This window comes from Dipteris shenzhenensis, chromosome 26, assembly GCF_047967505.1.
Source record: "Dipteris shenzhenensis isolate YYH24624 ecotype China chromosome 26, Dip_SZ_1.0, whole genome shotgun sequence".
Classification (NCBI taxonomy): domain Eukaryota; kingdom Viridiplantae; phylum Streptophyta; class Polypodiopsida; order Gleicheniales; family Dipteridaceae; genus Dipteris; species Dipteris shenzhenensis.
Window position 1 is genome coordinate 13,463,605 of NC_141621.1, and position 144,179 is coordinate 13,607,783.

The window sequence follows — 144,179 nt, forward strand, 5'->3', positions numbered from 1 at the left end:
TCCGATGGGTGCCAAACTTGACGGGCATCTTAAGGCAAGTGGTTTCCATAATATGGTCAAGTATGAAGTGCATCCGACACCGTATGTTTTGTCGGTAAGGTCAAATGCCCAAATTTCCATGTGCATGGTACGCACGTGAAGGAAAAGTATGCGTTGAGCAAGGACATTCGTATGTGACCTTATCCGATTGGTACAAAAATTAACAAGGGACTTTAGGCAAGTAGTTTGCATGATCCTTCCAAGTATGAAGTGCATCCGACACTGTATGTTTGGTGGAGAAGGTCAAATGTCCATTTTCCATTTGCATGGTACATATGTGAAGGAAAATTACGGATGGGCCAAGGACATTGGTATGTGAACTTTTCCAATGGGTACCAAAATTGACAGGGGTCTTAAGGCAAGTGGTTTCGATGATCTTGCAAAGTATGAAGTTCATCTGATAGTGTATGTCCGATCGGTAAGGTCAAATGCCCAAATTTCTATGTGCATGGTACGTACGTGTAGGAAAAATATGGATCGGCCAAGGATATTGGTATGTGAACTTGTCCGATGGGTACCAAAAATGATAGGGGTCTTAAGGCAATCGGTTTCCTTGATATTTTCAAGTATGAAGTTCATCCAAAATCGTATGTCTAGTCAGTAAGGTCAAATGTCCCAAATTTCATGCACATAGTACATACGTGGAGGAAAAATACGGATTGGCCTATGACATTGATATGTGAACTTGTCCGATGGGTACAAAACTTGACTCCATGTGCATGGTATGCACAAGAAGGAAAAATATACGTAAGTCAAGGACATTCATATGTGACTTTATCCGATTTGTACGAAACTTGACAAGGGTCTTAAGGCAAGTGTTTTCGATGATCTTGACAAGTATGAAGTTCATCAGACATTGTATGTCTGGTCGGGAAGGTCACATCCGATTTGTACCAAACTTGACAAGGGTCTTAAGGCAAGTGTTTTCGATGATCTTGACAAGTATGAAGTTCATCAGACATTGTATGTCTGGTCGAGAAGTTCATATAACTAATTGCATTGACATGTAGCATGTTGTGCAATTAGTTATATGTTTTGATACCATTCCTAGTACTATTGGCCACATGAAGATGCAAGGGGTAAATCCATCATCATTTTGGATGTAAGAGAGATTTGGAAGCCACCCATGCCATAGCTAGAGATCTCAAACATTTACACCTTTATGAGAGGGAGAGAGCGAGAGGAGGGGCGGGGGTCAAGAGGGGTGGAGATAAGGTTGATGGATAATCCATGCAAGCAACTAGAAAGGATGCAAATGGTCTTGGGTTGTCGGTTAGTCATGAAAGGAAATGGTTATCTCGAAGTTAGTCATGAAAGGGAACATGAAGATGTAAGGGGCAATCCATTTTCTTATGATAGAGGTTCTCAAACATTTACACCTTCATGAGACCAACTCCCTATTCAAGATGATCTATGATCGGATGCTCAGTTGTTAATTCTATAGGACTCTTCCTCTCTCATTGAAGGAAGCTCAGTGTGGTGTAGGGCTTAGTTCTAGCATGAAAAGTGTTTCTAGTTCTTACTTCAAATAGAGATACCTTCTACAATCAAAGTGACAGAGTGACGAAGAAATGCCCCTCTTGCAATTAGTCAATCCCCTCTGCCATCCATATGTTTTGAAGGTAATGCACACACCATCTAAAATATAGATGTCCCACAGGAAATACCATCACATATGTTTTGACGCCATCCATATTACTAAATGGCACATGAAGATGCAAGGGGAAATCCATTTTCTTATGATAGAGGTTCTCGAACATTTACATCTTCTTGAGAGAGAGAGATTCTCGAAAATTAAAACCCTCATGAGACCAACTTCCTAGTCAAGATGATTTGTGATCGGATGCTCACACCATAATTATCCACTTGCTTCAACACATTATTTCAAATATTAGAATGTAGCATGCAAACAATGCCTTGAATGATGTGATAGAGGCCGGTGCCCAATTGATTACGTCATTCTTTTGGGATCTAAAACACACATTTGGGCTCTTTTAGACACATGGTTTAGAATATCCCCAACCTTTTCCATACCTTTTCACTCCATACTAAGCATTGGTATACATTGGATCGGCCAAGGACATTGGTATGTGAACTTGTCGAACAAGTATGAAGTTCATCAGACATTGTATGTCTGGTCGGGAAGGTCACATCCGATTTGTACCAAACTTGACAAGGGTCTTAAGGCAAGTGTTTTCGATGATCTTGACAAGTATGAAGTTCATCAGACATTGTATGTCTGGTCGGGAAGTTCATATAACTAATTGCATTGACATGTAGCATGTTGTGCAATTAGTTATATGTTTTGATACCATTCCTAGTACTATTGGCCACATGAAGATGCAAGGGGTAAATCCATCATCATTTTGGATGTAAGAGAGATTTGGAAGCCACCCATGCCATAGCTACCATGTTATTTGTCCATTTGGGCCATAGTAGGAACCATTTTGCATGTAAGCATGAATATTTTAGCTAGCTACCACCGAAGGTTTTAAGAAAAGGGTTGGAGCAAATAAAGGAGTATCCATTTTTAAAGGAAAAACATAGTTTGAGTATAACAAAACAATATAATTGGGCACGAGTCTGCTCGCGTTCGCTCGAAACCCATTTCACGTGAGCTACTTATAAGCGAGTCAATTTGTTAGAGCATGCATGGGAGACACAGATATAAAAGAAAGAAAGCAACTATGCATTAACAATTTTGGTACTTATCGGGACGTCCAAAAAATCAATGAGATGACAGAAATATGCAGAACAAAATAATATATATCGGACGCGCTCCGAGCAAATGGTCTTGGGTTGTCGGTTAGTCATGAAAGGAAATGGTTATCTCGAAGTTTAAACTCGAAGTAACAAAATTGGGTGGCGGCAAAACTCCCGCCCTAAACGGCTCTCTCATCGTGTCCTCGACTAGCTGCATGTCTTTGGTCTTTGCTCGACTCCCCTGCAACTTCCTACTCATCACTCGATCCTCCCTACGTATACCTTCCCCTTGCTCCCTGATTGTAAATCTACATCGTAAATCTACAGGAGGAAAGGCTCCCCGTAAGCAGCTCGCCACGCACCAAGGTATCCTCCTTCCTTCCCCTCTTTGAAAATCCTCGCAAATCGCCCCTCCACGCTTCCTTTCCTGCAAAAATCTGAAGCATCATGGAGGTTTCCTTTGTAGTTCGATCGCGTAGGCACTTGTTGCGAAGCTTTTCAAGCTCGTAGGCAGGGAATTGCTCCTTCAATTCCAGAGGCTCCCTACTGACTGTCACCACATGTCCACCCAAGCCTCAAGACTCCTTCTCCTCTCCAAGGTCCCATTATCCCAAAGCTCCCCGCTCTCCCATAGTAGAGACACCCTCGGAGCACACCTCCTCCTGTGTGTGAGCCCACGATCGCTTAGTAGCGACCTCTCAACCCAAGAGGCTCTCCAAAGCTGCAATGGTCCCCTTGACGGACCTCTCCCCTCCAGTAGCGATGCGTGTTCCACCTGCTCTCCAAGCTTCTTCTCCCATGAACATTCCCCTCCGTCGCGTACTTCCTAGCCAAAGGCCTCTCGATGCAGCTTTCGCGATGTTCTCGTTGTTTCTTTCTGTGTTTATTCTGAAGGCTTCTGATTTGAAGAGAGACGTTCGACGCTGATATAGTTCCGACGCTGAAATTGCTAGCTGCGGAGCCTAGGCGCGCTCGTCATCGATCCGTGTGCCTGCTACATGAGGTGAAAAGGGGGAAGCACGTTGTCGGATGCTTCTCACATCGCTACTGCATATGCTTCCATCACCGGAGAGGTACGTGAACCTTTGCATTGGCATCTCCAGATGTTTGAACGTATAGCCTATTGAATCGCCTATATGCTTCCAAAACTGTTCGTTGTTGTAGGTAGGTTCTATGTTTAGAACTTTGTCACCTTCATGCCAATCAAGCGGTAGCTCCAAAACGTTTGATTCAGTCTTGAAGGTCATGGAAGCAGAAGGCAGAAGCCAAGCAATTCTTTTGTGCTTGTATTGCAGGGTATATTCTCATTCTATTGATTAGTGGTTGCGCTACGAGGACCACTCTATCTCGTTTGATCTACTAATCCTCCAGGTTGGACAAATGCTTTATCTCCTTACTTGCGTTGCAATGTAGATTTAATTTATTTCTTGATTATCTTGTAAAGATTTAATTTGTTTCTTGATTATCTCTAAAATAAATATGTATAGATCTTGTATTTTTTTGTTACCTTCTTGAAGAAAGAAACAAATTAGGGAGTATGAGTTGGTTCTTATATTATGCTATGATGTACTATTCTTAAGTTCTTCGCATTATGCTATGATTATGTTATAATTGTGTTCTTATATTACGCTTATATACTTGTGTTATATTATGCCATGCTATGTTACTTATCTATAAGTTTTTGCTATGTAGGTCAAATGCAAGTGGGGTTTAGGATTTTCTTTATGCTTGTATTATGTCTTACATATTGTATCATGTCTAAACACATTATCTATGTGTTAGCTGTGTTTCTTCCTCTAATGGTGTTTCATCCGTATGTTAGTCCTATGTATGTTAGCTAAGTTATATATCTTGGTCTCTACTCTATCTAAGTTAGCTCCATCATATACCTTGTGCCACATAAGCAAGAGTTGTCGATTGTTAATAGGTTATAGATGCTTGCATGGCTCATGCACTTCTACTCTATGCTTCAATGCTTACATATCCATGCTCTATTCTTCAATGTCATGCACTTTATATGTCATGGTGTTTCATCCTCTAATGGTGTTACATCCTTTGATTGAGTTTCAGATGGCAAGTTCCTCAAGCAATTTGAGAAGGTGTACTTGCAACTATAGGTGTGCCCATACCCCTCAAGGGTGGCAGCTTATTAGTAGAAGCACCTACTATGAGCATTGCAACCATGACTTATCTAGAAATGTGCATCCGATTCAGCAAAGAGAAGTTCAAATTGAGAGTGAAGAGCGGATGCCATCTCATGTAGAACAAGCAAGGGAGATGAATACGTCTTCTAGGGTGATGGAACGAAGAAGGGTTTTTTGTAGTTGTCTCGCATATTGTCAGGGTGGACGACATGTGGCTCCGTCAACTTATGTTTTACACCAACAATTGAGGCATAGATACGAAGGCTTGGGTACGCACTTGGGGTTCCTCGAACAAGGTGATACAAATGAAAATGTATCACAAGATCTTCATGATGAGACTAATGAAAATGAATTGCATGACCTCAATGATGAGCCGATTGACCCCCCTATAGCCTTTGCTAGTGTTGATGAATTGCAAGGACCCTCGCTATGCAATCAAATACTAGAGAAGATAATTGAGTTCCAAGCTTTATGGGATGAGCATCAAATACCAATCAAGGCCCAAGATAAAATGCTTGAGCTCTTGTTTGGAGACATGGGTGGAAGAAGAGTAGGTAGAAGTGGAAAATGCAAGAAACCAAGCTTGAGTAAACTCTTGGTACAACTACCAAAATCATGGGATGGCACCCTTGATGGAATAAGAGTTCCTGCTTGTTGGGAGCAACTAAACTCTATGTTCAATGGACTTGGTATGATTCAATCTCAACGCTACAGACTATGTATCAGTCCAGATGATAATCGACATGATATTGAGCTTCTTCAACCTAGTGAAGAGGATGTGTATGATGCTGGAAATGCAATACTATGTTCTTGTCACGAGAATGCAAGGAAGAGAATCTTTAAACGTGATTGTTCTACATGTTGTGAGAAGTGTAAAAAATGTAATAAGCCAAGGAAGGATTTGCTAGCATTTGACTACTTGCCTATCGGTAAGCAACTAGAGCTCCTAGTCAAGAGTAAAACAAATTGTCATGATTTACTAAATATGTGGTGTAGAAAGGAAAGGTGGTTGGGAGAGGAAATAAATGCACAACCAAATAGTATATGTGAATTTTGGGACGGATCAAAATGTCGTGAGGTGCAAGACTTTTGGAATCCGAATGCTGAATATGAGCTGCCAATGGTTTGTGGAAACCCCAAATGCAACAAAGTGTATACCACATATCCAACATCATGTTTCTCAGAGGTTTTAAAAAGAGGATGGAATGAAGGGACACAAGAGTACGAGCTTGTATGTAAGCAGTGCCGCTTTTCCAACAAGTGCAAAAAGAAATCATGCAAGGTATACATTTCTTTATAAAACGAATATAACTTCTTCTCTTTGGTTTATAACTGTGCTCTCTTTGTCATATGTATTAAAAGATATTATATTAACAAGTATTTTAATCACAGGGTGATCCTTGAAACTTTGCACTTCTTCTCCATTGGGATGGTTTTCAAGCTTCTCGAACCACCCAAAAGGATTGTGGTGCTGTTGAAATTATGGTTTTAAATGGTGGAAAGAGCTCCATAATTGGAGTTCTACCAGTATTGTTTATACCATTTAGTTGCAAGAAAATAATTCGAAACTCAAGTGATACCTTTAGCACATTCTTGCGGCCTCTTATTGATGAACTAGAACAACTTTTCATCAAGGGGATTGATGTGTTTTACAACTATCCCGTGGAACAAATATTTGATGTTTCCTTTGGTAAGACTAAACTATGCAATCTTCGTGCAATGTTGATGATGGTCACTGGAGATCATCCAGCCCAGTGCAAGATAGGTTTATTCAAAGATGGTGGACAATCATTTTGTCGAAGGGATAAAGCTCAAGCCACTCTAGATGTTACTAATCCTTCATTTCAAGGGAGATATGTGTATGATGGTAACAGGTTTCAAGCTAGGTACCCACCTCCCAAACGCTCTTTGGCTGAAATGGTCGAGGCCTTGTCACAATCAAGAAAAGCCTTCACACAAGTAGAACGAGAAGGAATACTAAAGACTGCTGGATTATCTGGAGAGTCCATACTATGGAGGTTATATGATCTCTATGGTTTTAATTTATCATTGGACTTAGTATATGATGCAATGCATGTTTTTTCCTTGAATGTTTTTAGCAAATATATCACTTCACTCATGAGAGCATCAACCAATGAGACCAAAAGAGCGATAGACTCTTGTGTTGAGGTAGTAAGTAAGATTGCGCCTTCATCTATTCGGTATGGGCGATGGCCACATGTTCCAAGTAAGCATCATGAAAGCTTTAAGGCTGAGGAGAACCAAAAGTTTATGCAATGGTGCCTACCATATATCTTAAACAAAATAGAAGGTATTCCGAAGCACTTACATGACTTGGGTATTTTGTTGATTGATATTGCACATAGTTTCTATAATTATAGCCGTGACAATGGTTGGTCAAAGGAAACTATGAAAACAGTATGTGCTTTACTCCTTGCTTGGAGAGTAAAAAAAGAAGAGTCATTGGGAGCAAATTCTTCACCATTAGAGCATGTTGCAGGTTCGTATACCATCTTACTAGATGTAAACTTGTTGAACATTTGATGACTAGTGTTCCTTTTGTATCTTTGGTGTAGTCTAACCAAATTCTCTTATGTTTACAGGCAATGCGGAAATATTAGATGATGTTTATAGACATGGGATGTATGATGTATTTTGGTGCTATCTATTTGAACGCCTGGTTTCATCTTATGTGGGTGTCAATACCAATAATCGAAATAATGAAGTAACATATGCTCACTTCTATATGAGAACCCATTTTACTAAGGTTTTTAGTACCATGCAAGAAGAAATGGATGGTCTCATGCCACATGAAAGGTTGTTAATGGAGGTACATGGATCTATTTATCTCCCTGATGGTTATGAAACAACCAATCAAGAAAGTCCATCATGTCATTCAATACATGAGTTTGGACTTTTAGAGGTATCTTCAATCATGAAAGCTAAGGATTTTTGGAGAGTTCTTGTCATGCATAATGGAAATCTTCCTTGCTGCAAAATGATGAAACTAAAAGGCATTCCAATAACAAGGAAGAGAAGAGTACATCGATTGCTCTCTCAAGAAGAACAAAAGTATCTTGAACAACTTTGGTGTACTGAAGTGGGTTTTCTTCAAGGACGTCATGTCACAATATATCAAAAGGTCTTTTATAATGGTGATATTTATAAGGTTGGAGATGATGTAGTGGTAAGAGTGGATGGAAACGATGCAACGGAAAGTGTAGGTCATTGGAAGGCACACATTAGGGAGTTCTTCTCTATACAATGGGATGGAGAGTATATGGTTTTTTTTAGTGCAGAGTACTATAAGCAATGCATTACAATGATAAATGACAAGGAGCATTTGTTGATAGACCCAGTAACAGGAATGAGTGTATTACAAGCTCAACGTCTTCCATACTATTGGGATTGTATAAGATCCATAAGTTCTTTGTTGCATAAGTTTATGCCTTTGCCTAGTATTAGTAGTAAACTTATTGCATATGAAACAAAAGACTTGGCTCAAAGAACGCGGCTATTGAAAATAGGTGAAGTTGGTTGTGTGCCTCCTTGGTTGGAACATGATGATGTTGTGCTAGCACGCATTGATGTTAGTGATTTGAATAGTCAATTCCTACATGCTGTGATAAGAGCAGTTGATTATGAAAGGAAGCAAATCATGCTAGCATGGCTGAAACAAGATCACACGCATGAGAACACATGGAAGGTTGATAATGAAGAGAGCTTTTGGAGGGACTGGAACTGTTGCATCATAATAGTACCAGGATGGGCGGTTATCAGTAAGAGGAGAGTAGTGTCATCTAATGGTGAAACTTCTTATTTACCTATGGTTTGGATATCATAATAATACCATGATATCATTGGGTATGCATGATGCATTTTCATGCAAGCGAGAACAAGTAAGAATAATTATTCTTTTTCGTTTATTACTTATAATGCTCTTTTCTTAAATAGAAGAAATATTCTTATTGTAAAAACAAATACTAGCTATTTTTTTAAATTTTTTTGCTAAGCCTTATGGTTTTATTGAATTGTTGTTCAGGCTAGAGTTTATTATGTCTTCTCCCGATGTACCGAATTTGGAATCCTTATTGGAAACTATCTCTCAACTACAAAAGACAGTAGAGCAGCTAAAGGGAAATAATACTAGCTCTTCAAAAAGATTGCATGTGGTAAGCTCCATGAGTAAAGAGATGTCCAAAATGCCTCAACGATGCACAATGCAAACAAATAGTGGTGATGTATCTTTGCTAGAGATTCCTACTTATGATCAAATTTTTCGACCCCCAAAGTTGGCAGATCGTGAGTGTGGCATGCTCTATGGAAGGGATTTTTTACTACGCCATTGCAGGGATAACCAAAATGTGACTTACTGTAAAAACCATCGTACAGTGCAGTTGTGGGTCAAAAATAATGAGATTATTATGGATTTACGGCACAATAAAGATGAACAACAAAAAATCAAGGATTTTATTCAAGATAACTATGATCAAATTTTGCCACTTAAGTTTCCCGGAGCTACATACTTTTGGAAGCAAGAAGATGTTTATATGTACTATGTTCGAACAATGCAAGCAAGCCGAAACTACAAAAAAAGAAAAAGCATCACCTCTTCTGCGGGCTCTTCAGTGGGATCTTCTATGGTAATATCTTTCTTCATAATGCAAATTGTCTATTATGTTCTTCTTTTATATTTAAATAAATTCACTATATTATAATTATTGCAGGAAACAATTGGTGCATTATTTGAGAAAGAAGAACAAGTTTTGCAGGGATATGTAAGTTTGTTTGATGATTTATTTTCAAATTTGTATTTCCCTTCTATACGTTTAAGTCATTATACATGTGTTAATTCTTGAGCATTTTATTATAATGATGATAGGAGGAAGAACAACTTATAGTAGCTGCATCTATAGAGGATCATGCTCCATGTCAATATGACTTGGAACACGGTGTTGAAATGTTGGTTCAGGTTTGTATCACATATTTCATATACATTGTAATTTATACTTATTTTCTTGTGAATTTGTTTATAAGAATTATGTAATCTTTGTTAGGTAGGAGAAGGTGTTTATTGCCCAGAAATGCCACAAGAGTTAGCAACGACTGAAGATCATCATTTTTCAGCATCTAAATCTTTCATGGAGTTATTGCAAGAGACAGAACAGGTTGGAAAATTGATTATCGTTGCCATTTTATATTATATCAGTTGAGTTTAATATGGATATCTAATTAGTATTTTTTAATGATTTAGGTTGAGGATTTGAATCAAACTTGCGTTCATGAGACTTCGCTAAATCCTGAGGATATGTCAATTGCAAGAAAGAGCAAGCGCACACCAAAGGTATACATTATACCTCTTTATAACGGGTTTAATGTTAATTCTTATATGCATCGTTTTTTTTCGTTTGTCTCACATGGGAATCTAGAACTTAATATTTATTCTTCTTTAAAGTGGAGTGAGAAGATGAAAAAAAACATGCAAAAAATGAAGGCAAGTAAAGCTGCTAAAAAGCAACAAAGACTGAAGGTATTTATTATTTTAGTTTTTCTACTTTAAATCATATATCTTACATGTAAAATCATGCATACATATTTGGTAGTTGGTTTCCATTTTACGTTATATAAAAGATTACTCTTTACTACTTGTTTTCCTTTCATAGGAGCTTAATGCCATCCATGTCGAGAAGGACCTCGATTTTTGTGTTGATATGTCTTCTCAAGTAAGCTCTTTTTTTAAATATGATGCATTCTTCTTTTTATAAATTAGTAAACAAGGATTATAATATATTTTTATTGCTTCTTTCAGGTTGATGAATTTTGTGAAGAGGATCAAGAGACAATTCTCTTGAAGTTTTTAGAGATACATACTATTAATGAAATGTATGCGTCTCTAAAGACTAACTACAACATTATCAAAAGAGACCCTACTTTCCATGGACACAAAACTGAGCATAGCTTGCCTGCAATGACGAAAGCTATAGTGGATTGGCTAGTTTTAGAAAAAAAAGTTATTGTAAAGAAGCATGAAGACCACATTTTGAGTCTTGATGATGTACATGTATCGGAATGACATGTGTGCATTTAGAACAATTGGATGAACTCTATTTTTCGATGAACAATTGGATGCATTTTGAACAATTGGATGAATAATTCAGTCTTAATGATGTACATGTATCGGAATGATACATGTGCATTTTGAACAATTGGATGAACTCTATTTTTGTTTCTTGATGTCCAATAAGTATGCAAGTATTCATGTTGTTTAATATTTTTATAAAGTTTCTTAGTAACTAGTTGTTTCTTTCTTTCTTTGAAGATGAGTTTGCATTCTACATCTTGATCATGCAGTTATCTTTAATTCATTCTAAATGTCACTTTACATTTTTTAATACGATGTATATGGAAATTTAATTGTGTGAGTAAAAATTGATTTTGTAATGTATAAAATTTATCAATCTCAGCTTTTACTACATAGATAAAGTTACTATAGTGAATCTATTATATAGTAACATTCTAAAGTAAATTTGCTAGTCTATATGAAAAATGCTCGGTTTTACTATATTGCTAAATTTACTAGAATTAGTCTTACTAGTAAACTTAGGATATAGATTTGCTATATAGTAAAAACTTAACTATATAGTAAATTCTTGTCTATATGGAAAATGCTTGGTTTTACTATATTGCTAAATTTACTAGAATTAGTCTTACTAGTAAACTTATAATATAGATTCGCCATATAGTAAAATCTTATCTACATAGATACTCCTTGGTTTTCCTATATATAAATTTACTAGATATAGTATATCTAGCAAATTAATGTTAATCATTTGCTATATAATAAATTACTTACTATATAGACAATCTAGTAAATGTTCAGAATTTACTATTCCGGAATTTTGCTAGATACGTTCATTTGTATCTAGCAAAATACCTTTTTTTTACTATATAGACAAAGGTTTAGAGTTCCTTGTGACGCGTCAAAAGCTTGCAGCCAAATGCATACATTGACAAATGCTTGGGATCAAACTTAATCAAGCATGCAAAGAACTCAATTAATCAAGCTCTCATGATGCTGTCGTTCAAGATGCAACAAACAATCCGATGGGTCATCGGAATTTTCTTCAAAAAATTACGAGCAATTCCCAATTGACTGGAGTAATTGAAATGGATTGGCGGTTTGGTAGCTTTGAATTTTTGAAATAGGGCGTTGTGAATGGGGCATTGTGGGATCACAAGTCTGTTCGCTGCAACAACAGGCGTTCTGAATTCTCGACATGAAACCCATAAACAAGTCGATTCGCAGTGAAGCCTGAGGAGTTCAAACATGGCACGAGATGGAAGCTGGGCTCTGAATTTGGCAGCTCTATATACTGGTGTACAAGAGCTCGGCTAGAGGCAGCAAAAATTGTTAGAGCTGAAGTCTGTTGGTTGTGCGCTCGGAGAAGAATCGTCAGGAAGAAGGGCTGATCGTAAGATCAGCAGCATCAAGGCGTTTCCGCCAGTGAAGCTTCTCTGGCAAATGAGGGATGCATATGTAAACATGATGATGGGAGCTTCGTCCAAAGGCAGTTCGTATGGTTTGGGCATGGCGAATCAAAGCCTAGCTCTTGGGAGACTATCGTCTCCGTCTAAAGCTATCGTCTCCGTCTAAAGCAAAGGACGGGTAACCCAAATCTCAATGCGATTGTTTCCGCTCTTAAATCAGCGAATCCATTCATTCCATCCATCCCAGCCCGGAGTGCTGACTAGTTTCACAATCTATTGTTGAACGAGGCAGGATCGCTAACACCATCTCACTTCCTCGAAAAATCGCTGAATATGCTTTTTGATTCACTTCAAATTAGAAAAGGCGTCCATGAAAGGAATAATTATTGGCACAGCCCTCCCATCAAGAATGCGACTGTCGATCTTGACTCAATCTCTGCGGCTGGCTTGATTGTCGTGGAATTTGGCGATGGTGAGAAAGAAAACTCCTGATCACACGCACAAAATAGTTACGTGAAAGGGATCGTGTTTGCAAAAAGATGGCTTGCTTCAGAGTTTAGAAACGGATCCCCTTTGCAAAAAGCTGGCTTGCTTCAGAGTTTAGAGCGCTCGCAGCAACAACAAGATCATCGTCTAGCTCACCGAATTCTAGAGTCGCTACGAATAATGCAAGTATAAGTGGGACGAAGGCAATCAAAAACATGGTATTCAATTTGCTTGCATTTGCCTGATTTCTGTGATCATCTGTGCTGCAAGCATCTCACTCAATTTTGTTAGGAATTTCGTTCAGCAGCGTTGTCCCTCTCTCTTTTTGTAGGAACTGCAACAGCAACTCGCTCGCAAGAGCTTTGTAAATCACATGTGTCGAATGAAAAGCTTATACGTAAGGTAATGATCAAAGTGAACATGTCCACAATTCCATCCGCTTTCACCTTGAATCGCTATCCCTCGTGTGCAAAAAATTACATCCGATCGTTCGTTGACTGTCGACACTTCTGAGCGACGAGCACAGGTGCTACTCACAAATGAGCACAAAAACAGGGGTGGCGACAAAACGTTCGGCCCAAAACCGAGCCAAGCTGGGAGGTGAATAAGTACGGCCTCGGACCCAGCCCAATAAGACTCGGAGACAAAGGAATCATTCTCAGTATGGTGATCACATCCAAACACGAAATTCTCTACGTTATGCCATTTCTCATGGGTCCGTTGGAGGAAAATCGTTTCTAACAAGAGGGTTGCCGTCGCTGTTGGGTCCATTCAGCTGCTGTGTTCTGGGCACCAGAGTCAGCTCTCCTTATATCTTCTAAATTCACGAAGGACCTCTCTAATCGCAACGCAGCCGAAGACTCGTGAAGGAATCTGCAAACTCGGAAACACCACAATCGGTACAGCTCTCATCTGCCTCCGAGAGGTGAATGAACACATCGATCTTCACTTCGAGAGGTTAACGAACACATCGATCTTCACTTTGGCGTCTGCTGGCACTTCTGCCTTGACTTTCTTGGGTCTCTTCACCAAGAGAGTTGTGACACCCTCAAGTGTAGTTTTCGATTCTCTCTTGCCGAACTCTCTAATGACTTCCGAAGAGTCTCAGCAACAACTGAACAAGGAGTGCAGCTACACAAAGCTGCTATCCGTATGAGCTACAGTTACAAAACTTTGGACTGGTGTCCCTAGCAACATCTCCATAAGGCACTGCGGAACACTTTCAAAATCAGCTCCAGCGACCGCCGTCTCAAAGGCTACATGGTCCGATTCGCTCTTACATGGACGAGTGGAAAGGCTATTGCAGGAAAGGCAGGTTCGTTCAAGTTCACAAAATTCTATCTTTGCCTCGTCAATATGGCATTTCATTGTTTCTCCCCCGTTCTCTCTCTCTTCTTCTTCTTCTTCTCGGTTGCTATTTTTGTCCCCACCCTTTTATCTCTCTCTCTTCTTCTTTTTCTTCTTGCTTGCTATTTTTGTCCCCATTTTTTTCCCCCCTTTCTCTCTCTCTTCTTCTTCTTCTTGCTTGCTATTTTTGTCTCCATTTTTGGCTTGCCCCTGAGGGTAGGCTATAGTGACGACAATTCATTTTAAGAAGGAAAAATACGTATTTTTGAAAATTTCAATCTTATTTGATTGGGTCTCCCGATTTGGATAGCCCCTTTTTTCTCCCCCTCTCTCTCTCTCTCTCTCTCTCTCTCTCTCTCCTTCTTCTTCTTCTTCTCCCCCTTTCTCTCTCTCTCTCTCTCTCTCTCTTCTTCTTCTTCTTCTTCTTCTTCTCCCCCTTTCTCTCTCTCTCTCTCTCTTTCTTCTTCTTCTTCTTCTTCTTCTTCTTCTCTTACAGCTTCAGGGCAGGCCCTTTTGAATGTATTCAACTTATTTTCTCCCTCTTTCTCTCTCTCTCTCTCTCTTCTTCTTCTTCTTGCTTGCTATTTTTGTCCTCCCTCTTCCTCTCTCTCTCTCTCTCTCTCTCTCTCTCTCTCTCTTCTTCTTCTTCTTCTTCTTCTCTCTCTTAGCTTCCAGGGTAGGCCCTTTTGAATGTATTCAACTTGTTTTTGGCCTGCCATGGTGCAGGTCTTATGCGAGGGGTGATCAGAGAAACGAAAACTATTTTTTTTTTAAAATTCGCTTCGTTTTTGGGGTTTGTTAAATTTTGATTGGTTGGTTTAGGGCTTCTTTGTTTAGTATGCCAGCTCTGTAGTAAAGTGCGGTTGGCCGACCACGTGTCCACTCAAGCTCCCGTTGATGCTACACGACCACCGATTGTCACCACGCCATTGGTGGATTCCTTTGCAATTCAAGGACTCTACATGCATCGTGAACTGGAGATCCGTGACTTCTTCTTCCAATTCTTATGGATTACCGTTCTTTGCACCTTTGTTCAACATGCGCCGTTGTTCGTTCGAAACTGCGAGTGCGCATGGAGCGTGCGCTTTGGTCCTCTCTCTCACTTTCTCTCTCTCTCTCTCTCTCTCTCTCTCTCTCTCTCTCAAATTTCACCCTTTCTCTGCTGAAGCTGCAAATCTTTCTTGCTTCCCCTCCCTCCCCTTTGCCTCATTCCTCCCCGCTTCCGTTTCCCTCGATCGCTCAAACCTTGCATCTTTGAGGCTTTCCGTTTCCTTCTCGGTCGCTCAAACCTTGTATCTTTGAGGCTTTACATGGGAGATCGAGAGCCAGGAAGGAATTGTGAGCATGAGTTCTGGTCAGGTTGTCGTCCAAGGGTGTTTATTCTAGTGGAAGTCACCTTTTTTGTTCATGGGTATTTCTCGTATGCATGAGTCGGCACTATAGCTGTTAGCGCACACCAGATCAATTTTTTGTCCGCTTGCATATCTTTTCCTAGGCCTTGATTACTTATGCAGGCTGCATTCGAAGGAGAAGGTGCATTCAACAAACTGAACTTCTCTTGGGCTCCTTGCGTGAAAGATTTGGAGCTGGATGCAAAAGCCGCTTCGCATCAGCATTTCAACAATAATAGTATACAATCCTCCAGCCCTCTTAGAAGGCCCAAATAGATAGACGTGCCAGATTGAAGGCACGGTCGACAGGGGTGGACTTGGAAAGCAAAGTAGTACCTTTGGAGCCAGTGCCACATAATGTCAACGGAAAAGGTTGTGACGAGGATATCAACATGTATTTCAAATGGAGCCGCATATTCAAACGTAAGTTTATTGGATTCTCCATCGACGATGTGTGTGTGGATTCTTTATTGAGTCATTTTCATTTGAACATTGATCGTAGATTTGGCACCCTTGAGTATTGTCAAAGAGATAAGAAAATGTTCCAAGTTCGTGTCCAACGACTTCTAGGTACATGCAATCGCTTGTCTAGACATTTGGGCTATTGGGCCATTCATCTATTGCTCAGATCACTTGTATATTAGTGTGAAATAGCGTGGAAAATTGTGAACAATCCCACGAGCTCCTACTTGGCTATGCATGTAGAAGTGTGGTAAGGATGCTTGAAGTGTTGGAAAACTGAAGGAAAAGAGTAGAGTGGACACAAACTCAGAATACTTACATTACTTGCTTGTAGAATGAAGAAGAGTGAGGTCCTTAAGTAGGCACCTCATACATGCTCACTGACATCACTGATGACTTCAGAGCTCCACAATCATCTCCTCAATCTGCTCCTAGATTCTCTCAATCATCTTATGTGGCTCTCCACCACCTAACTGTGCTTGTGGGCACCTAACTGTGCCTCTAGCACTCACACATAGAAACCAAGGTGTGCCTGAGGCATACACCTTGAGATATCCCAACAAACCCCCCCTCAAGGGAATGCCTCAGGCTATGTCAAGGATACATCTAGTCTCATAGTTTCTCATGCCATCTCATGGTGGTCAAGGATTAATCTATGGCTAGGTTCTCATGCTAGCAAGGGTTCCCTTGGGTGTAAGGTAAACAAAAGGGATACAAAAAGACCTTCCAATGGTTATCTCCCCTGCATGTACATGCACACAATGTCTGCAGGAGGTACCATGGAGCAAAACATACACATGGCCTACATCATAAGGTGACCAGAGGTGTTTACAAAATATTATTTCATTCATTTTGGAGGACTATCCAGGCTGAGTACCTTGACGTAAAAAGAGAGATCTGGAGCATACATAGAGATGATTTAAAATGCATAATCTTCAAAGGATGCCTCATCTTGTGGAGGCAAAATATCCATGTCAAGGCAAGGTCTTACCACATGGGCAGTGTCTAGTGCCTTATAAGATGGTACTATGATAGAACAAGTGGATCTGAAAATCATATCCTTCAAGAGAACAATTATCTTGTCATCTCCATAGTTGTGTAGAGAAGCATATCTTAGGTATCTGACCTTCATCTTTTTCTTGTACTTGGAGTCCAATAAAAGTGCCAGGAGAGGATAGATCTCTGGCTTTGTAGTTGGTTCCTTTTTGGCAACCATTGTTTTGGCAATCTTCAACAAGGAAGTCAGGTTGACATTTTCATCCTTTGTAGCATAACAAGACATTGCTTTATGTTTTGGCTTTTTACATATTTTGCATAAGCAAGCCATGAGAGGGTCTAACCCAGGTATCGGGCAGTATCTTCTCTCTTACAGGGCTTAGAATAACAACTGAAATGCTTCAAAATATAAGCATTTGATGTAGCAAAGTCTTGTGACCAAATTTCAAACAATGATGCTTCTTCTTACATGCTTCATAGAAGTGGCTAAAATGAATACTTTCCAATCAAAACCAGGTCTAGCAATTCAAAACAAAACTGAAGCCACACTTGTACTAAAGTTATTGAAAGTTTCAAAAAACCAGAAATGCTAGAGTAGCATTTTATGTAGCATCATCTTCAAAAACTTGTCCAAAACTGTCAAAACCAAAAAGCTGAACTTGGAGGGCTTATAGCTCAATCTTCAAAGCAAAAGAAAGGGGGCTTTCTGAGGCAAAAGAAAGCTGGTATACCACAGTAGATCCTCTGGGAAGAAGAGGCGCAAAAACGCGTCAGGTCGCCTTCTCTTCCTTCTACAAAGTCGACTGGTTTTCTCCTGGTTTTTCTCCGTTTTCTCCTTCAATATGCAGCCATTGCTGCTCAGATTTCAGCACAAGGTAGCCCAAGGTATGGAGAAGCTTCCCCTGAAAGGAATTAGAGAAAGAAGAAGCAGGCGCAGAGAAAACGCAGGAAGAGAAATCGACGACAACCGTGTAATGGCGACCAGCAGAAATGGAGGTTCTTCAATTCCTTGCAGCCGAAAGTTCGCCCCTTCAAGGTGGATCTCCAGCAGGAAGGGTGTGGGAAATGGTTGAGAACCTGAGGAGAACCGGCTTAAGCAAATTTTGGGAAGAAGAGGGAGAGATGGTGAAGAAGAAGAAGATGATGATGATGATGATGTGGCAGAAATGGGCTCAAGGGGGATCAAAGGGCTCTGATACCATGTTGGAAAACTGAAGGAAAAGAGTAGAGTGGACACAAACTCAGAATACTTGCATTACTTGCTTGTAGAATGAAGAAGAGTGAGGTCCTTAAGTAGGCACCTCATACATGCTCACTGACATCACTGATGACTTCAGAGCTCCACAATCATCTCCTCAATCTGCTCCTAGATTCTCTCAATCATCCTATGTGGCTCTCCACCACCTAACTGTGCTTGTGGGCACCTAACTGTTGCTCTAGCACTCACACATAGAAACCAAGGTGTGCCTGAGGCATACACCTTGAGATATCCCAACATGAAGTTGGTCCGAGGCTTGGTGAGGTTGCTACTCCTTTGCTAGTACAACGCACAATTATCTTGTTTGTTGATGGGAGAAACATTCTCAATTACTATCGATGACAAATCTTCTAGTCTGTCACAGTCATTGAAAATTTCTTTTAACACCATCCTCTTCGATCTTGGTACTATTCTCTAGAATCTCTACAATCTCCAGCGAGCTTCGGCAGACTCCATAGCTTCCTTCCTATCGGGAGAGCGTCAAGTTAGAAGGCGTGATGCGTTCCCTAGATTGCACAACATTGGTGAGAGCGTGAGGCATTGGAGGTGGAGCTCCGCGAGGCCGTTCATGGGAGTTGTGAGATTGCGAGGCGGCGGGCTGGGAAGTCAAACGATTAAGAGGCGGGTCTTTGCATGCACAAAGTTTCATATGAAGGGTGTTTTTTGGTTCTCAATAGTTGAAAGGCATTGTGTTTGTGTGTTTTGGACGAGCAATTTTCCAATAGGTGTCATGCTGTTTTACTTCTTGAGGTACCATCGACACAGGGCTTTGAGGTACCATTGACACGGGGCTTTGAGGTTTTAAGAAAGCGCATGGAGCATTCTTCGACTATCCAGGTATAGTATTTCTTCCTGTCATGGTAAGCCCATCCGCCATTCTGGTACCCACGTCTAGTGCATGGCTGCGTGTCACCCATTTCCATGAATAGACACAATATGGTACGCACGTCCAGTGCATGGCTCATATACGTCTTTGTTTTTTACACACTGTCAAATTCTCTTGAACTTGTCATAAATTTTCAAGAGCCCTCTATACATCTCCTTTATTTTTGTATTTTCTACTGCTATCGAATTTAAGGAAATTATCTGTTTAATAAACCTCGCTTAGTTTATTGTAGATGTGTACTAGTTTGTTACATCAATCTTCTCAGTGTTATATCCAGATCTCTTCACAAAGGACGTTTGTGCTCTAGTCGAGAAAGGTTTTGTTGCGATCTCTGGCAAGTGCAAAATTAAAACATCGCCTGCTCCTCTTCCAACTTTGCATGTCCCTCTTGTTTTGACGCCCACTAATTCAACAAGAAAAGATGGTTCTTTGTTAAAGAATTCCCAATTCAGAAAAGTTTGAGTATGCTTATATTGTTCTCTCCCAGTTCGGAAAGAGGTACAATGCAAGGGATGTCTCTTGACAATGCGGTCCAGAATAGACATGGATATTGAGCCACCATTTGTTGAGGATGAGTCTGATTCAGAAATCACTAGTGCTTAGCATATTTTGTTATCCCCATCGAACAATATACATTTACATCTATAATTGCTTTGTCAAAATTTGTTAATATGTTAATCAATACGCTTCAATCATTTCACTTAGCATAATTTACTTTCCACATCAAACATTACACTTTCACAATTTTCTTTTTCTTGCAATGCGTAGTGAATTTAGACGTTCACAAAATATTAAACATGAGCTAATCAATTTTAACATTTTCACGCAGCTTGTTGCCAGAAATTTTAAGGTGTTTAGGTTTTCTTAAACAATTAAGCATAGCAACTTCGAATATGTACTTAAGCATTTTACGAAAAAGAATCAACAAGCAACAACTAACATAAATACAAATGTTTTCTTAACTTGTGATGCAAAGCTTTATCTCACTTGCTAGAAGTAGTAATGCGCTCTACATTACAAGCATGAAACCGATAAATTGCTTACAACCTCCATTGTTTATTCATTCTAGCCAACTAAGCTACCCCTTCACACTTTGTGAAAGAAAGCAAAATTGCAAAGGTTGATGCAATAAGCAACAATATTCTGGAGCCACACAATTCAAATCTGGTAGCCTATGTAGACCCAAGCCTCACTCTTGCAAATAGTCTACCAGTCTTGCCTATAAGCTCGTCGTCAGAGTACATTCCTTATAGGTTTGCATTCCAAGGTGAAGCCCTTGCAAAATATGGCACCTACAAAGCAAGAGATGCCTCTTACCCCGTCTTCATGCGGGTCGACCTAACTGATCAAGAGTGTTGTGAGACCATCACTCTCCTTGTCCCTCATGCCTATGTCTTACAATTGAAATATGTTTTACAAGTGGATGAGTTCTTCAGGATTGAGGGCCCCACAATTGCTAAAAGAGTGGCTGGTGAGGGTGGGACTTCATTTGTGTCACTGAGGGTAGATGCCACAACAACAATACTAAAGGGAGAACCATTCAACGGTGACATTTCCTTTGTGCCTGAGAAATCCATTCGAGTCTATGCACCTTGGGTAGCAAATCAAGTGGAAACAACGTCGTCTTCTTTCGTGGCACCAATGGACACCATAGCTTTTGTGGTTATCAAAGTTGACTTGGATGGGCCACCAATAGACCAAATCATTGTTGCGGATGGCCCAAACCGGGAAGATCGCGCCACGATGAGATTCAAATGCAGTAGGGCAAGTCAACCACACTTTAGGGTTTTATATGTACATAACAAACTTTTCATTGATTTGAAATAGTTGACGTTCGTGGCCGAACGTAGACACACACTAGCCCGCCTAGTGAAAGAGTTCATTGATGAAGGCATTGTGATGTATGTTGCTAAAAATATTTCGTTCATGCGAGCATGGCACGCATTGGGAGTTTTTGACTTCACCATTTTGGGGGCTGTACCACAAGGGAACCTGCGAACGACATTGTAGGATAGTTTCATATGACAAGTCTCCCAACTAGGCTATGGGAAAAAGGTAAATTTAGTTAGTCATTCCACATTTGCTTTTGTAATTGAACACAACTGCTATAACCATAACTTCTTGTAGGTTGTTGGAGTATTGCATTTCATTGGCCTAAACAACCCACTAGTCGAACACCAAAGCAACAGCTGCGGAGGACCACGAGTAGAGACCCAGCTAAGCCGTTTTGTTACACTTGCGACAGCGCTCACCCCGTTCTGCTCATACCATCTTTGAAAGGCTGTGTTGTTGATCGTAATGGGTCCCAGGTTGCTTTGCAGATCCATGGAGTGCATGTTGATGAAGTCCTAAAGCTACATTGTCCCTTTGTTGAGTACCACAATCGCAGTATCGTCGCTACTCGAAACATGCTATATGAGAGGAGACCTTCCGAGGAGTTCACAATGAACAATGCTGGTTTTGTCACGGCTTTCGCACCAAGCAACTAGGTGTTTGCTGGCCCTCTCAAGGGTGCTTGATGAGCCATCTTTTTCCCTATCTGTACATATTTCATTTGCGACAACGCTCACCCCGTTCTGCTCGTACCATCTTTGAAAGGTTGTGTTGTTGATCATGATGGGTCCCAAGTTGTAGATCCGTGGAGTGCATGTTGATGAAGTCCTAAAGCTACATTGTCCCTTTTTTGAGTATCACAATCGCAGTATCATCGCTACTCGAAACATGATATATGAGAGGAGACCTTCCGGGGAGTTCACAGTGAACAATGCTGGATTTGTCACGGCTTTCATACCAAGCAACTAGGTGTTTGCTGGCCCTCTCAAAGGTGCTAGATGAGCCATCTTTTTCCCTGTCTATACATATTTCAGCTTGTAATAAGGCTTGCACAGTAAGCACACCTTCTCTCTTTTGGATACACTGTAAATATAAATAAAGCTCTTGTGACCTTTGGAATTCAAAACGACTCTTTACCAGAGCAAAATGTCAACACTAGAGAAGCGCAATTTGAAGTTGGATGTCGAATTTCCAAATACAAACCCACAAAATAGTAATATCATTTCTTGCATCAATCGTTTTTACCCTGCATACAAGTATGGAGCCTTGCTACACATGGTCTGGTCCCATATGTTTCCCGCTTATGTCGAACAAATAAGCAAACAAAACAACCAAGAGTCACTATTCCCAGTAGAAGGTCCATGTGAAAACCAAGCGAGCTTCGAACAACTCAACTTCTTCCACACGAGATTCAATGACTCTTTTGAACTACTTGAGTCCAACAATGGAAACATTATTAAACAATTCAAAGTTGGCAAATGCTCTGCCCATAAGAGAAGGTCCATCTTGCTTGATACATCCGTGCACCCACAAACTATTTTCCCACTTGTACCAAAGGGCAGAAAATGAGTGTACAAAATATGGACAACGGAAGAGGAGAACAAGTTGTTGCAAATTAGGCTAAACTGCAATCACCATAGCAAGCAATTACAAGAATGATGAAAAGGAAGTCAGGTTCAGCATCGTGGCTATTCACAACAAATTTATAGGATATGGTCTAGCCAGGCACTTGATGCTCCGCCTCCACTGCCGCATGTCTAGGAACCACCAGCTCGTAAAAATTGCCAAAAAAAAAGAAGTTGTGATTCCACAAGGGAAACATCGCCAGAATCGAAAGCCCAAAAGAAATACAAACAGAAGATCAACGATACTCCAAGCTACGAATGTGATTGTCGTGGTTGCTTCATGTTCCAAACCAAACTAAGAAGAGCCACCAAGGCACGTGAAGAGTTCATGAAACAACAACTGCTATGGCTAGAGGACATTCCATTCGAGAATAGTTTCGTTTGTTCGCTTTGCCACATGCACCTAGCGATCAAGTCCATACCCAAGTTTATAAGCCAAGCAATGCCTTTCGCAACTCCAGTCCATCATACATCAACATTAAATCAAGTTGAGGAGCGACTGATCTCAATAAGAGATGGGTTGCAAGGTTGGAGGAGACGGGAGGAATCCCTCGTATGTTAGTTCACGGATTTGTGCGAATGGTATGTTTTCGCAGATGTCGAAAGAGCACAAAAAACGCTTCCTTGCTTCATTGATGACAACGCGACTGTATTGGTGGCAAGAAAGCGCAAGATGCAATACAAACACAACTATGCAAGTGGTATGGTACGCCCAACCATGACAATGTAGGCACTCGTGGAGATGTTGGAAACACCTTTGTACAAGGAGAACGACGTATAAGTGAACGAGCAATGGCTTGACTATGTCAAGAAACTACAACAATCGACTGATCCAACACTACCTGAGAACAACATAACAAACAACAGCAGCAGCACACATGACGATGAAAATATTGATACAGATACCCTAGTTCATGGTATATATGCTTCACACCAAGTGGTTGATTTTGATGACAAAATAATTACTGTTTCACCATTTGAAGGCTTTCGTCCATTGAGCCTTTTATATGACACACATTGCGAAGAACTATTTTATGGAAACAAACGCTCATATGAAACAACACAATCAAGAACTTTCCAAGACATAGTGAAGTGGGAGTTGAAACACAAGGACTGCCGATTTGCATTCTCAATTGAGAATTTTTTCTTCAAAACAATGAAGGTACTCGTTAAACAAGTTTTGTCCTCAAGTTGGGTAAGGATGCGCAAAGGGCAGCTACTACAAGGAATCTGGCTGGAGGCAAGAACCTCTTTGCTAGACACAAACATTGAGCAACTACTACATTCAAAAATAGGTTATCAAGACTTTACCACTTTGTGCACATCAACAGACTACAAGCAGGAGCTAAAAAGAAACACTTTCGCAATGCCAAGGCAACTTGGGCCCCCCACCTTCTTTGTCACCTTTTCAGCAGAGTAGAGAAATGCTAGGAACCACTACCGGAATGCTTAGCAAAATTAAGCGGCACAACAAACATCAATAGCAATAGCCCACTGCCACGCAACATTACTGACCTCTCAAGGTTTGACCCTGTCTCAACAGCAAGGTACTATGCGCACAAATTTCAAGCATTAAAAACCCTTCTACGGCAAGACAAAGAGATCATTGGCCAAATAAATGACTTCTTCTTCTTGACTAAATTTCAAATCCATGGAAGCCAACATGATGATGGCTTATTATGGGCAGACCAAGCACCAATATACGGTCGCTCTACCATTGCGTAAGTACAAAGCTACATTGACACATACATAAACAATTGCCACCCACATTGCAAGATATCCAAAAACACAAACATAGGAAGACTTGCACGAAGAAGACAAAGAAATGTCGATTTGGATTTCCACGACCTCCAATGCGCAAAAGCAAGATATTACTACCTTTGGAAAAAGAAGCACAGACCAACAAAAGCAGAAACAATTTCAAAACAATATCAAGTTTACTGTTGGATCCAGCAACAGTAACATTAAGCTATGACACTTTTTTGCAACAAGTAAACATGGACGAAGAAGATTATATACTTGCTCTTAGGTCAAACATTTCTGAAGCTACCTTGTTCTTGAAAAGACAACCAAAAGACATCAACACTAATAATTTTAATCTAACAATTTCAAAACTTTGGGAAAACACATATATTCGATTCGTGCAAAACCCACATGGAGCAGCATCATATTGTACATCGTACATCACCAAAATTGACAAAGAAACAAACAATGCAGTTAAAGCAGCAATCACTTACAGTATTGAAAACAACATAGCTGCAAACGAGTGTATTCGAAAAGTCGAAAATGCAATATTGAATACCCAACACATACGTGTGTAGCAAGCAATCTTTATCTGCCTATCTCTTCCCTTGACTAGCACAACCTGAGAGTTTGGTCACATCAACACAAGCACAGCAAATGAGTGAACAATGCTACTAAAAGGAAATTCCGAGCTGCAAAAAATGGATCCCATCAAGCACATACATTTTCTTTAACGACATCGTGATGCAATATCGCAAGCGAAGCAGCGACCTAACCAACGTATGCCTAGCATACTTCACAAGCGCATTCACAATGCAAAAAGGAAATTGCACATCCAAGAAAATGGTGCAAAATAATAAGGTTTAATAATTACGACAAAAACACAAAGCCAGAAGAACATTACAAAGAACTTTGCTTGTTGTACTTGCCTTTCACAAACATCGAGCACACTTTGGATGAAGAAACACAAACATGGCACGACATGTACAATTCAAATACTGAACTCATTCAATAAAAATAAGGCTGCCTTTAACAAAATGTTGTCTTGCCCTCAACTTGTGACAAGCAACAACTCCAACACAATAACTACGTCCACCAACACAATAATCAATACAACAAAGTCTGACGACTTCGACCTTGCCAAAGAAATGACAAAAAGAAAGGCCAAGGCAGAAGTTGCATGTGCACAACAGTGTAACAACCAACTACTACCAAATGAACTTTACTACAAGATGGTGCGGCAAACAAATTATGGGCAAAGAAAAAATATAGATGACATCATGCTTAAAAAAAGAATCTACCAAGGAAGAACAATAAAATTGTTTCTTATCGGCAATGCCAGAATTGGGAAAACTTTCACAACCATGCTCATTGTCCAAGCATTGCAGAGAACATATCTTCACAATGACACAACAAGCACTAAATTTCCTCGCTTACTCCTTCTGGCGTACACAGGAAAAGCAACGAGGCCTATTAACGGAAGCACCGTACATGCTGCACTGCACCTACCAGTAATAACAAGCACGTACACAAGCTTGAGCTCAAAGAACTGCAAGCACTTTCTAGCCTTTACAGAGACGTTAAACTAATAGTGATAGATGAGATTTCATTAGTGGGGCTAAACACATTTGTAGCAGCAGACATGTGAATGCGTGAAATAAAGCACAACCATGATGAGCCATTCGGGGGCATCGATATCCTACTCTCAGGAGACCTATGCCAAGTTAGCCCGGCATGAGACAATTGGGTTTTCTCACAGCAATCAAGAGGGATAGCGCTATTGGGCTCCATTTGGGAGGCATAAATCCAATACTACGAACTACAAGAACCAATGTGCCAACAAAACAGATAGTTTCTTCAATTACTAAACAAAATACGGGTTGGGAAACAAACCAAGGAAGATGTTGACTTCCTTAACGAAAACTATGTAAAACTGGTCCCAAACAAGCATCAAGTACCGCACGTTTACTACACTAGACAAACACAATGATTACATCTTCCAGACACTCCAAATAGCACCATAAATTCTAATAGCAGCGACAGACCGAAAACACAAAACATGCAAAAAGCAATAAACATCCCAACAAACCTTAGAGAAACAGCAGGGCTTCATGCTGAACTAAAACTGAAAGAAGGAATGATTGTCGAGATATGCTCAGGCAACTGGCATTGTCAATGGAGCAGACGGTACATTTAGAGGCTCAACCTTACACACCAAGCCTCTCATAATATGGATCGAGTTCAGCGATAAGGATACAGGTAAGAGCACTCACAGGGAAAACATAAACCTTGACAACATCAACATCAACAAAAATTGGACACCCATAACACAAATAACAAAGAGTTGACCCTTGGTAGTACATGAAATTGGGTGGCTCTAATCAGAAAGAGCATGCATTTTCGAGCATACAGTACTTGCAAACAACCAGAACGACCGAGGCACATTGCAAAGCTTGAACACAAGGTCTTTTCAATACCATAAAGAAGACATTTTAAACTCCCAAACAATCATGCAATCCTCCATACTTTGCCTCCAAGAAACACACAACAATTTGTCAAATGACATTAGCTTACCAGGCTTTGACAACAACAACACAACGCAAGGTCGAGGGCTGACCACATATTTCCAAAAAAAAAAACCAAGGTACTGCCACCAACAACATGGTCACACAAGCATGTGAATGCCTGGACAAGAGAACAAGTCATTGTCATAAACATTTACAAGCCAACACACACAAAAACAAAAACTCTAACAAAAATCTTGCAAGAACCTGTACAACAACATTCCAGCGCACATAGAAACATACACTATGGGCGATATTGATTACAGCTCAAACAGCAAAAACAAGTCAGCCTTACTACGATTCATGCAACAAAACAGTATGCACCAACTCCTCACAGAACCCACAACAATCTATGGTTCCACTATTGACCACATATGGGCAAGAACAACAATACCAAATGAAAAATCCTATGTGTATTGGTCGGACCACTCAATAATTTATACTTCCCTGCACTAAGCACGAAAACAACCAAAATTTATTTTTTATTTAGAAAGGATTGCCAAATCTACCAAAGGGCAGGCCACATGAACCTCGTTCATCTTGTTTACTTGTTAAAGGCACGTTGTTTTTGGACGTGTTTGCTTGTTTTACTCAGTGGCACGTTGTTTTTGGACGTTTTTACTTGGTTTTACTTGGAGGCACGTTGTTTTTGGACGTTCAGTAATTTTAGACAAGGGACGATCTGACGGCCTACAAGTGACCACGTGGCAGCATAGGATTTGAGAAGTGCAGAGAACCGTCTAGTAATTTTAGACAAGGGCAATCTGACGACGTACAACTAACCACATGGTTGTGTAGGAGTTGACAAGTGCAAAAGAACCGCGTCTAGTGCTGGCGAGGTAAATATCGTTTTCATCCTTGACAAGTTGTTAGTTGATGTTTGTCCGGGATGACACATGTTCAACCCGGGACCTGATGTTCACCGAGGAATCGGGCGGGGTGAGAGGAGGAGGTGCCACGTGGAGTGGAAGGTGGAAGGAGGGAGTGTAGGGTGCCACGCTGGCGCGCTCTCTGTGTCGCGTGTGTGTGTGTGTGTGTAAGGCAGCTCTTTCTCACAAAAAAAAAAAAAAAGTGTGAAAAACCTTCTATTTCCTTGGCTATGGCTGCTTCTCCATCGCCATCCCCTCTTTCTCGCATCCCTTTTCCATGAATCCCAACTCTCCCCTTTTCCTCTAGCCCCCTCCTCTTCCCAATGGCCGTTCAATATCGCGTCGCAGCCGATCCTTCCTCTGCTTTCTACTTGGCCAAATCCGTTCTCAAAAGCAGCGTCGTTCTGCAGGCCGTCTCTGGACACATCAGGTCCCCCGCAACTTTGGATGTCGTTTTTGGCAAGGTATGCCTCGCTTGCTACATGGTATCTTGGAAGCATGATTTTGGTACGGTCAATAGAAATACGACAATTGTAATGATTTTGAAGCATGGCCATTGATGCACACTTTCGCAAGCTCAATTCACAAATTACCTTTCTTACAACCTCAAATCACACATGCCACTGTGGCATGGAATTTTTCAATATACTCCACGTGCTCAGCTCCTTGGGAACAAGCGGTGTGAGGAAATAGACGCACTTCTTCAGCTGCGACGTCGCCTGATTCTGTAGTAGTGAAAATGGGAGAAAACAAGTAATTCCTCAAGGCCATTTTCAGATCGCAAGCTTACAACGATGAAGTCTATAGGGTCCTGATGATGCTGGTTGGTTACCACTTTGATGTCAGCAGCAGGAAGCTACTCCCTGCAGGGATGGTTGTTTGTACAGTTCCCGACCAAGCACACTCTCAATTGACTTGCATTTCCCTGGAAGCTTGTGCGGAGATCGACGTTTTCTGTACAAGGAGCTGCCTGCACGCCACGTGGCGATTCCATGTGATGTTGCGGATTTGCCCTGTTAGCCTTGCAAGCTCTTTGTTGACCCTGCAAGGAGTGTAGGTTCATGATACAATTCGACGCAAGCTCTTTCCCATGAAAGTGAAGGAAAATAAGATTTCCTTCCCCCCTCCACACCACCTGTTTTGGGGATCAACAGCAAGGTTGGAGAGTAACTGGAGGTGCATAGTGCAGTACAGCCAGCAGCATTCTAGGGCATTTCAGTGTGCATAGCAACAGCCTGTTGGCTATAACTGGGCATGCATAGGTAGTGAGCAGGAGCTCTACCCTGAGCAGCTACTAACACCTGGAAGAGGCATGCGGCAGTAGGGAGAGTTTCTGCATCGGACAAGGAACCTAGCTTACTCTCTCTCTAGCCTGTTATCTATCTGTGAATGCGGAAGCGTGTACTGAAGAGAGAACCACAATTGTTTGCGTTTGTGGGTATGTGAGAATGAATGCAGGATTGGGTTGCAATTGCCCCTGCCTCTGTAGAGAGTATTTACTGTTTATTCATTGTTTGTGGGGGACATTGTAAATGAAGGGGGATCCCTTCTGTATGTGGAGATGGTGACACTGACTGCTGCTCTTCTCCCTCTCCCTATCAGTCGGTCAGGGCCTGCTGGTCGTCCCTGGAACTAGGCTGCACTGGAGCTGCAAAGGCTGATGGAGAAATGGCCCCTTATATAGGGCTTTAGGTCAAACTCCTTCCACAGTCTCATCTTGTGGGATCATCTTGGGTGGTGCATCCAAACTTGACACGTCCCAGCACTCCTGAAACCTCTGATCTGCAAGCAAACACAAGAACACACACACAATGTGAGAAACTAAGCAGGCTGCTCACCACCCAACCATGACATCTACGGGAGGTGATCCCGAATGAGATGTCCCCTCCGAGCCACGAGCTGAGCTACTGGCACGAACTCCCAACCAGATCCAAACCAGCCTGGTGTCCCATACCACCAGGTGGCGCTGTGAAGCCTGGGATCTGCTACTAGGCCTTGGGCTACGCTAAGATGCAGGCGCGCGTCCGTGACTCAATCCAGGATCAGACCTAGCACTTGGGAACGAAACTTGCTCCCATCGGCTCCTGAGAATTGAACCCCTGGGCCCCTTTTATAGACTCGGGCCCCAAGCACCAAAAATAGCGAAGACCTCAAACTGGTTCGTACCCTTGCCACTTAACCCGAGAATCAAGCCTGCCTAGCTCTAAGCCTCCCCAGGCTACCTGAGCTAGTGTTGTGTACCCAGTACACGTCAGATACCAATCCGTGCACATGACATACTTCCGCTCCTCTAAGAACTCACTCCTGAGTTCGCTAAAAAACCCAGAAATGTTCTTTGGAGGTTTTGTAATGTCTCCCATGTTGCATGCTCCTCAACACGATCCTTCCACTTGATCTTGTATTCTGTGATAGATCGATTACGAATCTGTCTGTCACGAAATTCAAGAATACACTCTGGTTCGTGTGGAATAAAAGTCAAATCTGTAACTTCTATTATCTCGTGAGGAGAAACAAGTTGATCATCCGCACCCAAGACTTCTTTCAGTCTACTGACATGAAAGACTGGATGTACTTTAACATCAGGAGGCAATTCTAGTCAATATGCAACTGGTCCAATTCTTTTAATGACCTTGAACGGACCACAGTATCTGGGGGATAATTTTGGAACCAAACCAGTACTTAGGCTCTTGGATTCCTTGGGAATTCGCAAATATACCATCGTTCCTTTAGAGAACTCTCTAGGTGAATGATGTCTATTAGCATAAAATCTCTCCCGATCTTGAGCACTTCTAATAGACTCCTTGGCAAACTGCAACATTTCCTGCATGTCTAGCAAGAAGTTCTTAGCAGCATCATTTTGAATCCCTTTTAACCCAACCATAACTGGTGACTTAGGTTGAAACCCGTACAGCATAAAAGGACTGTAACCAGTACTAGAATGCTTTGCACTGTTGTAGGCAAATTCTATCATAGGTAGATAATCTTCCCATGAAGACTGTCTCTTAGATACATATGCCCGAAGCATGTCTTCAACCAACTGGTTAACCTTCTCTGTACTGCCATCAGATTGTGCATGATCTGAGGAACTCATACTTAGAGTAGTTTCTAACTTCTCAAAAACAAGTGTCCAAAAGTTACTTGTAAACTTTGAGTCCCTGTCACTGACTATGTCAGATGGTAACCCATACAGCTTAAACAAGTGGTCCACAAACTCGTGAGCCAGCTGAACAGCTGAAATAGTTGTTCTAGTAGGTAAGAACCTAGCCATTTTTGTCAAACGGTCGACTATGACCCAAATGGAGTCATGACCCTTGCGCGTTCGAGGCAAACCAGTAATAAAATCCATGGAAATACTTTTCCATTTATTACCTGGAATCTGTAATGGCTGTAATAAACCCGCGCTTCTAAGGCGTTTTGCCTTAGTAACCTGACAAACCCGGCAACCTACTACATAGTTCTCAATAAATGCACGCATCTTAGGACAATAAAAGGTATGCTTCACAAGAGACAGAGTCCGATGTATACCCAATCATCCACTGACCTCCCGCCGCCTGTACCGTAGGTGGCACAATCCCTGAGTCCTGGTCAACCATGGAGCTCCCATCCTGGACTCTCTGCCAATAAGAACTGAAATGACTCAGTTGCGTATAGCCCTCTCAAGGATTGAAATAGGTCGGATGATATTTCCGTAAATGACATAGCATTTACAAACTTGACTCGACTTAAGACATCCGCCACACTATTCAACGAACCCTTTCGATAACGTATTTCAAAATCAAAATCTTGCATTAATTCTGCCCATCTAGCTTTCCGTCCCCTCAATTCAGACCCATCACACACATACTTAATTGACTGATGATCAGTCAATACAAGAAACTTCAAACCATACAAGTAGTGTCTCCAAACCTTAAGGGCATACACTACAGCATAAAGTTCCTTTTCTAGTGTGGGCCAACGATATTGGGTGTCGTCTAGCTTCTTACTCTCGAAAGCTACAGGTCTGCCCTCTTGGAATAGAGCTGCCCCAATCGCAAAATCACTCGCATCGGCCTCTAAAACATAAGGCCGGGTAGGATCGGGTAATGCAAGAACGGGTGCTTCCTTGATAGAAAACTTCAAGGTTTCAAAAGCCTTATTCATTGCATCATTCCAAGAGATCGGCTGGGTAGACCTGCGTCCACGACCTTTCAATATGTTTGTCAGGGGTGCCGTGATATGTGAATAATCACGCACAGACTTCCGTAGAAATACCACAAATCCTAGGAAAGAACGAAGTTGTTTCACAGTCTGAGGAATAGGCCATTCTAAAACCTTCTGGATACGATCCAGATCAATGCTAATACCTTCAGAAGAAATCTTGTGTCCTAAGTAAATGATCTCCTTCATAAAGAAGTCACATTTACTCATCTTGGCATAGAGCTTATGCTGTCTTAGAATAACTAAGACAATCCGGAGGTGTCCTATGTGATCCTCAAGCGTTCGGCTATATACCAAGATGTCATCTAAGAACACTACAACGAATTTGCCCAGAAAATCTCGAAACAAATCGTTCATCATTTGTTGGAAGGTGGCAGGAGCATTGGTCAAACCAAAAGGTAATACAAGAAACTCGTAATGACCATACCTAGTTCGGAATGCGGTTCTATCTATGTGTTTAGCATAGATACGGATTTGGTGATAACCCGTAGGCAAATCAATCTTAGTGAAATACTTCGCTCCGGCCAAACGGTCTATCAGATCATCGGAACGAGGTAGAGGGTATCGATTCTTAATTGTCACTTTAGTTAATCGTTTATAATCTATACACATTCTCCATGTAGAATCTTTCTTCTTCCTTAAGAGGACAGGTGCACCCCAAGGTGATTTACTTGGGCGAATATAGCCCATATTCAGGTAATCCTGTAGCTGTGTAGCTAACTCATCCTCCTCAAGCTGGCTCATCCTATAAGGTGGTACACTAATAGGTTGAGCCCCTGGGACTAAGTCTATGCGATGATCTACTGCCCGTTCTGGAGGTAAACCTTCCGGCAGTTGAGCAGGGAATACATCCTTAAAACTATCTAACAACATTCTCAATTCACGGTGTTCAAACACACTTAAATCATTCTTGTTATTTACAGAGACAACAAATGAAGAAAGCGGAATCAAAACACATTGATAGACATCATAATGAGAAGTGTTTAATATATTCCGAAGCTGCATCGCAGATACAATAGGTCCCTGAGACGAGGGAATTTTATCACATTGAATACAAAATTGGGTGTCCTTATCCACAAAAGAAAGGGTATGCTCCGTCCATCCAATCCGAATATTGTGGGTTTTAAACCACTCTATTCCGATTAACAAATCCACATGCTCCAAGTGCATAACATAGCACGTAAGAGCCCCTGTGTATGCTTGAATCCGGATAGGAAGCGCTTCAATCTTGCGATCCCAAAACTGCTTCCCAGCTGGAAGCTGCACCTCATAGGTGTGATCACTAGGTATCGTGGACAGCCCCATCTTCTGCACAAATTTGTAATTAACAAAGTTGTGAGCGTTGCCCGGGTCAAAGAGAATGTGAACCCTTTGGTCCCTAACTTCTCCATAAACTCGGAAAAGATCATGGGAACCAAATAACGAAGTATTGAAAGTGCAATTACAAGAAAGTGGGCAGGTAATGACATTTACAGTAATACCTGTCATCGAAATTTGGTTCGCTCCCTTGGCTTTGGTACCTGGACCCGCTTGGAGCTTCGGTCCGAAACTTTTAATTCTTGCGCTTTGGACATTCATTCTTGGTGTGGCCCCGCTCCTCGCAGTAGAAGCAACGTCCTTCCTTCTTAAGCTTCAAGGTACGAAGGAAACGGGCTCGACCATTCTTTGCTTGAGTCAAGTGTTTCTTGGAGGCGTTGGCTATAGACTTCGTCTCCCCGGTACCAGTCGTAGACTGGAAGAAGTTCCGTTTGTTCTTCCCACTCGTGTCGGAAACTGTAGTTGCCTTTGCACCGGCCATGGTATCATCATAAATACGCGCGTAATTCATGGCCTCTTGCAACGTTGTACATTTGTTGTTCTTGATTTGCAACTTGTACGAATCTGGGAAACCATTCACAAAGAAACCTAACAAGGTCACTGGATCCATCTTTGTGGCCCTGGTCTGCAGATCTCGAAACCTTTGAAGATAAACTTCAAACGACAAGTTCAGCTTAGACATATCGAGGGTTTAAGCTTGCCAACGATATCATAGTCGTCCTCCTTCTTCAGGAACTCCTTCCTGAAGACCCCTTCGAAATCTATCCATGTTAACGGCTTAGATTGGAGTTCCTTCCACCATAACAAAGCCTTTCCTGACATGAAACCGGCTGCAAGCTGTATTTTCTTTTCATCTGGGTACGGGTGGAACTGGAAGTGTACCTGCCACTTGTGCAACCAAGTGTCAACAACCTCCTTAGTTCGAGACTTCTGATCTCCGGGAAAAGGGTCTGGAGTTATGTTCGGACCTAGCACTGAAGCCATGGCATCCACATGCGTGAGTGCCTGCACAGTGCTAGTCAGAAGGGTGAGAGTCGTCTGAATCCCTTGGAGTTGCTGTGTCAACCCCGTTTGATTCGCATTAACCTGCTCGAATTTTCCATCCAGAGCAGTGGTGAATTCACTGAAGGCTTTCTTCGTAATCAGATCGTCATTAAGACCGTGGTCTTCCTCAGCAGGGTAGTCCAAATCCTGATCTCCCATGGCAAGCTCAGGATTTACAGAATCAGCCATGTCTGAAATCTGATCTGAAAAGAGTATAAAACTGAGAGAAATAACTGGGGGAATCGAAGCTGGAAGGAGAGTGGAGCAGAGAAAAATTGTCCCAAGAGAAGCTGACGAAAGAAGAGGAGCTGGTCGAAAGAAGATGCTGGAGCTGTCGATCAGCTGGTGTAGGTGATCCCATGGTCTCTCCTTGCTGGTTTCGGTGCAGGCTGCAGTGTACGGAAGTCTGCTACAGTCCGTACTGTACGGAAATCCCCCCGCAGGCTGCACGGAATCTGACGCAGGCTTGTACGGAAGCTGACAGGCTGTACGGTAGCCTGTCGCAGGCTGTACCGAATCTGACGCAGGCTGTACGGTAGCCTGTCGCAGGCTATGGCCGTTCCTAGATGGCGCAATCAAGTAGATGTGCAAGGAGATCTTCTTGCGCACTCTAGCTGAGGCTATGGCTGAGCTTAGGACCCTGCCAGACTATATAGGAGATGGTGCAGCTAATCTAGGAAGCTATGCTTCCCAGAAAAGCTCACCCTCCCAAACTTGGAGGGTGGAGCTTTTTTTGAAAAAAGCAGCTCCTCCAACAGTGTGGCCGCACCCTGCTCCAGCCCCTGGCGCACCTCCCTGCCTGGCCGAATTCCCTTCCAGCCATGGCGCACCTCTCAGCCACTCGCACCTGCGTCACCTACCTCTACGCAGCCCTGACCAGCAAACGAAAACTCCTCGCCTGCCACTCAGCTCTTCTCACGCCTCTCCTACCTGCTTCTCCACTCTCTCCTAGCTACGCCTCAACCCTCTCTCACTATTCCCTTCAGCGATTCCGAAATCATGACTCTCTTTCTCCTACCTTTTCCCTACATCTTGACCACCCCCGATAACCCATGAACCAACAAGATCTTGCAGCAACAGATTTTGAAATTAGGGCATACCTGGAGGAAGAAATCGTCCAAAATTTTCGCATCAGAAGTTCCTACCTCAGGAGTTGGCTCTGATACCAACTGACACGTCCCAGCACTCCTGAAACCTGTGATCTGCAAGCAAACACAAGAACACACACACAATGTGAGAAACTGAGCAAGCTGCTCACCACCCAACCATGACATCTACGGGAGGTGATCCCGAATGAGGAGATGTCCCCTCCGAGCCACGAGCTGAGCTACTGGCACGAACTCCCAACCAGATCCAAACCAGCCTGGTGTCCCATACCACCAGGTGGCGCTGTGAAGCCTGGGATCTGCTACTGGGCCTTGGGCTACGCTAAGATGCAGGCGCGCGTCCGTGACTCAATCCAGGATCAGACCTAGCACTTGGGAACGAAACTTGCTCCCATCGGCTCCTGAGAACTGAACCCTTGGGCCCCTTTTATAGACTCGGGCCCCAAGCGCCAAAAATAGCGAAGACCTCAAACTGGTTCGTAACCTTGCCACTCAACCCGAGAATCAAGCTTGCCTAGCTCTAAGCCTCCCAGGCTACCTGAGCTAGTCTTGTGTACCCAGTACACGTCAGATACCAATCCGTGCACATGACAAAACTGTACTGAAAGGGGGGAAGCCTGTTCAGACTAACAAACCATGTGGATACCCGTGCATACCATGCCGTATCAACACCGCTCTCTACTAACCGCTTGGAGTTTAGTAAGAATAATTGGACCGTTAAGTAGAAACGGCTACACAAGCTTCTTGAACGCCGAAACATTTTTTAGGAGATAGCCATACCAGTTGGGACACTTAAATCTTCCACTCTAGCAAAGATGACGTCAAGTAGTCATCGAGGGTCTTGAAGATCTGTAGAAGGGGAAGCCTCATGAGCCCCCACCATGTCCAAGTTCTGTGGCTAGATCAGTGGTCGGAAAGTCCTCATTTTGGAAAATTCTAGGAGCTTTGAGGAAATCATCTCCACCAAAGCAGCCAAGCACGTGTGGATGTTTTTCTGATCAACATATACGGTTGCTTTGAATGAAGCATTCATGGACGAGAGTGTTGAAAGTAGTACGCATTGCAACCGTCTTGAAGATCTCTGGATGGGTCAACAATTGGCCACTCAGGGTCGCCTTGACACAAGTTGGAGATATCATCTTGGGACCCTAGTGGTGGCACCAATTTATGAACTTGTCATCATGCAATTTGGTTTCACAAGGCCACTGGCGCATTGAGCAGAATGATGCTACGAATTTTCAAGAGCCTTATAGTAAATCAATATTTGTATTTTTGGATGACATTGGTTTTTTTAAAAAGATCACGCACAGCAGGAGCATCATGTATGATAGGTCCTCTAGCTTCTCAAGGACAACCAATTGCACATCAATGCTAAGAAGAGTAGCTTTTTGTACATTACTTGGACCACATCATTTGTGTGGTCGTGGAGATGCACAGGAGGTTCGCATCTTCATGGGTGTAGCGAAAGAACATCAAGGGCTTGGCCAAGATCGCGATACACGCAACAAATCTTTTAGAGGGGGTGAAGGCCAAGAGGCAGACCGTTTGCTTCACTCAAATCCTTTGACTTACTGAAGGAAGCAATTACCACAATCCCTTATTTGGCCTTGGCAAGCCGGACTAGCCATTTGATTTAAGGACCAACGCTTGCGACTTCACCATTGGGGCAGTCTTGGAGTAGGGCATGGTCATCCCATCGTGTTTGAAGGACACAAGCCGATCCCAATAGAGACCAAATATTTAGTATATGACAAGGAACTAGTCGCAATCATTCATGCCATTAAGACATGGAAGCATTTTCTCCTTGGGCAAGAATTCACAGTTAGGACTGATCATCAGGTGTCATGACAGCTCGGGAGGCAGAAGAGGAACGCGATTGGGAGGTTCGGGAAGCCAAGGAACTCTGGGACCACAAGCATAGCCCCCGGAAACGGTGTTTCGGGACCCCAACGTTTTTGAAACGGAAACGCCGTTTTTGGCATGCCAAAAATCCCCTACCCCTAAAATCGCTGCGGACGGCCGTCGCTTCGTTTTCTCTGCCCCCCCTGCGCATGTGTGACATCCGCCTCCCCCTCTAGCTTGTTCGCTTGCCCACCTGCTCCCCTCTTACCACATTGGCAAGGGTCAGGCTGTCCCAACCTTTTTTCCAGCTCCAAAACAGCCCCTTTCTTCTGAGTTTTCTGCTCCCAAACTGCCCCTTTTTCTTAGTTCTCAGCTCCTCCATAGTAATTGACAAATAATTATGCACCACAGATCAAATCACAAGGGAGCTAGAGCGCTCCTACTCAGAAACAAGGACACCGATTGGCCCCAAACGTTGGCGCCCCTTGCGGTATTTATTTAACATTCATTTGAAGGCAAGTGCCTGATTACAAAGGTGTTTGGGAAGCTGCACCACAGGCAAACCAACGCCTGCAGACTCCCTGTCCTACCTACCCTGTAATTCCCTGCTCAACTTCAAACGGTGAATGGCATCCAATTACTAGACAACCCTTTGTCGTCAGCCAACCAAAGCGTCCCATAGAGACCCCAAAAGCATCTACTGTCTGCGCCGCACCTGCAATTGCACAACCAAGTGTCCAACCAACTAGACACGGCTGAACAACTGCAAGACAAGCCTTCAACAGCCAAACTTTGGTGCAATCAATCGACAAAGCACTCCCAAACAGGTTGCTTCAATCTATAGCCTCTCCGGCCACTGCCCAACAGCATCAAATCAACTTTTCTTCGCGAGGAAAGAAACCCAAACGCGATAACTAGCCAGCAACCAATCAGGGAACGACAAAAGCAGGGAAAGACAAGCCTTCTTCTACCCAGTATCCACAGAAGAAAGGTCATCGGGGATGGAAAACCCTAGATTCTGCAGAGAAAAGCTGATTCTGCCCCGGCATAGCCCCAAGAGCAGCTTAGAAGTGAACACTCACGCTTGGAAAGTTACCAAAATCAGCAGCAACACTTGGAAGGCTCCAGAAATCAAATCGCAAGTTTCCCTGTAGAGCCAGGACAGCCTGGAAGCAAAACCACAATCTTTTGTAGCAGCCTAGACAGCCTAGAAACACTTGGAACAGCCCTAGAACTGGACGCAGTCACCTGGCACAGCCCGGAAGACCTGTAGTTGAAATCACAATCTGGAAGAGACACCTTGGCTGAAGTCGCAATATGCAACAGGCTCCTGGATTAGGTGCAATTTCCTCTGGCAGGCCCTGGCTGATGGCGATTTTCCCTGGCAAGCTTTGGAAGCTCTTGGTAGATGACGATTTTGCTCTAGCAGCATCTGGCAGGCCTGGTAGCTCACAATTGATGATCTGGCTCCTTGTGCAACTGATTTTGGCCTTTGGGCTCTGTGCTCTTTTTGGAGTCCTGTGCTAAAATTAGCAATTTTTAATTGCACCACTCTTTTGGCCCCCTATTGCACACTTTGGCCCTAGGAATTAATTGCCTAGTAACTGGCAAGCTTTGGAAGCTCTTGGTAGATGACGATTTTGCTCTAGCAGCACCTGGCAGGCCTGGTAGCTCACAATTGATGATCTGGCTCCTTGTGCAACTGATTTTGGCCTTTGGGCTCTGTGCTCTTTTTGGAGTTCTGTGCTAAAATTAGCAATTTTTAATTGCACCACTCTTTTTGCCCCCTGTTGCACACTTTGGCCCTAGGAATTAATTGCCTAGTAACTGGGCGCACATTCACTATTTCCAAGGGCCCACTAGGGAATTTTAATTCCCTAAGTCTTGCCTCATGGCCGGACCCTCGCGTCCCAGAGGCTCAAGGCACAGTCATGCGCAAATTACGGGAGTTGCAAATCAAAAGTCCCATAATTTCATGTCCTTTGACAGACCCCCCTCTTAAAAGAAGGCAAACGTCCTCAATTGCCTGCAAACCAAACAAAAAGAAATAATAGCAATGGAAAAACCAAAAGCAAATGAAATAACCAAAGCTGAAATAGAAAAATAACCAAATAACCAAATGTGAAAGACAACCAACCATGCCGTCAACAGATCAACCAAGTCTGAAATGGGAGCGACCCAATAGACCAACCAAACTTGAAAGGACAGCGTACCAATGCCGCCAACAGGTCCTCGTTCATCGACTTCGCATGCAATGATGAATAATTACAAAATTTCACCAAGTAGCGTCGTGCAACTTTACCTTTTACCATCCTTTTGCTATGTGCTAGAATTTGCTTGGGTACAGGGATCTCATCCATGTCTTCCACCTCTGGCTGGATCTCCGGAGGCAAATCCGTAGGCACATCACCTTGAAAAGGCTTAAGGAGTCTCACATGGAAAGCATTGTGAATCTTCCAATGGTCAGGTAATTGTAAGCGAAATGCTACATCATTAATTTGTTGAGTTACCTTGAAAGGCCCATAGTACCTCATACTTAGCTTAGGGAATAGCCGAGTACGACGCCAAATCACCTTCCTTGACGACAACGTCATGCCTGTGCTTGTCTGTTGCCTTTTTTTACTTCTCGTGTGACTTTTGTGATGCTTGTTTCACCTTTTGATAAGCTATGTCCAAGCTCTCCACATACTTATCAGCTTCAAAATTTTATCTTTCGTTTGCAAGATGGGTGGAATCTTACGTCGGCCTTCCACTATCTCAAGTGGAGCTTTACTTGTGGAAGAATGTACCGTGTTATTGTATGCAAACTCCACCAATGGTAAAAACTTCTCCCACTGTGATTGGTGCTCTGAAACATAGCATTTCAGCAAATCTAGAGCTGTGGAATTAGCCTCTTCCGATTGCCCATCGGTCTATGGATGAAAAGTAGAAGAAAATAGGAGAGTAGTGCCCATATTCTCAAAAAGTCCCCGCCAAAACAAGCTGGTCATGCGCAGGTCTCTATCACTCACAATGGACTTTGGCATACCGTGATACTTGAAGATATTTTGCATAAATAACTTCGTCATATGATCTGTCCCAATCTTCTTTTGTACAGGAATGAAGTGCGCCTGCTTGCTGAAGCGATTAATGATCGTCCATATTCCATCATTACCTGTAGGTGTCCTCGGCAAATCAAAAATAAAATCCATGGCTATGCTTTCCCATGGTCCATCGGGTATGGGCAAAGGACGTAACAGTCCAGGAGTCTCCTACGATCATACTTCACCTTCTGACAGGTTAGGCATGTGCGAACAACATCGCGACGTAGCGTAGGCCAATAAAAGAAATGCTCCACCGCCTTAACTGTAGCATTAATACCTCGATGTCTTGCATACGGTGGATCATGACATTCACTCATGACCTTCTGCCTTAGCTGCTTAGTTACACAACGTGCCATGCATCATCACAAACCCATCCTCAAGTACATAATGCTCGTGCCTCCGTCCATTATTCAGTTGGTCATTAATTTCAGCAAATTGCTCATCTTCCGCATAGTAATTCTTCATTACATCCAACTCATTGTGAAAAGCAATGGTCACAGCTGAAACTTGTGGCTTCATGGACAAAGCATCTGCAACCACATTCTTCTTGCCTTCAACATGTACAATCTGAAAATGAAACATTGGCAAGAAGTTTGCCCACCTCATGTGCTTCTTGGACAGCTTAGATTGCGTCAAAAAGTAGCGCAAAGACTCATGATCCGTTTATACTGTAAAATCAGCTCCCAACAGATAATGCTTCCAAGTGGATAAAGCATGAAGTACAGCCAACATCTTCTCATAAATCTGTAAATGTAGCTCGGCTGGCTGTAAAATGCGACTCTTATAAGCTACAGGATGCCCATCTTGTGTGAAGACTGCTCTAATACCATTTTTACCACAAGCATCTGCATGCACATGAAAAGACTTCTCAAGTCAGGCAAAATCAGCACCGGATCTGTTGCAAGCTTGTGCTTCGACTCCTCAAAAGAGTCATTCTCCGCTTGTGTCCACTGTCAGGGTCTTTCCTTCTTGGAAAGTGCATGCATAGGGGCTGCAATTTCTGCAAAGTGATGGATAAAACGACGGTAGTAGGAATACAAACCCAAGAAACTACGAACCTCATGCAAATTCTTTGGTTGTGGCCAACTCCGTATTGCTTCCACTTTAGCTGGATCCATAGAAACCCCATCCTTGGAAACAATATGCTCCAAAAAATGAATCTTCGCCATGAAAAACTCACTCTTTTTGGGGCTTATGAGCAGCCTCTGCTTCCTAAGCTCAACGAACACAATCGTGAGATGCTTTCGATGCTTCTCCTCATCTTTCGAAAACACAATCATATCATCAAAGAATGTACCCACGAAGGCTCTATGGTCTCGAAAGATCCTGTCCATCATACGATTGAAGGCGGCACGAGCATTAGTGAGTCCAAAAGGCATAATCAAAAACTCATACAACCCAAAAGAAGTCCTGAACGCCGTCTTATGCACATCTTTTGGACGTATGCGAACCTGATGGTACCCACTCTTCAAATCAATGCGGTTGAAAACAGCTCCCCCCTTCAACCTATCCAGAATATCATCTATCCTTGGTATAGGGAAGCGATTCTTAATGGTGATCTTATTCAAGGCGCGGTAATCAATACACATAGGCCAAGAACCATCATTCTTCTAAACCAATAGAACTGGAGAGCAATGAGGCGATGAACTTGGCTGAATCAGCCCCTTCTCCAAAAGTTCATTTACCTGACTCATGATCTTCTCCCGCTGCGCCACACGAACTCTGTAAGGTGGTTTATTGGGTGGACTACTGCTAGGTATGATGTCAATCCCATGGTCCTTCGGCCTTTCTGGTGGAAGCTCACTAGGCAACTCATTAGAAAAGTAATATGAAAATTCAGTTAGAAAAACAGCCCTTTGCTTTTCCAAATGGGAAGCAGTATGCTCTTCATTCACAGGGGATATCTCTCTAGCAAAAACCATGTACGCTTTTCATTACAGAATTAATGGCAGAAGCCGTTACAATTGGGATAGACTCCCCTTTTAATTTTGCGTCAATTACATGGGTCTTTCCCTTATGCAAAACTGTAATTTTTATCTTCTTGGCTTCTATCACCGAATCCCAGCGATGCATCCATGGCATACCTAACAAAACGTCACAACCTGCAAGTGGCATAATATAAAAGTCTTCACTGTCCACGAAAGACTGAATATGCAAGTGCAACTTCCCTATGATAGGTGTGACAGGAGTGGTGAACTCTGGGTTAGCCATACCGGCTTCACAGCTCGGGGTCTCATCTCCTCGGCCCGAATGCCCAATATCGCTGCCATATTTGGAGAAATAAAGTTGGCCTTTGCACTTGGATCAAAGAAAACAAGGGCTGTTTGAGCCCGAACCTTACCCCAAGCTCTGCATAACTCAGTTTCCTCACCCTAGGGCTGTTCACTGATCACATCAGGCATCAAACCAGCCATGGTCTTCTATTTCTTCCCCTTCTGATCTCCTTTGCCTGCATCAGCCTTCTCCTCATTCCACTTTGGGAAATCCCGAGATACATGACTTGGTTCTTTGCATTTAAAACATTTCTTTTCTTCATAGACAGTTTTCCGCTCCTCTGGACTCAAATACGCAGCTGCCTTTTTATTTTTTTGTCGCCTCCCTGCAACAAACATAGCCTTTTGACGATTATCCTTCTTCTCTATTTTGCAAAATCGGAATCCAGATCTCTTATCTGTGTCATCCTTCTTAGATTCCTGTGCTTTTGTCCACCTTTGAACCCACAAGTCCTCCCCTGCATCAAAGCATATGCCGTGCTAGCATTCTTGATAAGCTGAGACATATTGGAGACTTTAGTCTTCGTGCAATAGTCTCTCAACTCCTTAGGCAGCCCGTAACAATATTTCTCAACCTGCTCAGTGAAAGGAACAAGCCAGTAGGAGCTAACGGGCAACAAAGCCGCCCAAAACTTGCTGTTATATGTGAACAAAATGAGAGCAAGAGTGAACAAGAGAGTGAGCTGAACGTAAGTTTGCTGAATAGTGGACTGAAATGAAGTGAGTACAAAAGAGAAGTCAGGGGTTTTGTCTAAGTGACAAAACCCTATCTTATCCACTAACCGTAGTTAAGGATTAGACTGTGGTTAGGGGAAAAACCTTAATGAGGAAAAAGTGCCCCTAACCCACTTATTACATTACATTGGCCACTGCTTAGAGTATAATAATAATTCTGGTGTACAAGGTAGTGATCAATTACCAAAAGGAGATAAATTTAGGGCACTGCGAAATGTCTCAAACTTCTCATGTGGAAGTGCTTTGGTGAAGATGTCTGCAACATTGTCATGTGTTGACACATAGATCATACTGATCTCCCTTGCATGCAACTTCTCTCTGACATAATGATAATGAACCTCAATGTGCTTCGTGCGAGCATGAAACACAGGATTCTTTGCCATTGCTATAGCACTCTGACTATCAGTGAGAATTGGAGAAGGACCCTCCAATAAGAGACGAAGATCAGCGAACAAGCGTCACAGCCAAACACATCCAACTGTCGTTGTGAAAGCTGCCTTGTACTCAGCTTCACATGAGGAAGTAGCCACTTTAGATTGCTTCTTGCTCAGCCAAGAAATGCAAGCTTTGCCCAAAAGGAAACAATTACCACTAGTGGACTGCCTGCTATCATTGTCTCCAGCCCAATCTGAATCACTGTAAGCATGCATCTGCAAGTCACCCCCCCTGGGAAACATCAAGCCATAAGACTTTGTGCCTTACAAATAACAGAAGATTCGTTTTACAGCTTGCCAATGTGTTGTCTTTGGGCTGTGCATATATCTGCCCACCTGAGATACTGCATAGTGAATATCGGGCCGTGTATTGCACAAATAGATGAGGCATCCAACACCTTGGTTGTAAAGTATGACATCCACTGATTCACTTGCATCATATCCAAGAGCTTCTGCACATAATTAGATTGAGACATAACGATGCCACGCTTGTCTTAAATGAACTGGATCCCCAAATAAAAATTTAACATGCCCAAATTTGTCATGTCAAATTCAGCTTTCAACTCAGCTTTTTGAAATCTGCAATTATTTACTCATTTGACCCTCTGAGCAGCATGCCATCTACATAAAGAATGATGACCAAAATATCCCCCCCATCCTTCTTGATGTAGAGGGTGCTTTCTGTGGGACTATTATGTAACCCCTTACTTGCCAGGAATGCATTAATCTTGGCATACCATGCACGTGGGGCTTGTTTCAGCCCATATAAAGCTTTGTTAAGCTTGCAAACATGAAGTGCATTGCCAGAAAGTTCAAATCCAGGAGGTTGTTTGACATAAACCTCTTCCTGCGGTCCCCATTAAGGAAAGCTGTTTTTATGTCCAACTGATGGACATTCCAAACAAAATTTGCAGCCATGGCAATAACTGACCTTATGGTGGTTATCCGGGATGTAGGAGCAAAAGTCTCCTCATAATCTATGCCCTTCTTCTGTGCATAGCCTTTGGCAACCAGCCTTGCCTTGTATCTGTCAATGGACCCATCTCGCTTTCTTTTCACTTTAAAAACCCACTTGCTACTAATGGTATGCTTACCTGGTGGCAAATCAACAACATCCCAAGTCTGATTTTTCTCAATGGACTGCAATTCATTGTGCATGGCATGCATCCAATGCACATTATCCTTTGCTTCTTCAAAAGAGTCAGGTTCTTCTTCATCAAGAAGAGGACCTGCATAAGCTGTCTCAAATGAAAGAGCCCCCCCTGCGTGCCTTACTGCACTACGAGTCCTACCAGGCAATGGGGCCTCAAGCCTACTCTCCCTGAGAGTCTGTAGCAACCAATTCGGGATCGTTTTGGCTGCATGTATCTCTTGAATCTCTTGCCTGACAACTTCATCTACACCTTGTGGAGATACAAAATCAGCCTGTGGCTGAATCAAGGCATGTGGATGAGGAGGAGGTTGCTGTAAATTCTGATTTTCAGCATGAGCCTCAGGTGAGGAACCAATTGCTATAGGAAGCATCCCCTCAAAAACATCATCTGAAGAAGCTAGAATAGTAGATTCAGCATGTGTATGTGCTGAATTCTCTGAAAATATAACATCTCTGGATTTGTTTTGCATTGCGGCAGGTGCACACATTAATTGGAACAAATCCAATGGTGATGAGGACACTCCAGTCTTGGGGATTGACATAGGGTTCACTTGGATTTAGAGGGGAGTCTCCGTCAGGTATCTGGGATGCCAGGTTGGGGTGGGCATCTCTCCGGCACAACAGTTCGCTCCCGTGTTGGAAAGTATCAGGAGGAAACTCATCTTTTGGAGTTCAGCCAGACTTGACCTTGCATCCATAGTTGTGGTTGTGAACTAGGTTTTATTGGCCACTGCCTAGTTTGTTTGCTCATGTTGGTGCAGATCTAGAAGTTGTATCGCTCAGCTCATGAGACCTATCAGGAACTTCCTATGGAGCGGTTTAGATGACACCTCAGATGTTGAAGCCAGGGTGGCTTGGGAGACCCTCATTCTCCTCACAGGAGAAGGTCTCAATATTATTGACCCGAACTTGTAGTGTATGGCCTTGTTCTGCAAGTGTAGTATGTGGATTGATGCCTGGACAGGAGCCTTGGAAGGATTTTTTCTCATGCAGAATTCAGTCTTGTACCCCTTCTCATGGGGGAGATTGGTTGGACATCAGCAGATGGATCTTTACTTCAGCCCATCTCAAATCTCCCCCTTCCCCTCTCATGGCTGCTATTCTGAAAGCCCGTGGCTGCTTCAGAAACACACTTTGCAGAGTTCCACCCACCTCTCGTGAATAAATTCACAGGCAGCCAGTCATGTGGAATGACTTGATTTTGGATGACCATGGTAGGCCACTTGGAGTGTCACATTATATACAGTGGTCTAGATGAGAGAGGGGACCTGCTTCTATTGTAGGCGCTTGGTAGGCCTTTATGAGACTTCTAGAGGATCATAGACTTTTAGCAGTTCTCCACCTTAGCAGATACAGGCAGCCATTCCGCCAGAGTGGATTGACACAGATGACATGCCACTCACAGAGTCCACTTGGTGGGGAGTGTTTTCAGGGACGGGCATTCCATTACAGATTATTGCACTGTCGGATGCACATGAGGATACCCTTGTCTTTGATGTTCAGTTAGGAGGCAAACTTATCAGATCTTCTGATGATATTCTTTTGGAGGTTGCATTTCAACCTGCCAGGATTGCAGGTTTCATGGACCCTGATCCTATGCTCCTTGCGATGGGGTCTTGGAGACTCTGGCTATATGGTGGTTTTCCTATTAGGTTCTTGCAGTGGGACCCAGGGGAGTGGGAATGGATTGATGAGGGGCACCGAGAGAAGAGATTCCCCTTCTTTCACTACACAGTTAGAAATGCTCGGAGGTTTCAGCTCAGCAGTAGAGGTTGGAGGCCCTCCAGAGTGCCACATTGGGATAGTTTTCAGATTTTCGCAGTTGTGCGAAAGAACTTTTGACGTAGGCTCTAGAAATCCCTCAGGAATAGAAAGATCACTCTTTTCTTTTGGCTTTCTATTCATGGAGGGATTGCAGTGAAGCTGTGGAGATCCAGGTCCCGGGCTGACCCTACTTGTCCTCATTGTCACATGGAGTCAGTATAGCATTGTCTTTGGGAGTGCAGACAAGCGAGGACGATCTGGAAAGGTGTTTCTAGGATTTTTAGCATCTTTCATACATCACCTTTCTATATGACTTGGGGTTCAGTGGCTTGGTTATCTTTTACTGGCCCTCGGGTGTTTTTCAAGAGACATGATCCAGATCCAGCTCTCATTGTACGGCGACACTCAGTGGAGTCTTGTTCCCTCCAGGATGTTTCCTTCACTCTTTTCAGAGCTGCTCATGCCTCAATAGACACGTCTTGGGAGATTTTGGCTAGCATTGCAGCTTGGCATATTTGGAGAGCCAGGTGTACAGAGGTGATGGAGGGTTTTTAGGTTCACCCTTCCCAGGCTATGGCCAGTATTTGGACCGACACAGTACACACTCTGATGGCCATTTGGGCGAGCATGCAGGGATCCCTTAGAGCAACCACTGCCAGGAAAGTTACTTTTTTCAGAGTTTGGAGAGTATCTCCTTTCTTCTCTGAGTCTGCTTCAGGGTTGAGATGGCATTTTCAGCCTCCACTTTGGTTCTTTATTAGCTAATTTTGAGCTGTTTTTTTTCCCTCATGCATTGCATGATGTACTTCCGCATTTGAGCTTGCTCTCGTGGTTTTCATTCATACTTAATGAAGTAATTTTCTTGAAAAAAAAAATAAAATCTTGCGAGAATTAGAATTGTAGAGACGATAGCCTTTGCTTTGTGCACTGTACCCAACAAAAATGCATTTAAGTGCCTTATCTGACAACTTATGTCGAAACTCCACAGGCACGTGGGCATATGCTACACAACTAAAAACCCTGAAGTGATCCACTGAAGGCTTTCTCCCATGCCATGCCTCATAGGGAGTGATTGTCTTCAAAGCCTTTGTGGGAGCCCGATTCAAAACATAGTTTGCACACCTGAGGCCTTCGAGCCAAAACCTGTGAGGTAACTTTTTACTAGTAAGCATGCATCTATCCATCTTTATAAGAGTGCGATTCTTGCGCTGAGCTTTACCATTTTGCTGAGGTGTAAGCCTCACTGTAAGCTGATGCGTGATGCCTTTCTCCTTCAAAAATGCCTCAAAACTCATGAGACGTATACTCCCCCCCTCTATCCGTGCGAAGTGTCTGCCCCTTGAGTCCTGTCTCATTCTCAACCATAGGCACAAAGTGTTTGAAATGCATAAACACTTCTGATTTTGCCGTAAGACCATAGACCCAAGTTTAGTTGGTGAAGTCATCTATGAACGTAACATAATAGAGGTAACCACCAAAAGGAGGTGTCCTCATGGGACCGCATACATCACTGTGTATGAGCTGTAATTTACGTGTAGGTCTTACTGCACCATCCTTCTTAGAAGGACATCTATGCATCTTGCCAAGGATGTAACCCTGACATGCATGAGGAGGAGGTGACTCCAAAGGAGGCAATGCATCAACCATAGCATGCTTCTGAAGTGTCATTAAGTTGCCATAGCTCATGTGCCCATACCTTGCATGCCATAACTCCGCATTCTGCATCGCAGCAGTGGGAGTGCTTACTGAAAGTGCAAGATGGGATCTTTTCTCATATATATCGAGCTGAAAAAGGCCCCGATACAAAGTGCCAGACAACATCAAAGCATAGTCATTCTCTTTGTCTCTGACTGCACACTAAGCATCATCTAATACAACCTGAAATCCTCCTCTATTGAGAGAGAACACTGAAAGCAAATTCTTCTTTATACCTGGCACATAGAGAACATCTGAAATTCTGAAATCTGTGCCATCAGTGGATGTGAGGATAATGTCCCCCACTCCACACACTGAATAAGAAGAATTATTTGCACAAGTCTCCTTCTTTTTAGTAGGTAGAGGATGCAGAGATGCAAAAAGGCTCTTCTTAGAAGTGATGTGCTTAGAAGCCCCACTATCAAAATACCAAGTATTCAGTGTCTCATTGACACTGAGAGCATGCATCCTTTGAAGGATCATAATTGCAAGTCAAGAAAGCATAAGGATCATCCCCAATAGTGGCTATAGCATTTGAACTACCCACTGAAGAATCTGAAATGCAAGACAAAAAGGCATAGTGCTCTTCCACAAAGCTGGCTGTAACATCTCCCCCATCATGTGCATGAGGAGTTGATGCATCTGACACAGCCATACCTGAATCCCTTTTCTTTTCTTTAGCTATGCGCTTCTTGCATTCACCAATATAATGACCTGGCTTCTTGTAGTACTTCTTTTTAGGCTTATCTGCATCACCTTTAGCCTTGTAAGAGGGCTGTCCTGAAGCAGCTTTATGCTGATGTGCGGGCTGATTGGCATGTTGCTTTTGCTGCCCCTTTCCCTTGGGCTTAAACTTAGAAAGCATGGCATGCTTGCCATATTTCTTCGTGTCTGCTCTACCTGCAAAAGAAGTCCTACCAACTCGTGAAAAGAGAGAGGATTGCTGCCCCCCCTCTGACAAATTCAGCGAGGTGTGGAAACCAAGATAGGACTCAGGAAGAGAATTCAGAGTGGTGGTAATCATCTCTGAATCCGGAATAACTTCATCAATATTCAGCAACTGCTCCCTCAAATCCTAAAGCTTTGTGAGGTGAGTATTCATGGAATCTCCCTCATCCATATGCGTATGAGGTAGCTCTCTCTTCTTCAGGAAGGAAACATTGGCATCATTTCTTGCTGCAAACATACTCTCTGATATCTCCCAAGCTGCCTTTGAGGTCTTGCATGACCGAATGTGAGGAATAATGAACCTCTTGACAGAAAGAGAAATCACTGATAGAGCTTGTGGATCCCTAGAATCCGATCTTTTCTGCTTTGCTGTGGGAGCCACTGGAGCAGCAGCTCCAATTACTTGTGCTGCATTTTGACCTTTACCCCTGCCTCCAGCTATAGGAGTGACAGGTGTAGCCACAGAATCTGGCCTTGCTTCATCTCCATTGACATAATCCCAAAGATGTCTGCCAACCAAGATGTTCTGAACCATAAAACTCCACAAGGAGTAGTTGGTGCCATCCAACTTATCCTTCTGTGTGAGGACTCCAAACACCTCATTGGGGTTGTTGCCATTTTTGCCAGATAAACTCAAAAAACACAGCAAACTTAACAAGTAGAATCCCTTCCTGGGATGTAAAATGTACAACGAAAATCTGCCAAAGAAAATATGCCCATAGTGACAAATACTGCCTCAACCTATCAAAGGCTTCAAATGCTCCACGATGCTCTGTAAAGAAAATATGCTAAAAAATGACAAAACTGCTTGCAAACCTCGCAAATGGCCTTTCAACTGCCAAATTGCATCTGAATGCCAAAAGCCCAAAATTTTTGCAAGAAATTGCACCTAAAAGAGGTAAATCAACCAAAAGCCCCAAATTTTGCAATTATTTGCAAAAACTGCAAAAGCCCCAAATTTTGCCTGCAAGATTGCAAGCAGAACCAAAGAGCCCCAAATTTCTGGAGTAAGTTCTGCAACCTGATTGCAATGCCTGCAACAAAACAATATGCCCCAAATGCGCTCCCAGAATGCAAGCCAAACGATGGCTATCTGCAAGAATGCCTGCCAAAGAACACCTGCAGAGAAAAGAACTGTCATGACAAGAGAAATGAATATTTAGTTAATTAATAGTCATTAGAACCTTATTATTGTTAGGCGCCAATTTGATGGTGCGGTTATATGTTTGTATTTATGATCGATCAAGCGGTGTAAATAGTTTTGCCAAAACTATGTAACATTGGCCAATGATTAGTAATAAAGATGCACACACACGTGTCTAGGTCCTAGGGGCAATAGGAAAGGGAAAGGGTGCATTAGAGTGCATTGAATGGTAGGTGCATGGGTCATAGGATGAGGGTAGGTGTAAATGGAAAGATGGAACTTGAGTGATCTCAAGGGACATTAATGAAAGGGTATCACCCTTTCATAATGAATCTCACGTAGCATTCTCTCTACCACATTGCATTCATCCGCCATCTCTCTCCCACCTTGCATGTAGGTTGAAATAAGAACAAGTACTCTCATGAGGGCACTCTTCCCCATTGGATGGCCAATTGGCATTCAAATTCTGCATGCATTGCATACATTTGCATTCTCGAAAAGTCTGGTTTTTCACATTTGGTATCAGAGCGGTGACGGTCTATGACCGGGACGAGAAGAGGGCGAGAGAGGAACGTGCAGAATCGTGGCGGACATGGTGGAAGCACTAGTGGGAGGCACGACCCGTGACAACCGCGCACGACGGAAGAGAAGCACGACGAGCGCTGAGAGCGGGTGTGGAAACCGCAGGGGAAAGCACGATCAAGAATGGTACGCAGTTGAAGAAGATGTGCACGGTCAAGGAACGCATGCGAGACAACGAAATATTGGACGGGACGGATGCATGTGCTGCGGGAAATGGGCCGCCATGCATTTAGCACAAATTTTGGGTTGCGAACACAGCCTTATTGGCCATTCTTGAATTCTGGAGGTTTTGAAACAAGGGGTTTTCTTTAAATTGTTGTTCTTGAATGGTGAATGGGGTGTCCTAACGGGGTGACCTCTCCCCCCCCCGCGTGTGAATGTACCCTTAAAATCCATAAACTGTGAGGAAAAGGGGACCCCCCGTTCTCCCCAACGGAAAGTCGGATCGGAACAAGATTTTAAGGGGTCAAGTACCCCCTATAACGGTATCTAGAGCTCTAATCCGCTCAAAACAAGTAGCCCAAATGGAGCGTACCAGTTTACAGTAGAAATACAAGAAGAAAAGCTTAAAAGAGAAGGAAGATGAGGTCATTTTAAGTGTCTTCTCAACACAAACAAAGTGGGAGTCGGATAAGTACCACCAACTCTACAACACTTGACTTTTGCTGTAAAATAAACCCCTTTTTTTGAAATTACAGCAAGTCATTTTCTCTCTTGTATTACTAAAAGGAAAGAATGGAAGGGGGAGGGAGATATAACAATGAACTTATTCCTTTTCCTCCATTACCCCAAGGAGAGAGAGAAAGAAACCTTCACCCCCTCCTGAAGAGGGTGGATTAGGTGAGAGTTACACACATCTTGAGTATGATAACCCACAAAAATAGATTTACAGCAGTCTCTCCTTCAAGAACCTCTTGATAGGGAGTTCTCCTTTCGTAATGAAAGAAGAAAAGAGACCAGCCAAGAACAAGGTGATGAGTTTACGCCTTCAACTCAAAATCTAGCACACATGGATTATAATCCAAGTGCAAGAGGAAGAGAGGAGACTCCTGTTGATAAGCTGATTTTCCAGCTTAGTAATATGATTGAGCAGTCCATTATGACAAGATTAGGGACTAAGAGGACTTTAAACTTTAGGGATGAAGAGTTGAGTATCCTTTCTAAGAGGTCCAAATTCCAACCACGAGAGAGAATTGAGTTCCCCAAATATGATGGGACAAGGGAGGCTGACAAAATCCTCAATTGGATTTGCCATTTTACTTTGCCCATCAAAACAAGACCGAGCAAGAGAAGCTTGCTCTTGCCACATTGCATTTGCAGAAGGATGCTTTAATGTGGTGGTCTTTTCCACAAACAAGAAAAGAGCCTATTCATGAATGGGCTAAGTTCGTGGAGCAACTGAAAGCCACTTTCATGCCACCGAGGCATGAAGAGAACCTAACCTTTCGTTGGGAGAGGTTTAGGCAGTTCGATAATGAGAGTAATGCAGATTTTAAAGATAGATTTTGGAAAACTCTCTCTAGAGTTACCTGAAAAGAGTGAGGAAGATAGGAGAAAGAAGTATTTAGCAGCCTTAAGCCCAAAAGTAAGGTACGAGGTTGAAATGTTTAACCCGACCATGCTTATGGACCTCACTAAGCTGGCTGAAATAGTCGAGAGGAAATTGAATCCTCGTAAACCCTTCAATAGGGAGGGTGGGTCATCATCTAAGACCAACAATAACCCACTTTTAGGAAACCAAACCGGTTTAAGAATAATAAAGGGAAGGGTAAAGCTCTTGTAAGGAATGTGAAGAGGCAATCACATCCTGGATGGGTGCCATTTCCTTCTATGATGGACGAAGAGAAGAGGAAGTTGATTAAGGAAGGAAAATGTTACGGGTGTAAGAAACATAAGCTAGGGCATGTATGGCATAAGTGTCCCGTTCTCTTGGGTAAGATTGCTAATACGAATTCAGTAAAAGGGAAAGCCAAGGCATCCAAGCTGGAGGGTGAGGCTTCTACCTTGTCACCCTCTAAATCTACCGTGACTATTGAGCCAATAGTGAATGCTGTCCATTCAGCCAATACCTTTGGGCCTCATGATCTTTTTAAGGTGTATGGATTCGTGAATGGACAGAGCGATGGATGTTCTAAATATAGTAAATCTAGGATTTCTTACAGATAATGTGGGCATGTCAAATTGCTTAGAGGTTACGGAGTTGGAAGCAGTCACATATGTAACTAGGTCTAGAATACAATTGCCATCTACAGGAAAGCACACAAGCACAGATGCACACGCCGACCGGCTGGCCTGCCTGCCTGCATGTACATATTTACATATATAGTTATATACACATTCTGTAGATGGAATTACGTGAAATAGGCCGAGCTTAGCTTTGTAGGCTATGTTCCAAGGGGGTAGATTGGTGGTTCTAAGTGTTTCATGAACTACACTTATTTATTCTCAGGGTCTGAGGAGGGACAGGGGAGGTTGCAAAACCACAAAACAAGGTTGCAAACATAAAATGCCTCACTTGCCGAGAAAGAGAACGCAGAGTAAACATTGAAACAATGATGATGAGTTGCAACACTTATTTTCATCGTGAGGAGTTTGGCATCTCACAGAGGATCCTCTTTAAAGGAGAAGCAAGGACAGAAATATGGAGGATAACTTGCTTATGCAGGCTAGATCACAGAGCAGTGAGCAATCTTGAAGCCCAGCTGACATACATCCTTGTACGAAAGGCATACCCAGTCTTGGCAAATCTTTAGGCAACAATCAGGAATTGGAGATGTTGTCCTACAGTTACATTTATAGCTGCGGAAAGAACCCCTGCCTTGTGATTTTAAGTCTTGATGGTGCTGCGACCTGCCTGCATTTATTTTCAGAGGGTCAGTCATTTAGTGCCATGCAACTGTGACTAGCATGCTACATCATTTGATAGCTTTAGCTGTGTACATGCATGGTCTTGTAACTATGCAATGTGTGGAAAATATTTGTCACAATTGCTTAAAACCTTTGTATGGATATCTGTCACATTACCATCAAGCTTTTGTGGTTACCATGTTTCATAAGTCCTCTACATTTATGTGCAGGAAACATCCCTGGAGTTAGTTGTGCTCAGTGATGATGGAGTAGTTCAATCTGTTTGTGAACAACCTGTTTTCGGTAAAACAAAGGATCTCAAAGTGCTGCCTTGGAATGAACTACATCGAAGCTATCAACCACAGGTAAAATTTTTTAATATTTATTTTTTCTTCATTCTTCGTTCTTGGAAGATCAAGATTGAGGTAAAAACACAGTTACCTTGAACAAGGTCTTCGAGAAATGCAGAAGAATTGAGAATGCAATGCTGCTGTGAGTGGAGTTCATAGTTACCAGGGAACGGCGTTCCAACATCCGGAACGTCTGGAACGCCATTCCAGGTAGCAGGCCGGAACCGGAACGGCCCCGGAACATCCTTTTTTTTTCTTTTGCTCTTTGAAAGTTTCAAATGGGTATTTTAGAGCTTGTATATAAAGTTTAAAGCTGTAAAATGTTAGTTTCTTTCATTTTCTAACATAGTTTTAAGCCATATGATGATGTGTCGTGTATGACGTGGCGTTCCGGTTCCTGCTCCCCCGTTCCCCCTTCCCAGAGCGTTCCCGTTCCTACACGAATTTCCGGAACGTTCCCGTTCCTTGGTAACTATGGTGGAGGTGTCACTCATCGTTATATATGGATAAGGAAATAAATTGAGATCCAGCACATCAATTTCAGAATTTAGCGCTTTGTAACTTCAGAGTGCGAAGACTGAGACCTGACATAGATTAGGGGACTGCTAGAAAGGTAAACCTTTAATACCATTCACTGAAAGACCACAAGTGCCGTCTATGAGTCCAAAAATGTACAAGCGATTACTAAATGCTTGGGCCTAGAGTACAGCCAGCCGTAGATGGGCCTAACTTTGAGACCAATCCTTATATAAATACCAGCCCTACAATTGACCCAACTTGGAATCCAATCCTTCCATAAATACCAGCTCAAAGCTTCCTTTGACTCCTTATCTCCCTCCTCTCGCTTTAGCCTTGAATTTGGGCTACAAGCTAGTTCTACAGCCTTGCTCTATCATTGTACTCTTGACTGCCTTGCTTCTATTACTATTTTGTATATTGCAATTTCAAACATCATTTCAACCCTTGAAGGTCTTCCTCTGCCTACAGGCAACAACGAGCAGCCTGCACCTGATGCATAGACTCCTTTTACAGCTGGTCATATGTAGCAAGACTTTGGTGAACTTGGTCATTCGCAAGCACAGGATAACTTGATTGCGAAATATGGATCACACATATCTCAATGATGTGCCAATCATTCCAGAGCCCTTTACAGGTGAAAAGAAGGAATCTGAGAAATACCTTTTGATGGCTGGCTTAATAGGTGTGATGGCTTTTTCAATTTACACTAGCTCCCTAATGATAAAAGAGTCAATTGGGTGCAAAACTATCTGTTAGAATAGGTCACTGCCCCCATGTGAGGAGGACGCGGGTTCAGTGGACCTGGGTAGGGCAGGCATTGTTGGGCGTTGATGATGTCAGTGGGGATGTCATAGTAGCTACTCCCTGCTATGCATTGGAGTTTATGGTTTTCAACCTTATGCTTATGAGTGACTATCATGAGATTGAAACTGCTTACTGTGGTGTGTTTTTAGAGGATCCATTTGGGCTTGTTCCTGGATTCATCTATATATATGCTTCACGATGCACTGGCTGGAGCACTCCGTAGAGCAGTGCACCCATTAGGAACAGTATGCAGTAATGAAGCAGGTCTGCAACAGGTTCTGCAGCAGAGAACAGGCCTATGCTTGGGCGGTCATGGGAACAGGTCGGTGTTAGCAGGTTGGCAGACCTTGATTTTACAGACCAAGGTCGGTCTAGTCCTTACAACCTGTTATGCCCAAAATGAACTCCAAACAACAAAATGCAAAGCAACAAGCTTCCAAGATAAAAAATCAAACTAGAACGAAGTTAGAATGTCCATACCTGCTGTCCATGGGAGAGGGCAAGCTCTTTCCTGCTTCTATCCTCTGCAGACTTTCAGCCAAGGGAAAAGAGAGAGAAAGTGGGGATAAAGATTTTGAGAGTTGAAAAGAAAGAAAGAAAGAAAGAAATTTTATTAAAGTCTTCGGAAGACCGATGGGTCTATGAGACTGTGAAAATCCTGATACAACAAGCTGTGGTAGTGGAGCTACTAAACGAGCGTCCATACCAATGCAAAATGCAAAAATGCGGAATGGTAGTACTAAGTCCTAAGTACAACATAGTCATGTTGATGGTCGACTATATATCAGTCTCAGCATCGTCATCAATATCATCATCATCATCGGCAGCAACAAGATATCAGGATGGATGAGGCAGTGGAGGCATGAAGTTGGCAATAGAGTGCTGTCGGCCACTCAGAGGTGCGGTCCTGGCACGTTTCCTGGTTGTAGCTTTGCGTCTGACGAGGGCTACTGTGAACCCCGTCTGTCGGGCTCTGACTCTAAAGGAGGAGGGGATGTCCCCAAGTGTGATCTGCGTGTCGACCCTCTGTTTGAGCTGTCGGGTCACAGGCTCCGGGTCACGGTCATGTCGAGGCCTTGTCTAGTCCACCAGCTCCAAGGCCTCGAGATGTGTAAAACATAGACACCAGCAAAGAAGACAGCTCGAAATGGAAGAAAATCCATTGTACAGCTTTTAGATGCTGCCTTGGGGTGCGTACCATGTACAAAATGCTGAGAACAGCAGCAAAAACAGGCTGTACAGCTTGCAGGGGATCTCCTCAAGCCCCTCATTAATGCTCTAACGCTTCCAAACCAATGGAACATTGGTTTGCCCCTCACATTAAAGTCCTAACCCCTCTTAAGCAATGAAACATTGGTTTCTCCTTGGGGTCAACATTTAGACCCCTCAATTCCTAGCATTTGGGCCTAGTAGGTGCACTGAAAATTGGACTAGGGACTTTCTAGGAAGTAGGTGCTTCCTCTAGGCCAGCCCCCTCTGCCAAAGCGGCCACGGAAGTAGCCATGACGTTAGCTCCACATGAAATTCACGCCCCCATGACATACCCCCTTCTTAAGATAGCAAACAAACTCGTTTGCTGCTACAAAATACAGTAAAGAAACAACAATGAAAGATAGCCCATACCAGACAATACATGATCTGTATGATACAACCAGCAATGATGATATGGTCTAGGAGAGCGCGCAATTCCATCAATGGATCAATGCATCACCTGTGTGGAGTGACTAGTACTCTCATATAGAGGTTCCACGGCAGAAATACTATTGGCAACTAGTATCTTGGGTGAGATTTGCACTGTCACCAAGCAATCTCTAGATATCCAGTGAGGGAGCAGAGGTGCTACCCCCCTCTCGAGCATTAGGCAATGCTCCAGACCTCTGCTCTACTCAGCTTGAATGAGCTTGTACCGTAGTGGGCTCGAGCTGAAATGCTTCAAGGTAGAGTTGCAATACCCTAGGTGAATCTGCCAGTTCACCTTCCTCCATCCACTTGGCATCGAGTGCTGAGTAGTTCTGAAACTTGACCAGATACCTTCTAGAAACTTTACCTCCGACTTTCCTTTCACGGTGTGCCATAATCTGTTCTGGAACCAAAATCTCATCCAGTTCTTCCACTTCAGGCTGTTTCTCGTCAAGCATATCTTCTGGCACATCTCCCTGGAAAGGCTTCAACAAACTCACATGAAAGGCATTGTGAATTGTTCAATGGCGTGGTAGCTTCAGCCTGCAAGCTACATCATTTATCTTTGGCAAGACTTGGAAAGGTCCATAGTACCGCATTTTTCAGTTTGGTGTACACCTTATCCTTGCCTTTCATTTGCCTAAGTCTTTCTTTCTGAAAACACAGCAACACCCAATCATCGTCTTTAAAGACCAACGCACGTCGGCGCTTATTTGCTGCTCTTTTATGTTTCCCTTGACTTTTTTGGAGGGCTGTTTTTACCTTATGATAGGCTGCATCTAAGCTTTCCACAAATCTGTCTGCTTTGAAGATCTTCTCTTTGGTGTGCAAAATGGGTGGTACCTTTCGTCCGCCTTCCACGGTTTTGAAGGGTGCTTTCCCTGTGGAAGAATGCACGGTATTGTTGTAGGCAAACTCAACCAGTGGCAAAAATGTTGGAAGGTCACCTCCTCATTCAGCTGAGCTCCCCCGACACTACCTCGACACTCGTGGAGCAGAGCCCCATCCTCCTTAGCCCATTACGCTTCGCTTCCGAGGGCTCTCTAAGGAGTATTGAGCCATCCTCCCCATTGGTCGGGCATTTGGCACCGTGCTCAAGTCCCCGCCAGAGTCGGCCGCCTCAGTTGTAGCAGATGTCCGGGTCCCTAGGATTAGACTGGTGGTTGAGAGCCCAGAGTCCACACTTCGCTAGCGAGTGGAGATTTTTGGGTTACCAAGCGAGTGTTTTCGGTGCAGACAGATGGGTCACCTAGCCAGAGATTGTCCCCGTGGCCATGGTTGAGCGCCTCCCCCCCACCCCCGCAGAGTAGGCAGAGTCAGCAGACCAGAGTCTCGCACCCCCTCAGAGAGGAGCAGCAGGAGTCTCAGACCCGCCTGGGTGACCCCCTCAGAAGGGGACTAGACCCAGGTTAAAAGGAAAAAGAAACCAAGCAAACAGGCTCGCAAGCGCCGCAGGCAGAGGGCCAGACGCAGAGAGAGAGATAGGGTTGTCCGTGAGGTACCTGAGGAGCAGCAACAATAGCAACAGCAGGAGCCCTTACGTGGGGATCCACCTCCCTCAGCGGAAGGGGCCACCGCCCAGCCAGATGATCCTCACGTGATGGAGGCTTAGCGTTCGCATCCACCCCTGCATCAGCAGCGAGCCCGAGGAGTTCCTGATGAGGCGATGGTGGATGTTAGCCAGACAGTGGCGGCTGAGGAGGAGCGGATCCAGAGCCCCGGCGAGCCTGATCTGCAGGGGGAGCTTGTGATCGCCCCTATTCCCCCCCCTCCCCCTTCCCCTCCATATCCCTCCCCCCCTTCCCCTCCACTCCCCCCTCCCCCCCTTGGGTCCCCCCGCGCCCCCCCCCCCCCGCGCGTCCCTTCTGCTATGATCACCCTCACTACCCTCCCCCTTCCCTCCGTCCCTCCACCTCCCGCCGCCCCCCTCTCCACCTCCTTAGTAGGTTCCTTAGCCTCCCTCCCCTCCCCTCCCCTCCCCTGCCTTGACACCCCTACCAGCAGGCAAGGGTAAGACGACGTCCCCTTTTGCTCCCTCATCACAGCATCAGGCCCATGCGGGGAGGGAGCTAGAGGGACGAGGCTCGTCCTCCAGGTCAGCAGCTCCCCATCTACAGCCTGGGCATCCCTTACCACGAGACTTCTGGAGGTTGGGATCCTGGAATTACCTAGAGATCCTGGACTCTTATCCTTTACCGTTGGAGGTAATGCTTATGGTCCTGCAACCAAAGGGGGGTTTGGTCAGCGCAGTGGGCTCTCAGACACACCCTGTTTGGAGTTTACAGTTTGCCTCCACAGGGTTGGAGAAGTGGAACCCAGAGGTGTTTAACGCTATTCTGGGAGATCAGATTTCACGCATGATGGACGAGTGGATGGGAGCACGGGGACTGGATCTTTGGTACGCCAATGGTGCGGAGGTGAATTTTCAGCTGAGCTTCACGTGAGAGGAGCTGACGTGTGGTTTGGCGGTAGGAGTTATCAGATTGCTGTTTGAGGCAAAGGTGGATCATGCATACTATTGGCCCCTCCAGAAGTGTGCGGAGCTGTTCGGGGTGGACAGGCAGTAGGACCTAGGTTCTCAGTGGCTTAGTGACAGGTTCAAGAGCGCTCGCCTTGAGCTTCAGAACACGGAGATTCGACGAGCTGAGTTCTCCTATCGCTCTTCCCGGGCTCGGTGGGTATAGCAGGGGACAGGATGACGGAGCAGTTTTTCTAGACCACTGGGTCCCGATCAGCAGGCACACAGTTGCAGCGTCTTTGGGATTCACAAGGCATCATGCACACTCACCCGCATGAGATCTTAGACCTGATCACAGGTTTTTACAGCCAGCTCTTTCAGACAGAGAGGATGACTCCAGCTGTTATTGTGGCCGGAGAGGTAGTTTGGGATCACGTTCTGACAATAGTCTCGCAGGATTTATGCAGCAGGTAGGAGGAGCCTTTCACGAATAAGGAGCTCTGGGAAGCCCTCAAGGCTCTCTCGACCCAGAAGTGTCCTGGTGAGGATGGCTTGACTCCAGCTTTCTTTTGGAACTTCTGGGAGATTATCTCCATCCCTTTCCGACTAGCATGCCAGGAGATTTTTGACACGGGCTCCCTTCCTCAGTCCTTGAGCAGGGGGTGGATTTGCTTGATCCCGAAAGGGAGGAGATAGGTTAGACTTTCGGCAGTGGAGACCGATCACTCTGCTTGATACTGCATACAAGATTCTTGCCAAGGTCTTGAGTTTGCGGTTATGGCCCCATCTTACTGACATCATCCACGACACACAGACGGGGTTCGTTCAGGAGTGTAGCATCTTGGACAACATCTTCACGTTCTGGGAGGGAGTGGATTGGTCTAGGGAGGAGTCATAGCCACTGGCCGTCCTTCTCTTGGATTTTGAGAAGGCCTACGACAGGGTGGAGTGGTCCTTTCTGGAGGGCACTATGCGGAGATTGGGTTTCTTAGACAGATGGGTCAGAGGAAGTTCTGCGCTTTATGCGGGGAGCTCTAGCCAGATGCTTATCGGAGGACACACGGGCGAGGCCTTTCTCTCTCTCGCTCGGTCCGCCAGGGCTGCCCACTCGCTCCCTTCCTCCTCTTGTTCGCGGTGGAGGCTTTGGGCTACTACTTGAGATCAGAGGTGGCAGGCCTCACATGGTTGAGGCTCCTAATCAGACAGGAGGAGGATCTGCTTGACTGTTTGTAGATGACACGGCCTTGTATGTTGAGGGCACCATAGCGAGTCTGGAGAGAGTCAGGGGAGCCCTGGCTATCCACTGTGAGGCCTCGGGTGTGCGGATCAACAAGACAAAGTCTATAGGTTTCTTCATGGGCTATGAGGAGACACAGGAGATTCGTGAGTGGGGGAGTGACTTTGGCTTTAGATGGATACCGCGGGGCCAGACAGTGAGATACCTCGGATGTCAGGTTGGTATTGACATTACAGCAGAGCAACAGATCGCCCCGGTCCTTGAGAGTGTTCAGCGTAAGCTTCTCTACTGGAGCTCGGCCAAACTCTCCCTAGTAGGCCGTGCCTTAGTGGCAAACTAGGTCCTTGCCACAGCTTGGTATATCGCCTCCTGTTGGTGCTTTCACAGAGGATGCATTGGGCAGCTCCGACGGTTGGTTTGGAACTTCCTTTGGGCAGGATCGGATGGCATGCGGAATACTAGAGTCGAGGTCACTTGGCAGACGGTGATCATGCCGCAGGCTGTGGGAGGCTTGGGTATCAAAGATTTGGAGATGCAGAGCAGAGCCCTCCTAGGCAAGTTGGTTGTTCGTGGCCTCATCCCAGGTGCATGGCCTTGGAAGCTCCTGTTACAGCGAGGGCTTCTCAGGAACACTCCACGCACCGGAGGTTAGTGGCAGCCTTCACATAGGTGGATCTTCTCAGAGGCCCCCCTTACATGGAAGGGTTTCTCCTTGATGAGGAGCCTTCACAGGGTCTGGCAGAGACTAGCAGGGGGTCTCATTCGTGCTCCGCCCAGATGTAGAGAGGAGTTTGAGCATTAGCCCCTAGAGATCCAAGATCAGGAGGGGCGTATGCTCGGACAGCGGACGCACATTGGTTGGGCACAGTGGGACAGTGGTCCGGCTGGGTCTTTTGCCAGATGGAGGAGACTACCCATGGAGGTGGAGGCGAGGCTTGGCGTCGTAGCGCATCTGCGAGGGGCAGGGCAGCGGATGAGAGAGATTGACCTAGCCATCCTTGCGTCCTGGTGGGAGAGACTTCGCGTTTGGAGGGACAACAGTTGGTGGGGTAGTTTTCTCGGACTGGTGTGCCCTTGAGGATGATGATGCAGAGAGGTAGCACACACCCCGGCTTCTTCCGTGTAGTACCTGGAGGCCTACTTCATCCGCTCATTGAGAGAGACCTTGAGATGGATGGGAGTCTTGATGGGATTCACTGGCAGATGATCAGAGTGGTGGGATGTTTGGGGAAGGAGTGGCACATTGACCCTCCCAGTATCTCAGAGCAGGATGCCCCCAAATGGCGCCTCTGGCTGTGGGAGGGTAGACCCTTGAGGAGGGAGGTCCAACAGTGTGATCCGAGAGAGTGGTTCTGGCCCTCCAGAGGTGACCTTGCCGAGCAGATGGACGAGATGCCCTTCTTTTCCTACACCACACGGATTGGCAGGAGGCTTTAGATGGACTCTTCGAGGTGGACCCCCTCGAGAGAGCGGCATTGGGTGACCCAGAGAGTGCCCCAGGATGTCCGTTCCAGGTTTTGGACGCGATTATGGTCCAGCTTGCGGTCGAGGAAGATATCCTACTTCTTCTGGTTGGCCGCCTACGTAGGCTTGCCCATCAAACCGTGGTTGGAGAAGATGCGAGTGGAGGGGTAGTGCCATAGTTGCTTTGGTGGTTTCTTGGAGATGATCCCGCATTGCCTTTGGAGCTGCCGCAGAGCAGCGAGGATCTGGATGGGAGCCGTTAGGATCATGACCTGTATGCAGAGTCTTTAGAGAGACTACACCTGGGGGATGGTTGCCTGGTTGACTAAGGGAGGACACACGTTCCAGATTGATGAGACCCCCCCAGCCTACCGGATACAGGGTCAAAGCATTTAGAGGATAGCGCTCCATGAGGCAGTCCCTCCTGATAGCCTAGCTCCCCTTTCTCCTCCGGAGGACAGCGTTTGGGAGGTGGTAGCTAGTATCACTGCGTGGAACATTTGGGTAGCTTGCTATAGTCTTGTGATGGGTGAGCATCCGGTTCCACCTTCGGCTACCATGGTCGCCATCTGGCAGGATATCATCTACACTCTACGCTCCACCTGGGAGCGTGGGACTCTAGGCTCTAGAGCGACTATTGAGAGGCGTGCTCGATTCTGCAAGGCTTGGCCTGTAGGAGTTTTCTATATCTTCACTCCGCGAGGGATTCGTCGGTTGTATAGTCCCCCCACTTCCCTGTTAGCCCCAATACCAGAGATCCCCTAGGCAGTGAGCTGGGTGTCTCTGGTATAGGCCGTTTTTTTCTTCCAGCCTTTTCCGGGTTTTCCATACTCAGCACGTTCGTGGCTGCTGTTTTGTTTGAAGTCTTTCAAGCATTAATAGAAGGTTCCTTTCTTTGCAAAAAAAAAACAAATACAAAGCCAAGCTAGTAGTCAAGTGGAGTGTCTTGATTTTGATGAGGTCTTTGCCCCTACAGCACGGATGGCAACCATACAAACATTCATAGCATTTTGGATGGTCCATTTGTCAATGGATGTCAAGTCTCCATGCTGGAGGAAGAAGTTTATTTGCAACATGCAGAGGAATTCCATGTTCCAACAAGTACAGCTACACAGGTATGCAGACTGAAGAAAGCTTTGTATGGGCTGAAACAGGCCCCAAGGGCATGGTACCAACACATTGATGACTTTTTTAAATAAGATTGGATGATCTCGGAGTTCATCAAATACAAACCTGTACCTCTTTTCAGAGGGGACAGATGGATGATCTAATTTTGTATGTAGATGATCTAATTGTAGGCCATCTTCTGATGGTTCTAGTGATGCCCTATAGGCCATGGTATGTGCCTTGTAGGCATAAGTGGAGGCACTTATAGTGTTAGTGCCTTTTAGGCATAGGACATTTAGTCCTATGTGACACCTAGGACACTTAGTCCTAGGTCTAGGTACAAGTACTATGTACTTGTGCATTTTCTATCTATCTAAGATTGACGTGACTTCTCTATCGACTCGTCTTGTACCTGCACTCTCTCTCTTTCTTTTCGTTTCGTACCTACAGTGCTATCAGAGCAGGTATTGCTCTAGCCTTCCCGCTCTCCTCAGCCCCAAGTTCTCCATTGCTCATTGGGAGTTTTCTGCCCTGCTGGTCGACATATTCCCAGCCTGTTCGAGGCCCTTCAGCGCTATCTGCTCCGTACTCTGCGTAGTTGCCGTACTGCACGTCTGTGCACTTCGTCGTACCTTCACTGGTACCTGCGTCGTACTTGCGTTGTCGTTGTCCGTACTGCACGTAGCTGTACCTGCGCGTTGCATCGCTGTACTGAAATCGTGCATTGTCGTACTCTGTGCTGTACCTTCAGTCGTACTAGGTGCGGTACCTTCCGTACGTATACCGTACACTACGCCGTACCTGTAGTGCTATCTGCTCCGTACTCTGCGTCATCGCCGTACCTTCAGTTTGACGTACGCCGTACCCTCAGTACCTGCGTAGGAACACCGTGCAAGGTACTTGCACCGTACCTACAGATCAGTCGTCAGCAGCTTGTACCAGTTTCCCGTACACACGTACCTTCAGTAGCTGATCGTACAGCTTGTACTTGATCTGGGTATTCCGTACGTTTCACCACAGGACATTGGCAAATTTGGGGCTTTCATCTCCTTTCACCTCCTTTGATTGCAATTTCTTGCAAGAATACTGGAGTTTTGGGATTTGTTCTGCAATTTCTTGTTTAGATTGTAGTACATTGGGTCAGATTGCAGGACATTAAGTTACATTTGCAGGACATTGAGTCAGATTTGCATACATTGGGTCACATTTGCAAAAATTTCAGCAAAATTTGGGGCTTTTCTGAATTTGCCCTCTTTTTGGCCTATTTGCCCTCAATAAATTTGGGGCTTTTGCCAAATTTGCTGTTTTTGCAGTGAACATTGCCTGTCACAGTCACATTTGGGTCAGATCTGCATTTGCCCTTTGATTTGGGTCAGAAATTTGCAGATATTTGCTGTCATTTTTGGGACAGCCAGCTTTTTGCAGTGTAGCCTTGAGGCTTTTTGGGTCTTTTACAGGTTATCACAGTTGCTATGGTTGGGAACAATCAAGATTTATTTGGAGTTCTTCGTGAAGATGATAAGTTGGATGGCACCAACTATCCGATGTGGTCTTATCTCATGAAACATATTCTTGTTGCAAAGCATTTGTGGAATATTTTTTCTGGGGCTGATCTGAGGCCAGCCAATGCTACAGTGGTTGTTTCTACTGCTGGTCCTTCTGCAGGTGGTACTCCTCCTGATGCCTCTTCCTCTAGCACTCCTGCTGCTGCTCTTCCAACTCAAGAACAGTCAAGATGGGATGCAAGAGATGCAAATGCACATTCATGCATTGCTTTATCATGCAAGAGAATCATTATTCCACACATCCGGTCTTGCAGGACAGCAAAGGATGCTTGGGATAAATTGGCTTCTGTATATCAGATTCGCAATGAAGCTCGTGTTGCATATTTGAGAAGGCAATTACAGGAAGTGAATATGAATGAAGGTGAGTCAATGGATGCATATTTGACAAAGGTCAAGGACCTCATGGAACAGCTTGCCAACATTGATGAGGTGGTGCCAAATTCACAGCTTGTCAGTACTACATTGAATGGACTGCCAGTTACATATCAAGGGTTTGCTACAACCCTTCGATTAGTGGCCATGGGTAATCCAGACCACTATTCTTTCGATCAGCTAGTTACTTTGCTTTTGCAGGAAGAGCAAAGTAGAGCTAACAGATAAGCCATTATTCTTGATCATGCATTTGCTTCACAGCAGACAGGAAGAGGCAAGGCTTCCAAGCCTATGGGCAAGCCAAAATCTGCGCACAGCAGCTGCAATTCCTCTACGCATAGCAGCTGCAATTCCTCCCATGCATCTAAAAATACAGCAGATAAGGGAAAGAAGAAAAGATGCAACTATTGTTGCAAGCCTGGACATGACATTTCAGAATGCAGGAAGCGCATTGCTTCGGAGAAAAAGAAAGCAGGATTGACAGTTAATGCCTCACATGCCATTGAATCCCATGAGCCAGGAGATGCTTCACATGCACATGCTCTTCAGGATGATTGGGCATGGGCTGTTCATTGCTCATTTGATCCCTCCAAAGCTGATGCACTATTTACTGCTAATGATGCTCAGTCCTAGTACTTTGATAGTGGTGCTTCCAAGCATGTCACATCTTGCAGACAGTTGTTTCATTCTCTAGCTGATGCACCTCGAGGGGGGACTGTTACATGTGCCAATAATGCTTCATATGCTGTAAAAGGAGTTGGAGATGTGCAGCTCACATCCATTTCCAGCCATCCTGTCACTCTGACAAATGTTCTTTTTGTGCCTGGCATTGAAGTCAACTTGATTTCAATTTCAGCAATTGCTACTTCAGGTTTCAGAGTAATTTTTGATGGCTACAGATGCCTAGTATATGATCTTCGTGATGACAATGCCATAGTTCTCATTGGCACTTTGCAAAAAGGGCTTTATCACCTTGATCATCATTCAGCTGCACTTTCTACTGAGGCATTGGCTATTTCAGATTCACAGCTTGCTGAAACTCATCTTTGGCATGAGAGAATCTCAATTATAGAGCTCTTGCAAAGCTACATTCACAGCAGATGGCAAATGATGTATCTCAGACTCACACAGTTTCCAAACATGTGTGTGAGGGTTGTCTTTTGGGTAAGATGCATCGATTTCCTCAAAAAAATTGTCCAAAACTCTCACAAAGGAAATTGCAGCTAGTACACAGTGACGTCTGTGGCCCAATGAGGACAAATGCCATTGGAGGATACAAGTATAACATGACTCTCATTGATGATTTCACAAGGTATTGCTGGATATATCCTTTAAAGGCCAAATCTGAAGTTTTCTTATGCTTTCAGAGATGGCTGAATATGGTTGAGAATGAATGAGGATGCAAGCTTGTCACCCTCAACACAGATGGGGGGGTGAGTATATGTCAAAGGAGTTTGATGCATTTCTATCCTCACGAGGCATTATTCACTCATGCACTACTCCTTACACTCCTCAGCAGAATCCTGTTTCTGAAAGGAAAAACAGGTCCACAATGGAGATGGCCAGATGCATGCTTAAGGCCAAGTCTTTGCCCAATAAATTTTGGCTTGATGCAGTAATGTGTGCCAACTATGTGCTGAATAGATCACCTACACGGGCATTAAAGACTATCACACCTTATGAAGCATGGAAAGGCAGGAAGCCTTCACTTTCACACGTGAAAGTTTTTGGGTCTCTTGCATATGTTCATGTACCATCTCAGCTGAGACATAAGCTTGATGACAAGGCAATCAAATGCATATTCATTGGTTACAGCCAAGAGAGCAGAGGGTATCGGTTATATCAACCAAATACTGGGAAGATTATTGTTAGTAGAGATGTGATCTTTGCTGAACATTCAGCTTCTCCTCTTGTGGACTGCAAAGCAAAGCCAGATATTGACATGTTTGATGCCTTTGAATCTTGGTTACCTCTGCCATCATCAGAGGAGGATTTTGAGCAGCAACATGAGCCTCCTGCAGGCCCTCCACTAAGCAATAATCAGCCCCAACCTCATGCTGATTTGCAGGTTTCTCTTCCGGCACAAAATGATCCCACTACTCATGATGCAGTCATTGAAGAAAGAGCTGTCAATAGACAGCAAAGGCAAATTCCCAGATGGCTTCTTGACACATTGAGGGACAGCAAACAAGATCAGCCTTTTGCTGCCCGCACAAGATCAGGGAATAGACAGCATGGTCACTTTCTTGAGTTTGCACTCCTTGCTACAGCTTGCAATGAAGAGCCTTTGTGCCATAAAGATGCTTTTGACAGCAAAGAGTGGATGGATGCAATGAAAGCTGAGTTACAATCTATTGCCAAAAATGACACTTGGAAATTAGTAGATCTCCCACCTGGCAAGCATGCCATTGGAACGCGGTGGGTCTACAAATTAAAAAGGAAATCTGATGGTAGCATAGATCGATGCCCGTCTTGTTGCAAAAGGGTATGCCCAACAACAAGGCATTGACTTTGAGGAGACATTTGCTCCCACATCCAGGATTACTACCATTCGATGTGTCATTGCCATTGCAGCCCATCATCATTGGCAAGTGCACCAACACAGCTTTTCTTCATGGGGATCTGTAGGAAGAAGTCTATGTCACACAACCTCCTCGCTTTGAGGTTGTTAATTCTGAAAATAAGGTATGCCGGCTTAGAAAAGCCCTTTATGGTTTGAAGCAGGCACCCAGGGCATGGTATGCCAAAATTCATGCACATTTACTATCCCTTGGTTTTCAGAATAGTCCCACAGAACCCACTCTTTATTTCCGTGGGAGTGGATCTGATTTTTTAGTGCTGATTTTATATGTGGATGATATGCTTATCACGGGCTCAGATACTCAGCAAATTGCAGCTTTCAAGGCTGATTTGCACCAGATTTTTGACATGTCAGACATGGGACAGCTCCATTATTATTTGGGCATTCAGTTTGCTCATGTTGAGGGGGGTATCATGATGTCTCAGTCCAAATACATTGGACACCTCCTTGATCGTTTTCAGTTTGAGGATTGCAAGCCAATCTCTACTCGAGTGGACCCTGGCTTCAAATTCTCAGCTCATGATGGGAGCCCACCATGTGATATCACTCTTTATCAGCAGGCTGTTGGATGCCTTATTTATTTGTCATACCAGACCTGACTTGCAGTAGTATGCAGTATCTCAGCTCAGTAGATTCTTGCACATGCCCAGTTCACAGCATTGGCAGGCAGTGAAGAGAGTCTTCAGATATCTCAGAGGCACTCAGGATTTAGCCCTCTTCTACGGTGATCAGGGTTCACTTACCATGCATGCTTACACGGATAGTGACTGGGCAAGATGTTCCGACACCAGAGTGTCACATACTGGCAATTGTTTTTTGCTTGGCAATTCATGTATTTCTTGGCTCAGCAAGAAGCAACCGACAGTTGCCACATCTAGCTGTGAGGCTGAGTACAGGGCAGCTTTCCAGGGCAGCTTTCATCGCTACAGTAGAGTGTGTTTGGCTTCGACAATTACTTACAGATCTTGGTATTTGCTAGACATCCTCCACTATTGTCTACACTGACAGCCAGAGTGCTTTGGCTATTGCGCGTAACCCAGTGTTTCATTCGCGTACCAAGCATATTGAAGTTCACTATCATTATGTTCGGGAGCGGTTGTCAGCAGGAGACATAGAGTTGTCCTATCTGCCCACAGAGGACAACATCGCAGATATGTTTACAAAGGCACTTCCTCGTCCCAAGTTCGAAGTCTTCCGACAGGCTTTGCACTTGGTTCCCTTTGTTACATGATCTGACATTCCTTGTACATTCATAGGTGGCTATATCCTTTTGGATGAACATGTGCCACCATGGCCAGAAACTACCAGGTATTCTAAGACGTTTCCAGAGTACTTCAGCCCATCCCATGGAGGGGGGTTTGTAGGCCATCTTCTGATGGTTCTAGTGATGCCCTATAGGCCATGGTATGTGCCTTGTAGGCATAAGTGCAGGCACTTATAGTGTTAGTGCCTTTTAGGCCACATAGGACATTTAGTCCTATGTGACACCTAGGACACTTAGTCCTAGGTCTAGGTACAAGTACTATGTACTTGTGCATTTTCTATCTATCTAAGATTGACGTGACTTCTCTATCGACTCATCTTGTACCTGCACTCTCTCTCTTTCTTTTCGTTTCGTACCTACACTAATTGTTACAGGTGATCGGAAGGGGAGGATTTTGCTACTTAATGAACTCTTGATGAAGGAGCTCTAGATGACTGATCTAGGAACAGAAGTCAAGCAGAGAAAGGACAACATCTTCATTTCCTAGGAGAAGTATTGCTGTCAGATACTGAAGTGGTTCCAGATGGAGGGACTGCAAGCCGGCAGTGACACCGATAGAGGTCGGGCTGAAGCCGAGTACTGAAGATACTTCTCAGTTGGTAGATGCCAGTAGGTATCGACAGTTGGTGGCTAGTTAGCCTTGACTGACTGTTAGTTGATCGGATATTTCTTTTGCTGTTGGTGTACTCTGCAGTTATCTTCAAAACCAAGGGAGAATTATGGGAAAGCAAGATTGTGGGTGCTCAGGTACCTGGAGGGTGCAAGCACATATGGAATTACTTATACCACATGAGTGGAGCTGGGTGCATTTTGTGATTCTGATTGGGCAGGCGATTGGGACACTAGATGCTCGACATCAGGGCATTGTCTCATGCTTGCAAATGTGTCATTTCGTGGCTTAGCAAGAAACAGCCAATGGTGGCCTTTTCTTCAACAGAGGCGGAGTACATTGCATCCTATGAATCCTTGGGGCTTATGTGGATTTTGGAGGATATGGATGTTCTTTAGGAGGATGAAACAATGATTTTGTGTGAGACACTCAAAAGTTGCATAGCCATTGCCAAGAACCCTATGTTTCATGCTTGAACGAAACACATTGAGGTCCATTGCCACTTTATCCTGGAGCTCATCATTGACAGATCTTGGAAATGATGTATTGTGTGTTCATTAAGTCTCTTCCTAGAGACCAGATGCAGCACCTCTACAATGCACGGGTATAGGTCCACAGTGAGTTATTGAGAGGGAGTCTTAGAATAGCTCACTGACTGATCTGTAAGCCCTCATATGAGAAGGACAGGGGTTCAGTGGACCTGGGTAAAGCAACATACCTGGAGCAGTCGCCTGCAGCACGGGTTACTTCATGACTTGATGGCACTGGCTGGAGCACTCCCTATATCAGTGCACCATGCAGGAACAATGTGCAGGAATGAAGCACATCTGCAGCAGAGAACATGCCTATTTATAGGCTTGGGTGGACTGGGGAACAGGTTGGTTTTAGAAGGTTGGTGGACGTGCTGTTGTGGCAGATTTTACAGAGCAGGGTCAACCTGGTCCTAGTCAGGTCAGGTCACCGCCTCGCCAGGGTAGGTAGGATGCCTATATAAGGGGCCACAAAGTCCCAGTTCTCTATCCCACTGAACCCCTTCACAGAAGGCATGTAGGAGCAGAGACCGATCAGCTTTCTTGTCTACATTATTAGAATTCTGGTAATTTCCTCTCTGTACTGTAGGGAGTGAGGGCTGTTATATGGGCGTACCCGCCCCAGGATAGTAGTAGACTTCTCTTTTTTTCTCCCTGGTATTCTACTGGTAGTCTTGTGGATTTTGCCAGGGTTTGTGGGTTGGATGAAGGGCAGCTGGAAGTAGGGGCTGGATATAAGCTGTAGGAGCTTATGAGGGGAGCTCGTAGAGGACTGGTTGGGGCCAGCAGTCAGGCCTAACTAACCACCCGACCAGACTGGGTTGGGTCAGCCGACCAGCAGGTCGGGTTAAACCGACCAGCAAACCAGGTGAAAGTTGGGCTAGTCGGCAGGGTGCTCTCCTCCTATAAATTGGGATCACTTTGGCCCTTAATTGTTCTCCAAAATTATGCGGGTTTTTGCCAGTTAATACAGAAGAAGCTCCAGCATATCTCTTGCATTTGCTCTCGTTGTATAAATAGGGATCACTTTGGCCCTTTAATTGTTCTCCAAATTTATGCGGGGCTTTGCCAGTTAATACAGTGGAATTCCCAGCATATCTCTTGCATTCCCTCTTACTCTGCTCTCTCTTCTTTTGCATATTTCCACTGCATCTCTGACATGGTATCAGAGTACAAGTCAGCTTGAAGCCTTGGGAGTCTGGGAGCGGGCATGGGACAGCTACTGATCAGAGAATGGGACAGACAGTGTTTGCTGTTGATTGGAGAAGGCTTTGACTGTACGGGACAAGGAGAAGTGGCCAGAAGGAGGCGTTAATGAAAAACAGCCACCTTGCAAAAGTAACAGTAGCCTTTTCTTTCCTTTTTTTCCCACGCATCCTCCCTTCGCAAGAGCAAGATCAACCATCCCCCACAACACAACCCCCCCCATCTTCTTCCCCTCCCCTCCCCTCCCCTTCCCCCCCCCCCTTCCTCCCACTCCCCCTCCTCTTGGGACCACCCGATGACAAATTTGCTTGGGATGGCTGAGAAGCCCATGAAGACCCCTGTCCATCCTACGTTCCTGGTGGACCATGTGTTAGACAGAAACAAGGGGCTACCTACTTGAGTCTCTTGAGAGTTTAGGAGATTTTGAGATATTAGCTTAGCTGAGCAGCAAGGGCCTTAGCGACCCCTTTGCTTCAGCCCATAGCGGCTTGTATGAGCTATTCTACTGATTGTACTTTGTCTCATAGGCCCCTGAGGCCTCCTGAAGACATTACTACAACTTTCTTTCTTTCTTTCTATCTTTCTCTTCACTCTCAAATTAACCTATTGTATTGCTTAATTGACCTATTAATTATCTACACTCCTTCCGGACTGCTTTTCTGCTCCCCATCCCTCCTCCTTCCGGCCTGCTTTCTCCTCCTGCTGCCCTCCTGCTCCTGCTTTCTGCTCCCCACTCCTACTCCTCCTTCCACCCCTCCTCCACTCCCTCCTCCCCCCCAGTCCTCCTCCTCCTTCGCTTCCTCCTCCTCCCCACACCTCGTCCTCCTTCCACCCCTCCTCCGCTCCCTCCTTCTCCCCACTCCTCCCACTGCTCCTTCTCCTTCTCTCCCTCCTCCTTCCTTCTTCTCACTCCTCCGCTCCCTTCTTCCTCCTTCCCACTTCTCTCTTCCCCCTGCTCCCCTTCTCCTTACATTGGGAGGGCTTCACAGCCCCCCCTGCCTGTACTCTACGCCTCCCCCCTTCCTCTTATATAGACAGGCGCAGAAGTTTCTCGAATTCGGTGGATTTTTCAAGAAGTCACCAACACCACACTCCCGAATTCAATCTGGGGGTACCTATTTGATGGCAAAACATATTTCCAATCCACAGACAGAGTGTGTTTTAATAGTATGCATTTAAATACCTCAATAGCCAGGTCAAATCAAATAGAGGTCATTTTTAGATATTGAACTTCAACACTTCGATAATGCATCCTATATTTATGTTTTTGAATATAGGCATGTCAAATTATATACAGATAATTTAAACACGAAACCTCACCACTGTGATAATGCATCCCAATATTTGGATCTGGATATTGGAGTCTCCAAACACGACAACCACTCGTGGTAGCTACTTGCTGGGTCAACAAATGGAAAGGGAGAGAATTTAAAAAAAAAGAGACCCTCTGTGAAGGTTACTTGGTTTTTTTTGGGTGCACATTGCAAACCAGAATGGTAGCTCAAACCTTTCTTTTTCTCTTTTTTCTTTGTCTCTTGTTCTGCAGACACATGGAAAGGACTTGCTTGTAGTGATATCTGACTCTGGAAAAATGTCATTTTTGACTTTCTGCATCGAGTTACACAGGTCTGGGTATTGCTGAGATCAAAGATTCTTGTCTTCATGGGCCTTTTTTGGTTTGACTGAATATTTTTGTTTATTGCTAGAAGACTGTAGTAAAATTGGATGTTGTCTTAGAGAATGCTTTTTTACCAGGTCCTTCTGTCCTTGTATTGATTGCTTAAACTTTTTTTTCCAGATTCTTGGCAGTTGCACATATTCATATATCTCAGCCTGGAAATGCTCGACGAGAGTTGGGTCAAATTTTGGCAGTGGAGTCCAGGTTGATAGGATGACTGATTTATTTAGTTTGATATGGATGTCTTGCATTGTGAATTGAGTCTTTCTAAGATAAAGATAAGTTTGTAAGTGGAGGGCAAAGAATGTGAGAAATGAGAGAGAAAGGGAGCAAAGGTTTTCTTGATAAGAGTGTAATCATCCTCTGCTTGCTCCTTAGCTAAGGAACAGTTAAAGAAGGATACTTTTAATATGGTCCACACAGTCAAAAAGATAAATCCGATTGAAGGTATACAATTTCAGATACCCAGAAGTAATCTTGGACTGATTTCATAACCCTGAGCTGTGGAAAAAGTTTCAACTTGTGATCAGTTGAAAAGCTTGATCAAAGGATGGCAATACCCATAGACCTGAGGCCATGGTCTAGACAGAGTCATGACCTTAATGGCTCTAGGAAATACACTCTTTATTTCTCCATTGGCAGTCTCTGGTGATACAGTGGGTGATCTCTAAGCAGTATACACTATTAGCAAAGATTCTATAAACAAAAATTATCTTTATCATGGCATACTTGCGTGTTAGAGGATGTTCTGAGTACTTTTTAGGCATATCTGGGGTATCTGACCTTATTAGTTTTATAATGCAGCTTTTCGTTCAAGAAAAGATGGGTGGAAAGAACGCTGATGTAACGTGAAGGTCTGCTATCAAACAAAGATACTTGATGAACAAGAAGGAAACAGCAGCTCATGCAAGCAAGTAGCAAGTTAATGAGATGTGTAGGCACTTCATTATTAAAGGTTCTACCCATTTGACCACTCTTTTATGTCAACCTCCTCTATCAAGCCTTACTGGGCATTGAATGCAGTCACCCTTATGAGATAACTTGTGCAATTGAGTATTCTTATTATTTATAGCCTTTCTTTATTAAAAGCTACTACCTATTTGACCACTCTAAGTCTTTCAACCCTCACGGGAAGTATGAAAAGACATTGCATCACCCTTATAAGATAACCCATGCAAGTCAGTGCCCTTATTATTATGGTGACACAATGGTCCCCTTAAGACTTACATCTCAGTATAACATTTTAACCCCCAAAAAAAACTCTTCAGTAAAATAAGAATAAATAGCCTTGTTGTCACTCATCAGTCTTTTCTTCAGCAACTAGGTACCCTACATAGCTTTCAAATTGTCATGTTCTATGTCACGGGGACGTGAAAAGTGATGTAAAGTAACTTCGTAACTCAACTTGCGCTTAACCCGGGGTTGACCATGGTTAAGTGTTGTAATGGTTTGGCCGTCAGGGACTAGCTAGAGGAAGTGCACACTTCTTAGAAGTTCCTAGGGGCAAAGTCTAGGTGCACCACTAGGTCCTAGGGGCAAGGCAAAAGCTTTAAAAGAAGGGTCTAAAAGTTGGGCCCAAGGACAACCAACGTTGTCCTTGGTATGGGGGTTAGGACTTTATGAAGGGGCAAATGGCAAGAAGGAGGTGCCATTTGTCATGCATGTGTATGGATGCCCTTCCCCTACCTTCCATCTCTCTCCCCTTACTCTCCTAGTGGTGCTAGACGTTTTCAGTTGTTCTTGTGCAGTTTTTGAGCTGTTTCAAGCCTGTTTTCAGCTGTTTTAAGCCTATTTTGGCTGTTCCAAGGCTAGTATGTACTTCTAGAAAGTGCCAAAAGTCATTTTTCAACTTTCTGAAAATTTTCATGCGGACTGTATGTTGGAGGACAAAGGCGAGTACCGACCCGCATGTCTGATGAGGAAAAGCAAATTCTTTATGATGCCAACAAGTGTTATATTTGCAAGGAGGAAGGCCACAAGGCTTTTGAATGCCCACATAAGAAGCGGAAGTTCCCTCCTACTGAGCAGGGTGAGCATAAGGAGGAAAAGAGGACTGAGCAGAAGAATAAAAAGCCCAAGCCCACTGCTGGTCTTTTGCCAGACTTGATTGGGGCTGTTTAAAATACAGATGCTATAGAGTTATGCTGGGCATGGAGCAAGATAAGAGATCAGACAGCTCTGATGTTTTTTGATCCGGGAGCCAAGGCCAATTTCATCTCCCCAGAGCTAGTTGGAAAGTTAGGAATACGGGCAGAAGAGATGGGTCCTTTGTGTGATGGAGATATGGCTTGTCCAGGACTCAGCCAGTCAGTTACTCCGGTGATAGGCAAGTTGTGGATGCATATTCAGAGCTACGTGGACACATAAGCGTTCTATATTATGCTGTTGAATGGTTGTGATGTGTTACTGGGGATACCTTGGCACTTTCGTTTGGGGCTGTTTTGGATACAAAGAATTAAACAATTACAATCACTTACCGTGGCAAGACCCAGGTTTTGGATGCTAAATTGAAGGGAGAATCCATCCCTGTTGTATCTGCTTCTGCCATTGGCAACGTAATGAAAAAGCATCTTTCAGTGTACTTAGTGTTTGCATCTGAAAAGAAGTCAGTAGAAGAAGAGTCTCATTTTTCTAAGCTGGAAAAACAGTGGACAGATTTTCTTTTTCAGTTTAGGGACTGTTTTTCTGACTCACTTCCATAGGAGTTGCCCCCTAAAAGGCCAGAAGACCACACGATATATATAATCCCTGGTAGCAGCCCTCCTAACCGACCTCCTTACAGGGTTAGTGCAGCTCAGTGAGAGGAAATTATCAACCAGGTCAAGGACCTGCTAGAGAAGGGGCTGATTCTTCACCTTACTGCTCATCCATGCTCTTGGTCCAGAGAAGAAGGATGGATCCTGGCGGACGTGCATTGACTACAGAGCCCTCAATAAGATTACCATTAAGAACATATTCCCTATACCCCGGATAGATGATATTTTGGATAGGTTACAAGGGTCTGGAATGTTCAGCCGCATTGATATGAAGAGTGGTTATCACCAGATCAGAATTCAGCCAGAGGATGTTCACAAAACAGCATTTCATACCACATTTGGTTTGTACAAGTTTCTTGTCATGCGATTCGGATAGATGATATTTTGGATAGGTTACAAGGGTCTGGAATGTCCAGCCGCATTGATTTGAAGAGTGGTTATCACCAGATCAGAATTCAGCCAGAGGATGTTCACAAAACAGCATTTCATACCACATTTGGTCTGTACGAGTTTCTTGTCATGCGATTTGGGTTAACCGATGCACCTGCCACCTTCAATAGAATGATGGACAGGATTTTTAGAGAACACCGAGCCTTTGTTGGCACTTTCCTCGATGACATCATTGTGTTCTCTTAGGATGAGGCTGAACATAGGAAGCACCTGGCAATTGTTCTCGAGGAGCTATGGAAGCATAAGTTGCTTGTCAATGCCAAGAAAAGTGAATTCTTCATGCATGAGATCCATTTTCTCTGGCACATTGTTTCCAAGGATGGAGTTAGGATGGACCTTGCCAAGGTAGAGGCCATTAGGAATTGGCCATACTTGAAGAACATCCATGAAGTACGCAGCTTTCTGGGCTTGTGCTAGTACTATAGGAGGTTCATTCGGTATTTTGCAGAGATTGCATCTCCTTTACATGCCTTACAGAAGAAAGGGGTCACTTTCAGATGGGGTCCCAAAGAAATCGCAGCTTTTGACCTACTGAAGGAGAGACTCTGCTCAGATCTTGTGATTATTTTGCCAGATCTTTGCAAACCCTTCGCTGTCCAAGCAGATGTAGGTGGGAACAGCGTAGGAGGGGTACTTATGCAGGATGGAAGAGTTGTGGCATACGAGAGTAGAGTGCTCCAGGATGCTGAAATGAATTTTGGCATATATGAGAAAAGAGATGTTGGCTGTCATACATGCTCTTTCGACCTGGAAGCATTATTTTGGATAGGTTACAAGGGTCTGGAATGTTCAGCCGCATTGATATGAAGAGTGGTTATCACCAGATCAGAATTCAGCCAGAGGATGTTCACAAAACAACATTTCATACCACATTTTATGTACGAGTTTCTTGTCATGCGATTCGGATAGATGATATTTTGGATAGGTTACAAGGGTCTGGAATGTGCAGCCGCATTGATATGAAGACATTGATATGAAGAGTGGTTATCACCAGATCAGAATTCAGCCAGAGGATGTTCACAAAACAGCATTTCATATCACATTTGGTCTGTACAAGTTTCTTGTCATGCGATTTGGGTTAACCGATGCACCTGCCACCTTCAATAGAATGATGGACAGGATTTTTAGAGAACACCGAGCCTTTGTTGGCACTTTCCTCGATGACATCATTGTGTTCTCTTAGGATTAGGCTGAACATAGGAAGCACCTGGCAATTGTTCTCGAGGAGCTATGGAAGCATAAGCTGCTTGTCAATGCCAAGAAAAGTGAATTCTTCATGCATGAGATCCATTTTCTGAGGCACATTGTTTCCAAGGATGGAGTTAGGATGGACCCTGCCAAGGTAGAGGCCATCAGGAATTGGCCATACTTGAACATCCATGAAGTACGCAGCTTTTTGGGCTTGTGCTCGTACTACAGGAGGTTCATTTGGTATTTTGCAGAGATTGCATCTCCTTTACATGCCTTACAGAAGAAAGGGGTCACTTTCAGATGGGGTCCCAAAGAAATTGCAGCTTTTGACCTACTGAAGGAGAGACTCTGCTCAGATCTTGTGATTATTTTGCCAGATCTTTGCAAACCCTTCGCTGTCCAAGCAGATGCAGGTGGGAACAGCGTAGGAGGGGTATTTATGTAGGATGGAAGAGTTGTGGCATACGAGAGTAGAGTGCTCCAGGATGTTGAATTGAATTTTGGCATATATGAGAAAGAGATGTTGGCTGTCATACATGCTCTTTCGACCTGGAAGCATTATTTTGGATAGGTTACAAGGGTCTGGAATGTTCAGTCGCATTGATCTGAAGAGTGGTTATCACCAGATCAGAATTCAGCCAGAGGATGTTCACAAAACAGCAGATAGTGATAGTGATAGTAAGGGAAGTCAAGAGAGCTTTGTAAACTTTAGGGTTTGGAATGTTCAGCCGCATTGATCTGAAGAGTGGTTATCACCAGATCAGAATTCAGCCAGAGGATGTTCACAAAACATCATTTCATACCACATTTGGTTTGTACGAGTTTCTTGTCATGCGATTTGGGTTAACCAATGCACCTGCCACCTTCAATAGAATGATGGACAGGATTTTTAGAGAATACCGAGCCTTTGTTGGCACTTTCTTCGATGACATCATCGTGTTCTCTTAGGATGAGGCTGAACATAGGAAGCACCAGGCAATTGTTCTCGAGGAGCTACGGAAGCATAAGCTGCTTGTCAATGCCAGGAAAAGTGAATTCTTCATTACGAGAGTAGAGTGCTCCAGGATGCTGAAATGAATTTTGGCATATATGAGAAAGAGATGTTGGCTGTCATACATGCTCTTTCGACTTGGAAACATTATCTTTTGGATGTTTAGACCGATCATCAATCACTGCAGTACTTTCTCACTCATAGAAAGTTGTCTGAGAAGCATATGAGGTGGGCAAATTTTCTTTCTATGTTTCATTTTCAGATTGTGCACATGTCTGGGAAGAAGAATGTTGTTGCAGATGCACTCTCACGAAAGCCCACTCCAGATGCAGTGTTTGTTAAGCTACAAGTTTCAGTAGTGACCATTGCATATCATGATGAGCTTGATGCCATGAAGGATCAATATGTCAATGATGCTGATTTTTCACGGATTTATGATCAGTTGGTTGATGGACAGAGGCATGAGCACTATACTCTCAAAGACGGATTTCTGATGATGCATGGCAGATTGTGTGTCACGAAACAGTTGAGGCCCAAAGTGTTGATAGAGAGTCATGCTCCACCCTATGCAAGACACAGAGGCATTGATGCCACCATCAAAGGTGTGGAGCACTATTTCTTTTGGCCATCATTGAGGAAGGATGTCAAGGCATATGTTAGGACATGCATCATTTGCCAGAAGGTGAAATATGACAGGCAGAAGCCCGGCTGGGCTGCTGCAGCCTCTACCTATTCCCGATCGACCCTGGCAGAGCATTGCCATGGATTTTATCTTTGATCTTCCTCGTACACCATCGGGACATGATGGGATATGGACCATTATTTGCAGATGCAGAAAGCATGCCCACTTCATTCCCGTAAGGAAGAAAATTACAGCAGACCAGATGACGAGAATCTTTATGTCTCATGTGTTTAAACATCACAGGATGCCTCAATCAATTGTGAGTGATAGAGACCCACGGATGACAAGTCTTTTCTGGAGAGGTATCTTTGAGAATATGGGTACCACGCTGAATTTCTCATCCTCTTTTCATCCTGAATTTATGGGCAGTCCAAAGAAGCCAACTCCACTGCCCTTGATCTTCTCAAGTGCTATGTTCCGCATCAGCAATCGAAATGGGAGCAATTTCTGCCACTTGTTGAGTTTGCCTACAACAACACTGTACACTTGTCCACAGGGAAAGCCCCCTTTGAAGTGGTGGTAGGAGAACGGAAGGTACCTCCCATTCTGCATACGAAAGAGAAGGTTTTTGAAGCGGATAGATTTGTGGAAAGTTTGGATGTTGCTTACTAGAAAGTCAAAACAGCCCTCTAGAAAAGCCAAGAGAAGCACAAACGGGCAGCAGATAAGCATTGCCGTGAGTTACTCTTGAAAGAGGGTGATTGGGTGTTGCTGCGTTTTCAGAAAGCACGACTCAGGAAGTTGAAAGGCAAGACCAAAGTGTACACAAAGCTGAAGATGCGGTAATATGGTCCTTTTCAGGCTTTTGAACACATTAATGATGTAACTTACAGGTTGAATCTACCTGCGACTTGGGCCATACACAATGCCTTTCATGTGAGTTTATTGAAGCCTTTTTGTTAGAATTATAGATATAATTCAGCAGTGACCAATGTAATTTAATAAGCTATTTAGGGGCACTTTTTCCTTTTTAAGAGGTTTTTCCCCCTAACCGCAGTTAGTCCACTAACTATGGTTAGTGACTACTAAGGTTTTGTCACTAGGACACCTTATCTCTCACTCTTTCAGTTGTACTCTCACACTCTTCTATTGCAACTAAGCTTTCAAGCTTTCAGCTCTCAGCTCACTCTCTTGCTCTCTCTCTCCCCCAAATCTTTGGTATCATAGCAGATCGTGCTCTAGGACCTGCTCTAAGCTCCCGCGAGCTCTCTTTGCTGCTCGTACCTTCGTCAACTGCAGTCTTGTCGTCAGTACCTACCGTACCTGCTCGCATTTGCCATAAGTGCTACGTTCGTACCTGCTTGTACCTGTCGTACCGTACGTACCTGCTGCTTTCGTACCTTCTGTACAGTCTTGCCGTACCTGCTCGAATCTATTGTTCGTCGTCCGTACCTGCGCTTCTTTCCTGATCGCTCTGTACATTTGTCGTACAACTTGGCTGTCCGTACTGTAGTACCCGTACTGTACTTGCAGCAGCGCCATACCAGCCTTACCTGCGCTGATGCCCGTACCAGCATACCTGCAAACTCGACGTCCGTACCTGCGACTGTACTATTTTCCGTCCGTACCTGCGACAGTACGATTAGTCGCCTCTGTACTTCTCCGTAGATCCTGAATCTGCTCATCCGTACTCACTGTACCAGCAGATCTGGTGGTATTTGTACATACATTTGGAGTCTTTTGCAGTCATTTCGGTATCTTCGGGTTCATTGTTACTTGTGAAGCAGGCATTGCAAGCAGATTCAGAGGTTTAGCCCAAAAATTTGGGGCTTTCTGTTGAAATTGCAAAATTTGGGGCTTTTTGTGCTTTTGCTCCTTTCTGGTTGCAATTTTAAGCTCGAAATTTGGGGCTTTCAGTTTTGCAGTACAATTTCTTGCAGAAATTTGGGGATTTTGTGATTACACTTCAATTTCGCAGTGAAATTTGGGGCTTTTGCAGACAGAGCGCAATTCTTGCAACATTTGGGGCTTTTGATCAATTTGCCCCTTTCTGGTTGCAATTTTGGGCCTATTTTGGGGCTTTTGTGTTGGGAGAGCAATTTTGGAGATTTCAGTTCATACTGCCTTTCTTGAAGTGTTTTGCAGCACTTTTGGCAGATTCTGGAGAGTTTTTGATGCTTGGACAGATTTCTGACAGTGCAAGTGCAGAAATCTGAGTTGCATTTACAGCCAGTGCTTGGCTGTGTTTTTTGGGAGTTGTGCATTTCATTCCCAGTAAGGGAATTCAGTCTTGTATCTGCTAAAATCTCTTTCTCAGATATGGCCCAGCAAAATCAGAATGATTTCTAGTTCGGTGGTCTTTCACAGGAAGACAAATTGGATGGTACCAACTACTCCCTCTGGAGTTTTATGGTACGCAATATTCTGATTTCTCGCAATTTATGGGATTATGTGAATGGGGGTGAGATCCGACCAGCAGGTATGGCACCTAATACCCCTCCCCAGCAAGGAGGTGGAAGAGGTCGTGCACAGGGTGCAGCTGCAGAACAAGTTGTTGGTGCAGCTATAGCCACTACTCCAGAGCAGAAGAGATGGGATTCACGGGATGCCTTAGCTTTGTCATGCATCTCTCTTTCAGTGAAAAGATTTATCATTCCGCATATCCGGTTGTGTAAGACCTCGAAGGCAGCGTGGGATATCTTAGAAATCATGTATGCAGCCCGGAATGATGCAAGGGTATCTTTCTTGAAAAGAGAGTTAAGTAATACACATATGGAAGAGGGTGACTCCATGTCAGTCCACCTCACAAAGCTACAGGATCTCAGAGAGCAATTATTGAACATTGATGAGATTATTCCTGATTCAGAGATGATTACCACCACTCTGAATTCTCTTCCCGAGTCTTATCTCAACTTTCATACCTCGCTGAACTTATCATTGAGGGGGGGTGCAAATCCTCTCACTTTTCATGAGTTGATAGGGCTTCTGCTTCAGGAAGAGCAGACCAAGAAAAACTTGGCTTCACGTGCAGGTGAACAAGCTATGCTCTCAAAGTTCAAGTCAAAAACAAAGGGACAGGCAAAGACATCAGTAAATCAGCCTTCCAGTGGGTCAGGACAGCCTTCACAAAAGGCTAAAAATGATGCAAGTAAGCCCAAGAAGAAGGGTTTTTGTCATTATTGCAAAAAGCCAGGTCATCACATTGCAGAATGCAGGAAAAGGCTTGCAAAAGAGAAGAAAAACAGCTCCGGTATGGCTGTTTCAGATTCAGCTCCTCATGCATCTGACAGTGGGGATGCTGCAGCCAACTTTGTTGGACAGGATTATGCCTTTTTATCTTGCATTTCAGATTCTAGGCTGGCTGTTCCTGATGCTCGGGATAGTACAGCCACTTGTAATGATGATACATATGCCTTTTTGACTTGCAGTTATGATCCTTCCACGGTTGCATCAGCTTCCAGTGTCAATGAAACACTGAATACTTGGTATTTTGACAGCGGTGCCCCCAAGCATATCACTTCTAGGAAGTGTCTCTTTACTTCCTTGCATCCACCTCCCGTTGGTAAGAAAGTCACTTGTGCCAACAACTCGTCATATTCAGTACGTGGCACAAGAGAAGTTGAGCTTACCGCCATTGATGGCTCAGTTTTCAGACTCTTGTATGTGCCTGGTATCACCAAGAATCTCCTTTCAGTGTCCACTCTTAACAAGGCTGGACTTCAGGTCATCTTTGAGGATGACAAATGTGCTGTCCGAGATAGGGAAAATGATTATGCCTTGAGATTATCTGGTACTCTGCTGCGTGGGCTTTTTCAGCTTGATCTTTTTGAGAAAAAAGCAGCCCATGCTCTTGCAGTTTCTACTCCTACTGCTGTAATGCAGAATGCAGCATTATGGCATGCTCGATATGGCCACATTCATTACAACAGCTTGATGACACTTCAGAAGCACTCTATGGTTGATGCATTGCCACCTCTTGAGATACCTCCTCCACATGCCTGTGAAGGGTGCATTTTAGGCAAGATGCATAGATTCCCCTTCAAAAAGGATGGTTCAGTTAAAGCTGTCCGGAAATTACAGCTTATACACAGTGATGTCTGTGGTCCCATGAGGACTCCATCATTGTGTGGTCATCTCTACTTTGTTACTTTTATTGATGATTACTCCAATTTCACTTGGGTCTTTGGACTGAAGTGCAAATCAGAAGTGTTGATGGTGTTTAAACACTTTTCAGCCATGGTTGAAAATGAAACTGGACTCAAGATACAGACATTGCGCACAGATAGAGGTGGGGAATACTTGTCCGCAGATTTTGATGCTTTTCTGAAAGGCAAGGGTATTGTGCATCAGCTCACAGTGAGGCTGACCCCTCAGCAAAATGGCAAAGCTGAGAGAAAAAATAGAATTCTTATGGAGATGGACAGATGTATGCTGAAAAGCAAACACATGCCTTACAAATTCTGGCTTGAAGGTCTAATGTGTGCCAACTACATCTTAAATCGGGCTCCCACTAAGGCTTTGAAAACAAAAACTCCCTATGAGGTCTGGAATGGAAGAAAGCCTTCAGTGGATCATTTCCGAGTCTTTGGATGCCTTGCATATGCTCATGTGCTAGTTGAATTTTGGCATAAGTTGTCAGATAAGGCAATTAAGTGCATATTTGTTGGGTATAGTGCAGAAAGCAAGGGGTACCGTCTCTACAATCTTGCTACACGCAAGATCATTGTCAGTAGAGATGTGATATTTGCAGAAAATTCAGCTCACACTCAGGCTGAATTTCATTTGCCTTCCTCTTCAGAGGATGTTTTTGAGGGGTTGCTACCCATTGCCTTGGGTTCCCCTGCTGATATTTCTGATGCAAATCAGAATTTACAGCCACCTCCCGATGCTCCAGTTCAGCCACAGGATGTCTTGCCACCTCCACAGGCAGTGGAACAGGTCGTTCAGCAAGAAATTGCAGACATACATGCAGCAAAAACAGTCCCAAACTGGCTGTTACAGACTTTTAGGGAGAGTAAGATTGATGCTCCATTACCTGGCAGGACTCGCAGTGCAGCAAGGCACATGGAAGGTGCTAATTCAGTTGAATCAGCATATGCAGGTACTCTTCTCGATGAGAAGGAGCCTGCAACATTCGAAGAAGCAAAGGACAACGTGCATTGGATGATGAATGCCATGCACGATGAGTTGCAGTCCATTAAGAAAAATCAGACTTGGGATGTTGTAGACTTGCCACCAGGTAAACATGCCATTGGCACACGATGGGTTTTCAAGGTGAAACGGAAGCCAGATGCTTCATTGACAGATACAAGGCAAGGCTGGTTGCTAAAGGCTATGCTCAGAAAAAGGGCATAGATTATGAGGAGACTTTTGCTCCTACATCCCGGATGACCACCATCCGATCTGTTATTGCAATGGCTGCACATTTTGAGTGGAATGTTCATCAGTTGGACATAAAAACAGCCTTCTTAAATGGAGACTTGTTGGAAGAGGTTTATGTCAAACAACCTCCAGGCTTTGAAATTACAGCAAATGCACTTCAGGTATGCAAGCTAAACAAAGCTTTGTATGGGCTGAAACAGGCCCCTCGTGCATGGTATGCCAAGATTCATGCCTTTTTGACCAGCAAGGGGCTGCACAATAGTCCTATTGAGAGCACCCTCTACATCAAGATGGATGGGGGGGAAATTTTAGTCATCCTTCTTTATGTCGATGACTTACTGCTCACAGGGTCCAATGAAGATAATATTGCAGATTTCAAAGCTGATTTGCAGACCAACTTTGACATGTCAGATTTGGGACTGCTTCACTTTTATTTGGGGATCCAGTTCTCTCAAGAGAGACGTGGCACTGTTATGTCTCAGTCCAAGTATGTGCAGAAACTCTTGGACAGATTTAACATGCATGATTGTAAGCCCATAGCCACTCCCATGGAGTCGGGGCTGAAACTCACAATGCATGCTGCAGGAGAATTAGTTGATGCCACACTTTACAGTCAGGCTGTTGGATGCCTCATATATCTCTGCAACACTAGACCTGATATTCATTTTGCAGTATCTCAGGTGAGCAGGTATATGCACATCCCAAAAACTATGCATTGGCAGGCAGTTAAGCGCATCTTCCGTTATTTGCAGGGCAGGAAGTCTTTTGGCTTGTTATTTCCCAGGGGGGGTGACTTGCAGATGCATGCCTACAGTGATTCAGATTGGGCTGGTAATTATGACACTAGGCAGTCCACTAGTGGCAATTGTTTCTTTTTGGGTAAATCTTGCATTTCCTGGCTGAGCAAGAAACAATCTACAGTGGCTACCTCATCATTTGAAGCTGAGTACAGGGCAGCTTTCACAGCAACAGTTGAATGTGTCTGGCTGCGACGTCTATTTGCTGATCTTCATCTGTCATTGGAGGGTCCTTCTCCAATTCTCACTGATAGTTAGAGTGCCATTGCAGTGGTAAAGAATCCAGTGTTTCATGCTCGCACGAAGCACATTGAGGTTCACTATCACTACGTCAGAGAGAAGTTGCATGCAGGAGAGATCAGTATGATCTTTGTGTCCACACATGACAATGTTGCAGATATTTTCACCAAAGCACCACCGCGTGAAAAGTTTGAGGCATTTCGCAGTGCCCTGAACTTATGTCCGTTTGGTGATTAATCAGCCTTGTACATGACATTGGCACTGCAGGGGGGTGTTAGAATTACAGATATAATTCAGTAGTGACCAATGTAATTTAATAAGCTAGTTAGGGGCACTTTTCCCTCTTTAAGAGGTTTTTTTCCCTAACCGCAGTTAGTCCACTAACTATGGTTAGTGACTACTAAGGTTTTGTCACTAGGACAAAACCTTATCTCTCACTCTTTCAGTTGTACTCTCACACTCTTCTATTGCAACTAAGCTTTCAAGCTTTCAGCTCTCAGCTCACTCTCTTGCTCTCTCTCTCCCCCAAATCTTACACTTTTCAGGGTGATGTGCCTGCTAACCTGCTTCATGAGGATCAGCCGGAGGTGGAAGAATTGGATGAAGTCTTGGTTCCAGAACAGATTTTGGCACATATGGAAAGAAAAGTGAAAGGTACCTGGTGAAGTTCAAGAATTATCTTGCACTGGATGCGAGGTGGATGGAGGAGGGTGACCTGGCAGAGTCACCTCAAATTTTGCAGCTCTACTTGGATGCGTTTGAACTTGCGCCCACTGCAGTACAAGCTCCTACAGGTTCAGCAGAGCAGAGATCTAGAGCATTGCTTGGTGCTCGAGAGGAGGGTAGCACCTCCCCTTCCTTGGTTCAGAGTGCTCATATATCTAGAGATTGCTTGGTGGCACCGATTGTCTCACTCGAGATGCTGCTTGCTGACAGTATTTTTGCCGTGAGGTCTCCATGATGGGTGTTCGCGACACTCGACACAGCGGATGCATTGATGTATCGATGAACTCTTGAGCTCTCCTAGCCCATATTATCATTGCGGGTTGTATCTTACAGATGATGTATATTCTGGTATGGGCTATTTCTTCCTATTTGTACTTTTTCAGCAGCAACCTAGGTAGTTTGCTGTTTTAAGAGTAGGGTATATCACGGGGACGTGAAAAGTGATGTAAAATATATTTGTAACTTTGGGTTAACAATGGTTAAGTGTTGTAATGGTTTGGCCATGAGGGACTGGCTAGAGGACGTGCACACTTCCTAGAAGTTCCTAGGGGCAAAGTCTAGGTGCACCACTAGGTCCTAGGGGCAAGGCAAAGGGTCTAAAAGTTGGGCCCAAGGACAACCAACGTTGTTCTTGGTATGGGGGTTAGGACTTTAATGAAGGGGCAAATGGCAAGAAGGAGGTGCCATTTGTCATGCATGTGTATGCATGTGCTTCCCCCACCTTCCATCTCTCTCTCCTCACTCTCCTAGAGGTGTTGGACGTTTTCAGTTGTTCTTGTGCAGGCTTTGAGCTGTTTCAAGCCTGTTTTCAGCCGCTTTAAGCGTGTTTTGGCCGTTCCAAAGCTAGTACACACTTCTAGGAAGTGCCAGAAGTCATTTTTCAACTTCTTGAAAAATTTCATGCGGACTGTACGGACGTCCGCACGGCTGCCTCCAGCAGGTGCCCTAGGTTGTTGTTGGAAAGGTCACCTCCCCATCTGTAAGCCCCCATATGAGGAGAGCATGGGGGGGGTGAACCTAGGGTTTGAGGGAGTGCCACACGGGCAGCATCCTGGCTGCCATGTGGGTGCTAGTCAAGACAACAAAGAGTGAATTACTTGGAGACATCAGCATGGCTGCGTCAGAAGACAGCTTTGTGAAAGGGAGATGGCGGGGACAGGATGTCTTGGATCTCCCCTGGCAGAAAGGATCTGATGAGGAGCATGATTGCGTGGTGATCCAGAAGAAGAGGCGCTTGCATGACGGGGTCCTTGGCAAGGTATATGGGCAGGAGGTCTATGGCCTGCAAGCAGGGCTGGCAGGTGGCGGGGTAAGCAGTCCTAAGGGGCTGGGCCCTGCATGGAACAAAGGACGAGCAAATGGCCCTAAATAGGGCTGGATAGGCAGCCAACCAGCCAACCAACTGGTCGGTTGGTTAGGGCTGCTACAGACTAGCCAGTCGGCCCAATTAGTGCTGGCTGGTCTGTTGGTTCAAGGGGGCCTTGAGCCCTATAAAAGGAGAGGCCCTGGGCCTCATTTCATATCCAACATTCAGCCAGAGCAGGAGCAGACAAGAGCAGCCAGAAGCCACTCCGTTGGGACTCACACTGGGGGTGAAGGAGAGTGGAAGGTGAGCTGCAGACTGAGTTCCCTAGAGGCTGGACCTTGGCTGTCTTCTAGGGCAGCAAGGTGTTGTGATCATCATATTCTTTGGAGCAGCCAACCACCAGCAGATTGAAGCAACAAGAGGACCCTCCTTGGGCCTACATCTAGGAGGTGAAGGAGACACAGAGAAGCTGCAGACAAAGCTGAGAAAGGGTTGCCTACCTAGGCTGATCTACAGGCAGTAAGGTAGAGAGAACCATTCTAGACGAAAAGTCTACAAACGCTCGAGGTGGAGCACGCGGGCTCGAGTCTAGAGATAGCCAGCAGATAGGAGAAGTACCTTGTGGTAAGATCAGAGGACCACACCATTGGTGGGACTTTGGATCTATCTCTTTTGTTTTGTGTCCATAGCTTTGGACGGAAATATATTATTTTGGTGGTTTCTCTATCTGGCTAGTTCATTGTCTATTGATGAGTGTGCACATCTATTTTATGCACATAAGTTAAGAAGTTTGTGATTCCACACCCCACACCACACTGTGTGAGCTCCTGGGCTATTCTACCAGTCTTCCGCTGTGCGTACCCTCTGTTGGGTCATTTCTAATAGTTGTCCTTGTGGAGGGGAAGTGAGGTGGAAAGGGAGCAAGAGAGTGAGAGTGAGAGAGAGACACAATAGTGCGGGTGTGAAGTGATGAGTGAGCCACACCACAAACTCACTTAAGTTTTATTAGGATTAGGTTTACCCTATGACTGTCTTAAGACAGTCATAGGTGTCCTAACTTTAATTCTTTAATATAAGGGTAGGCAATGTGCCTTTACCCCAACAACCTCCCACCTAAAGGCCAATGTGCCTAAAGGGGAGAAAAGAATAAAAATACAGCAATATACAGTTACTGTATACAAGACCATAAAGTAAGAATGGTCTCATCCTAATCCCATGATGTGGCGGCAATGTGCAAACCGCTCTGTAGGCAAGCTCTTAGTGAGCAAATCTGCAGGATTATCATCAGTATGTACTTTCACAAGCTCAAGACGCTTGTCTTCCAGTACCTCCCTGATAAAATTATATTTCACTTCTATGTGCTTGGTCTTCTGATGAAAGACCGGATTCTTTGCCAACATGATAGCACTCTGACTATCACAATGCAGAACTGGCATATCTCCTGTAATGCCCAAATCTCCCACCAGCCGAGTAAGCCATATTGCTTCCTTGCAAGCCTCAGTGGCTGCAACATATTCAGCTTCTGTGGTTGATAGTGCAACGCATTTCTGCAACCGAGACACCCATGATATAGCACCTCCTGCAAATGTAAAAATATAACCGGTAGTAGACTTCCGGTTATCTGCATTCCCTGCATAGTCTGAATCTGTAAAACCATGCACCAAAGCATCCTGCCTACCATAGCATATGCACAAGTCTTTGGTACCTTTGAGATACCTCAAGACACCTTTCACTGCTTCCCAATGCCGCTTGCCTGGATTTGCCATATACCTGCTGATAACTCCCACCGCAAAAGCAATATCCGGACGAGTGGCAACCATGGCATACATCAAAGATCCAACTGCAGATGCATACGGAACCTTGGCCATTTCAGCCTTATCATCATCTGATCTGGGGCTGTCCTTACTGCTGAGTTTTAAATGTGGAGGCAACGGGGTACTAATGGACTTCCCCCCCTCCATTTTAAACCTCTGCAGTACTTTGTCAATGTACTCTTTCTGTGACAGAAACAAAAGTCCCTTGGACCTGTCACGAGTAATACGCATGCCAAGAATATGATTTGCATCACCCAAGTCTTTCATGTCAAAAGACTTATGCAGTTGTTTCTTCAAAGCACTAATCTCATGCTGAGATTTACTGGCAATAAGCATGTCATCCACATATAGAATGAGTAGCATCAAACTGCCATCCTTTGCCCGTTTGGTGTACAAGCAATGATCGGTCTCACACCTATAATACCCTTGGGACTGCATGAATGCATCAAACTTCTTGTACCATTCTCTTGGTGCCTGCTTGAGTCCATACAAGCTCCTTTTGAGCTTACACACAAGCTGCTCTTTCCCTTTAACAGCATATCCCTCTGGCTGACTCATATAGATCTCATCATGGAGATCTCCGTGAAGAAAAGCTGTCTTCACATCCATCTGACATAAATCCATGTCAGCATGAGCAACAAGAGCCAACACTGCTCTCAAAGTAGTCATTTTGACTACAGGGGAAAAAATCTCATCAAAATCAATGCCCTTCTCCTGCTTAAATCCCTTGGCAACCAATCGGGCCTTATACCGAGGTAAAGCATTTGAATCCACTTTGACTTTGTAAACCCACTTGCATGGCAAAACTTTTCTGCCTGCAGGTAACTGCACCAAGTCCCATGTATCATTCTGAAGTAGAGAGTCCATTTCTGACTGCATGGCTTTCTCCCACTTCTTTTTCTCTGTTCTTCCCATAGCTTCCTTGAAGCTGGAAGGCTCACCACAATCTGTTAGCATGATAAAATCAGCCACATTATTGGCTCCTGGAACAAACCTGACAGGAGGCCGTTGTGCACGGGTGCTCCTCCTAACAAACTGTTCCGGATTAGGCTGCTGTCCAGCCTGTTCTTCATGCATAACAGGTGGCTGTACCATTGTATCTGGCTGTTCTACAGCCCCATCAGTTGGCACATCCAGTGGTGCATCATTGGCAAAATTATCTGGCTGATTTTCAGCCTGTATACCCTCTTGAACAGGGTGATCTGCAGCAGGCTGCTGCTGCATATAAATGGGCATTCTTTGCTGTCCAACATCATTATAAATAACCCTCCTGTATTCCACAGGTTGCACGGGTTCCTTGTGTACACTATCTTCTTTAAAGATGACATCATTGCTGCGTATAATCTTCCGTTTAACGGGATCCCATAATCTGTACCCCATTTCACCTTCATCACCATATCCCATAAAGATGCATCTGATAGACTTTGGATCCAGTTTGGTGCGTAGATCTTTGCGTACATGAGCAAAGCACTCGCAGCCAAAGACCCGTAAGTGCTTATATGAGGGTGGCTTGCCAGACCACACCTCCTCTGGCACTTTCAATTCCAAAGCCTTATTTGGTGACCTGTTAATAATGTGAACTGCTGTTTGCACGGCTTCTGCCCAAAAGCCATGGGGTAATGCAGCATAAGACAACATACATCGAACCTTCTCCCGAATAGTTCGATTCATCCGCTCACTGGCACCATTTTGAGATGCATTATGAGGAGCTGTGAGTTCCTGTTTGATGCCCTTAGCTTGGCAAAACTGCACAAAAGCATGTGACACATACTCACCCCCATTATCGGATCTTAGGCATTTCAGCCTACGACCTGTCCGATTTTCAACCTGAGCGACAAATCTCTTGAAAGCATTTAGGGCATCTCCCTTATGCTTCAAGAAATATACCCACACCTTACGTGTGGCATCATCAATGAAAGTAATAAAATATTTGGCACCCCCTAGTGATAATTGTGGCATCTCACACAAATCAGTGTGCACTAGATCAAGTGGTGCTCTATTTTGGGGAGTCCTCCTCTTATGAGGAGTCACAGAATGCTTGCCAAAAATACAATGATCACAAGTAGGCAAATCTGAAAATGAAAGAGACGGCAGATAACCCAAACGTGACAGTTCTTGCATTCCTTTAACAGACATGTGTCCCAACCGGCTATGCCACAATGAAACCTTTGGCAGCTCGGTTATGGCAACAACATGATTACCCATACTGGAAACATAAAGAGGGTACAAGGTATCACTCTTAAAACCCTCAGCCACTACTGTTTGGCCATCAGTAATCACCCATTTGGAATCCCCAAATGTGGTGTGGTAACCACTGTCATCTAATAAGCCAGTGCTAATCAGATTTTTCTTGATTTGCGGCACATGGCGAACACTATCAAGCATAAATGACTGTCCATCAGGAAATACTATCTGTATACTGCCAATCCCTGCAATCTGACATGCATAGTTGTTCCCAAGATGAACAACTCCATGAGTACCTGTGTAGGAAGTAAACCACTCCCTGTGAGGTGTAACATGAAAAGAGGCACCTGAATCCAAGAGCCAGGTGTGCATGTCATGGCCATCAATAACCAAAGCATGTGCTATTACAGCAGAAGAGCAGAAAACATCATGTATGTCACTGTCACTGTCCTCTGCTGCAACATTGACTGCATCCAATTCAACTAGCGTGGCCTTGCCTTTGCCTTTGCTTGCATTTCCTGCATCCTGTGATTCAGCCTTCTTGGCTTTCTGATCCCGTATGAACTTGAAGCACTTCGACTTCACATGTCCCTTCTTGCCACAATAAAAGCATTCAATGTCCTTTTTGCCACGGGACTGACTGCGGGATTTGGACTTACTAGCAGATTTCCCCTTCTGCTGAGTCCTGCCTCTATCCTGTACCTGCAAAGCATTTGAAGACTTGCTGCCCGCATTATTCTTCCTGCTCATCTCTTCCATAAGGAGAGAGCTCTCTACATCAGCATACATAAGAGTAGCATTTGAATTAGACAGGGTGGTCTTGAAAGTGTCCCAACTCTCAGGGAGGGTACACAACAAGAAAGTGGCCTTGAACTCCTCATCAAGATTCAACCCCTGTGCAATCAGCTGTGTAAAGATAGCATTGAACTCACTCAAGTGTGAGGTCATAGCTGTACCTTCCTTCATGCGAAGATCGACCAGCTTCTTCAGCCAATAAACCTTACTGGCTGAGCTCTTTTGGGCATACAATTCCTCTAGTCTCTGCCATAGACCATAAGAGGTCTTTTCAGCCTGTACATTGAACACAAGAGTGTCTGAAATAGTAAGCATAATAGCTGCCCTCGCAGACAAATCAAGCTCTTCCCAATCATCAGCTGCCATATCAGATGGCTTGACACCCTTTACCCTTATGGGCTTAGCAATCTTCTTTAACAGAAGAACATTCAAGCACTGTTCTGCCCATAATGCATAGTTATGTGCTCCTTCCAGTTTCTTTATGTTCAGAATTGAAGAATCACCTCCTCCTGATGCCATATCAGATGAGGAAAATACCTGACTCCCTGGAAGTAAAAAGACTGAATAATAAAGTTCTGATTTCTCAGAAAAGCCTGCTCTATTCAAGAGCCAGTAGCACTCTCAAAAGTGCTGTTTTTACTGTCAGTAAAATCTGCAGCAAAACAGTAAATGTCCCTGCAAGTACTGTACCTTCTGACAAACTGTTCTGTGCTCAAAGAGGCATAAAAAACAGTAATTACAGACTGCTGCTGCTGCTCAACAAGAGCTTAACAGTGCATAATTATCTGACAAAACCACTCAGACTGCTGTAAACACTGCTGTACTGACTGTACTGATCACTTCTCCCACCTCAGATGAGGTATGTCACTGTCTCAAATTGCAGAAAATACTTGACTGACACCCCAAAAACAGTAAATGACTCTTCAGCCTGTCACACAAAACCTGCAACAGGAAATGGGATAAATCCCAAGCAATCACCCTTATACCAAGGGGAGAAAATGCATCTGAAGATCTCTGTTGGTAACCCAAGTGCAATCAAACAAAGTCTGGGCAAAAGCCCCTTGATCTGACACCTGAATCAAGTGGAGGACACCTGAACAATGAGGTAGCATGCAATATGAAAATCTCTCTGACTCTTGTACCTGACAATGTGCAAAGCATAGACTGCCTCTGTGTACTCAGTAACAACACAAACCACAAAGTACAAACACCCAGAAGAAAATCTTTTGAGCACTGTCAACGATGGGCAGTTAGGGACCGAGTAAACTCGATGCGCCCTGACCAAGCGTGGCTCAACTGAGATTTTCAGAATGTGTACAAAGAATGTGACCTGCAACAAATGTCACCAAATGCACTGCGGAAATAAAGCAAATGTGTGCTCCCTGGCTACACACTGCCTCAAGGCATAGACTGCAAACACATCTAGGCAAAAGCCCTTTGATAATTTCACCCAAAACTGAGATTTTTCCTCAGTAAATGCATAGAAACTCCTGCTGTCCTGCTGTACTTGTGTCCTTACAGCAGCACGCTTCCCCAAAAAAAAAATCTTTGGACACAGATCCCAAGAAAATGTACCTCCCTGCTACACACAGATCGAAAGAAGAAAAATCTGTGTAGCTTCCTGTGGATGTGGCGACGTCGTCCGTACAGCTGTACGGAAATCCGTACAACTGTACGGCAGTCCTTGGAGGAGTGCGCCGCTGCGCAGCGTCACGGAGCAGCTGTACAGCTGTACAGCTGCCTGATGCAGCTTCGCACAGCTGCTAAAGAGGAGCTGATACCAAGAAAATGCGCCGCCGCCCTGCTCCCGTACCGTGGCCCTGGTCTGCTCCCGCGCCGTCGCCCTGGTCTGCTCCCGCGCCGTCGACTGGTCTGCTCCCGCGCCGTCGACTGGTGCGCCGCCCGCCTGCTGTAGTCGCAGTTCGTCCGTACGACTGTACGGACGACGTACGGTCGTACGGCGCTGCCCGTACGTCCGTACGGAAAGGGTAGTAGGCTAGGGAGAGAAAGCTCGGGAGGGGAGGAAGCTAGGGAGAGAAAAGCTCTGATACCAGTTGTGGAGGGGAAGTGAGGTGGAAAGGGAGCAAGAGAGTGAGAGTGAGAGAGAGACACAATAGTGCGGGTGTGAAGTGATGAGTGAGCCACACCACAAACTCACTTAAGTTTTATTAGGATTAGGTTTACCCTATGACTGTCTTAAGACAGTCATAGGTGTCCTAACTTTAATTCTTTAATATAAGGGTAGGCAATGTGCCTTTACCCCAACAGTCCTTTGCTGTGCTGGACCTTTTGGCACGTGTTTCTGGCTGCGTGGTGGCTTCTAGAGCTGTTTTGGACCAGTGCAGGCTGCAGGAGGAACTTTCCTTGTTGCTTTTGGCATCCTCTCTTAGGAGGTCTCAGACACAGATCCTGAGGCAGTCATTTTGGGACAGATCTGTGGACCATCTTTCCTCTACAGCTCTTTCTTGTTCACCCTCCACTCTCTACCTTCATTTCTCTTTTATCCTAATTGTTGGAAGACACCTGCACTCGTATGTGGGGGGGTGTGGATTTATATGTGTGAGCATATGTTTATACTATGGTCTACACCCACTGTTGGGCGTTGATGACGTTAGTGGGGATGTCATAGTAGCTGGTCCATGTTATGCATGATGGAGTTTATGGTTTTCAACCCTACGAGTGACTATCATGAGATTGAAACTGCATTAAGTTGTGTTTTTAGAGGATGAGTTTGGGCATATGCTTGGTGTGCACACACACACACACACACACACACACACACACACACACACACACACACACACACACACATATTTTAAAAAGTGAAATCTTTTATTTTTGTGCGGGAAACCCCCAAAATATCTAAAAACCCACCAAGTAAAGCCTCAGAGCAAAAGTCATGAGGCAGCCAAGTAAGAAGTTACAAGATCAAACTGGAGGAGGATGAAACACAACATCCTCCAGTTTCAGATTGTTGCTTTGTAAAAAATGATGCAGTGAAGAAACTACACCATCAGTAAAAACCACTTGTTTTTTGCCCTTGTGATTCTTCTTAATATATGCTGGAAGCCGGAATATTTGAATCACAGGGTCAAAAACCTGTTGCAACATAGGATGAAAAGACTCCAAAGAAAAAGAAACATCTGCATCCTGAAGAGAAAGAGACTCTGGCACAGTCTTCGCAGACATAGGAACTGGATCAATATCTGTACTCTTTGAAGAAGGAGCATTTGACGAAAGAGCTGCATCAGATAAATCAGGACCCATAATGTCAGCTTCAGTCGGGATAGCAACCTGAGAGAGAGCATGCGGATCATCCTGTAAAATCCCCTCTGCAAGGGGCATATCCAAATCCCGAGGAGAAGGAGATTGATGGTGCTCAATAGGGGTACGATCTTGAGCTTCTTCAGCAAGAGAAAGATTGGCGTGTGATTTATCTACCTTCCTCCAGTAGTGCTTTAGAGCAGTAGAAGAAGGCTTCTCCAATGAAGCGATAGCAAAAACTGGAGGAGAAGGGAGAGTAACCTTGACCGCTGAAGGAGCAGTAGGAGAAGTGGGCCTGGAAGCAAAAGGGCAATCACGTGCAAAATGACCAACGTGCCGGCACCGATAACATGTAGTGGGAAAAGATGCAAAATGCAGCCTAATGCGCATCGGATGGGCAAATCCCAAATCAAGATCCAGAGGAGATGGCACGGGCTGCATCATATCCCACAAAGCTCAAAGGTGAACATCACGGGAAGCTTGCAAGAACTCCTGTCTGGGAACATGAAGAGGCCTCCCCAAAGCGCTGCAAGAGTAGGAAGATGCTGAAGAAGAGGCACAGGCAGCGCTTTGAGAGTAATTCCAGACCGGATAGTTTGTCAGAAGGGTAGCAGAAGGATTGAAAAGTGGATCCACACACACACACACACATAATTAGTTTCAATTTCCACCACAACACAACCTAAACCAAAAGAAGAAGAAGAAGAGGAAAGAAAAAACAACAACTATTGCTAACACAAGGGGACAAAGATAAACCGATGGCGATTTGGAGCTCCAAGAAAAAAAAGGAGAAGAAAAGGCTAAAGAGGATCAAGATCCTCCCAAAAAGGCCAGCTAGAGGACTCCATCAGAAGAGAGAACAGCAGCTTCCTACCTTGTCGTGACAGCAAGGTGGCCCAAGAGAAAGTTTCTAAGAGTGGCACGAATGATTGAGAACCTCCAGGGAACAAGTACGAATAGGAGGGCAGCCTAAAGAAGGTAGAGGTGCTACAAAAAATGGGCGGGAAAGGCAGGAAGAGAAAGGGAACCACAGGGAGAAGGTGAAGGATGAGGCGCAGGTTTTTTTTTTCCGGGGGGGGCGGGGGGGAGAGGTGCAGCGCTCCTGTGGGTAGGAGAAGCTTAGGAGAAGAGTTTGTGCTCACCATAGAGCATTTAGGTAAGTAGACTGCTGTGGGTTTTTAGATTGTGTAGTGCTTTAAGTCATCTCCCAGAAAATTCTCAGTTTGTGAGATTGCATATATTCTAGTGTTATGATGGTGCGCGCATGCATGTTACGGACATGTGCATGCATGTGTGTTAGTTTTACACACATACATGCATGCACGCACACGCGCCCACACGCGAGTGCACATACACATGCACTTGCACATACACGTTTGTATCCTTGGCAAAGTTCCTAATTCGGTTGTCAAGTCATAGTTGCTCTTTCTGGTGATTTGGAAAATTTACAATAGCGATTGCTATGCTAATTTGATGTTATGGAGATCCTATCATTTCTAGGATGTAATGGAGTAAACAAAATTAAGATTAGTTAACAAATTTGGAACAATTAACTAGGCCTGAGAGGTTTTCGCCTTGGCCCCTTAACAAACAAAAAAAAAAAGACCAACCCCCAATCGGTGTAATCTGTTTTGATGTTATTAGAAGAGTGAGTGAAGGGCAAGGGGGCGGGGGACACTAGGAATATTCTGCATGGCTTCTATTAAAAAAAAAAGAAAAAAAGACCAACCCCCAATCGGTGTAATCTGTTTTGATGTTATTAGAAGAGTGAGTGAAGGGCAAGGGGGGGGGGGGGGACACTAGGAATATTCTATGCATTCTCCTAGGCAGGTGGAAGTGTCTGAGATTGTGCATTTGCTGTCTTCTGTTTTTCCCTGTGTAGTTGGTTTGTGCAAACAAACTTAACAGAAGAGATTTCCCATGCACATCAAGAATAATTGTATAGCTCATTTTTTGGGAAATGCAGAGGCCGTGCAGTTGCTGTTGGTGCTTTTGAAGATAAAATTGCAATTTTTCCAACTTCTATTTCTGCAGCAAACAACATTGTTGACAAGGTTTGTCCAAGATTAGTTTCTCACTTTCATGATTAGGGGTGTTGAAAGGTGCGGTCTCGCATCATCTTAGTTATGTCCCTTGTGCACTTTGATGTCAATGTGCACAGGTTTCCCGTTGGAGTATGATGGAAAGTCCTCTATGTTTATTATAGTCATTTGGATGTTATTTCTTCTCTTTTGAGCCTCAGAGGATGGTCTACCCAAGGGATTCTGCTATTCCTGTGGCTGGGGATGAAACAACTTTGAGAAAGAAAGGAAAACATTCAACATTATGGGGTACAATCTGGAGTATGGCTTTTGTGCCTGGTACAAATGATTCAAAGCTTACAGTACCTAAAGACACTGCTAATCTTGTTCTTGCTGTGCTTCTGCATAGGTTTGGTTGCTTCACATCTCTAAGCAAGCTCTTCGCCTGTTTATTAGCGTGTGAGTGTACTCTTCCCTTCCATAACATTAACACAGTTTGGCGGATGATGTGCAGGAGGGGAGCCACTCAAAATGAGCTACTTGTTCTTGTATGTGACCCAAAGGAGCGCAGTATTCATTTAAAGGCGCGGTACAACCCTTCAGGATCTTTAACAGCTGGCCCCCTTGCTTATTTTGTCATTGATGTACCAATGCTTCCTGGTTATATGCTACTTCTCAGATGTGGTGACATAATGTTATTGGATATTAGAAATGCTGCTAATCCTCGCATTGCCTCAGTGGTCTCCTTGGTTAAGGCTGTAAGCCCAGGAAAAGTAAAGGAATCCAGGGGTCCAGATGGTGATGAAGAAGGAAGTTGCAATGAAGCTGTGTCTGCTTTGCTTGAACTGGTATCAAGAGCTGGAGAGAGTGTTGATGATAGTTCTGTTGAGGGAAGCAAAGGGGAAACGACAGTCTCTACTGATTACAAAAGTGGTAATTTTGAGGGAGCTTCAGCCTCTTTGGTCTCTGCCTGGAGCTGGGAGCCTGAGCCGTCTGCTCAACCAAGTTTCATGTTTGGTATGGATACCGGAGAAATGTTTTTGGCTCAATTGGTTAAGGGAGATTCAGATGGAATTAGCATCGTGTTGAGCGATTGCTTGTATAAATGTTCTCCTCTTAAGTCTATATTGTGGACAAAAGGTGGATTTGTTGCTGCCTTAGTAGAAATGGGTGATGGGCAGGTGTTACAATTTAAAGACGGCAAGGTTAATTGCAGAAGCCTTATCCAGAATATTGCTCCTATTTTGGATTTTGCACTCGTTGACTACTATGATGAAAAACAGGATCAGATGTTTGCTTGCTCTGGCGTGGGTCGTGAGGGTTCTCTGAGAGTAATTCGCAACGGAGTGAGCGTGGAGAAGTTGATCAGTACACCACCTGTGTATAAAGGAGTAACTGGCACGTGGACAATGTATATATGTCGAGGAGATGCATATCATGCATTCCTTGTACTCTCTTTTGTTGAAGAAACACGTGTTTTGTCTGTTGGCCCAAAATTTATAGATATCACCGATTCAGTAGGCTTTGAACCCTCTGTGTGTACATTGGCATGTGGATGTATAGCAGACGGATGGGTGGCCCAAGTTTGTAGCAACGAAGTTCGCGTATGTGCCCCCACTATTGCTGCCCACCCAAGAGGAATAAATCATCTGTTTCCTCTCTCAACAAGTTGGAGGCCAGGCAAATCAAGTATAAGCCTGGGAGTAGTTGCCCATAAGACCATCATTTTGGCCATGTCACAGCCAGGGTTATTATTGATGCTAGGTTTGAGAGCCACATCCACTGGTGCACAAGAGCTTTTTGAACTCCAGCAGTGCTTGCTCGATGCAGAGGTGTCTTGCATATCCATTCCTCAAGGAGAAGAACCTCTTCCAATCCCTGTGCCACCAGCCATAGTGGGCTTGGTGGAAACTAGCTCACAAACCACTCTCCCAAGTGGTGTTGAGATAGGAAAAGTTTGCATTATCGGGACTCACAAACCATCTGTTGAGCTTCTGTCTATTATACCTGGAGACAATTTTCCAATTTTAGCTGTAGGCCAAATTTCTCTTGTAAATACGATGGGAACAGCATTGAGTGGTTGTGTTCCTGAGGATGTCAGGTTGGTTCTTTTCGATCGTCCATACATTCTGTGTGGTCTAAGGAATGGCATGCTTCTTCGGTTTGAGTGGCCTGCATATTTGGCTCCACCCTTGTGTCCTTTTTCCTCAGAAATGCCTGTGAAGGGCTCAGCTTTTTTCGACTATATGCCGACAGTGGAGCCTAAGATGTTCATGCCTGCCTCTTCAGGTGTACAGAGCATTTCCTGGGAAATGCCAGCATCTATGCAAAGTAGAATGGGAGCTGGAGAAGCACACCAGGGAGGAAGTGAATTTTCGGTCCCTACACAACTGCATTTGATTGCTCTTCGTCGTGTTGGAGTTTCGCCAGTGTCCTTGGTTCCTTTGCAAGCCTCACTGCGGACAGATATTATTGCTCTTAGTGACCGTCCATGGCTACTGCAAACAGCAAGGCATAGTCAAAGGATTGCATATACTTCAATTTCTTTTCAGCCTTCAACCCATGCAACACCTGTGAAGACCAGTGAATGTTCTAAAGGCATATTATTTGTGGCTGACTGCAGTTTGCATTTGGTTTGTTTCTACTTCCCTCTCAGCTCCAGCTTTCTTTTTTGCTTGCACTACGATGTTTTGTGAACATGCCCATGCTTACAGAATTCTAATATGACCATGTTCAAAATTCTCGTGTGCAAATGCATGCCCATGCACACACCTGCACATGTATGCACACATGCAAATCCAGCATGAACTCATTACACATGCACATGTATGCTCCCATTGAATTGCGTATGGACATTGTACCTACACACATTGCAGTTACACTCTCATGAACACATACACCGATGCACGTGCAACACAGATTTGGGGAGAGATGCACATGCACGTGCATGGGCACCTTGCTTGTATTGTTCATCAACTCACATATAGAATCTCTCACATGCTGTGTATGTGAACATGCTCATGCATATGTGTACTCTTTCTTGTGTGATACTTGCATATGCACATGTATGCTCCCATTGAATTGCGTATGGACACTGTACCTACACACATTGCAGTTACACTCTCACGAACACATACACCGATGCACGTGCAACACAGATTTGGGGAGAGATGCACATGCATGTGCATGGGCACCTTGCTTGTATTGTTCATCAACTCACATATAGAATCTCTCACATGCTGTGTATGTGAACATGCTCATTCATATGTGTACTCTTTCTTGTGTGATACTTACATATGCACACACCTGAACACTTGTTATTTGCTATCACCTATGAAGTGCAGGTGGAGATGGAACATTCGAAAAGGTTGAATGTGCAAAGATTACCTTTAGACAGTACTCCACGCAGGATTGTCTATCATGCTGAGTCCAAAACACTGCTGGTCATGCGAACAGAACATTGTGAACTTGTATCTGGTTGCATTTCAGACATTTGCTGTGTAGACCCTTTAAGTGGGGCTGTGTTGTCTTCATACAAGTTTGATTATGGAGAAACCCCAAAATGCATGCAGCTTTGGAAGTACGGGAATGAACATCTTTTATTGGTTGGAACTGGCTTGACCACTGGAAGGGCCATGATGCCAAATGGTGAACCTGAAAGGTAATTTTCAAATTGCCGATCTGGTGCTGCTATGATTATTTGGTTGGGCTTGCATGTCCTCTTCTTTGCTAGGCAAGGTAGCTTGAATTATGTCCTGTGTTTGATAATCTATGCTTGAGCAGGTGGAATGAACTTAGATAGTTGCTCTTTCTATTACACTGCTTCAGACGATTTCATTTCATTTTACAGTAGTTGTGTGTGTACTATCCTTACGTTACACATACAGGGAAGGAAACTAGAGTCATACTGATCATCTTGGAGATGGACAAACCAAAACTTTGTAGTGACCAGGAGCCAAAACAAAAGAGTCGGTACTTGGATTTTTGCTGCTGCTTCTCCTACTGCTCGACCTGTACTCCCATTTGTGCCTTCCCAGCCTCTGTTCCTGCTCCCCAAACCCCGTTTTTGCTCCCTGCGTGCCACCACCAAACAACCCCCCCCCCCCCCCCCCCGCAAAAGGTGCATATTTTTGTACTATTCTCTTTCCCTCCCTCTGCAGGCCCAGTCCAGGTCTCAAGCTCCAGATATAGTGTCAAGACAGTATGAAATGCTGGACCAGTCACAGGGATAAATGTTCAAGACAATGGTTTCATTTCGTTCCCTCGTTCTCTTTCCCTTACCAGCAGTTTCCCCGTAGCTACTTCCTGCAGGTCTTTTGCAGCAGGGATTTTCTTTGTTAGCTTCAAGTCGTCCTCAGCCAATTCTTCCTCCACCTCATTGATAGTGAGAACCTAGATTTTCTCAAAAGATGAGTTGCAGCAGTGATAAAAAGATGTGGACCAGGAAAGCTTGACTGTAACCTTTGCTTGCAATACCACCCTTGACGGCATCAAACTTGGGATTGGATGCTCTCTGCCTTATCTCCTGATCTCTCATCACTTATCAGATGTGTGGCTTATGGATAGAGGTTTCTTTGTGGTTTTTGATCCAGCAGACATCACTGCACAGGTACTTCAGGGTATCTCTCTCGCCCTCTCCTCCAAGATGGTATTCTTCTCTCCTTTGGATCACTTCTTTGTTTATTAGGTTTCCAGACCTTCCTTAGGTTTATCACTGGCTACACCCCACCATTGGTGCAACTTTTGAAGTGGTCATTGGGTTTTGTAATGAATAGCATCCTAGGTTTGAGGGGTCCCATTGGTATTCTTTTTATCCACGAACACAAACTAGACCTTAGGGATTGCTGTAAGTCAGGTAAGCTGCTTTGAGGTCATACTTTTTGGTTTGCTGCATTTGGTAATAAGGGACTTGTACTTCTATTTCAACCACCATTCTTCGCCTTGTGGTTGGTCATGCTATTATTATAATTCCATAAGGGCTTAGTGGATTATTTTGTTGATATATGGATGTGAGATGGGCTTCCTCAAACTCTATGCTCCCAATAATAGACGGGATAGAGTCCTTTTCTGGAAGGAGCTACTTTCTTGGACCCATATTGCTGACTCTTGTTTAATTGGAGGTGATTTCAACATGGTGGAATATGAAAGAGAGGAAAGAGAGAAGGTGGCATTCACTGTCTTTAGAGAACTTCTTGGGATATTTTCCTTTTTCGATTCAAAGGCAGAGATTGTTGGGTTGATGATGCTTTTTATGCTTTGCCTTAGTCGCTTCTAGTTTCTTGGTCAAATAGAGGACACTTGAGTCCCATCCATGCATGGATTGAGGTATTTTTTGGGGATGATCGGATTTTGGATATAGGTGTTAACATATGTATTGCTCATAGGATATCTACTTTACATAATCATCTTATCATTATTTCTATTTTCAAGTCTCATACTCATGCTCAGTCTGTCAGTGTTAAGGTTTTCAAATGTCTTTTTTATAAAGGTGTATCTTTTAGTGCTGATTATACAGATGTTGAATACCTACTTGCAGGATGATTTGTGATCTCCTCTTGCTCTGGTAGCAACTCTTTCTGATATTAGTGGTTTCCAACTCTCTAATGCCAAGACCAAGAGAATGATATCCCTAGGCAGGAGATTGCTTTTTGTCAGTCAGACAGCCTTGCAAAGGGAGGAACATAAAGGACTCTTAGTTGGGTGGGTCCACGAAAGCCTTGTTGCAGCAAGGGTTCACCAATAGACTTTCATGGAGAGTAAGCTGAGCTCTCAGAGAGTCCTTCTGGTTTCAGTTGGCGGGAAAGAGTCAATAAACACTTTTTCTCTACCCTTTGTCTTGGAATTGGTAGAGAAAGTGTTTCTCAATGGATTGACTTTGATTGGGTCTTGTAGTCAGGCCCTTGTATCATGCATATTGCTTCTAATTTTTATGCTTCCCTTCTCACTGCAATCGAGGCACGATTGATAGAGATTGTGCGTGCATGAGGATCTGATAGAGAGTCCCAATTTTGGTGAAACTATATATGAGGATCTCTCTTGATGCATCTTTCACCAACTTGGAATTCAAGATTGTATTTACCTTCAGAAGGGTAAGTGTTCAGGTTTAGATGGTTTGACTCAATTTTTTCTTTACGTTGTGAGAGGATATTTGTGATCATATCACTTATGCTATAGATATGCTTATTGATTGAGAGTCTTGTCCATCCCATCCCTAAGGAGGGGTGCATGAATTTGATAAATTAGTGAGGACGATCACACTTTTGGGGATTGCATGTAAAATCCTAGCGAAGGCAATAAACCTTTGTTTATAGGCTCCACGTCCTGACTTGATACATGGCACAGAGATTGGCTTTGTGCATGGGTGCAACATTTTGGGTAATACCTTTTTTATTTTTTGAGGCTTGGAGTGGCTAAGACCTTACTATTCTACTCTTGGATTCAAGAAAGCTTATGATAGAGTAGATTGGGGTGTCTAAAAGGTATGCTACTGTGTATTGTTTTTAAAAAATTCATGGATGAGGGGTGTGCCCTTTGTCCTTGGTTTGGTGAACATGGAGGAAAGATTCCCAATCCTCATCTGTGGGTTTCTTGGCTGCACGGTCTCCTAGGATTGCTGGCCCGTGATGCGGTTGGTGATACACCCTTTGATATCGAAGTCTGGTTGAGCCTCCCGATCTTGTCTTACTGTTCTAAGTAGCTGGTCTCTGTGTCATATGGCTTGGTGTACGAAGATTGCTAAACATCTCTAATTCTAATGGACCGAGAGGCTGGATAAGCGTCAAAGCCATCTCTGAAGAGACAATTGTGATGACCTCGAATATCATAGTACACATGACCTCTGAAAGCACGGAATCGCCCCATCGAGATCCTATGGGGATATTTGTAGGCGATGATCTCTGTGGAAGTTCAAATTCATAGGGATTGTGCTAGGTGCTAACCAGGTCCTATATGTGTGTAGTTGTATGGGATCCTCTCGAATGATTTGGTTAGCCTCGTGATGAGTGAGCGAAATAGAGGGGCCTGAAGGCTATATTGAAAAGAAGGCAATCTGTCCATGTGGCATCTTAGGCTTGCAAACTATCTGCATATCAACACCTCTGATCATCCTCAATTGCTAATGTCATGGGTCCAAATAAGGCTAGCCATGGTAACGTCTGCCAACCTAAGGTCGAGGAACCAAAAGCTATTACTCCGTATACGTGATCACCTGGAATGCCACTTCAAGTTGCGATGGACCCCAAACTTAGCCAAGGTGATGTGGTGTAGGGCTGATTGCTTCCTGCAGATCATCCGTGCTAAGAAAAGAACTTGGGGCCTCTCCATACCCTAGAGTCTACCTCTCTGATAGATCGGTGTCCTAACATGGGCTGCCATACATAACAGGTGGATGGACCAAAGAATCAAAGAGAAGGTCTTGGTTCGCGGATCTTGGAAGTGAGAGTGAAAGTACTACCTCAAGCCTACCAAGCCTGGCATACCCCCTGCTCAATGAGGCCTGTATCACTGGTTCATAAAGATCGGGCCATAGAAAAGCACTCCCAGATATGTGCATGATGTAATAGTCTCCGCCGGTAACCATCAAAGGTGAACTTACTGTCAATGCATGGCTGCTATAGATGTATTGAAGATCATAACCTTGGTTTTACCGAGATTGACCTTCAAATCATGTCTTTCACAGAAGGTATGTAATGCATCCAGGTGTTGCTCTAGGCCTCGGCTAAAGGCTAGGGTAAGACCACATCAATCTTGTTGAATCAAAGAGCCTGTGAGACATGAGCCTGCCCCACCTAGAGTCTCGATGAAGCCAAAGAGAGTTGATGATAATGGACAACCGTTTTTGACCCCGATAGCCAAACAAAGTTCTCTTGATCCGAATTTTGGTTGAGACCGTCTTATAAAGTGTCATGATTGCCTAGATGATCCCAAGTCTTGCATGCGTCTGATGAAATGCGCTCTCGGCACTGTATCAAAAGCCTTGCAAAAACCCACAAAGCAGCAGTAAACCCTCTATCTCCGTGTGCCGTCCTCCTCAAGGACACCTTGGGTGCTAGCATGTGATCTTGGATGATCTGCTCGGAAGCCTGTCTGTCCTTCAGCTTTGAGCCCTTGGGGCTTGGCAAATTGGCTAACCTGCGTATTGAGTATTGAGACCTATATCATGGATATGACATGCCCAATCATAATGCTCCTGTAGTTTTCATGGCTCATGGGAGCCTTTGCTGTGTGAACAGGAATGATGGGTGTTAAGTGTCCATATGTGCGAGAAACCAGTGCAGACTGCTTTTTTTGAAGCTTTGCCAAGATCGGGACAGGGTACTTATTCCATGTATCTTTGTCTCGGCCATTATGTAGCTTCAAGAACTGGGTGTCTGATCTCTCCAGTGGTGAGCAATGCACATGACGTAGCTGCGAGGGATCAGGTGCTGGCTGCTGGGTGAGGAGTGTGTGTGCATATTAGTGGTTGATCATTGATCAAGAAGGACTACATCAAATTGTCTGCCAATTTATTACAGAGTTGATACTGAAATCTTAGTTACTGAAAATATGCCATCCATGTATGACAGCCTTTATCTGAAAAAAAATGTAAGAAATGTGCACAAAAAGCGTTGCATGTGGAATTTTTATTTTCACACATCATGTCTAAAATTGATTTGTCATAGGGTCTTTGCCAATTTGCACAGTTAAGACAGAAGGGCACAGACAAAATAGGACCTGGGTGCTGCATGGGCTTGAAGTAAATATGTGCTTCCTGTCTGTGGTTTCGAGCTCGTGGATGTGAAATGCTTATTTGGCCATTGCTCTTGCAGTGTCAAAGGACGTCTTCTGGTATTCCGATTAGAACCGAAACATACATCAGGCAATGGTGTTGCTTTTTCTAGTGGATCAAGTTCAGGGGCTGCATCAAGCTCGCCATTCTCAGAGTCATCAAGTCATAATTCAGAACCTTTGCTTACCAATGATATAGATATGGCTGTTGAAGAATCGGGCAGAGATAGTTTGAGATTTGCAGAGGGTGAAGGTTGGGAGTTAAATTTGAAGAGTCATGTGCAATTATCAGGAGTTGTACTTGCCGTCACCCCTTACCTTGACCAATACATATTGGCTTCTGCTGGCAACAGTGTAAAGTGTACTTGACCTTTACTTGTGCAGTTTCAGTCCTTGGTGGATTCTTTTCAAGAAAAAATGTCTGTTTTGACACAGTTTTTATATTCCTCCCAGCTGTCTTGTTTAGGATTTCCAAGTGACTCACCAAACCGTCTGAGGCGTTTTGATACAGTGAAGACCCGGTTTGTCATCACATGCATTGCAGTTCATTTGAACAGAATTGCTGTTGGGGATTGCCGGGATGGAATTTTGTTTTATTCATATCAAGAGGTGATTACTGCAAACAGAGCGGGGCTAGAAATATCGTTGGTTTGTTTTCCAAGTATGATTTGTCGTGTACATTGAAACGGCGTGTTTCTTTTGACAGGATCTCCACAAGCTAGAACAGTTGTTCTGTGATCCAGCACGGCGATTAGTTGCAGACTGCGTTTTAATGGATCTGGAAACAGCTTTGGTTACAGATCGTCTTGGGAATTTCAGCGCTTTGTCTTGCGTGAGTCTCACTGAAGGTTTGTGCATATGTGTATTTGTTACAAGATAAGGTTGTACTCTATATTTAGTGGTTCTATTCCCTGAAAATAATTTTGTCCTTCTCTCAGACAGTTCAAGTCCTAAACGCAATCTCATACTTGGTTGCTGGTATCATATGGGAGAGATCATAATGAGAATTTGTAAGGTCAGTCTGTTCATGCAGCATCTTTCGTTTTTACCATTATCAAGGTTGAATCGGGGACAGAGAAGGTTAATATCAGCTTTGCTACATTAATCATGCCAGCTTTCCGCATTTTCATGTATGAGCATGGGACATAGTAAAGTAGAAACCGCTAAAAACATGAAATGCCAATTTTTTTTGTTTTTGTTTTGCTGATCAAAGAGTTTTGGGAAAGAAGTGGGATAATCAGGAAACTGGCTTATCGTTTCAGATAATTTATTTTGCCTCCATATTTGTCAGGGATCATTTGCATATAAAGTGTCAGCAGACGACAGTTTAAAGACTTGCAGCAAGAACACCAACCTTACCACTGAATCAGCTGAGTCTTCGGTTGTTGCCAGCACTCTTCTTGGCAGTGTTGTTATTTTCATCCAGATTACCAGGTAGGACCAAACTGATGTCAAAAACCTTGTTAGACTTTTAATAAAGCATCGGTTTTCTAGAGTAAATGGTGGCAGGAATAAAAACGGGAGCTAGACTATTACCCTTCGCAAAATTGATTAAGTAATGCTTTATGGAGAATCCTCATGTCATGAAAGATTCCAGCGAGGTCTTGGGACTCCTGGTCTGGCTTAACGATGATGTTTCATCTTTTTGGTGTTGTATTTTTTTAGCGCTCTCTCTCTCTCTCTCCAGTGTGGTTTGTCGGGGGGGAAGGGGGGGGGGGGGCGTCTGTTTTATGTTTCTCAAGCTGTATCATTGATCCTATCCTGTCTAATAGGATACCAGAACATGACAATATTTTACTTTTGCAATTTTGCAAGGAAAGGTTTTGGTGTTTTGCATTCTCTGTAAATGCTAGCCCCATCATGATGAACCTAGTATCTAGAGCCCTGACAAACTGTGGGCAATGATACACAGACGTGTGCATGTGTTTGCTTGTATGCATATGTGTTCAAGTGCTGGAGTATCTGAATTGTTTATCTGTGCCCATGTCTGTGCGCATGCATGGATTGGGGAAGGGGGCTGAATTTGTGTATGCACATGCATGTGTTTGCGTGTGCTTGTGTTCCATAAATGCTAGTCCGATCATGACCAACATAGTCCCATATCTGGAGCCCTGACAGAAACTCAGTGCAATGAGTATCGTATGCACAGATTCTTTTCCTTGTGTGCATGAATAATGGTAACTCAGAGCAATGGCTCTTGTGCCCAAGTCTGTGTGCGTGCACAGATGAGGGCAGGGGGACTGAGTTTGTGCGAACATGTGCATTCATGAGTATGCATGCAGGTTGAGAACTGGAACGCTTGTTTGTTTTTATACATGCATGTGCAGATCTATGTGGAAGTAACAGAGACCCAGAGCAAGGACTTCAGTACATATATGCCCGTCTGTGTGCATTTCTGCGCACCTGTTTTGGAGAGGAGGGACTGAAGTGTGTGCATTTGCACTCATGTGTACCATATAGGTGTTCACCTGCTCTATCATGGACATGCATGTGTGTGTGAGGATATTTCTTGATAGGACAGTGTCATATACCATTGAGTGTAGTGTACTAGCGGGACTGAAGTAGGCTAAGAGCATATCTTGTTAGCATAACATTTACAATATTATAGAGTTGCGTTCTATGGGGAGGGGCTGAAGTGTGGGTGTGTGCAGGCATGTGCGCCATGTGCGCATGTGGATATGTTTGTATTGTTTGTGAGCATAAGATAACTATTTAGTGGTGATAAGTTGTGGGCCGTAATAGCTATGCAAGACGGGCTTGAGGGTTACCCCCCCCGCCCACCTAAGTTCCTTTTGCCCATTCGACCCATCCAGCTGAAAAAAAACCCCAGAGAAACTGACCCTCTTTCCAGTCCTGACCATCCTCATGCTGGAGCATGGTTAGAGTTTCTCTAAGATTAGATGATACTGATCAGGTTACTGTGACCTCAAGCACATACGTAATCAAGAGCCTTTGCAATGGAGAGTTTCGAGAAATTATGTTACTAGATGCAGTTCAGACAGTATTAGGCATTGTATCCTCTTATTGCAGATCAAATTTAGCAATGTTAAAAAATTAAGAGATATTGTACAAGTTTTTTCAGTTTATTCAGTTCAGGCAAATCTGGTTTGACCTTTTTTTTTCTTCATCATCTGGCCTCAGGGAAGAATATGACTTACTAGACGCAGTTCAGAGGAGGTTGGCATTGTACCCTCTCACTGCACCTCTTCTTGGGAATAATCATGCACTCTTCCGCGGTAGAGGCTGTCCTGTAAGTGCCACGTACACAGTTTCGGCTGCTGTACTTGATATTGAGAAGCCTGTGGGTTCCATTAATAGTGTATATTTGCATGGTCCTGAGAATGGTTTCTTCTGTAGTCTTGCTGCATTAAGTTGATTATTTTTGTAATAGGAATTTTTTTCATTTCATGGCCCTATTGAGCCAATTTTTTAGATGCGTGTTCCACAGTTGGGTTGTTTTTTTAATGTTTTGGCCTAAAATAAATAAAATAAAATATATTTGTTTTGGGGGGGGGGGCGGGCTTCACTAGATCACAGATAGATCATAGATGTTGTCATCAATACAGTTGGGTTTTTTTTTGAAATGTTTTGGTCTAAAATAAACAAAATAAAATTTATTTGTTGGGGGGGGGGGGGACGGGATTCAGTAGATCACAGATAGATCATAGATGCTGCACATTGATGACAATATCTTTCTTTTATGTTATCTGAAGTCTTTGGTACATTTGCAGGCTGGAGTGTGCAAAGTGCTTGATGGTGACATGCTTGGACAATTCCTGGAACTCACTAGCACACAGCAACGTTCGGTACTGGCAGATCAACCGGGGTTGGGCTTGGAGAGTTTGAGCTCCTTTTGCCTAACCTTGCGTACACCTTCCCAGGGAAGTGTGCCTGTAGAGCGAGTTCTGAGATTGCTCGAGAGAGTTCACAATTCCTTAACTTGAAACTTTTGCACTCATCACCATAGTGGAGCATTACATGTTGCACCCACTTCTTTAGGACACTGCACTGTGTAGCAAATGAGTAATTTTAGGTCCATGTAAATTATGAAATTTGTATCATAAGAACTTACAGCAAGTGCCACTCTTAAGACTATGGACTTCTAAAACAAGATTAACACATGACTCTTTTTTCCTACCGGCCTAAAAATGTCTCAGCTGATAATCAATGAGACAGATGTAATGCAACTTATTCAGGCTATTAAATGATCATGGAAGGACTAATGCTTTCTGTTACCAGCTTCTGTGCTTGTCCTCAACGCTTCAACTTTGGATTTCTCAGCAGTTGTCCAATACGGTTTCCATCTCAACAGGTATGTGAGAAGCCTTGGGGGGAAGTCTCAGAAATGGTAATCTTTATCTTTTTTTTGAACTAGGACCTGCATACTCGAGGTTTCTTTTCACATTTTGATAGCAATTTCGAATTTTCTAGATCATATCTGTTAGATATGCATGACACATTGGTCCCTCATGTTGCGTCTTTAAAGGAAGCATTCTGACATCTTTGCAATATGGAATACTAGATCAAAGTCATGAGGATTGGTCCTAGCGATGTATTGAGCATTATGTAACTATTCAGGACTGACATGTTGAGTGAGAAAAGGACACACATCTAGGATCACTAGAAATAATTGATTGTAAAGACTTTTGATAGAATTACAATCAACCATGTATGATTTTGGCGGTGGCATTCTCTCTCTCTCTCTCTCTCTCTATCTCTCTCTCTCTCTCTCTCTCTCTCTCTCTCTCTGCGCTTGCACGGGCACACATTAAAACCTCTCCAAGAACAGTCCCACCTTTGTTTCATGGAAATTCCAAACCCCATGGGTATTCCCAGCAATCTAAAGATAGTTCCCTTGTTAATCTTGTGACAACCCAATTCTTTCAAATAGTCCTATTCCTTCCCACTGAGAGTAGCATAATCTGTTTTTGTGTGGTTAATTCTTGACCCAGATGCTCTGCAAACAATATCCCAACATTGCATAGTGCATCTCACATCATGTTCTGTATTCTGGGAGTAAGTATTGTGTCATTAGCAAATTGTTGACACAGTAGTTGCTTGCTAGACATTAATTCTCTCTCTAAGATTTCTTTCTTGGACCTGGCTTTTGAGGAGCCATCCAAGAGAATCGGTAGTTATTGCAAAAAGCAATGGGGCAAGAGGGCAGCCTTTCCTAATTGATCTCTTCAAAGGAAAATGAGGACTCATCCCCATTCACACAAATCTTAGTAGATGCATTGGTGAGGAAAAGTTTTACATATGAGCCAAAAGTGGCCCCTAGTCCCATATCTTGCAGGGATTGAATAAGAGAATCCCACTCTAACCTATCGTAAGAGCTGGAAACATTATGTCACAGCAGAACATAGCCTATACAGAGAGAGAGAGAGAGAGAGAGAGAGAGAGGCATTGTCATCACTCTTAAGTGATTACACAAATATTGCCACAAATATTTCCAAAGTAGTAGTTGGAGCTATTGAATAAGCAAACCAAAGTGGGAGAGAGCAATCTTACATGGAATTCGAAGGTGCGGGTGGTGGGAGAATCCTCGTCTTGGAGCTGGAGGCATTGCATGGAAGAGGGACGAAGAGGTGAAGCAGTAGCAGGGAAGGAAAGGTGGCGAGGAGCATGGCAACGGAGGTGGCCATACATACGTGAAAAACAGTGTGTACAAAAGAAGTGCTGCTGTATACAGTGTAATTTGGCTATGGAGTTGAGTATGATTGTGTTGGTTTTATATTAAGAGAAAATGTAATGGCGACCGTAGCACCCACCCACTGAGAGAGTTAAGGATCAAATGGAATTGTGTCAATCTCTGAGTTCATCAAACTCACATGTGGATTGGAATCGGACACCACTCTCCTATGATCATTGGAATACCCCTCCTAGAATAGTAGGGTAAACATTTGTACAAGAGAATGGTAGTGGTGCCAATCTATTATTAGGCCCTAAGAAATGGCATTGAGAAGCCTAAACTCACATGTGCATTCTTCTATGTAGTGGTCACTGTCTCCACTGTGTAGAGATCATATGGAATTGTGTTAATCTCTGTGGAGAATGCCAACAGTGGAGAATGGTAGTGGTGCCAATCTCATACCATGACCTGAAAACATGCACAAGGAATCATAAACTCACATGTGGATTGGCAGTTTTGCCATTATAGAATGCCACCAGTGGAGAATGGCAGTGGTGCACAAGGAATCCTAAACTCACATGTGCATTCTTTTATGTAGTGATCAATGTCTCCGTTGTGTAGAGATCATATGGAATTGTGTCAATCTCTGAGGTCATCAAACTCACATGTGGATTGGAATCGGACACCACTCTCCTATGATCATTGGAATACCCCTCCTAGAATAGTAGGCTAAACATTTGTACAAGTGAAGAATGGCAGTGGTGCCAATCTCTTATTAGGCCCTAACAAATGTCATTGAGAAGCCTAACCTCCCATGTGGAGAGATCATATGGAATTGTGCCAATCTCTGTGGAGAATGCCACCAGTGGAGAATGGTAGTGGTGCCAATCTCATACCATGACCTGAAAACATGCACAAGGAATCCTAAACTCACATGTGCATTGGCACTTTTGCCATTATCCTACTGCCATTCTCCGCTAGTGGTTGAGAGTTTCTTTGGAATCATGATTTATTTCAGGAATTTCAATGGTGTATCAACAAGTTGTTATGTTTCCATCCTAAAGTGTACTTTTTTACTTTGCAATGAGTAATCAACATGACATGTAAAGTTATCGTTTTACAATAATGCTAGTCAGTCCAAACATTGAAAGTGCTCAATAAATGATTGTCATTGCCACCTAAATTACATCAAATGCTTATCATTGCCCATTGATTTTCCATCAACTACATATCTTGCATTCATTCTCCTCAACTACATATCTTGATTTTCCATCAACTACATATCTTACTAAGTTAAAGAGCCTGTGCATTTTCATTGCAATACTCATGGTTATTAATTACACTCTACATTTTTTAAATGGTGTTTTGGAGATTTTCAAATGAGAATGCTCACAACAAAAGCGAGTCTCAATATCAATGGAAATTCCAGAGACTCGCTATTATGAAGGTGTTTTTGAACATCACTATGGCTCACAAGATGAATCTAACTCAAATGGGTTTCAAAGTTTATTATTTTTTTGATGATAATGTAGTTTAGACACTGATATTCTATTTATTATTTGAGAATGTAGTTGATATTTCACACTTCATGAATGGCTATCTAGTCTATTTTCACATATTTCTCCTGTTTTTCCATTGAGGGGAGCTACAATTTCTCAAAGGCAAATCAACATGGTCATTTTGCCTCTTCCAGTCATGCGCATGAGACATCCTCAGATCAGCTATTTGCTATGATGCATGTGCAAAATCATAAGCCTACTGATGGTGGCTTGGATGATATATGGTATATTGATTCAAGAGCATCTAATCACATGACAACACATGGAGAGTGGTTTGATGAGATGACTCCTGCTGTGCATGATATATGGTATATTGATTCAAGAGCATCTAATCACATGACACCACATGGAGAGTGGTTTGATGAGATGACTCCTGGTGTGCATGGTTATGCTTGCACAGGAGATGATACACAGCATGACATTACACACAAGGGTGTTGTGCCTCTGGTGATGCATGATGGTCAAACCAAGAAGCTGCGTGAAGTGTTGCATGTGCCTTCGATCACCAAGAACTTGTTGTCTGTTGGAAAAATGGCTGAGCAGAACTTGTAAGTCCGGTTTAATAAGGATGGATGCTTCATTGAGGAGTTTGGTAATGGCTGCAAATTGATTGCGAAAGGGAAAAGGCAAGAAAGAATGTTTACTTTAGATGCAGGCATGCCAGAACTAAAAGTTGCCATGTTTGTCCATGGTATGGGTGTTGTCTTTGACTTGGAAATTTGGCACAAATGCATTGGTCATAATAATATTCAGAAGTTGAAAAATATGCAGCATAAAGGCATTGTTGTTGGCCCACCAAAGTTCAAGTATACTGCTTTAGAGCATGTTTGTCCTACATGCCAGTTTGGAAAACAATCAAGGTTGCCATTCACTAAGCATCTGTGAGAGAGTAGTAGACCTTTGCAATTGATTCACTCTGATGTCTGGGGTCCCACATACACTACCTCAATGGGAGGTTCATCATATTATGTCACATTTATTGATGATTTCAGCCGGTATACATGGCTGTATTTTTTGAAACATAAGGATGAGGTCCTTCTTGCCTTCAAGCATTTCAAGCAACATGTTGAAAAGGAGTTTGGGTCATATATCACATGCTTGAGTTCAGATAATGGAGGTGAATATCTATCAAATGAATTTGATGACTTCTTGGCCTATCATGGGATTAGACGGGAGCTTACATGCCCATATACATTACAGCAGAATGGAGTGGCTGAACGTAAGAATGGGGTGATTGGTTCGTGTGGTAGAGCCATGTTGAATGAAAAGAACTTACATGATTACTATTGGGCAGAAGCACTTGCAACTGCAGTGTATGTGCTGAATCGCACTCCTACCACTGGCATTCATATGCTCACACCTTATGAGAAATTGTATCGATAGAAGCCTGATGTCAGTCATTTAAAATTGTTTGGTAGTTTGGCATATGTGCATATACCAGATGAAAAGAGACGGAAGTTGGATCCCAAAGCTGAAAGATGTGTGTTTATTGGCTATCCACAGAACCGGAAGGGTTACAAATTCTACAACCCATCGACCAAGAAGACTATGGTGAGTCGGGATGTTGTTTTTGATGAGCTAGAATCTTGGTATGGCAAGCTGAAAGTGGTTGTTCCAAATGATGCATCTGCAAGTCATGCACATGATAAAAATCAGCAAATTAGTACATCCATATCTGGGCCTACATCTACTAGTTCTACTATAGTGAATCCTTGGTCTAGCAGGTTACGCAATTCCACTGACACTTCTATGTCAGTGAGGGGGAGAGATAAAGGGAAAGCCAAGGTTGTTGAGGTGCTTTCGCAAGCTGAAAATGATGTCCCTGGGCCATCAAATTGTGGCTATGATTCGTCATGTAGTGACAGTTTGGATAGTGAGCTAGGTATACCATCTGTGTCTACACCTAGAGTTAAGGGAAGTAGGTACATACCTCCTCATGAATGAGGAGAGTCATGCACTCCAGTGAGAAGGTCATAGAGAGTCAGGTATCCTGTTGATAGGTTAACTTATAGTGGTTATGCTACTCGACATTATGCATATGTAACAAAAGTTATGGGACATACTGAGCCAACTATCTTTGGTGAGGCTGTGGAGGATGGTCATTGGTGGAATGCCATGGATGAGGAGATGGATGCCCTTGCCACTAATCAGACTTGGGATTTTGTGGAGTTGCTTGAAGGCAAGAATCCTATTGGTTGCAAATGGGTCTACAAAGTAAAATGCAAGTCTGATGGATCAGTGGAAAGGTATAAAGCAAGACTAGTTGCCAAAGGGTATGCACAGCAGTATGGGCTAGATTATGAGGAAATTTTTAGCCTTGTTGCCAAGATGGAAACTGTGAGAACTGTCATAGCATTGGCTACTACAAAAGGCTGGAACTTGCAGCACATGGATGTCAAGAATGCTTTCCTAAATGGTGACTTGTTGGAGGAAGTCTATATGGTTCAGCCCGAGGGTTATGTGCACCATGACTATCCCAACTATGTTTGCAGGTTGAAGAAAGCTCTCTATGGGCTGAAGCAAGTACCTAGAGCATGGAATGAAAGGATCAGTAGATACCTGCAGGAGCTTGGTTTTGTAGTTGGGAAGGCTGATCATTCACTATTCACAAAGAAGACAATTGTTGGATATGTTGTGATTGTGATTTATGTTGATGATCTGATTCTGACAGGTAGTGATGATGATGGCATTGCTGAAGTTAAGAGCAAGCTGAAATGGAGTTTGATATGAAGGATCTAGGGGACTTGAAGTTCTTTCTTGGCATAGAGGTGTTGAGAACACCTAATGGCATTTGGCTTATGCAGAGGCAGTATGCCTTGAATATGCTGGAGAGATTTGGCATGAAGGATTCCAAACCAATGGATATCCCTTGGATCAAAACTTGAAGATGATGGCCGATTCTAGAGCTGGGATTGATGACATTACCATGTATAGGTAGATGGTTGGAAGCTTGATTTATCTGACTATTACCAAGCCTAATTTGGCATATGTTGTGGGACTCATTAGTCAGTTTATGCAGAAGCCACGGAAGCCTCACTTGGATGCAGTGAGAAGGATTATGTGCTATGTTAAGGCAACATATCAATATGGACTCTTTTATGAGTATGGAAAGGATATAGAACTGGTTGGATACACAGATGCAGATTGGGCAGGATGTGCCTTAGACAAGAGATTCACCAGTGGTTATGCATTTAGCCTTGGTAGTGCAGTGGTGAGTTGGAGTAGTAAAAAGCAACCCACAGTGGCATTGTCTAGTATAAAAGCAGAATACAGAGGTGCAGCATTGGCTACATGTGAGATTGCTTGGCTTCAGAAGCTTTTGCAGGATTTGGGACTGCATGTGGAAGAACCAATCAAACTTTATTTTGATAACATGAGTAGTGTGCAGTTGGCGAGTAATCCGGTTTATCATGCTAGAACTAAGCATATTAAGGTACACTACCATTTCATCAGAGAGATGGTGTTATCAAAGAAGATTGATCTCATACATGTGAAGACTGAAGATCAGGTTGCAGATATCTTTACCAAGTCATTGGGTAGAGATAAGTTTACATGCTTTAGAGAGCTACTTGGTGTTATGCTCCCTACTTGAGCTTGAGGGGGAGTGTTGGGAATTAAGCTCTCTGTTATTGTTCCTGTTGTGTGAGTAGGTGAATAAGGTGAGTCACACTGACTCAACCATAGTTAGTTCTTATCTACTATGTATGGGTGTTGACCTTAGTAGTGTTCAGTTATATTGTGTGGGGTGAATATAAGCTGATTGTGGAGGAGACTGTTGCTCCCTCCTAGTTGCTTCCTATATCTCTCTTCTTGTTTTTCTTAATATTCAGCGGAGAGGGTGGGAGTAGGCCCGTTGCTAAGGCATGTGAGAGGCTTGGGCCGTACTGATAGGATCCACTGACGGAGCGACTGAGCATTCAAGCCACTGATGGAGCGGCTGGCAATCGGCTGAGCGACAGAGATGGCAGTTCGTGGGTCGATTGGAGCAGGAAGCCTTGCTGTGTGGGTTGTTGGAGAGCATTGAGGCCCACCCTTTCGTGACTGTGGAGCCGTGATGCTTGTATCAAGCTGCTTCGTTTAGTTGCTGCAGAGGACCGTAGTTGAAGGCATAGGCTCGTAGGAGTCTCCTGGTGAGCTACAAGGTGGAGCTAGTTGGAAAGAAGGCTCTAGTCAGAGACGTTGGCTATCAAAGCATCTTTGAGTTGCATTTGTAGGAGAGCTGTGCATACGCCGTGAGGCTAGAAGGCCCTTAGAAGCTCATAGTCGGCTACAAGCCCGTGGTTTGGCATTTGGAGGTTGCAACCCATATGCAGTAAGTTCGTTGAAGCTAGAGCCCGTGAAGCCTTCGTTAGGCTGCTCGTTGATGGCAAAAGCTTAGTTGAGGGTCCTTGTTGTAGATACTGAGCACCGAGTAGTGCTTGTTTCCCTCAAAGAAATAGACCTCTCTAATGAATAATCTCTCTCTCTCTCAATTTCTCATAGAGAATAACTCTCTCCCTCTCTTAGACACTACGAAATGAAACTTTTTCTCTCTGACAAGAAGAACTGCAATGGACGGAAATGTCCCGGAATGAGCAAAGGAGATTAATAGAAATCTCTCAATCTCTCATAAAGAAATCACACATAGAATGAACGAAAATCTATGGACGGAAATCACTTCCAATGAACGGAAATTCTCTACGGAAGTGAAGTCTCACAAGAACACTCAAGAGAACTCTCAATCTCTCAATCATTCTCACTCTCTCAAGAATCGCAATGCCTCAGCAGAAGGCAAGGGAGCTCTGATACCATGACAAAATATGAAGAGGGGAGAGGAGAAGAGTGGAGATGAGGAGAGAGGGCACAACTAGAGAGCACACCACAAATGACTAACTATACACTAGATTTAGTTGAAAAAATAGAATATATACAAACCCATTTAGGGTTAGGGTTAGGGGATCTAACCCTTTCCCTTATAGCACTCTATGCTATGCACATATGATCACATGATGGTGCTATGCACACATGATCACATGATGTTGAGCGTGAACTCTCAATAATTTCTCCCCTCTCTCCTTCTCCCTCTCTCATTCTCCCTTTCCTTCTTCATCTTCTCCAATGGTTGCCATATGGCTGATTGTTAGAATCTAAAAAGAAGTTGGAAAGCTCATCGAGCTCCGGGGTAGAAATCATAGTCATGGCACAGGGCTTTCATTCGCAAGAGCTCCATGAGCTAGAGCCTAGCAGTACTTTTTTGGGGCTTGAAGCAGTTGACATGCCAGTTGAGGCGACTAGCAGCTTGTAGTTTCTCTTCTTATACTGACTCTTGGGCAATTTCTAAATAATATGTTTACTTTCTATGACTTTTTTATAAGCTGCGATGGATGAAAAAGTAAGCACAATTCCTCGCAACATGAACGAAAGGATTGTGAAAGCATCCTATTGTTAAGGTATGGACAACTTGATTCAATAAAGTAATGTCAACGTTGAAGTTACAGTTTCATTTGCTTTGTTAGCATGTGACTTTTCTATGCAAAAAATAAAAAATCGCCATGTTTGAATCATGTGGAAAGCATTATTATTATGAAAGGTGTGAATTTAGAAGTATGTAGGGCCAGTATGTAGAAACCAAAAGGGGGTGGGAAGGGAGCAAGGTGATGAAAAATGAAAAGATGGTAGGTGGGAGGAGGGCCTTAATTTTTTTGTAAGGGGAGCCCATAACTTAGATTCCTTATAGCTCATAACTTATGTTAGCTTACGTTAATTTTTGTGGGGGTGGGGCCTGAGACTCACACTAATCGAATTTTTTATTTTTCAATGTGCAGGGGGACATACTAGTGGGGCCTTATGAAAAATTAACAAGCCCTAACAATTAATGATGCTCTGCCTATCTTCCATTATTCCCACGATGCTAAACTCACCCCTCACCATCTCAAGTCATCCTCCCAACATTGACCTTGCCTCGTCTCTACCCTCCCCTATCTCTATCTATCCCCTCCCCTCCCCATCCCTCCTCTCTCTACTCCCCCCCTTCACCAGCAAGAATGCTCACTGTGAGCTGCGCTCTCCACGTCAATGTGAATCTTAAAGTTCTCAATTGATTTTGGTTTTTAGCTTGTGACTTTTATATACAATTTTAAAAATTTTATGGCTTTGGAATAGTGCTCATCCGACTTCTAAATATAATTTAGAAGCAGAATGAGCCGTATGTAAATAGATTTTTTCTTCTATGATCAAGATTTTTGCTTTGATAGGTTATGTTGTTGTTTACCTTTAAATAACTCCCTTACATGGCTTGCTCTAAGGCTCAGTGCACACATAGACTTCTTGCGTGGTTGGAGCAACTACGATTTTATTCGCCCAAATTAAGTGAGAGGGTGCATTTATGCATGCTCAGGTGCTCTCTTTGCAATCTCTTTAGCACCTCCAATTACCAAGTTGCCCATCCGAGCACTCCTGTGCCACCATTTTTGACAGCCAATAGCCAGTCAGCTTCCTCAATGCACCGGCGCAAAGCAAAGGCAAAGGGTGTAGAGAGGAGGCAGAGGGAGCACTAGATGCAATGAGACAACCAGTCTCCGCCAGCAAACCTTTATGAGCCATTTTGAAGTGTATGAACAAAAGAGCGTAGATTTGAGCCGCATCTAGCTCACCTCCAATTCGTGCACATGCTGCGCTCTAGCCTATGCGTGTGCACTAGCCCTAATCAAAACTCCTTTGTCTGCTTGCGCCTATCATCCATGTGGCATCATAGCATGTGCCATGACCACGAGCAAAGAAACGTGTCTCTCACGGTCTGTCTTGAGAGGGAGTCTCAGCTTGTTTCCAATTCTTAGTACTGCATCATTTAGTAGAGATGTAATTGTCATGCATGAAGCCAGGAGAGGAAGATCGTAGTCGTAGTGCATCATTTTAGAGGAGCTCCCGGCATCGCCCTGAACATTGGGGATGCTGCTGGGCTAGCCGCAGGCTCTGGGAGCCAAATCATGTCCCCCCATGTCTACAGTTGAGTATCTCATCCCGGTTGCACCGTCTGCGGTTCAAACTGCCTCTGCATGCGCACCATTGGTTGGAGAGGATGTTCAAACTTGGGGTGGTAGCAGTTTCTCAAGCCATCAACCGGCTGCACCAGTCCAGCATTCAAACGCTGGCCTGGAATCAGCAATTTTCAGCCTTGGCAGTCCACTGCCAGGGGAAGGGGGAAGCTCAGCATTAAAGCATCATGGTGATACAAAACTGCCATGCCGCTGGGTTGGCAGTCCAATGCCAGGGGAAAGCATCATAGGGATACAAAATTGCCATGCCAGTAGGGCTGCTCCAGCCCTACTAGCCCTAGCCTGCGCAGCGAGCTCGTCTTAGATGTAGTATGCAGCCAGGAGCTAAGGAGAAGGACGATCGTAGAGATGAATCGTCTCGAAGTTCCATCGATTGCAGTGATGGGCAACATGAATCCTCCAACCGCTTCCTGTTTCTTCCTGCCTGCAAAGCCTAGCTTCATCATCTTATTCGTGATCGCGTCCCCGGAATGCGGCCAGCAATAATCGACATGGCCCCGCGGCCCGCCCATGGGCTACGGCTGATGGAGAGGCGGCACAGGCGGCAGAACCATCCCGCACAAGACGCGTTCATGACACCAATGACAAGACAACATTAATATTCTACTGCTCCGTGTACTGCAGCCGGTGCAGGTTGCGAGCTGTACGAAGTCTGAACTATAATAGACAAATACGACTGAAAACCCCAGTTGCAAGTTGCCTTGTCTGAGTTGGACTTTGTTGGATCTTTGCGCCCAATTGCAAGATGCAAAACTGCAAAGCCCATTTGCACATTGGACGTAAAGTATCTTTTACGTAACCAACGCATGGCAGCTACTACATCAGTGGCGGACGAAAGAGTTTGCATCAATGGCAGTCCAAGCTGCTCGGCGAAACACGTTTGTCACGGGTTACGAGTCACGACTCAAGACTGACATGACGACAAATCATTGGAGGCAATTGCGGATGAAAATCGAAGCCATGCATTGCACTGTGCAGTGACGAGTCTTGTTTTTAAATCTGCGAGAGCTGTCACGGAGAGTCATCATCCCTGTACGCCCATCGAACTGCAGTGAAGACCAACACGGCGAACGTAGCAAAATGGGTGATCAGCTGACAACATAGTCGCAATCCACATGTCTTGCAGAATCTCATGTACTTTGTGGTGCCAAAAGACTACCGTAGACACATGCTTTACAATAATTTGTCACGACCTCATATATAATTCCCAATGAACATGATTCCAACAAGTAGACATTTCTGGATTGAAGGCATCACGCACCCCACTGAGGGTATGGGAGAGAGATGTTGAAGTGGGAGGGGAATCCTAGGAGGTGAGAGACGGAGATAGCGAGGGGCAGGCGTCGGGATAGGTGGCAAAGGAAGGAGGAGAGTTGGCAAAGGTAGGGTTCCACCACACACAATTTCTTAGAAAGGACTTGCAATTGTTGTGAATTGGCAGGTCATGTTTGTAGTATGGTGGGACTGTGAACAAACATTTCTTGCCGTGATAGGATGCAACATACCATTCAATGCAACTAGATAGAAAATATTGCATCCATATTTGAAAAAAAACTTTTCTTTGGCACGATAGGATGAGGCACACAATTCAATGCAATTGGACATAAAACATTGCATCCTTATTTGAAAAGTTGCATACTCTTCTTCATAGTGTATGTTTGCTGCTAGATCCTAAGTGGTGGCATGTGCAGAACCATTTTCGTACATGAGGTTATGCTTAACAACTTCCATGATGTAGTGCATGGTATTACCCAAACCCCTTTGAGTATAGTAAGTACCTACAACTTTGGTAAGTAATGAGTCAAAGAAGGGTCCTCTAACCCCTACTATGTGAAGATAATGGATAAGTATCATGTTGCATACAAGTGGAGGTATATAAATGGGTCCCATTGCCTATATGCACCCCCCTTGCCAATTGAAAGTTCAATAGAATTTGATTTTTGTGCTGCTTCCAAGGCAATTACCCAAACTTGAATTGCATTGCCTTTTCCTTGATCGGAAGGATGCCCATTTAGTAGTGCATTGGCAATATCTTTTTCTTCCCTCACCTTTATCAACTCTTTCGCCTTTGTGGGCTGGTCCCCCAACTTTGTCTCGGCATGCTTTCCTACCAAGTGCACACTTGCATGCTTTGATAATTTCTCTTGGTATATTGAAGACTCTAAGAATATGTATTTTTTTCTTTCTAACCCCTTACATTGGTTATATTAGGTCCATAGAAGTCTACGGTATGTCACTAGATAAACTACACAAACAACTATTCGCAAAAGAACATAGGAACATCATTGTGATATGGAAGCCATCCATTCATCTCCACAAAAATGACTTTGGCATGCTTGTGCATATCATCTGTCATGTTGAATTGGAACTTGCCATGCCCCTCATTGTTCATAAGAGGTTTCTCAAACATAAACTTGCAAACATATTTACCTGGTAGGGGTGTGCACATGGGAGCAAGCCGCCAGCCACCACCTCCATGTCATTCAAGGATTTGGGAGGTGTGGGAACTATGACCAGTGAGCTACTCCACATATGGTGCAATAGGGCATCGACAAATTGAAAGTGGCTAGTAGGGTCTTTTACTTTAAGTTAATTGTCATAGTCTTCCTACAAAACCGAGAGAAAACAATGGTAGTAAAGAGGTCAAGATGTAGAAACTTTTAGGTCTACACCCATAGAGAAATATCTTAAAGCAACCTGCAAGTAGGCCACATTAAATGCCAAAGCCGACGAGAAGTGCGAACTACCATGTCGAACAACAAGTGTTTTTTTCCAGACCGCTACTTTTTCCTCTAGCTTGCAAGATGTAGGCTCTTCCATTGTGTATTTGCACTTCAAGATATTGTTTAAAGATGTTTCCATATGTTCCAATTCCTTCTATAAAGCATGAACAGCATGTGACACCCCTTCATGTTGGTGTTCGCTTTTCTTTGCATCCTCCAATGCAACAAATTCATTTTGTATAACTTGCTTCTTTTCATTCAACACAGCTCTTATTGCATTGGGCATAGCTACTACCTTATTTGACTACATTACACTAGGCTCTAAGATCTATAAATAATAATGTGTGTCTCATATTGATGTATTGCTATGAGAAACAATATTTGATGGACTGTTTGCCTACCTCCAACGATCCAAGTTCTTGATGCATTCTTACTTCTTGGAATGACTCTATGCCATTTTCCATTGCTCCAATGCTAAACCATGTGTGTAAAAGCAATGGAGACTTCATTGTTTTAAGGTGGGCACTTATACAGCATATGGTGCATCAATACCAGTTCCTTATATAAATCTAGCCTTTGTGTGTGTGTGTGTGTGTGTGTGTGTGTGTTTGTGTGTGTGTGTGTGTAGTAGACATTAACAACACCCCTTTGATAGTGAAAAATAGACAAATTTGGAGTGAAAAAGGAGAAATGTTTTAATAGAAGTACTTTGCAATAAATATCCATAAAAAAGGAATAGATATCATTAAAGGAAGAATAAGTTTTTCCCAAAAGTGATAAAGCGAGTAGTAATGCTTTGAAAAGTCATTGGTAGCAACACTTTTATTGAAGAGGGGAATCTGCCTACCTACCACCATCCAACAAGAAAAATGATAAGAACCATGTTTTAACTTGGTTGGGAAGATAGGTGTCATCAACACCCCTCCCTTGTTATTGGAGTCACAATAAAAATCGATGCTTTTGCTTACACACTTTTCAAGCATTAAGTAGCGAAAATAATAAACTTTTGTAAATAAGTTTTGGTTAAGTAAAGAGCAATATTTCGCACTATTAGCCAAAGGTTTATGAAAAAAATGCACATTTAACTTAAAAGAGTATAATGCAGAATGAAGGAGGTGAGAGAGAGAAAGGGTTTAATTAGAAGGAATTTAATAAGATAGGGGTGGCATGAGGGGGTGAGGAAAAGATCTTTTTTTATATATAGAAAAAGGGTTAGCAAGAGGGAAGAATTGGGAGCATAAAAAAGGAGGGGTGGTTGTAAGAGAGAGGGAGAGAGAGAGAGAGTGGGTTTTAAAGTAGGGGGTCTTAAGAGGGAACATGGAAAAACCTAAAGAGACTAAAAAATAAGGTGCCAAGGAAAGAAAGGATGTAGAGAAGCACAAGGTGAGGAGTCATTTGTTATAAAGAGAGAGATAAAAGCAAAAAAGAGGGGGGGGGGGAGGGGGATTTAAGATAGAAAGGGGGCCAAAAAAAGGAAAAGAGGGAGGGAGTAATTAAAAGAGGAGGAGGGAGAGTTTAACAAGTAAAAGTTAGAAAAAGAGGGGGGGAGGGGGGGGGCAAAGTAAAAGGAAAGGGGAGAAATTGAAACATCTATCTAGAAAGGGGGAAAAAAGAAAAGGGGGGTTTTGCTGTAGATGTGTAATGTGTATATAGAGCTTAAAAAAGGAAACGTAGGGTGATGGGGGGAGGGGAGAGAGGGGGGTTTAATTTGAAATAAATAAAGTAGAAAAGAGAGAGGGGGAGGGGGGTTGGGGGTTTAAGTGATTAAAGAAATCTAGGGGGGGGGGGGGGGGGTAAAACAAGATAATGGAGGCAATACAAGACATAATAAAAGACCTCAGAATCCATGCTTGGATGGAGAGGCATGAAGACATGCACGGGGGCGGAGTAGACCAGAGAGGAGGCTGTCAAAGCAGCGTGTTGAAAGGCAATCGGAGCAAGTACGTCGAGCTTGACAGGGTGGAGCAGTGAGCAGCAGGGGCTAGACAGTAGCAGCGGGGGGGCCAGACCGTAGCACGGCCATGTCAGGGAAGGAGTAGTGAGCCGTGGGGGGCAGAGAACAGCAGAGTAACGCTACATAAGGAGCGCGCGATGTGAGGTGAGGATCTTGTAGGCTGTAGGGTCGTCGATAGTGAGTGGAAGGGAGGGGGTTAATATAGAGGGAAGGAAAGGCTAGTCGGAGAGGTGAGAAACGAAGAGCCCGATGAAGCAAAAACGGGAGGGACCGTGGGTGCACAGTTTGAGAGAGGCAGACCGCAATGCGAGGAGAAAATTTAAGAGAAGGCGGCGCATTCGGGAAATAGGGGGTTATTTAGAGTTTAATAAATACGGAGGAGTAGGGGGAATAGAGGAAGATAGGGGAATGTAGGAAAGATAGGTAAATAATTAAGGGAACATTGGGGGAATATATGTAAATAACTCAATAGGGATAAATAGGAGAATAGGAAAATTAGGAACTAGGAGAAATAGGGAATTTTTAAAAATAGAAAAAATAGAAAATTAGGGAGATAAGGGAGATAGGAAGGTAGGAAATTAGGAAAAATAGGAAAATATGGTTATCAAAGAAAAGAAAGGAAAATAGGAAAAATAGGAATAGGGCAAAATGACAAAGGGGGGTGGGAAAATTAGGGAAAATAGGGAAATAAGGGAGTGTTAATGAGAGAAAGGAAAAAGAGTGTGAATGAAAGGGGGAAGGGGGGGAAATTTTTTATAGGAAAAAAGGAGGGGGGGGGGGGGGGGAGAGGGAAAAAAGGTAAAGCAAGTGTAAGGTAAAAAGTGAATAGGAAGTGTGTGTGTGTAGAAGACATTACAACAAAAAGTGAATAGGAAGTGTGTGTGTGTAGAAGACATTACAACACCCCTTTCCATAGTGAAGAGAAGACAATTTAAAGTAGGAATGAGAAATGTTTAATGACAAACTTAAAAAAAAAAAAAGAAAATCCACTATGAATAAAGTAGCATCACTAGAGGGTGAACATTTTTTCATGGAAAAAGGAAATGTGAGAAGTCGAGCTTTGATAAGTCATTGGCAGCATCATTTTTATTGAAGAGGGGAATCTGCTTACCTGCCACCATCCAACAAGAAGAACGTGGTAAGAACTCGCTTAAACCTTAATTGGGAAGACCCCTCCCTTGTTATCAAAGTCACAATAAAGATTAACACTTACCCATAAACCTATCAAGATTTTTTTAGAACTTATGAGTTTCGAGTAGATTTGAATAACTATGAATGAATTTTGCACTTTATAGATCATAGAGGGTGAGCTTGGCACTTTTGTAGAAGGGAAGTGTCAATAATAAACAAGGGAAAGGGGAGAAAAATCCATGGAAATTTTTATGAGAAGAAGTGTTTAAAGATCATAACGAGGAGGGGAGGGAAGTAAAGAAAAAAAGTGAAAAGAAAGGGGATGGAGAAAAAAATATAAAAGGATAAAGTTTAGAAGTGAAATCTACAAATAATTACATAAAAAATTAGGCTTAAAAAAGTAAAATTAACCTTTACAAAGTGTAAAGTAATTAGAAATATAAAAAGGAATAAGGCAAAAGAAAGTTATGCGAGTGTTTTAGAAGTAACAAGAATTAAAGGAGAGATAATAAGTCTAAAGAAGTGAAAAAAAGAGGGGGGGGGAAGACATAAAAAAGGGAGAATTGAAAAATTAGGAGGCTCAATTTAAAAAATTTAAGAGAGACATAAAAAGTGTTATTGATAATGGGGAGGTTTTTAAAAAAAGGGGGATGAAAAAAGGTGTTGAGGAGGGGGGGGGGGCGGGGGGGTTGGTTGAGAATTAGAGTGGTCTTAAAGGCCATCATGACCTCAGAATCTAAAAGGAAATAGAAAAAAAGAAGAAGAAATGTATTAAAATGTCCACCTCAGAAATCATGACACGAGCTGTTCGTGTGGGGGGAAGGTGTTGAAGTCGAGGGCTATCGTCAAAGATCACATGGGCCAAGGGGAGTAAAGTAGGCTCGCCGGTACAGATGTCAGCGCTAAGGGAGCTGTAAGGCAACTGCAACAGGAGTCGAGCCGGGAGATGAAGATTTTGCGAAGTAGAGAAGATGGCGCAACATGGGCGTGGGTGCATCAGAGCAATACCTACAGAGTCGAGGAGGAAGGTACATAGCAAGGGGTTACGATAATGGTGGCAGCGAGTGGAGCAAGGATGGGGGAACAAATTCGATGAGGGCAGGTTGCGAGGGATTGGGGAGAAGAGAGGATTTAGGGAGTAAAAGGCATAGACATAGGCTAGATTCATAGCACGGTGAGTAGCTGATAAGTTGAGGCAAGGAGGGTAATACAATGAGTTAAGGAGAAATTGAGGGTGAGGAGTGTGTGGTTTATTTATAGGTCACGTAGTCACGAGTAGTCGGGCTTAATTAGTCATGGGACTGAGAATGTCACGGGTCAGTCAGTTAGGGGAGTGGCAAATTTTTTTTTTGGGGGGGGGGTTCCGTAAAGGAGAATTTTGGAGGCTTGGGGTGGGGGAAAAATAAGGGAAAAACTTAAAGGAAAAGAGGAGGGGGGGGGGGAAGGATTTGTTATTAGGGAAAGACTAAGTTAGGGAAAATTAGAAAAATAAAAGGAAAGAAAAATATATTAGGAAATCATTAGGGGAAAAATATATTAGAATATAAATAGGGGAAATTATATTAGAAATAATTAGGGGAAAATAGGGAAAAGAAAATAAGAAAAAATATTAGAAATTAAGAAAGAAGGAAAGATATATTAGCAAATAATTAAGGGAAGATAGGGGAAAGAAAATAAGAAAAAATTTTAGAAATTAAGAGAGAGAGAGAGAGAGAGAGAGAGAGAGAGAGAGAGAGAGAGAGAGAGCAAAGGGAACATTTAGTGGAAAGCAAAGGGGAAAAAGAGGAAAAATTAGGTGTAGTAGGGAAATTTTAGGAAAATAAGAAACAAAATTGGAAAATTTTGGCAGATAATGAAAAATAAGAGAAAATATAATAAACAATTTTTTAGGAAAATTGAGAAAATAAGGAAAATAAGGAAAACTAAAGAGGTGATAGAGTGGGACAAATTGGGAGGTTTTAGGGGGGGAAATTCAGGAGAAAGAGAGGGGAGAGAAGGGTAAAGAGAGAGTGAGGAAAAAATTTCTAGAGAGAGAGAAAGGGAGAAAGGCACTTTTAAAGGAATTTCAAAGTAATATAAAGGGCAGAAAAAATAATTAGTGTGGTCAAGAGGAAAAAAAGAAATGTGTGTGTGTGTGTGTTGTGTGTGTGTGTGTGTGTGTGTGTGTGTGTGTGTGTGTATCATGCCGATGTATAAAAATGCCCACACTCTCTCTGTAGTATAAAAATGCCCATAGAGAAGAGGTTTGGAGGTAGAGTGTTGAACCAACAGAGTAGAAGTGAGTAGATTACTGGCTGACCTGGTTAGTCTTTACACTCCAAGACGTGTATCTCCCTGCTAATAGTTGATAGACATTTTGAGTCCACAGTGATGCAGAGAAGACTCCCCCTTCGACTCTCATGGTGAGATATTCATCCATGATCCAGTAAGGCAGACACGCCTTCTTCTTCTCGTCACGGTCCTTTACCTTGATCTCAGGGAATTGTGCAGCTTGATTCTCCTGAATGAGTGATTGTCTCAGAGCTCCTCAAGCTGAGCGAGAAGTGAATGACTCTCTTGCTTAGAAGTGAGGGAAAAAGGAGGTACTCCCAATGCAATAACTCCTTGGTTTGGCTGAAATCACCATGTATTTTCCCGCTATGAGGCTCGAGCCTTCTCTAGAAACGTCCCAAGGACTTCAAGAGTCCTTTTAGTTAATAAATGTTCCATCTATTGATATCCATACTTGCTACTGTACCATCTTTATTCAAGGGTACAAACCAAGTGGTCCACTCTCAACGTTATCCTCATGTCCATAAAACCACCAAACCTCTGCCCCATCACACTATGATTGGGTATAAAATATCTCTTGTCATAGTGTAAAACGTCCCCATTATTCCATTGGATCAATCATTAACTAGGGACATGGTGGTTCAAACCATCTATACATATAGTTTCTGGTCAAATACACCATGCATATAGTCTTTATGCCCCTCCCAGTAAATCCAAGGGGTTTTATTATTCAAACTCGATATGAAACATGGTGAAAATTTTCATCAGTCCTTGATATATGAAAGATGTGGACAAAATGGTCCTCAGTGGTCCTTAGGGGTACTTATATATCCCCTTAGTTCCATTATGTGGTAGCTCCATATCTAAATACCATAATATGTCAAGACTAAGACATAATTGCGGTGGTATCCATTTGTACCTCACTTGTAGTATTCGCAATTCTCTTCATATCTTATAAGTGTAAAATGCGTGTAACATATCAACTCCTTATAAATATCTAATGTTGTGTGGGCATGGTCGTCTAGTATCAATATGTGCCCACTAGCTTAATATACCCCACCATTAGATGATCCCAGTGGTCCATGCATAGTTCCATGATTCCTAGTAGTCCATTAGAGTGGTCCTTGGATACCCTATGATCATAGGGGGTCACAAGGATCCCTAAGGGGAGGAGTTTGTGTGTGTTACCTATTGAAACATTACATTCTATTTCTTCTCTCTACTACACACTCTTGGCTCTTATGTAAGAACACCCCTTTCCATCTAATGCTTCATCATTCCTATGTTGCTTAGAGCAATCTACTATGTTTTCCATGCTTTTTATTGAGGAGTGCATGATACATATCTCTACATCCGAAGCTAATGCTCTTATGTAATTATATTTGACAAACATTATCAAGCCATGTTTGTTACATGAGAGTCATATATCATTTATATATCAAGTGCAGAATGGAAATCTTTATTCTTGGGGTGCAGAATTAAAACATCAGTTTGTAGCTTGTAAAATGCAGACTTTGAACATCTGTCTATAGGGTGCCAAAAATAAAACATCATGAAGCCTTTTTAGTTCTCCTAATCTTAAATCCTAGTATGTCCAATATATGGTAGAGTTTAGGACATCCATAAATTCTACCCTTGTCCATACGTTAACCAAGTCTCAATGGACATCATAGAATCCAATGCAAAATGATTTTGACACCTTTTGTTGTTTTTTTGGGGATCCCAAACAGGCAGTACCTGGGTTCGACAAGAAGGGCTTTTCGGTGTTAAGTGTTCTCAGACTGAGGGTCACTGCGTCACAGTCTAGACTACCAGTAGGTGAATCATCAGTCTCCTTCCCATTTGCTAAAACGTTGAGATAAGTGGTCGGCAATCAAGGTAAAACAAAAGTTAGAGCTGTTGTTTCACATTTGTAACCGCAGGCTTCAATGCCCAACCACAGTTGTCATCCCTATCCATCTCAGTAAATTAGCAATAAAAGAAGGGGAGGATTGACATGATGTTCACATTAATCCTATAAGTTACTTTGTGTGGGGCTTAAAAGTATTCCAGCAATCAAAGCTAACCCCTTCCAGCTTCTATATTGTTATAATATTACAAATAGTGTTATAAATAGTGCATGCTACAAGACTCTGCTTGGTCCCTTAAAGAGAAAAGATGAAAAGTTGTTCCATTCCTCTTGCAGGTTTCCTTGAGGCATTCCAATCCAACGGGGCCCTTTATGCTTTTTCTCAATTTCTTTTGTTATAATGTATAAAATGCCCAAAAAAATCCAAAGTGCTAGAAACATTCTAAATGCTACGTATGCCACAGGACTTGCAGATCCAAACCAGCTTTCATATGCCTGGTATTAAAACTGTCAGTAATGTTTACATACTGCCTACATACTACACATCTGCTTCAAGGGAAATTGCTGGGTAGTATTAATGGCCGACAGTCATCATTTTTTCAGCAAATAAAATGCAAGCACAGACATGGAGAATGCTGCTATATAGTAGGGGGAGTCCCGAGGGGCATGCTATAGCTTTTTTTGAATATTGCCTGCTACTGAACCTCGGGGTCCAACAAATTTCGTCGTTCGTTTCTCGTTCATAGAGCTGGTGCTGATGTAGAAGAAGGGCCATCATTCTCAGTTGGGCAAGCTATTACTGAGAGTGCGTGATTATGTGGGACAGAGGCAGGGCTTAGTGTGGTAGAGAATGGGCTCGAGGGTATCTGTGAAAGCGTCCAAAGTTTCCTCGTGTTCCGTTGAACACTTGCCTCGGCTTCCTAGAGTCACTATAGTTATCTATCACCTTGTTCCCATGGTAAGGGGCCGTTATTCCGAATCTATTTTTTGGTATGATCTCCAATCCTACATGTGTTTGAATAGACGTATGCATATATAGATCCAACCCCATTACGCAGACCTAATCTCACCGGTGGAGATGACCCACAAGCTATCGAAAACACATCTCGTTACCTCCTGATTTAGCTTCGCGATGTGTTGGGGGTGTACCAGCTTATGCTTAAGTGGTACTGGCTCCAACGAAGCTCAGAGGTTTTGGTGAACCCCTTCGTGCTCGCTATTGTAGCTCGTAACGTTGCATGGGGGACTTCCCGAGTGTTGAGAAGGTGGAGGAAGCGAGGTTGAGCATGGAATATTGGACGGGTCTTTTTCAACCAAGGGAGGGCGTAGCTGGATAGGAGCTCACCGGAGGGAGAGGGAGAGCTCAAGCGATACGGGCTAGTTTTTTCGAGCTGATCGGAACCTAATGGTCGGGCTCCAGGGACGTAGAGCCTCCCCATTCCTCCCTCTCGTCGTCGTCGTCTAAGGTTGTCTGTTGCTCCCGCTTCCTTGCGTATCCTCGCCCTTCCCCTTTCCAAGGGTGTGGGAGGCCGTTGTATGGAGGATATTATGTGGTATTATATGCGGGGTGTTGCTGCTGGAAGACCTCCATTACGTTGGAGGACTCCCGGTAGCCATGGCGTGGGTCGATCGCTTCGAAGGGTCGGGTCAGCGTTTATGCTAAGAGCGCGAATGATAAACACAATTCATTACCCACAACTATAGCCTAGTGAGCTCGGCTATTCTAAGGAGGCGCATAAGAGCTCTCAATGGGAGTTTACGACCCGGGTAAGCAAGGACCATCTCGTCTTCCTCGTGCTTCTCCAAGCACTTAGACATTTCGGAGCTAGTGGTCGAGAGTTTGAGTGGGGGGTCCCTTATCCTCAGCCTAAGTTTCTTTGCCTTACCTGTGTGCTCTCCATCGTATATGGTGGCAGGTTCGTATTCCGTGCCACGAGTTTACTAGTTATGTCAACGCTTCCTGTCGTAACGCTCCCCTCGCTTCAAGGCGTCGCTCACCAACCTCAATCTCCGTTCCCTCGGGTTCCGGGACTGGTTGTCTTGCCTTCTGCTCGCAGCATTTGCTTCCAATGCTACAGTGCTAGTAGGTGGAGAAGTCGAGGGTGGGAAAATGGGGAAGGCCAGGGAATCCAAAGCTCCCTCGTCTTTGATTGTATTGGGTGAAGGTCCCCCGCCATTTCTTGGTATTATGGCTTTTGGGGTGGTTCAAAAATTGCCCATGCCCCTCATGGACCAGTGCTCACACAAAACATTATTTTCAACAAGACAAAATAAGGATAGCTCTCTAGAGTAGCCGGTATTTAAAAATTTCAACCGGTAAATAAAGACGTAAATACTTTCCAACCGGCCATATAAAGAAATTTACTCACATGAGACCTTATAAAAAGGCATATATTTTTTGAAAACCTTAAAAAAAGGAGTAAATACTTTACAACCATCCATATAAAGGTATTAAATCATGTGAAACCTTATAAAAAGACACTTATTTTCACTAAACCTCAAAATAAGTGATAAATACTTTCCAATAGGCCATAGAGAGGTATTCACTCACATGAAATCCTTTTAAAAAGACATTTACTTATACAAAACCAGAAAGAAACAGAGACACCATTTCTAGACATCATTTCTAGCCAAATCTTAAAGGTCTTGAAAGCAAAAGCAATATAAAATTAATCATAAATATGAACAAGATAGCTGAACACATTGCATAAATATATTGGATATCCACTCCTCTCTTACAAAGTTGCAACCCAAATGTGCTAGATACGATTTATATAACCCACTCTCACATGTTAAGACTGAATGAAGTTATAAAATATATGTTCAATGTAAGCTATATTTAAGATTAAGATCCTTATACATTGCGACCCATAAAACTATAAACGGTATGTACAGTGTCAGCTATGTTGAAGATGAAATCCTTATGGTGTGGCAAGCATAATCAAGAAAGTAGACACCATACTCCAATCACTATTACCTGCCAAGACAACCAAGTAAACTTTTCAGCAAGCTTTGATAACAAGAGATAGCAAGGTATCTTTCTCTCATAATGGTCTACACAATGGTCACCTGGTAGTAGATCTTAGCCACACATTCAAACAATCCATTTCTTAGCTCAAGATCATCCTTAGCTACATGCTTGAATAAGCCCAAATCTGTATATTCACATAAAATCCCATGTAATGTACTTTTAGCATATTGAAAAAATAGATTTACACTACTAATCTAAATAGAAAAAACTTACCATAGATGGATCCTTTTTCAATTATTGATATCAAAACAGCAACCATATTGATATCAAAACAGTAGCAACTGTATATATGTGATCCCTTACTGTACCTTAACCATTTGTGTAGAATCCTCTTTCAATTATTGATCTCAAAGTAGCAACCATACTGATATCAAAACAGCAGCAATTGTATATGTGTGATCCCTTACTGCACCTTAATCATTTGATTGTAGAATCCTCTTTCAATTATTGATCTCAAAACAACAACCATATTGATATCAAAACAGCATCAACTGTATATGTGTGACCCCTTACTACACCTTCACCATTTGATTGTAGAATCCTCTTTCAATTATTGATCTCAAAAAAACAACCATATTGATATCAAAACCGCAGCAACTGTATATGTGTGATCCCTTACTGCACCTTAACCATTTGATTGTAGACAAATATCATCATAGATAATGCCACAAAAAAGGTACACAACCCACAAAACAACCTACAAGTAAAACCATGGAGACACAATCATACTAGCTTACTTATAAGGACAACTAAGACATCATAACCAAGACAACGATAGCTACCATTACTTGCCAAGACAACTACTAAAAAGCTTTAACAATGTGAGATGGCAAAGGAAGCTTTACCTCATATGGTGTATACAATGGTTACTCAACAGTAGATCTTAGTCTCATATCTTGCCCACATGATCACAATCCTAAGATTGTAACATCAAGTAAAAGCTGAATGATTGATTTGATCATAAGACACTTGTCAAGCAAGATATCCACACATTCAAACACTCCATTTCTAAGCTCAAGATCATCATCAACTGCATGCTTGAATAAGACCAAACCTGTATATTCACAAAGAATCCCGTGTAATCTAATTTCAACATGTATAAATGTTGAGATATCAAGCTCTATCCCCGACATATCTCCTGGATGACTATCATTTATGTCACCGCCTATGTTAGTTGTACTCGTGGTGTAGTTAGACTACCACGTATGTTTTTGGTTTGGGTTCACATATGAACCACGTATTCTAGGTTTTGACATATAGGGTATTTTCCCTCTTCTATTGTATTGTTGTTGTGTGCAAAAGTGAAGAAAGGCTTCACCCTCCAACCTTGTGTCCTCTCTCTTTTGTGTGTTGTGAAGAAAGCTGAACTTGAGTCTCCTATCTCTCTCCCTCTTTCTTTACATGGTATCAGAGCCTTGTTCGTGGTTAGGAGCTCAAGAAAGCTAGCCAAGTTTGTGGTGTCCTGGTAAGAGGACCAGTGTAGCTTTCCTATTTCGAGTTTGGGATCAAATCTCTGCAGGTAGCACAGCCAGAAGTGCAGGAGTGCACTGCTTCAGATTGAGAGGCCCTTCGCGGTGCGGCGAGAGCGCAGTATATGCTGCGGGAGAGCGCAAAGCCCTCGGTGACTTTATTTTTTTGATTTGAGGCCGTTTCGAAGCCCGTTTTGGAGGCACAAGTTCTTCGCAGGCACTCAGAAAAAGGCCCTGTTTTTGCTGTGCGACCACCGCGCGGCTAGTCGGTGGAAAGGTGCCACAGAAATTGCATCGTATGCCTATGTGCAGAGATATTGGGAGTTGCAGATTCATGCCTGTTGCCTGTTGATGCAAAATCGTCACGAGGAAGTGACTGTGTGGTGAAATACCACTTTCGTCAGTGTTGCAGATCTGCCCCTGTGAGGCTTTTCGCAGAAGTTTTGCTATTTGCCCTTGTGAGGCATTTGCTGTGTTTACAGGTTGCTGTTGCAATTCGTGATTTGTAAAATGTCTGAGAATCTGTCTACCATTGTCAGTGAGAAGCTTGACAAGAACAACTTCCAAGCATGGAAGTTCAGGATGACAAACTTCCTTATGGGAAAGGGAGTTTGGGATTACATCAGTGGTGAAACTACAGAACCAGTTTTGGGTGCTGCTCCCACTCCTGCTGAATTGAAGGCCTTTAAAGAATGGCATGAAAAAGCCAGAAAATGCTTGTATTGGCTGTCTGTTAGCATTTCAGATTCTATGATTGTGCATATACAGGATGTAGAGACACCTAAGGAGGCATGGGATACATTGGTGAAGCTGTATAGCACAAATACCAAAGCACGAAAGATGCAACTAAAGCAGGAGCTGCACAATGTGCAAAGGAAAAATATGAATATAAATGAGTATTCCTTGAAGGTGAAAGGCCTTGCAGATTCTCTTGCCTCCATTGGAGCACCTGTTGATGATGAGGACTTAGTGTCCGTGACCTTGAATGGTCTTGGGAAAGATTATGCACAGTTTCGGACATCCATTGGAGTCCGTGAAACATTTCCTGATTTTCAGGAACTTATTGCTCTCTTGCTGAGTGAAGAGCAAAGGAATGGTGGTTCAGCCACCTCAACTTCTCAAGAGACTGCTTTCTACTCGAATACAGGTAGAGGCAGGGGTAGAGGAAGAGGCCGTTTTGGTGGCCGTGCAGGAAATCAGAACCAACAGCAACAACAGGAAAACCAGTCCTATGGAGGAGGACGTGGTAGTTCTAGAGGCAGGGGGAGCCAAAGAGGCCATGGTTCATGGCAAAGGAACCAGCAAGTTAATAGCAGCACAGAATGCTATTATTGTGGAAAGCCTGGACACAAGGAGAATACATGCTATAAAAAACAGAATGACATCAAAAGTGGGAAGTTGCAGCAAAGCAACTATGCATCATCAAGTGGGCATGGTGACGACAGAAATGAGCACCTTTTTGTGATGCAGCATATGGTTAACTCCATGTCAGGAGATGCTGCAGCTTGCAATGATGTTTGGTATGTTGATTCAGGTGCGTCTAACCACATGACCAGTCATGGTGAGTGGTTTCATGATGTTAGAAATTTGGATAAGCCAGGTTATGTTGAAACAGGTGATGATACTGCGCACCCAATTACGCAGGTTGGTAAAGTGCCATTGGCTATGCAAGATGGCAAAACGAAGTACTTAGCAGATGTACTTCATGTTCCAAAAATCACTAAGAACCTGGTTTCAGTTGGCCAGATGGTTGAGCAAGGTCTGCAGGTTAGATTTAATCCTGATGGATGCTTTGTTGAAGACCTGAAAAATAAATGCCGCTTGGTTGCGAAAGGCAACAAAAATGGAAGAATGTTCACCTTGGATGTTGATATGCCTGAGGTGAAAGCTGCTATGTTTGCGCATGGGAGAGGTGTCATTGCAGATATTGAGATATGGCACAAGCGCATTGGGCACGTGAATATACAAAGGCTGAAATCTATGCAAACGAAAAACATTGTTGCAGGTTTGCCTAAATTCAGAGTTGAGGGAATGCAAAAGGTATGTGAAGCATGCCAAATGGGTAAGCAGGCCAGACATGCATTTCCCAAAAATGCTAAGGTGAGTAGAAGACCTTTGGAAGTGATCCACTCAGATGTTTGGACAACCAAAACTGCTTCTATTGGTGGATGCCATTATTATGTGACGTTTATTGATGACTACACTAGGAAGGTGTGGATTTATTTTATGAAGCACAAAAGTGAAGTGTTCAGCCATTTCAAGGCTTTTAAGGCCATGGTTGAAAAAGAGAAAGGTGTGCATATTAAAGTGCTAAGATCTGATGGAGGGGGAGAGTACTTTTCAGAAGAATTTTGTGAATATCTGAAAGAACAGGGAATTCAAAGGAAGTACTCATGTAGGTCTACCCCTCAGCAGAATGGGGTTGCAGAAAGGAAGAACAGGCATATTGCAGAAGCAGGACGGGCGATCCTAAATGAGAAAAACATGCCTGATTATTTTTGGGCTGAAGCAGTAGCAACTGCTGTTTATATTATGAACAGAACCCCCACTGCAGCTGTCCATGGCATGACGCCTGAAGAAATGTATACAGGCCAAAAACCAGATATTTCTCACTTGAAGGTATTTGGTTGCATAGCTTATGTTCATGTTCCTGATGAGAAGAGAACAAAGCTGGATCCAAAGGCAGAAAAATGCATCTTTATTGGATATGCTCAGCACCAGAAAGGGTATCGCTGTTATAACCCTTCCACCCGCAAAATGCAAGTGAGCAGAGATGTTGTTTTTGATGAAATGAGCAGCTGGTATGCACCAACTGTTATGGTAGGAGATGCAGATGCAGGAAATGGGAATGCTGCAATAAATGCAGAGCAGCAATCTCAAGCCTTGAGTGGACCCAGAGAGTCCTCTACTAGTGGATCTAATGCATGGACAGGGAGATTGAGATCTAGTGAATCGTCACATGGCAGTCCTGATAGTGTTGTGCAGGTATCACATAAGGGAAAAGAAAAAGTGGACCATGCTCCAGTGTTTGATGTGTCTGCTGGTAGCTCTCATGTTGATGGAGAGTCAAGTGGCTCTGAAATGAGCCTTGATGAGGAACTTGGGATTCCTTCTGTTGTTACACCTGGTGCAAGGAAAAGCAGGCATGATTTAAAGACTCCTGCAACTGATCCAGTTGTACGGAGGTCCACTCGTATTAAGTATCCAGTTGATAGGCTGAGATATGATGGGTATACAGCACATCACTATGCTTATATGGTCAAGGTTCTAGAGGAGCCAGAGCCCACATGTTTTGAGGATGCAGCAGGGCATAAAAATTGGGAAGCAGCTATGGATGAAGAGATGGCTGCCTTGGATGCAAACCACACTTGGGATTTGATGCCTTTGCCTCATGATAAGAAGGCTATTGGCTGCAAGTGGGTTTACAAAGTAAAGCACAATGCTGATGGGTCTGTTAGCAGGTACAAGGCAAGATTGGTTGCCAAAGGTTTTGCACAGACATATGGAATTGACTATGAGGAAACTTTCAGCCCAGTTGCAAGGATGGCAACCGTGAGAGCAGTAATTGCTATGGCTGCTGCAAAGGGATGGTCTTTGCATCAGATGGATGTGAAAAATGCCTTCTTGCATGGTGACTTGCAGGAAGAGGTTTATATGATGCAGCCAGAAGGTTATGAGGATAAAGCACACCCCGATTTTGTATGCAGGTTGCGCAAAGCCTTGTATGGCTTAAAACAGGCGCCGAGGGCATGGTCAGACAAGATAGGGCAATATCTTGTCACTATTGGATTTCAGATTTCCAATTCAGATTTTTCACTTTATGTGAAAAGGACAAACAGAGGGATTGTGCTTATAGTCATCTATGTTCATGACTTGATTATTACAGGTGATAGTGATGCAGACATTAATGAAGTGAAGCTGCTGTTGAAGCAGAAATTTGAGATGAAGGATTTGGGAGAGCTGCGTTACTTCTTGGGCATTGAGGTTATTAGATCCCCGAGTGGGATATGGCTGTTGCAAAGGCAATACGGTTTGGACATGCTGTCCAAATATGGGATGACAGGCTGTAAGCCTATCTCTGTTCCATTGGAGCAGAATGTGAAGCTCAATGCAGAGTCAGGTGAGCTTCTTGAAGATATTACTATGTACAGGCGCATAGTAGGTAGCTTGATTTACATGACTATAACCAGACCAGATTTGAGCTATGCTGTGGGGCTGGTGAGTCAGTTTATGCAGGCACCGAGGAAGCCACATTTGGATGCGGCTAGGCGCATACTGCGGTATGTGAAGTCCACATTGCATTATGGACTGTTTTATGAAGCTGGGTGTGCATTACAGGTACATGGATACACAGATGCTGACTGGGCTGGTAGTGTCTCAGACAGGAGATCTATTAGTGGTTTTATGTTTTCCCTTGGGAGTGGTGCCATCAGTTGGAGCAGCAAGAAGCAGCCAACAGTTGCCTTGTCGAACACAGAGGCTGAGTACAGGGGTGCAGCAATGGCTGCATGTGAGGTAGCTTGGTTACGGAAGCTACTTGCAGATATGGGACAGTCAGTTCATGCAGCAGTTGTCATTCATTGTGACAACATTAGCAGCATCATGCTTGCTAATAACCCAGTTTATCATGCTAGAACGAAGCACATTGAGGTGCACTATCACTTTGTGAGAGAGAAGGTTCTAGCTGGTGAGATTGATCTTGTCTATGTCAGCACTGAGGAGCAGGTGGCTGATATCTTTACGAAGGCATTGGGTACCGAGAAGCTTCGCAGATTTAGGAGCTTGCTTGGTGTACGTGAGATGGATTTGAGCTTGAGGGGGAGTGTTGAGATATCAAGCTCTATCCCCGACATATCTCCTGGATAACTATCATTTATGTCACCGCCTATGTTAGTTGTACTCGTGGTGTAGTTAGACTACCACGTATGTTTTTGGTTTGGGTTCACATATGAACCACGTATTCTAGGTTTTGACATATAGGGTATTTTCCCTCTTCTATTGTATTGTTGTTGTGTGCAAAAGTGAAGAAAGGCTTCACCCTCCAACCTTGTGTCCTCTCTCTTTTGTGTGTTGTGAAGAAAGCTGAACTTGAGTCTCCTATCTCTCTCCCTCTTTCTTTACAATAAAAACAGATTTACACTTCTAATCTAATAGAAAAAACTTACCATAGATGGACCCTCTTCAAAATATTAATCTCAAAACAGCAATTGTATATATGAGATCCCTTACTGCACCTTAATCGTTTCATTGTAGATAGAAATCATCATAGATAATGCCACAAAAAAGCATGCACAAAAAATATATCCCAAAAAGCAACCTGCAAATAAAAGCATAGAGAAATGATTTTACTTAATAGGATAGCTAAGAGAATGAATATTGATTTCAAGACAAAGTCTACCTAATGATTGAAACTTTAAAAAATACCTTCAACCTCTTTGAATCCCGCTGACCCTACATTTAAAGAAAGCAATCAAAGTCAACTAAACACATATACAATCACATTAAAATTATTTATATATAATAAACAAATCAAAAGCATACCTTGTGCTTTCACCATAGATATGCCTACTAGTTTTGGTACCTCTCTTCCATAATTCAATGGCAACACCAAAATCATAGTCTTCAAGAGGTGGCCCTTCGATGTACACACGCATAAGCGCATCCATGCTCCTTGATTTTAGAGAGTTTCGAAGCTTGTCCTTGATTATATTTTGTATGCTGAAACCTCTTTCACATATTGCTGTACTTGCACATTGTAGCATAGAGATATGTGCTAAACAAAGTAGCATGGGATACTTGGTAGCCGTGGTTGGGTTTCTAGCAATAGAGACCCATGTATCCCTCAAACTCCTTCCTTCCCATTCAAATGCAGCTTGTGCCTTGAAATATTGATACTCTCGTTTGGCATGCATCTTGTCAATAAGAGGTCCGATGCTCTCTCCGTTTTCAAGATCCTTGGACTCACCATAGTAGGATGCAAGTGTCTCAATTTCAGAAAACCCATAATTCTTCAAATGGTTTCCCTTTGGAAAGGTACAAGGTGATAGTGCCTTGAAGCATCCAACAAGGTTGTTATCTGGAAACCTTTCAAATAGATTCTGAATTATCACGTTAGAGAACTCCTTCTGAAATTCAAGGGCTGACTCCATATCCATGCCATCAAGATTTCTGCGAATCAAGACTGATCTATATGTATTGCCACAAAGAGATGCTCTAAGGGCAGCAAGCTGTCCCACAATAGGGCCATAATCTGGAATAATGGGATAACCCATGGTGTCACATTGAGATGCATTAATATCCACGTCTCGATCCATGAGGAATTGTTCACGAATTAAGTATGTTTCAGTTTGTATAATCCCACTAACTGCTGAAATGTCAACGAAGTTACATTGAAATGTTTTGCTCAATATGGCTAACCTTTCAAGCATATCTGCCATGAAGTGAATCTTGTAGATGAACTCAAAATTGCTCACCTTGACAAACAAAGTGGGATTATATGACTTCAAAAATACCAGCAAAGGCTCAAAAGATTCACAAACTTTGTGAATAGCTGATGCTCTACTCAGCCATCTGATTTTGTGGATACGACTCATCTTAAGTTCCACACACCCAAACTCGGTCTCTAGAGACTTCAGTGCTGTAATTTTTAAGGCACTTTTGGAAAAGATCGCTGCTATCTCATTCACAATTTGATCAATTTCTTGGGCTGTTACAGATCTCTTAACTGCGTCACATAAGCATAGGCTTGTTCTATGAGCAATACAATGTATTGAAGTCATATAAGGACTGACTCGTTTCATGCAAGCAGCTAGCCCATTAACATGCCCCATCATAGATGAAGCACCATCTGTACCCAAGCAAACTATGTTGTTGACATCAAGGTGTAGTTGTGACAAGAAGAACATGCAAGAATCATACAAATGGCTTGAATTTCCACCTTGTATTTCCAAGAGGCCTAGAAACACTGTAACAGGTTCACAATCCTTTATGAATGAGGCATAGACAATGAGGTGCTAAATATGCCCAATATTCATCCATCATGAGGCTGTAAAATGTAGATGCTTTCATCCTTTGCAAGATTTGTGACAAAAGCCCCTCACTCATGCATCTCACAAACTTACTACATGCCTTGTCATTGTGGTACAAATCAGTTGTGATGTATGGACATTTGCATCGGATTAAAAGTTTCAGTTGTTTCGAATATGAGCTAAAAGAAAGATCCTCTTTGGCAACAAAATATGCTGCTGCAAATAGATTCTCAATGGCTTGATTGGCATCATCCTTGGATCTATTCATCCCATCTTCAATGCACACTTTCTTAAATCCATGTACATATTTTGCCTCAGAATGTGCCCTAGATTTTGCATGCTCTGTAAGAGCATTGTGCTGGATATTAATGGAACTAGATTTCCCAAACTCACTTTTGGAGCGTATGTCATTCTTGCAATACTTGCAAAAAATCCTACCGACAGACTTGTCAAAATAGCCCATTCAAATGTTGCTGTCCAAGCTTCGTTCCATGCTTGCCTTCGAAGCTGCAACTGCAAATCATTCTCTAGGCCAACTACATTTGGCTCTGTATCTCCTAAGTTATCCTCTCCCTCACATTCATTGGAGGATGCATCTTTTGAAATGTGCCTCTTCTTTGAACGCTTTGGGGGTGGTGGTTGTTGAGTGAACATCGGCAAATGAAATAGAGACATTTGCCGGGGAGGCATAACTATCTATAAACAAATAGAAACTAATCTAAGTAAAGCTTCTCTCTCTCTCTCTCTCTCTCACACACACACACACACACACACACACACACACATGATGATTCCAAGATGTAGAGAACTAAAGCTATTCTATTTGGGTGAACCACCATATTATGGTTGCTGCCATAATGAGAATGTAACAAAGGTGACCCTCACATTACATCCAGTTATGCGCTAGCCATATTGGCCATGCCATGCAAACAATGCATTCCAAGAAAGTATATCCCAAATTTCTACCCTCTTTTTTCCCTCTTTAAAAAAAATTAGGATATCTAAGAGCATAGACAAATGCAAGCCTCACACACACACACACACACACACACACACATGATGATTCCAAGATGTAGAGGACTAAAGCTATTCTATTTGAGTGGACCACCATAATATGAGACACACAAGGTTGCTACCATAACGAGGATGTAACAAAGGTGACCCTCAACCATATTGGGCATGTCATGCAAATAGTGCATTATAAGAAAGTATGTCTCACAGTTTAAATCTTTCTCTTTTCCCCCTCCCTCAAAAAAATCAGGATAATTGAGGGCATAGACAAATGCAAGTTATTATACCTGAACTTTGAAGATGCTTTATCACAATTATCCAGAGTCTACCCCACTCCAAAGACTACAACCTTAATCCAAGGAGACTGCAACTCAATGTGGACTGCCACACCTGCTTCAGATTAGCGGTTCAGCAAACATTTACAAACATTGATAGCAAGGAATGATTAATGTTCACATCTTGGAAATAGACAATGAAAATAAACCTTGAAACATGTTTCTACAAGATATAATAGAAATTTATTTTGTGAAAGAGGTTTCTACTCTCTCTCTCTCTCTCTCTCACACACACACACACACGCACACACATGTCACACACACATACACACGAGCATTTTGTGAGGGCTGATACTGTCAAAGGCTACTTGTTGGTGTGCTATTAGTTGCTGATCCTCAATGCTCACCCCTCATAACACAGATTTGAAGTGCTGTTAGAACTCTAATCTATGGATTTCAGATATCCATACAAGGGAAAAATAAC

The 144,179-nt window shown here is 43.5% G+C and overlaps 1 protein-coding gene and 1 long non-coding RNA gene across 3 annotated transcripts; one reads left to right on the forward strand and one right to left on the reverse strand.

Moving 5' to 3' along the window:
• Window positions 1–28,070: 28,070 nt before the first annotated feature.
• Window positions 28,071–111,056, forward strand: LOC147884703 (Cleavage and polyadenylation specificity factor (CPSF) A subunit protein). 2 transcript variants are annotated; one of them, XM_087397153.1, is made up of 15 exons: window positions 28,071–28,298; window positions 54,229–54,363; window positions 73,292–73,371; window positions 73,544–73,627; window positions 97,908–97,995; window positions 98,184–98,371; window positions 98,477–100,595; window positions 101,307–101,623; window positions 106,770–107,082; window positions 107,182–107,337; window positions 107,435–107,576; window positions 107,667–107,743; window positions 108,020–108,162; window positions 109,870–109,978; window positions 110,460–111,056. In XM_087397153.1, the coding sequence occupies exons 1-15, from the start codon at window positions 28,158–28,160 to the stop codon at window positions 110,670–110,672; spliced, it is 4,305 nt and encodes a 1,434-aa protein (XP_087253279.1). In that variant the 5' UTR covers window positions 28,071–28,157; the 3' UTR covers window positions 110,673–111,056. The 2 variants fall into 2 exon arrangements, with proteins under 2 accessions (XP_087253279.1, XP_087253280.1); XM_087397154.1 differs by lacking the exons at window positions 28,071–28,298; window positions 54,229–54,363 and adding an exon at window positions 54,500–54,558.
• A 23,858-nt stretch (window positions 111,057–134,914) lies between these two features.
• On the reverse strand, window positions 134,915–143,801 carry LOC147884704 (uncharacterized). Its single transcript, XR_015543536.1, has 3 exons — window positions 143,708–143,801; window positions 140,616–140,698; window positions 134,915–134,966 (listed from the first exon to the last, which is right to left on the reverse strand). It is a non-coding gene; the product is annotated as an uncharacterized LOC147884704 (long non-coding RNA).
• Window positions 143,802–144,179: the final 378 nt, after the last annotated feature.

Coding starts and splice junctions, on each gene's coding strand:
- LOC147884703 (XM_087397153.1), top strand. CDS start 28,158: ATGGCCGTTCAATATCGCGTCGCAGCCGATCCTTCCTCTGCTTTCTAC. Junction 28,299..54,228: donor TGGATGTCGTTTTTGGCAAG/GTATGCCTCGCT, acceptor ATTTATGTGCAG/GAAACATCCCTGGAGTTAGT. Junction 100,596..101,306: donor CTGACTGCAGTTTGCATTTG/GTTTGTTTCTAC, acceptor TATGAAGTGCAG/GTGGAGATGGAACATTCGAA.